General features: G+C 46.9%; 1 protein-coding gene, 3 non-coding genes and 1 pseudogene across 5 annotated transcripts; 3 read left to right on the top strand and 2 right to left on the bottom strand.

Annotated features, from left to right (window-relative positions):
• The first annotated feature begins 35,627 nt into the window (after window positions 1–35,627).
• Window positions 35,628–118,790, top strand: Rcsd1 (RCSD domain containing 1). Of its 2 annotated transcripts, XM_045142241.1 has the most exons (7): window positions 35,628–35,744; window positions 93,347–93,448; window positions 94,670–94,759; window positions 100,586–100,657; window positions 105,663–105,866; window positions 109,445–110,011; window positions 117,792–118,790. In XM_045142241.1, exons 1-7 carry the CDS (start codon window positions 35,739–35,741, stop codon window positions 117,810–117,812), a joined length of 1,062 nt encoding a protein of 353 aa, XP_044998176.1. In that variant the 5' UTR covers window positions 35,628–35,738; the 3' UTR covers window positions 117,813–118,790. The 2 variants fall into 2 exon arrangements, with proteins under 2 accessions (XP_044998176.1, XP_044998177.1); XM_045142242.1 differs by lacking the exon at window positions 94,670–94,759 and having other exon boundaries at window positions 35,683–35,744.
• A 14,997-nt stretch (window positions 118,791–133,787) lies between these two features.
• LOC101598976 lies at window positions 133,788–134,775 on the top strand (annotated as a pseudogene).
• Window positions 134,776–139,495: 4,720 nt separating this feature from the next.
• On the top strand, window positions 139,496–139,567 carry Trnap-cgg. Its single transcript has one exon. It is a non-coding gene; the product is annotated as a tRNA-Pro (tRNA).
• Window positions 139,568–139,927: 360 nt separating this feature from the next.
• Trnap-agg lies at window positions 139,928–139,999 on the bottom strand. Its single transcript has one exon. It is a non-coding gene; the product is annotated as a tRNA-Pro (tRNA).
• A 1,132-nt stretch (window positions 140,000–141,131) lies between these two features.
• Window positions 141,132–141,238, bottom strand: LOC123458143. Its single transcript, XR_006635441.1, has one exon. It is a non-coding gene; the product is annotated as a U6 spliceosomal RNA (small nuclear RNA).
• Between the last annotated feature and the right edge of the window lie 2,280 nt (window positions 141,239–143,518).

Below are 143,518 nucleotides of genomic sequence, written 5' to 3'. Positions count from 1 at the left end.
GCACAATGCCATCAATAAGCTATACATATGTGATATTCTGCCACACATCCAAAAAGTCCAAGTACCTCCATATTATATCATAACAGAAGAGCCAGACCCTAAGTGCCACTATTGATCATCCTGAGTGCATGAGAACTGTTTCAGATTTTCCTTGCCAAATGGCTAGAAAAGACTGCATACCACGAGTAAATAAAAGGCTGGGTTTTGTGTTTTGTTTGTGTGTTTGGTCTGTGTCCATTGGCATTTGAGTTGCCTGCCTCTTTAGTCTGGGATACAGAAGACAAAGGAAGACCTGGAAACTCATCACTACTGTTTTATGGGTTCTGAGGTTCCTAGCCAGTCACCCACCTTTTCTCCATTTTTTAAAGTTATATTCTTATTTATTTATTTGAGAGAGAGAGAGAAAAGAAGAAGAAGGAGGAGGAGGAGGAGAAGAAGAAGGAGAAAAAAAGAAAAAGCAGATAGACAGAGAGAGAATGAGAATGTCAGGGCCTCCAGCCACTGCAAACGAACTCCAGACGCATGTGCCACCTTGTGCATCTGGCTTACGTGGGTCCTGCAGAATTGAGCCTGTGTCCTTAGACTTCATAGGTACGTGCCTTATCCACTAAGCCATCTCTCTCGCCCCTTTTCTCCATTTTTGAGTATTTTACATTTGCTTTGTTTATTTATTTTTCTTTCTTTCTTTCTTTATTTTGGTTTTTCAAGGTAGGGTGTCTCTCTAGCTATGTAGTCTCAGGGTGGCCTCGAACTCACTGCAATCCTATCTCTGCTTCTGGAGTGCTGGAATTAGAGACATGTGTCACCACACCCAGCTGTGTTATTTCTAACATAACGAATGTGCAGGACAAGCACTGCATTGAAGGCACTCTTTGGTAGAACTTATTACGGCAGTCTGATATCCTCTGGGGTCGATCTACGTCCAGAATGACAACTTAAGTAGAGATGCGGTGGGGACTACCAAGCCTGCTTCATTTAAACCTTTAAGGATGGTCCACATCACTGCTGTGTTCCCTGGGATGTGGTTCTGGTTTTGATTTACTATCTGGGGTGGGCCGGGGACAGTTTCAGAGGTTTACTCTGGGCCTTCTCTGCTCTATTACTCTGCCCTCTGCCGGTCAGTGAACCAACATGGGGCTTCTGCCAACCTCCGAGAACCTCTATTTCAAACTCATTGTTTATAGACTGGGTCTACTGGGTGAGTCTACAGACCCAGAGGACCAAGTTTGAGCTGGTCTTAGGCCCGAACCATGTATTCGTGGTCTGAATTTAACCCTCTGTAAAAGACGCCCATAATTATGTTTTAGGTATCTGGGTACCAATGTCAGCTTGGACCCTGTGTCCTCAAATCATTGTCATTTATGCTTGCCATGAAATTCCAAAGCCTTTCTCCTAGTGATCAGCCACTCTTGATCAATTGGTTCTAGATCCAAAGACTGTCCCAGGGCTGGAAAAGACATGGTGACTGTTGAGGTGGCTGCTCTCAGAATTGCCATTCATTCTTGGTTCCTTCCAGTTGTTTATCCCGGGCAAGACCCCTGAAGACTGCCCATGTGCTCCTCCCCTTAGGAACAGCCCGTTCTAAGCCTGTCTTAGCAGCTCTCTAAGCTCAGCCCACCCCCCCTCCATAGCTGCCACTCTCATCTTGTTGTTCATTGAAGTTCTTGCACCCACTCTGCTTTTGACATTTAAGTGCAGCCGCCTGGCCTCTGCTATTTGGGGATCCAATCTCACCCCCCACCCCCGCATGCCCCAGCCATCCTATCAGAGAGCCTGGCTCTGGCACCATAAGTCCCGACTTGCAGCAGGGGCAGGGGTGAGCCATGTATCTGGGTGTATCTGTGCATCCAGCTGTACCATTGATTAACCTACCTCTCTCAGCATCAGTGGCCTGATAAAAGACACACAGAGAGAGAGAGAGTGGGGGTGGGGAGGAAGAATGGGCATACCAAGGCCTCTAGCCACTGCAAACGAACTCCAGATGCATGTGCCACCATGTGCATTGGGCTTATGTGGGTACTGGGGAATCAAACCTGAGTCCTTAGGCTTTGCAGACAAGCACCCTAACCACTAGGCAATTTCTCCAGCCCTGCTTCATTCTTTATACAGTTTCCTCTTCCTCATCTCAAACTCTGCAAAACCCATTTCCTTCTATTTATTCTTCCTATCCTGTGACCAAGTGCCTGACAGAAGCAATTTAAGGAGGATGGGTTTATTTTGGCTCACAGTATGAGGGAATACAGTCCATGATGGGGAAACATGGCGGCAGTGGTATGAGGCTGGTTCTCCTTGCCTCCTCCCATCTGCACATCTGCGGAACAGGAAGTAAATGGCAGATCAGAAGTGGAGTGGGCTACAAACCTAAAGCTATCCCCCAGTGACACTTCCTCTAGCTAGCCCCAGCCTCCCAAAGGTTCTACAATCTCCAAAACTAGTGCCACATTGGAAGAGTCTGGGGGACATTTTGCATCCAAACCACAATGTCTCCTTTCCCAAGGTATTTCTGGGAGCTTTCAGATACGGCTGTCAGATATAAGAGTTACAAATAAATTAACATAACATAATTATTTTTAAAGAATTTATCCCAGATTGTTAGGCAAGTACCTTAATTTCTGAGCCATCTCTCCAACCCCCAATAGCACATAATTTTAAGCATAAGTATGTCCCATTGCAATATTTGGACATATGGCTTTAAAACTGTTTATGTTTGCCTTTAATCCCAGCACTCCGGAGGCAGAGGTAGGAGGATTTCCATGAGTTTGAGACCAGCCTGAGACTATGTAGTGAATTCCAGGTCAGCTTGGGCTACAGGGAGAACATATCTTGAAAAACAAACAAACAAACAAAAAACTGTTAAGCCAGGCATGGTGGCACATGCCTTTAATCCCAGCACTGTTAATGTTTATCTGCATTCAAAATTAACTGAGCATCCTGCATTTTGGTTGACCAACCTGACAACTCTCCACGCTGGGTAGCAGCTCACATGTGCTCGTGAAAAACAGATTCAGTTGTTCCCTCAGCCCGTGTTCCCTACACAACACAGCAGAGTCAGACCTCCCCATGCCAACTTTGGAGTGGGAACAAAGCAATTGCAGGGTGACACATTTATGAGCTGCCCATAGTGTCATGAGAAAGGACAGCTGGGGGCTGGGTCATGAGGACACCACCTAGACAAGTCAATGTGGAAACCCTGTGCTTGATATGGGCACTTTTGCAGAAAAACCAAGAGGGGTGTGTCTTCCAGGTCCTTCATCTGCTTGTCACTGCTGAAGTCCACTGTATGGGGCAGTAACGGTCCTGCATTTCTGGGTTGAGTTACAGGCTATCCCAGTCAGCGGCTAGGAAGGCCAGATCCAAAGCCATGCAGTGTGGTTCCTCCCCTGAGCCCAGGCCTGTGGGGAAGCCAGTTTGGTACAGCTCCCATGGGTGTGACGGTAGATGTGCAGAGGCTGGGCTGTCTGTAGGGAAGGCGAAGCAGGTGGCATCATTAGGAGACCAAGAGAAGAAAGTGGTGTGTGGTGGTTTGATTCAGGTGTTTCCCATAAACTTCGGTGTAGTGAATGCTAGGTTCCCAGCTGAGGGAGATTTGGGAATTAACACCTCCTGGAGGCAGTGTATTGCTGGGGGCGGGCTTAGGGGTTTTATAGCCAGTTTCCCCATGCCAGTGTTTGGCACACCCTCCTGTTGTTATGGTTATGTTGGCCAGGGGGATGATGCCCACCCTCTGCTCATGCCATCATTTTCCCTGCCATCATGGAGCTTCCCCTCAAGCCTGTAAGCCTAAATAAACCTCTTTTTCCCACAAGCTGCTCTTGGCCGGGTGATTTCCGCCAGCAGCATGGTGGTTGTCGAACATGTGGGCTGTGGGCACCTGCTGGGTGGGTTTTGGCACCATTCCGTTAACCTCTCCAGATGCATCTGCAGGGTACCTCTGAGGCAGACCCCAAAATTGCTGTCTAGTAGCTTCTGTCACCATCTCTAGAGCCCCTAAATACAGTGGTAGAAAAGAAAAGTGTCCTCTCTCTCCATTTGTTTCATATTCTTTTAAATAGTTACCTTTGGGGACATTTTCCAGATGAAGTGTCATCAAAATCATACTCAAACTACCCCCAGGATGAATGCACTGTTTATGTTAGCCAAGCACTCCACCACTGAGGTACACCTCCAGCCCCCTGCAGAGTTTTAACAGTCCCTTCTCCATGGGGCCTAATCCTAAATTAACAAGACAACTTTTGTTTTTTTGAGGTAGGGTTTCATTCTAGCCCAGGCTGACCTAGAATTTACTATGTAATCTCAGGGTAGAATTAATTCCTGCCAATCCTCCTATCTCTGCCTCCCAAGTGCTGGATTAAAAGCGTATGGTGTACCACCATACCCAGCTAGAGAACATTCTTGGTTAAAATTATTCTTCCCTCCCAACAACCAAACCTCTCGTAATTCCATTAATTGAGCAACTAGACCCCTGTACAAGGACAAGCTCGATACCCTCACCACCAACCAAAGTGTCTGCCTAGACCCCTTTGAGTGAGCTGGCTCCCACGAGTGTTCTGGGCACCTCGTGTGGAAGGAGGGCCTGGCTTTGACATCCCGGGGAAGCAATCTGACCTCTGCTGGCCCCAGGCCCTCTTCGGGTACAAGAGGGAATTTTACTAGATACACTGTATTTTTTTTTTATGTGTGTGCAAATGTTTTTAAAGTATTTTATTTTATTTATTTGAGAGAAAATGAGACCAAAAACAAGAGAACAAGAATGGACATGCCAGGGCCCCTAGCCACTGCAAACGAATTCCAGATGTAGGCAACAACTAGTGTGTTGCAGTCAGGCTCGCGTTGCTGGTAGAAATCACCCAAGCAAGAGCAGCTTCTGGGAAAAAGAGGTTGATTTTGGCTTACAGGCTTGAGGGGAAGCTCCACGATGGCAGGGGAAAACGATGGCATGAGCAGAGGGTGGACATCACCCCCTGACCAACATAAGGTGGACTACAGCAACAGGAGGGTGTGCCAAACACTGGCAAGGGGAAACTGGCTATAAAGCCCATAAGCCCACCCCCAACAATACACTCCCTCCAGGAGGCATTAATTCCCAAATCTCCATCAGCTGGGAACCTAGCATTCAGAACACTTAAGTTTATGGGGGACAACTGTATCAAACCACCACATAGTGCATCTGGCTTTATGTAGGTACTAGGGAATCAAACCAAGGTCCTTTGGTTTTGCAGACAAGCACTTTAGCTGCTAAGCCATCTCTCCAGCCCTAGAGGCAAATGTGAGGCAGACCCAGTTAGGAGGACAACCCGATTCCTATAAGGGACGGATCTGTGTATGCAAAGTCCCTTGTAACTCCAAGTTGGTCTTCTTCAATCACAAGTCTAGCTTTCTCAGACCAATAGTCCTTAACAAAAGCATGTGGGTTTTGAATGTAATCAGAGTCCATGACTCATGTTTAACATCTTGTGAGCAAATCTTGTCAGGATCAGTATGAAGTTGTGTCCTTTAGGGGCTGGAGAGATGGCTTAGCAGTTAAGCGCTTGCCTGTGAAGCCTAAGAACCCTAGTTCATGGCTCAATTCCCCAGGACCCACATTAGCCAGATGCACAAGGGGGCACACGCCTCTGGAGTTCCCTCTAGTGGCTGGAGACCTGGGGTGCCCATTTTCTCTCTCTCTCTCTCTCTGCCTCTTTCTCTCTGTCACTCTCAAATAAATAAACAAAAAAATTTTTTTAAAAGATTGTGTCCTTTATTTAAATTTGTTTTTCTGCAGCCTTTGACCCTTTGGCTAGAACAGTTCACAGGTCAAAACCATCCCTATTGAATGTTGATCCTTGCTCACTGGACATGTCTGTATCACCTAAAAGTATGGGGTAAGGCTTCTGTGGAAAGATGCCAAGCCACACTGTGGATTATACAGAGACAAGGTTTCATGTCCAACAAAGAGGCAAAAATGACAGAGTTTGACAAACTGAATGTCAATGCTGTATTTTACATTGCTATGGGAATGTAAGTTGGTTTAGCATCTACCTGTGGGAAACAATTTGCTGTTCATCATTATCTCCTATAGTTAAATCTGGTTGTTTCATTATTGAGACAGTATTACATATGCCGGTAAAAATAATCAGCATGTCAATTTTCTTAGTAGAAAAAAAATAGAATAGAATCTGCTAAATTTCATTATCAAAATAAATACCATGTGAAATGGCCAGAGGAGTGCTATACAACAATAACAGTTATTTCCAGCTATTTCTATGAACATGGACACATCTTGGAAATAAAAGCTGAGTATAGCCGGGCGTGGTGGTGCACACCTTTAATCCCAGCACTCGGGAGGCAGAGGTAGGAGGATTGCTGTGAGTTCAAGGACAGCCTGAGACTACATAGTGAATTCCAGGTCAGCCTGGGCTATGGCAAAACCCTACCTCATAAAACCCCCCAAAAGAAAAACAACAACAATTTAAAAGAAAGCCCTACATGGAACTAAGGCTCTAGGACCCAGTTCTTTTCTTTGTGTCAGTGTACTTTAGTCCTCGAAGGTGTAGCTTGTGTCTGAATTCTTGAAGACCTGCCATCTTTCTCCTCTTTCCTCCAGCGGCAGGATTTCCAGTTTATGGGTCCTGTTGTCCTCTCTCTCTCTCTTCCTTGACTCCAATAAACTGTCCTTGAGTTCCCTTCTGAGTCCTTTTTTGTTGTTGTTTTTCAAAGTAGGGTCTCACTCTAGCCCAGGCTGACCTGGAATTCACTATGTAGTCTCAGAGTGATCTCGAACTCACGGCAATCCTCCTACCTTTGCCTCCCTGGGATTAAAGGCGTGCGCCACCATGCCCAGCATTTTATATTATTTTATTTTATTTATTTATTTATTGGTTTTTCAAGTTAGGTTCTCACTGTAGCTCAGGCTGACCTGCAATTCTTCAGGCTGGCTTGGAATTCACCGTGATGCTACCTCCTCTGCCTCCCTGTATTGAGAGTGTCAAGAAGTCAGGATCAGTTTCAGTCTGAGACAACTTAAACTGTGGACTTCCCAGGCCAGTTTCTGAGTCTTGGGTCATCTCAAAAGCAGGGAATTCCAATGAAAATGAAAATGTTCCGCAATTTAAGATTGTATGCAAACGTCCTTCTACTGAGCTCAGCTGTGTTTCATACTCTGGACACGGGAGGGCGCTCTTACTCTGCCTTATAACGGACATGGCCGAGAAATTCGAGGGAAACTAGGTCTGCGGAATTCTCAGATGCCAGCACGAAAAGAAACCGGGTTCGCGGTGTCCTGGGCACCACATCTGGGAGTGAGATATGTTTCGGTGCACCTGGCCGGAGTCCGCATCCCCAAGAGAAGGACATCTCTGCAAGAACAGAACTAGTCCATCAACATCAATTTTGGAGTCTGACCTGAAATCAAAGAAGGGCTGGAGACGTGGCTTAGAGGTTAAGGCGCTTGCCCGTGACGCCTAAGGACTCAGGTTTGACTCCCCAGTACCCACGTAAGCCAGCTGCACACGTGTCTAGAGTTCGTTTTCAGTGGCTAGAAGCCCCCTCTCCTATCTTCTATATCTGCCTTTGTCTCTCAAATAAATAAAATAAAATATTTAAAAATAATACAAATAAAATAAAAATGATGGATGACACAGAGCTAAAAATGGAAGTATTGCCTGAGTGCTGTGGGAAGAACTAAACATGGGTATGTACTACCTACAGCATCCAACACGAGACTTGCTGATGCACAGTGGAGCTCAATTACATTTGATTCAGAAAATGAATGATGCGTTTATGATTACACAGATCTTGATTAAAGAAAACAAATGTGCTGGGACTTTAAACAGAGTCACTAGCCAGTCTATAGTCAATGTACTTGGCCTTGTGTTCCCACTGGGATTCCTGACTGGGCTGCGAAGTGAGGAGCCCTTAGGGATTGACCCTAGAAAACGAATGGGCTTTTGGCTTGGTTGAGCTGTGCTTGTGAGGGTCACTGTTGCTCATCAGTGGCTCCAGCTTTCCTGTCACCACTGCCCAGGGAGGAGCCTCCCAACCTGAAGACATCTTCAGGGGAGCTCTCACTTCCTCAAGTGCAATTCTGAGTGTGTCGCAAGGGATCTTGGGTCACCTCTTCCCTTGTACACTGAGATCTAAGGAGCAGTTTCCGCCTGTGCTGTTTCTTTCCTGTCATCACTGTTTGGGGGTGGGGTGACCTTGAACTTCTGATCTTCCTGCCTCTACTGCTCAAGTTCTGGGTTTATAAACATGTGCCACCACGGCTAGTGTTATGTAGTGCTGGAGATCAGACCTCAGGGTTCATGCATGTTAAGCAAGCACTCTCTACAAACTGAGCTACCATCCCTAATTTCCCTAATTTATTTTACTTTTTTTTTTTTTTTTTAAACAGGATCTTGCAATGTAGGCAGACCTCCAATGCTGGGTGTGCACATTACCACACCCAGCAGGCTTTTTTTTTTTTTTTTTTTTTTTAACCAGACCGCTTCCCTTGGCCTCATGACCAGAGCAAAGCAGCAAAGCAAATCATCACCTCTCCCCTAGGTATGAGGCTGTTCAGAGGCAGGTCAGCCCCTCTGCCTTTGATCTACTGGCAGGAAGCAATAAAAGTCCTTTTCCACATGCCTGCTGTAACTGTATTTTCCAAATTCAAAAGTAGGACTTGTTATCCATTTAGTACATATGACTTTCTAAGACAAAAAGAAGTGAAATTGGGCTAAGAGAAAACGCGGGCTGTGTGTGCATGCCTCGCAGGACATTATTTCCTCCGGGGATGCCTCTCAGAGGAGCCATCTGCTCTGTACCACTGTCTCCTGGCTGTCTCCTGGACACCAGCAGCATTGCACCCTTATTTAACTCCTGCTCTCACTTTTCCAGGAACCCTGCTGGCATGAAAGGTTCTATCTAGGAAACTCTCCCCCGATTTCATTCACTTGTCTGACCTGCATCAGGAACTCTCTCCCACAAAGGCCCTGAAAGGCGCTTTCATCTTCAACTCTCACAATGTAGCCCCGATTCTTTTTGAAATATTGATCCAACAACTACACCCAATAAATCTGACAGTGACCTGATAGTCCATACACCGCCTGAGGGGGAAAAATGGTGAAAACCACCATCCTCTCTAACTCTTTTGAGTTCCTCCCACGGGAATGCAATTGTGACGGTACAACAGGGAGGCTACAATGGATGAACTCAAGGTTTCTCCCCTCTCACATCTGAGTGTGTGGTGCTTTGAATGCAGTTTCTCCTGGGCTCAAAGACTTAGGCCCCAGCTGGTGGCAATTTGGGAAAGTTGTGGGCTTTTGTGAGGCGGGTCCCTGCTGGAGGAAGTGTGCCACCGGGGGTGGGCTTGGGGCAAAATAGACCCGGTCCCGAGACTGCTGCTTTCCTGCTGCTGTGCAGATGTGACGCCCAGCTTAGCTTTCTTTCGTTCTCCCTCCTAGCTGCTGTGATGAGATGTGACGCCTTGACCGCTCCTGCCCTGCCATGCTTGTCCTGCCATAATGGAACGTTCCATTGAATCTATAAGCAAAAAAGTTAAAAACAAAACACTTTCTGCCCATAAGCTGCTTCTGCTCAGGTGTTTTGTCCCAGAAAATAGAAGGTAACTGCTACAGTGTACTTTTTAAAAAATTATCATTGAGTAGGGCATGGTGGTGCATGCCTTTAATCCCAGCACTTGGAAGGCAGAGGTAGGAGGATTGCCATAAATTCAAGGCCACCCTGAGACTACATAGTGAATTCCAGGTCTGCCTGGGGCTACAGCGACACCCTACCTCGAAAAACAAAACAAAACAAAAAATCACTGGCTCATAGAAGAGGAGATCAGACTTGGCATCAAAGGTCCTGGATTCCATTGATGCCTCCTCCCTCCAATGTCTGTATGATACTGAGCAAGGTACTCCTTCAAGCTCAACTCCTCATCTACAAGTATGGAAGCCCCCCTTCCTGCTGGCAGGGAGCTTAGGCAGGAGGTGAATGCTGGCACTCTGGCTATGTGTCTGTGAGTGATCTAATAGAATGGGTTTCTTCTTATGGAGCTTAGAAGCTAACAGATAAGAACTGGTTGGTGCTGTTTAAATGAACACACACTGTAGCTTGCCATGGAGGCTATACCAGGGGTTCAAGAATGCCACAAGGCTACCTTTGTGGCTTATGGCATAGAAGGAGGGAGAAACAGCTCTGACTGGCATCCCTGGGAGCTGTCTGCTGGTTTCTTTCCTGTCAGGAGGAAAGTGTCACTCCCCAACCCATTCGACATAGAATAAGTTTCAGGCCTTTATCAGCCACCTGTGATTACAGTTCAGGAGCCAACAGGCCGGCTGCCGATGGCATTCACCTGAAGGAAGGAGGGCAGCCCAGGAGCAGGTCCCAGGACAGGTGGAGCGGCAGAGTGGACAGGCTGCGGGGAGTGAGAAAACAAGAGCACCTGCACACTGAACTCCTCGGAGTCGGAATGAAATACAGAGGAATGTTAGATGTGCAGCTTTGACCTTGACTACACCGGGGCCCTGCACCAAGAGTTTACAGGTTTCAAAACAAAACAAGGGCTGGTGAGATGGGTCAGCAGTTAAGGCACTTGCCTGCAAAGCCTGACTACATGGGTTCGATTCCCCAGTACCCACATAAAGCCAGATGCACAAAGTGGAACATGCATCTGGAGTTCGGTTGCAGCAGCTAGAGGCCCTGTGCGCTCTCTCTCGCTCTCTCTCTCTCTCTTTCTCTCTCTCTCTCTCTCTCTCTCTCTCTCTCTCTGCTTGCAAAACCAAAATGAAGCTAGGAGTGGTGGCACATGCCTCTAATTCCAGTACTCAGGAGGCAGGGATAGGAGGATCGCTATGAGTTCCAGGTCACCCTGAGACTACATAGTGAATTCCAGATCAGCTTGGGCTAGAGCAAGATCCTACCTGGAAAAGCAAAGAGAAAGAAAGACCCTCTAGGAATCCTGACATAACAGCACTTCACTTTCTATCTGACCTGGCAACCCCCACCAGATACTCAGGTTCTTTCGTGTTATTGGGGCTTCCCAGCGTCCCTGGGAGTGTGTAAACTAGTAATTATCATAGCTTCACTGTGTGGACAAAAGGAAAAAGTTCAGTTTCAGAGAAGTTACACAACTTGCCAAATTAAACCTTCATAGCATAGCTGTGGATCTGAACCGGCGTGTAGACTTCTAAAAGACATAACTGGTCTATCAAAGCAGGCAAATGTTTCCCAAAATTATTACAGTAGTGACTCCTGTCTTTTCTCCGCAGTATCTTTTCTCTCCAGCAATAGAAGTTTTGCTGTATCTGTGGCAGTAGGCAGTAGAAACTAAAGCCAAAGACTACATTTCCCAACAGCCCTTGAAACTCCTGTTGTCTATGTAGTGATAGTCAAGTCAGAATTAGTTATAAGTTGAAGTGGTCCTAGTATGTGAAAACTTACAGGCTAGACTCTGAAAATGATATCATGTGCCTTTCTCCGTCCAGAATGGTAGAGATGCCCAATGTGATCGCTGGAGCTGAGAGAGGCTTTTTGGTTCACTCACCTGGAATTGTGTGAGAGAAACTAAGCTGAAGTTTAAGTCATTGTATCTTAGTTTACTTTGTTACAACAGAGTCTAACATTTACTGTAACTGATATGTTAGACAACAGTCATAGGGAAAGGAAATCGTAGAACAGTAAAGAACAGAATGACACATTACCAGTAGGTTGTGCCTGATGTAACCACATGAGTTATGGTTCCCATACTGGACCCCATCCTTAGACATACAGAAGGAGCTCCCCTACTTCCTTTTTTATTTTTTATTTTTTTGGTTTTTCGAGGTACGGTCTCATTCTAGCCCACACTGACCTGGGATTCACTATGGAGTCTCAGGGTGGCCTCGAACTCACAGCGACCCTCCTACCTTGGCCTCCCGAGTGCTGGGATTAAAGGCGTGTGCCACCGCGCCCGGCTTCCCCTACTTCCTATTGCATTCTCATGGAGCCAGAAGTCACTCTTCCCCTCAAAGTGATTTCAAATAATGTGATCAAAGAGCCCCAGACATAAGGTCAGAACACCTATGGTCTCATTCTAGCTCTGCCCTTTCTGCCTCATTCAAGTTGCTTAATCTTGGTTTAGATCTCTTCATCTGTAAAATGAAGATGATGGTATCTGCCTCTATGTGTATTGTGAGACCACGGAGTAGGCACATAGCACAGCCCCCGCCACTGCTCTGCCTTGCCCCACGCCCAACAGCCTTGTGACGCGTGAGCTCTGTGCAGAACTCCACTGCTTTTTGTCTCACCAACTCAGCGGGCAAAGAAGGATGGGAGGAGCTTGTGGGGAATCAGCCTGCACCAGTGGCCTTCAACTGATAGGCAGAGAGAGCTCACTGTCACACTGCCAGAAGCCAGGAGTCTTTTTACAAACAGAGTGGATCTGTGACGCCCGGAGAAAGGAGAGCCAGTGGCATTTGGGAAGCACCACAGTGGGGGCCCTTGTGTGGCAGAAGTGCTAAGATCAAGATCAGAGCCTGTGAGCTTTGGCATGACAGGAGTGCCTGAGCAAGAATGACTGATTGATTCAAGTCCTGCGTGTCACTGTTCTGGCGGCTCCAGCCCCCAGTGAGAAACCTGGGAACACATCTCGTTCTGGACAGCCAAGAACTGACACCCTCAGCCGGAACCCCTCCCAAGTGTCAGGAGAAGCTTTCTGAGCAAATCAGCAACAATTAGGCATTGTGCAAGGAGGCTGATCAACAGTTCATGTTCCAATGCCACAACCAGCTTTCTTGGATATCAGCTTACAGCCGCTCAGGAGACGTGGTGTCCACCAGAGGACTTGAGCTCCTCACACTGTCTCTGGCCACCTTCTTGGCTCCCACTAATCTCTATTGTGGCTCCTCTGATGTAGTGGAGCCCCACCCAGGTATGTGGCTCCATTCCTCTGGGTGCTTGGGACCTGAGCTTCAGTTTCCACGTGCCCACCCCCAACCGAAACCCACGTCTCCTCACCTAGTCTGGTCCAGGTCAGTTAATGAGAATCCTGGGACATTCTCCTTTCATTCAGATAGTGACTGAGGCTCCTCACCAGTGAGGCATGACTCTGCCCTGCAGGGAACAGTTCTCCCTTCTCTACTGGGAGCTCCCAATGTGTATTGATAAAATTTAGGTAGTGCAAAGATTTTTCTTTAAGTCATAAAAAATTTTAAGAAATCATATTATAGTCATGTGTTTACTTTTTTTTTTTAAATTATTTATTTATTTGAGAGCGACAGACACAGAGAGAAAGACAGATAGAGGAAGAGAGAGAGAATGGGCACGCCAGGGCTTCCAGCCTCCGCAAACGAACTCCAGACGCATGCGCCCCCTTGTGCATCTGGCTAACGTGGGACCTGGGGAACCGAGCCTCGAACCAGGGTCCGTAGGCTTCACAGGCAAGTGCTTAACCGCTAAGCCATCTCTCCAGCCCATGTGTTTACTTTTAAAGGTACATAAAAAAAGATAATCAGCCCAGTGAACTGGTGATTTCCTGGATATAGTTACTTAGGACAATGCTAAAATGTAAAAGTTTGACATAGATCTAAAAGCCATATGGGCTAAATGATGGTACAGGTAGCCTGTGACCCAGAGACAAAGATGATGCTGGAAAAATGCTCTTTTCTATGCTTTTGCTCCAGGTGAAAATGAGAAAGACGACTGCTCAATGGGCCCAAATACTTCCCCTGGCTCACAACTTCACAAGTACAATTCCTACCCAGCTGGATTACGTACCTGGAAATTCAACTGAAGATAGCACTTGTAGCCCAGCGTGGTGGTACACAGCTGTTTTCCCAGCTTTGCTGAGGCTGAAACAGAGGAAGGATCATGAGTTCAAGACCAGCCTGGGCCACATCATAAGACCCTCTATTGGAAGACTCAAAGAAATAAAAAACAACAACAACAAAATTATAGTAAATCAGATTTACAATTAAGAACTTGATTCAAGAAGAGTTATCTCAGTGGTTAAAGGCACTTGCTTGCAAAGCCTGATAACCTGGGTTCAATTCCCCAGTACCTACGTAAAGCCAGATGCACCAAGTGGTGCGTGCGTGCCTCGGGAGTTTGTTTGCGATTTCAAGGGGCTTTCGTGCACCCAAACACACACTCTCTCTTTGTCTCTCAAATAAACAAAAGTAGCTTTTTAGTTTGTTTGTTCAAGGTAGGGTCTCATTCTAGCCCAGGTATAAAAATATTTGTTTAAAAAGGAAGTTGATTCTGTGGTAGGAGAACGGCTCCGTACATAAGAGTGCTCGCTGCCCAAGCCCTCACGTAAATAACCGTGCATGGCCGAGCATGCCTGTAACTCCAGCTGAGGCGGGGAGAGACCGGAGCATCGGTCGGTCTCGTCCAGCCTCACTGAACAACGGTACCATCACCAGGGGCCGTGAAGGACTCGGTCTCTGAGAAGTGAAAAAGAAGGCAGCCCAATGTCATCCTCTGACCTCTGCGTGTATGTGCACAGGACACATGCATGTGCATACATACGTACATGCACCATACACATATATCTGCACACACCAACGAGTGATTGTGAAAAAGGATCAACAGAAAAAAAAACACAGAACATCCTGTTCATTATGAACTCAGAGATTAATTATTGTATGGGACATATTTATACTGAAAATTATTCATTCAGGACTTGATACTCCAAGATAACTGGGTGAGCTGTATTTTATTTGACAACTCTGGCGGTCCTACTCTGACAGTTTAATTTCTTCCAAATTCCTCCCGCTTGCTCCCACAGCCCAGACCTGGCAAACCAACCTGCGGGGTGGTGTCTCGATCCCTCCCTCCTCCTCAGCTTAGCCCTCTGGGTCTCAGCCCAAGGAGGAGGGGGGCATGCTTGCCTGACTGGTTTCCCTATCCACAAATATGTCACCTCTGACTCCTTCTGCTCACAGTTACCTCCTTAGAATGCAAACTCTTGTCCCTCCCCAAGGCCCTGCAGGTGGCCCTTCCCCTGCTGGAAGTGGCAGATTCCTTGGTGAGCCTGAGTCACCCCACTCCTCTGCCCCTCACTTCAGCGCTGATTAGCTTTCCCTTCCTTCCCTGGCCTCTGTTAGGAGCTTCTGCATTGTTCTAACAACCTGGGCCCTGGTCAAAGTCTGATTTGGGTCTTGCGTGCCTGGTCCAGAGACACGTGCTCAGGGACTCCTCTCAGCACCTCGGCTCTCCCAGCTGCTGGACATACCTGTGAGTACGGGAGGGAAAGAGCCTGGGGTGGGGGTCCCAAGCCCAGCAGTGGGACTTCAGGTCCCTTGAGGCACCAAAAGGTAAGAGGAGCAGAAAAGGGAAAAATAGAAGGATGAAAAGAAGCAGTCTGAGAATGGGGTTCTTCCTCTGCATCTATTTTAGTCTCCACTTAGGGGGAGACTATATGCCCTGAATTTACCCAATCCTTACAACCACTTACAGGGTCAACAACCGGGAAATGATGACAAGCGAAGTTGCATGATGAGTCCCCAACTGTGTCAAAGAAATGTCCAGTAAGAGGACTCGAGCCATATATGGAGCTCTGCCTCCCGGCCCGCAAGGCCCTCTCTCTCGACCCTGGCTGCCCCAGGAGCAGGGCAGGAACATAAACGATTTCTCTTCTTCAGGCCACCCATGGCAACTTCATTCGGCTTGGTGTGTTGACTGGGTGCTGATTGTGTGTGGATTGGTGTGGGATTGTACTGTGAATGTTTTTTAAAAAAATAAAAGTAAATTAAAAAAGAGAATGGATTCCTTCATGGCTTCTGGAGCAAACAGCTGGGTAAACAGGACTGATTAGTTTTTCAAAACAGTACATGCAGAATGGAATCTGGGAATGACTGGAACCCCCTCTCTGACAGCATTTTCATAGCTAGACACTTTAGTGTGCTGAGTCCACAACTCAGAGAGGTTAGCAGGTATCACAGTACAAAGCTGTCATCCCCGCACTTGGGAGGTGAGGGCAGGAGGATCAGGAGTTTGAGGCCAGCCTGGGCTGTGTGAGACCCCATTAAAAAAAGAGAAGAGAGGGGGGTGGAGGGAGGGAGGCAAACAAGAGAGGGAGGAGAGAGAGGGAAGGCTAAGAAAAGTTTTCTTAAATCCTAAAAGTACTATCATAAGGCTGGGCTGTATATGGTAAACTTGTTGCCAGCATACATGAGACCCAGGATCCAATCTCCAGCACCTCAAAATAAACACGTAAGGAGCTAGGAACATAGCTCAGTGGCTAAAGGCACTTTATTGCAAAGCCTCACAGCCCAGGGCTCAATTCCCCAACCACTCACATAAAATTGTACCCCAAAAGTGGCACAGGTGTCTGGCATTCCATTAGCAGTGGCAAGAGGCCCTGGCACGCCTTCATGTATGCATATGCATGTGCACGCGCACACACACACACACACACACATACTCACAAATAAATAAGTAATAAATTTCACTATATTTAGGCATCATTAGGTTTCTCTTTTTCTTTTCTTTTTTTTTTTCTTCTTACTTTTGCAACTATGACATCATGAACAGCACTCATATCAGGAAGTACATGACATTTTCTTTTCTTTTCTTTTTTCAGTTTTCCGAGGTATGGTCTCACAGTAGCGCAGGCTGACCTGGAATTCACTATGGAGTCTCAGGGTGGCCTCGAGCTCTCGGTGATCCTCCTACCTCTGCCTCCCAAGTGCTGGGATTAAAGGCATGCTCCACCACGCCCAGCTTACATGGCATTTTCTTATCTCACTCTGAAATACCCTGATTGGTCAGTACTGCCCTTCTCTCCCTCTCTGCCCTGTCACTTTACTTGCTTTCTGCTCCACCTCCCACAACTCACCAGGCCACACTGTGTGTGCCCTCCTACACGGTCCACTCGAATGTGGCCTCAGCAAGTCATCTTTCAGCCTGACCAAGAAGACAAGGGAGGCTGAGAGATGGTTTAGCGGTTAAGGCACTCACCTGCAAAGCCTAAGGACCCAGGTTTGATTCCCCAGGATCCACATAACCCAGATGTACAAGATGGTGCATGCGTCTGGGGCTGGAGGGCCTGGCGCTCCCATCTCTTCCCCTCCGCCCCACCTGCCTCTTTCTAGCTCTCAAATAAATAAATATTAAAAAGAAGAAGAAGACAAGGGTGGCCCCTCCTACAGCCACTGCTCAGCCCAGTTTTGTGGCTGGCTGGCTCCTTGCTCATAATCTCCATGTGGGAAATGACCTCAAACGTCAAGCAGTTACACTGGGTCAGAACATGGGTGCTTCTTTGAACCTCCTGAGTGATGGTCTGAGGTGGATCACAAGCCAGCACCCTCGAGTGCTGAAGGACACCCTCAATGAGGCAGACTGCAGCTAATGGCGTATTGTAAGGAAGGTGTTTTCTTTATCAATGCCAAATCTGCTTGCTTAGAAGTTTTTAACCCAGTGAATCATCTGCCTGGCCAGAGGACAGTGACAATATGTGGTTAAGCATATTTAGAAAATTATTTATCGTTTTTACTTTGAATTGTGGTTTTAAAAACCCATAATATAAAATTAATTTCTTTAACCAGCTATAAGTGTACAGGTCAGTAGCATCAACTATATTCACACTGCTATATGACACACCTTTAGCCAGGTACAGAGGAACATGCCTGAAGTCCAAACCACTCAAAAGACTGAAGCAGCCCATGAGTTTGAGGCGAACCTGGAAAACAGCAAGATCTTGTCTCAAAAACAAACAAAGCTGCCAATAACAAAACATATCTCTAGAAGTTTTGTGTTTTTTATTTTTGTTTTGTTTTTCAAGGTAGTATCTCTAGCCCAGGCTGACCTGAAATTCATTATGTAGTCTCAGGGTGGCCTCGAATTCACAATGATCCTTCCTTCTACTTCTGCCTCCCCAATGCTGGGATTCAAGGCATGCACCACCACACCCAGCTAGAAGTTTTTCATCTTGCAAAATGGAGCTGGGCATGCACAGTCCTTTAATCCCAGCACTCAGGAGGCAGAGGTAGGAGGATCACCGTGAGTTCAAGGCCAGACTGAGACTACATAGTGAATTCCAGGTCAGCCTGGGCTAGAGTGAGACCCTACCTCAACAAAACAAAACAAAAAAAAAAAAAAAAAAAAAAAGGAGGAAATGAAAGTTTAGCTAGTGTCACCCATGAAAAGCCACACACAGAGTCAGGATGCACAGCCAAAGCCCATCTGACTCCAAAAGATCTGCTGGGTTTTCTAGGTGAGGTTATGAGATGTAGAGGAGTCGCTTGTCTTTTGAGCTGTGTTCCTTCAGACTTAAATTTCAGGGGGAATGACTACTGATGCTTTACAGTAGAAGCATATCCAGTCTCATAAGCAATGCTAAACACTTTTTGGGGTCCCTTTAGAACCACGCAGGATGCTTACATGTGTGTGCTAATAGACTGGCTACTACAAAGAACAGGGCCATCCTTCTTGGGTCTGTTGAAAAACAACTTGGAAAGTCACTCATAATTTTCCTTTGTGGCGCTAGGTGGCTTCAGAGATCTCTACGTTTAGAGGCCTTTTCTCTGTAGACAAGGATGAGAGGCAGGCCTAGGAAAGGCAGTTGTGCTCTGACAAGAATCAGAGGCACCACACTCCATGAAGACAAAAATGTTGGGCTGGAGAGATGGCTTAGCGGTTAAGCACTTGCCTGTGAAGCCTAAGGACCCTGGTTCGAGGCTCGATTCCCCAGGACCCACGTTAGCCAGATGCACAAGGGGACACACGCGTCTGGAATTTGTCTGCAGTGGCTGGACGCCCATTCTCTCTATTTCTCTCTCTCTGCCTCTTTCTCTGTCTGTCACTCTCAAATAAGTAAATAAAAATAAACCAAAAAAATGTTCAAGAAAAATAAACCAAAAAAAAAGTTCAAGCAAAGAGACAAGCATGATTGCAGCTACAGGACATTAAGAAATGTCACCTTTAGGGCTGGAGGGATGGCTTAGTGGTTAAGGCGTTTGCCCGCAAAGCCAAAAGACTCAGGTTCAATTCCCCAGGACCCACATTAGCGAGATGCACAAGGTGGCACATGCATCTGGAGTTCGTTGGAAACAGCTGGAGGCCCTGGTGTGCCCATTCTCTCTCTCCCCCTCTTCCTCTCTTTCTCTCTGTCAAATAAATAAAAATAACATATTTCTTTTAAAAAAGAAATATCCCCTTTAAACTGAGTGTGGGAATAGACACCTTTAATCCCAGTGCTCTGGAAACTGAAGTGAATTCAAAGCCCGCCTGGGCTAGAATGAGAATCTACTTTGGAACAAAAGAAAGAAGTATCACCGTTAGCAGTCCAGGTTGCATGTGGTAACTGTGGCTTGTTTATTTTTGCTTTGTTTCCTTTTGTTTAGTAAGTAATAACTGAGTTGGGATTACAGGAGTGAAAGAGTTTATTCACTCATTCACCAACTGCTTCGCAAGTGTAAGAGAGAATAAGGCATAGGCTAAGTTGGCCCCGCAGGAGAGATGTTAAGGAGAGGAGCCGCCCAGTCGCTGCGGTAAGAGGCAAAGATGAGCAGGGCCAGGAAGCCAGGAGGACGGTGCAGGCAGCTCTCTCCAGCATGCTGGTCTCTCCCAGCGAGATCATCTTCTTTAGCTACCTGTGAGATATTCTTTCCCCAACATTCCACTTCCTTACAAAGCCTAGCCTCACAATTGTTGCCGCCCAGGTTTTCCTCCACGTCTGCCCTGTACTGTGTGTGGATGTGGGGGGGAAAGGCATGGCCCCAAGAAGCAGAGCCAGAGAGAGAACGCAGGCAGCCTTAACACAGCCGCAGAGCTACAACAAAAATATGTCAAGGGAACAGAGCGTTCCAGCTGACGTAGCTTCCTGTTGGTAGTCTCCGGGGAGGAGGGGTGAGGTCTGGAGTCCTGGAGTTGGGGTAGAAGGAGGCCAGGGGGTGCTGCTGGGATGGGATCTGCCTTTTCACGCTTGGTCACTCAGGAGTTGGGGGTCCAGTCTGCATTGCTGAGGCTGGCCATGGTCAGAGGAGGCTTTCGGTGACTGATGTGTCCAATCTACGAAAAACAGGATGTCAGCCTTCTGATGTGACTGAGCCCAGAGATGCAAATTCCTCCCTCTCCCCACCCCCACCCATCACCGCCACCCACACCGTGCCCTGTCTGCTGGGGAGACCATTTATCTCCCCGCGTGACTTCCGTCAGGGCCTGTCCACAGCCTCTGCATCCTTGCCAGCCCTCCTGTGTGGGGTGGGATTGGGTGTTTAACCTGTTTCATCAGCGTTCAGATTTATGGTCCTTTTGGTTTGAGTAGTTCCTTACACCTCCCTGACTGGGTGACGTATGAGAATCCTCAGCAAATAAGGAAATGAGAACAGATAAGCCATATTGTTCCCTCAGAGCACCTGTGTGGTAGGTAGTCTTTGAGTATCAGCTGGGCCCTTTGTTTGCAAAGCCTGTACAAGCAAGCAGGGGCTGTTTCCCTTTTCCCTTCCTTTTGCTCTCTCCCCCCTCCTACTCTTCATTGCTGCCTAAAAGCCCCTTCCTGTGCAATGAAGGAATCCGAGACAAAACAGAAGCCAGAAGCAATTTTACTCATGTTCAATTACCTTCAAAATATAAATATCACCTGCTCTCACAGGAGCAAACACCAAGAGTAAAACACTTCCAGAGCAACACTCTGGGTACAACTGACTTTCCACAGGAGGAAAGGTTGAATTCCAGACTCTCAAGGACTGCTGTACACCTTCTCGAAATACAGATGGCCACCCTGAGGAGGTCTGAGGCTCTGAAAAATCTCTCCACTCGCTCCTCAATCTCCAAGGGCCTTTGCTCATAAGAGTTTTTCACCCCAAACTCACTGTCCCCTCTCCACTAAGTATACCTTAGGTCCACTTCCTCTTCCTCGCCCTCTTCCTCTTGCCCCTGGGCTTTCCTGAACCAAGCCATCCTGGTCACTCTGGCCTTCCTCAGAAGCCAGCATCACCCAGTCGTCCACTACTCTGAACAACCTAGTACTGTACCCACTTGCATTCTGATGTTAACATTCAAAGATCTTTTGTTGCCATCTCAAATAAATGAGCCTTACAAGGTAGAGGCCTTTTGCTTGTCTTCTGGGGCCTGCAACAGTCTTGGATACACCGGGTAAGACAAATATTAATATTAATGTTGTCACCAGATCAGGAAGTGGGACAAGTAAATGGAGGCTTCTGAGTTTAGTTAATGTAATCATAACATACCCCAAAGGGTACACTCAGGGAAAAAATTGTCAGGTTATACAGTGGGATAAGAGAGTAAGTAGAGGAGCTGGTGTGTGGTGACATTTAAGAAAGATAGGGCTGGAGAGATGGCTTAGCGGTTAAGGCACTTGCCTGAAAAGCCTTAGGACCCAGGTTCGATTCCCCAGGGCCCACATAAGCCAGATGCACAAGGTGGCACATGCGTCTGGAGTTTGTTTGCAGTGGCTGGAGGCCCTGGTGCACCCATTCTCTCCCTCTCTCTCTCAAATAAATAATATACAACATATTTTTTAAAAAAGAAAAAAGAAGTTAAGTCCTTAATTATGATTTTTAAAAAGCCATTTAATGTACTGGATATCCATGACCTCACAGTGCCTGACACTACCTACATAAGACCATCATAATAGGAGGAAAAGATCATGACATCAAAATAAAAGAGAGACTGATTGAGATGGGGAGGGGATATGATGGAGAGTGGAGTTTCAAAGGGGAAAATGAGGGGAGGGAGGGAATTATCATGGGATTATTTTTTATAATCATGGAAGTTGTGAATTTTAAAAAATTGAAAAGAAAATTAAAAAGCCATTTAAGCCGGGCGTCGTGGCGCACACCTTCAATCCCAGCACTCGGGAGGCAGAGGTTCAAGGATTGCTGTGAGTTCGAGGCCACCCTGAGACTACACAGTGAATTCCAGGTTAGCCTGGGCCATAGTGAGACCTTACCTTGAGAAAAAAAAAAAAAAAAAGCCATTTATTTGGGTATTATTTAATGCAACCTAACAATTGTTTCCAAAATGAAGAGATACTATTCAAGATAGTGATATTTACTCAAAAGAACTAAAGTAGGAAAACTTCCTTCTTCCTCTTCTTCTCCTTTTCCACCTCCTCATCTCTTCCCTCCTTCTGGCCTGTGTAAGCATACAGCGCAGAACTGCATCTGAATTTAGGATAGTCAAGAAGTGTTGCCTCAAGTGCAGAGGAGAAGAAATGAGGCCGGATGAGTCTTCTTTTCAAAGTTAGGCTGGAGCCAAGCACAGGTGCTTGTAAGATGCAGTGAGAAATCACAAGGGAGGCCAACGTGGAATCATACTGTGAAGGATATTGCTGTGCGGCCTGGACCTGCCTATGGTTTTAGTATTCATTCATTCATTTCCTTTTGTTTTGTTTTGTTTTGTTTTGTTCCACTTAGGGTCTTACTCTAGCCTAGGCTGGCCTGGAACTCATTCTGTAAACCCAGGCTGGACTTGAACTCAATGTAATCATCCCACCTTAGCCTTCTGAGTACTGGAATTAAAGGTGTTCACCGATATGCCCAGCTTTTTTTTGAAGGGGTGGTAATTTAGAGGTAGGGTCTCACTATAGTCAAGGCTGACCTGGATCTTACTCTGTACTTTCAGGCTAGCCTTGAACTCAGAGCAATCCTCCCACCTCTGCCTCCTGAGGGCTGGGATTAAAAGTGTAGGCTAGCATGCCTGCTTTTTTTTTTTTTCAGGTAGGGTCTGACTCTAGCCCAGGCTTACCTGGAATTCACCATGTAGTCTCAGGCTGGCCTCAAACTCACAGCAATCCTCCTACTCTGCCTCCTGAGTGCTGGGATTAAAGGTGTGCGCCACCATACCCAGCCAGCTTATTTTTTTTTTAATGAGTGTAGTGTGTGATGTGTGTATGGTGTGTGTGTGTGTGTGTGTGTGTGTGTGTGTGTGTGTGCAGATGTCCATGTCCCGTGTGTACATGTGTGGAGGCCAGAGGAAGATACCAGGTTCCCTCTTCTATCACTCTTTTACTCTATTTCCCTAAAACAGAGCCTCTCACCAAATCTGGAAGTCCCTGTTTTGTATTTAGACTGGCTGATCCAGAAAGCCCAGTAATCCTCCTGTCTCTGCACCCAGCTCCCTCGGTACTGGGTCATAGACATATGCAGCCCTTTACAGAGGTGCTGGGGACTGAACTTGGGTCCTCATGCATGCACAGCGAGAGGCACTCATCCACAGAACCACCGCTCCAGATTTGGTCATCGTCGCTTCTTCATGAGAAACGATGATTGCTGTTCCTGTTGGTACCACGACAAGAAATATTTATCACACTTATGTGCTAGCACTTTCCTAAGCACTTTATGTGTATCAGCTCCTTTAATCCAAAACAATCCTATGCAGTGAGCTCTGCTGTTCTCATTTTACAGATGAAGAATCTGGGAAGCAAACAGGTTAGTCCTTTGATCAAGAGCACAGCTGGACTGAGGATGTCTGGGGTCTGAGGTAGCCACTAAACATCAATGTTATGCATGATGTTACAACACTGTTATTACCACCCCACTGGCTTATTTGTTTCTTTTTTTTTTTTTTTTTTGGCAAGTTCAACAGACTGGCCTTTTTTTTTTTTTTAATGAGAGAGCAAGAGAGGGAGAGAAAATTGGCTTGCCTAAACCTCCAGCTGCTGCAGTCAATCTCCAGACACATGCGTCACCTTGTGCATCTGGCTCATGTGGGACCTGGAGAGTCAAAACTGGGTCCTTAGGCTGTGCAGGCAAACGCCTTAACCGCTAAGCCATCTCTCCAGCTCACTGCTCCACTTTTTAGGAGGACGTGCGAGAGCTGGATTACACAATGAATAATCTACCTTTTGCATGGAGCAAGTGTGCCTACTCATTCATCCAACATGGATTTACATCAAGCACAGTCAACACTGATCATAAAACATGAGACAGACTGGAATATGCCATTACTAAGCTTTAATATTTAATGGGCATCAGGAAAGTAAGCAGGCAATCACAACGTCCTCACCCTGATAGGAATAACCATGCAGGAGATGGTGCATGCGATAGCGCCTCTCTCAGGGAGTGGAAGTGGAAGAGGGTTGGCACTGATCAAGACTGTCTTCCTAGAGGAACTGAAAGATGAGTATGAGTTGGCTTTCTGCAAAGCAGGAAATGTACTGCGGGTAGAAGAATAACCCTTTCAGAGACCCAAATCAGTTGAGTATGCTGGAATGAGGAATACAGGGAGTTCTTAGGGACTTTTTTTTGGTTTGTTTTGCTTTGTTTTTTATTTGCTTGTTTGAGGCATGGTCTCAATGTATATCCAAGACTGGCCTTGAACTCACAATCTTGCCTTCACCTCCCAAGGGCTGAAACTTGGGTGTCCTTGTGAGAGGAGGACTGAGCCATAAGCATGGTCATGTCAGGAAAGGGTATATAAGTCAGTCACATAGGAAGTCAGGCTTTATCTTGAGCATCCGCATGCGTCACAGTTACCTTCTCTTTGCTAGGACAAAGCACCCAACCAAAAGCAGCTAATGAGCAGAAAGTTTTTATTTTGGCTTCCAGCCTCTAAGGGAAAGTTCGTGATGGCAGGGGATAGCATGGCATGAGCAGAGGCTGGACGTCACCTCTGCCACAGCGGGTGGAAAACAGGAGCAGGAGAGTTAGCCACGCTCTGACAAGGGGGAGCTGGCTCTAACACCCCTAAGCCCACCCCCAACAACATGCCTCCTCCATCAAGACTCCACCGTCCAAATTGCCACCAGCTGGGGACCAAGCATTCAGAACACATGAATTTATGGGGGGACATCATGTTTTATGTTTTTTTTAAAGATTTATTTATTTATTTATTTATGAGAGAGAGTGAGAGAGAGAGAGAGAGAGAGAGAGAGAGGAGAACTGTGGGAAGTGTTGAAATTAACCAGGACACCGTGTGCTTCATCCAGAGGCAAGACGGTGATGAGCGTGATGGAGGAGAAAGTGGTCCCCTCAGAGCATCTTAGAACTAGAATTACAGCATGTAGGTAAAGATGGTGAAACCAAGGATAACACCCAGGCTCCTGAGAGCCAATAGAGAGTGGGATCATCACAGGACGGGGAAAAAAGGTCAGTCGGGCTGGAGAGATGGCTTAGCAGTTAAGGCGCTTGTCTGCAAAGCCAAAGGACCCAGGTTCGATTCTCCAGAACTCACGTAAGCCAGATGCACAAGATGACTCATGTCTGGAGTTCATTTGCAGTGGCTGGAGGCCCAGGCACGCCCATTCTTGCTCTTCCTCTCCCCCCCACCCCCATCTGCCTCTCTCTTTCTCTCTTTTTCAAATTAAAAAATTATATATTTTTAAAAAGTCAGTCAGGGCAGGCATGGTGGTGCACGCCTTTAATCCCAGCACTCAGGAGACTGAGGTAGGAGGATCACCGTGAGTTCGAGGCCACCCTGAGACTCCATAGTGAATTCCAGGTCAGCCTGGACAAGAGTGAGACCCTACTTTGAAAAACCAAAAAACAAAACAAAACAAAAAAAAGTCAGTCAGGTGAGGACTCTGGATTTTAGTAGACTTTCTGCAATTGAATACGTTAACACCAGGCCCTGTACCTATCAGTGTGAGGTAGCATGCAGGTACAGATAATGTTTTCCACATCTTCTTAGTCATAACTGTTAGCAACCAAGATTGAAGCAGGTGCCCAAGTGGTCTGCAGGGCATGCTGTTCAGGTTTCAGGGACTCTGAGTCAGGCTGACCAATGTACCTGACTCCACTCCTGAATCTCTCCTCGGAAGGCGAGGGAGCAGCTGCTGGGCCCTTTGCACCATCCTGCTGAGTTTTTGCCAGGCGGCAGCCCAGCACGCTAGGTGGGTGTCTCTGCCCCACCCCTGGTTCTGTGGAGGGCCCTGCCTTCAGCAGCTGCCTGTGCAGGCCTCTTTCTGAGCACCAGAGCTCTGTGCAGCATCCATGGGCATCCTTTCTTCTACTCAGTTAAATTTGTTCTCCAAAATCAGAAAAATGGGGGCTGGAGAGATGGCTTAGCGGTTAAGCGCTTACCTGTGAAGCCTAAGAACCTGGTTCCAGGACCTATATAAGGCAGGTGCACAAGGTAGCACATGCATCTGGAGTTCGTTTGCAGCAGCTGGAGGCCCTGGCATGTCCATTCTCTCTTTCTCTCTCTCTCTCTCTCTCTCTCTCTCTCTCTCTCTCTGTCTGTCAAATAAATAAAAATAAAAACGACAAAATCAGAAAAATGCACCTGTTAACTCCAAACACAGAAACTACACACAGAATTTCACAAACTCTCTTGTCTCTCCCATCTCATCCATCCTCTGTCATCCCAGAAGGCTGAATGCCCTCTGTGGCCACTGTCTGGGCACAGTGTCACTAGATCTTTGGAGGTGGGTGATAAAGGGACAGGAGTCAATCCAGAATCAATTTTAAACTTGGAGAAAATTTTGCAAGACTAGTTCAGAGAGCTCACAGATATCCTTTACCCTGGATTCCTTTCCGCTCTCCCAAGCGAGCTCCTCTCACGGCTCCTGTAACACGCCTTGCAGTCAAAGGAGCGGAGCGCGGCCAAGCCAGTTGACATGTGTCTCTAGCCTCCTTCACCCAGAGCCCCTCCTTGGCCTCTCCTTGACTTCGCTGACGTTGACTCTTCAGAAGATTACAGACTAGTCATTTGGAGGAATGCCTTCCTATTTGGTTTGTCCATTGTTTCCTCCTGATTAGACTCAGGTTATGCCCCTTTGACCAAACCATCGCCGAAGCGATGATGTGTTCACAGCGTGTCTCACCAGGGAGCACAGAGTGTCAATTTGTCTCCTCACTGGTCATGTTTACTTGGGTCACTTGATTCCTATGGCGCCTGTGAGCCTTCTTCTCTGGGAAACGACACTCCCTCAGGCCAGAATTCTACTCCACAGTCTGTTTTTACCTCACCAGATTTAACATTCAAAGTTATTTCTTTTGTGAAATTATTATAACTCAAATTACTGAGTTATAAATTATATCCTCAAATTATTATGTGATTGCCAGATGACCATTTCCTGTCAATTTATTTTTTAACATTTGCTACTTGGTACTGTATTATTAAAAGGGGGAGGCCTGGAGGCAGTTAAGACATTTGCCTGCAAAGCCAAAGGACCCTGGTTCAACTCCCCAGGACCCACATTAGCCAGCTGCACAAGGGGGCACAAGCGTCTGGAGTTCGTTTGCAGTGGCTAGAAGCCCTGGCAAGCGCATTCTCTCCCTCCCTCTCTTTCTTTCTCTGTCAAATAAATAAATAAATAATACAATATTTTTAAAAAGGTGGGGGGAGCTTTCCGAAAGCCAGAGAGATGGCTCAGCAGCTAAGTGCACTTCTTCTGCAAGCACAAGGGCCCGAGGGGACCTGAGATGGTCCAAGTTGGAGTCGTCAGAAGCCACAGCTGGGCATGTAACCCCAGTCCTGTGGGGAGCAGAGACCAGAGAATCGCTTGTTCTTGGGAACGGCAAGCTCTGGAATAAATGAGACCGTTGCAAGGAAAAGTTGGTGGGTGGGTTATGGAAAAGGACACCGGACCTTCCCCTCTAGCCACTGCAGGCGAGGATCACTGTGAGCACTGCGTCAGCACATCCAGTATACACACACCTCAGCACACATATGCGCACAGACAAGAGCGAAAGAGCTTTTCCTTCTCCCGTTTATTCACTTAGTTGTTTTCACCATCGTGGACTCATGAACTTCTATGTTCTTCAAAGAACTATCATGCATTGCTATAACTTGTTTGCTTATATTATTCCAATATTGTTAGCAGGAATTTGTGCAAATTCCCTGAGGCTGACCTGGAATTCACTATGGAGTCTCAGGGTGACCTCAAACTCACAGCAGTCCTCCTACCTCTGCCTCCTGAGTGCTGGGATTAAATGTGTGCACCACCATGCCTGGCTTCTTTTGGGTGTGTGTGTGGGTGCGCGTGCACATGTATTCATGTGTGTGAGTGCATATATGTTCCACAGCATGCATATCACGTCGGTCCTCACCTTCTACCTTGCTTGAGGCAGGGTCTCTAATTGTTCACAACTGCCTTGCCAGTCTAGCTGGCCCTATAGGTGATACGCTTATTCTGCCTTCCTTCTTACCATAGGTATGCTGGAGCTGCAGATGCTCATAGTACAGCCATTTTATGTGGGCTCTGAGGATCCAAACTCAGATACTTAGACTTGTGTAGCAAGAATTTTATCCAATGCACCATGTCCCTAGCCCCAAGGCTTTTCATATTTGTACTAACTCCAACCATTTTTTTTTCCCATTGAGTCCCTGTGCAGAACAGTGTTCAGAAGCCAAGATCTGGGTGCTACATGCTACCACTGTTACTGGGGTTTCATTGCTCCCAAGCCCTCTCAGTGCACGAAGGTAGGAAATAGACACGTACACACATACACACATTTGCCACCACATTTACTCCTCTATCTGTTTCTATCCACCAGTGCCCCTACAGCTCAGCACCACAAGGTTCATTCTAGACCTTCCTCTTTGCACTTTTGATCAACCTTTTCCCATCAGTAAGAAATCTGGTTCCCATCTTTCTCAACATATCAGCTTATTGTTCGTTTCCCTATAGGGTCGATCTCCTGTGCTGGTGACTGCTTCACAGGCCTGGTCAAAAGCTCTCCTTGGACTGGAGAGATGGCTTAGCAGTTCAGGCACTTATCTGCAAAACTTGAGGACCCAGGTTCCATTCCCCAGTATCCACATAAGCCAGATGCACAAGGTGTCATATGTGTCTGGAGTTCATTTGAAGTTGCTAGAGACCCTGGTGTGCCCGTTCTCTCTCTCTCTCCCTCTCTTTTTGCCCCCTCAAATAAATAAATAATTAATAAAATATATTTTTTTAATTCTCCCATGAAGTCCCAACCCTGGCAGCCTTCCTTCTCCACCACTCTAGACCCCTCTCTGCTGCTGCAGGGCCTTTCTCTCACAGTCTGCTTTGCATGTTGAAGGTACTTGCCTTCTTCCTTGGCAATCTTCCTGTTGCCATTGATAAAAACTTGTGTTTAGTCAGCTGTGGTGACACACACGTTTAATCCCAATGCTCAGAAGGCAGAGGTAGGAGGATCACTGTGAGCTTGAGACCATCTGAGACCTGAGACTACATAGTGAATTCCAAGTCAGCCTGGGCTAGAGTAAGACCTTATCTTTAAAAACCGGGTGGGGGGGGGGACTTCTCTCTCTCTCTCTCTCCCTCTTTCTATGTCAAATAAATAAATAAATAAATATAAAAATATTTTTTAAAAACTTGTGTTTGCAGTTCAGTTTACTCAGCTTCGTTCCTCAACGACAGTCACTGCAGCAGGCTTTCCAGTGTTTCATTGTATTTTGTCACATTCCAAGGAGCTAGGGCTGAAATATGTGTAGTCATTCCCCTCTGTATCTTCAATTCTGTACCCATGGGTTCAATCAATTGTGGATGGAAAATACTCAGGGAAAAAATGGATCTGGGCTGATGACGAGGCTCAACTGGTCAGGTATTTACCTAGTATGCATGAAGTCCTAGGCTCTCCCCATGCACTGAAGAAAATCAAGCATGATGGCACATACCTGTAATCTTGGAACAGGAGATATAAGCAGGAGGATCAGAAGTTCAAGGTCAGGCTCAGCCACATAGCATGTTCAAGAGCATGTGCTACATAAGACCTTGTCTTAATAAAAAATGCACCTGTTCTCATCCAGTAGCCATTTTTCCCTTGTCAATATTCCTTGGACAACTGTTTATACATCATTTACATTACATGAAAATATGCAGGAAGTGCCAGGCGTGATGGCGCACGCCTTTAATCCCAGCACTTGGGAGGCAGAGGTGGGAGGATCATCGAGAGTTCGAGGCCACCCTGAGACTACATAGTTAATTCCAGGTCAGCCTGGACCAGAGTGAGACCCTACCTCAAAAAACCAAAAAAAAAAAAAAAAAATGCAGGAAGGAGTCATAGCTTAAATTCAAGCATCACAAACATCTTATATGAAGGACTGGAGCATCTACAGATTTGGGTACCTGTGGGGGGCATATCCCCTGTGGATACAGAGGGATGACCACATATGCATTCTAGTATTTATAGTCATTAAAGAATATGTCTTCCTATTCTTATTTTTTAAAGTAGATGATCAGTCCAGGCATGGTGGCACACACTTATAATTGCAGCAGTAAGAAAGAGAACTGTAATTTCCAGGCAGGCACAGGACACATAGCAAGACCCTGTCTTAGAACTCTAAATCAATTAACGAAATAGATGATCATCAGCACAGTGAGGCCATTTATGAAGAACTGATCACCTGGAGCTCCTTGCAATTCTGCTTGAGATCAAGTTCAGCTGCTGCTTCACCATGTGGTCTTTTTTTTTTTTTTTTAAATTTTTATTTATTTATTTGAGAGCGACAGACACAGAGAGAAAGACAGATAGAGGGGGAGAGAGAGAATGGGCGCGCCAGGGCTTCCAGCCTCTGCAAACGAACTCCAGACGCGTGCACCCCCTTGTGCATCTGGCTAACGTGGGACCTGGGGAACCGAGCCTCGAACCGGGGTCCTTAGGCTTCACAGTCAAGCGCTTAACCGCTACGCCATCTCTCCAGCCCCACCATGTGGTCTTTGATGGCTTTTCTCCCATGGGTCTTTTTCTCCTTTGACCAGAATGTAATGTCCGAGAATTCCTGCCTTCAATCTCAACACACAGGACCTACCAATCTCCTCACTCTTCATCTGTTCATTCCTCCACATACTCACTGGCCAAATATTTATTGACCACCCACTGTGTACTGAGACTGCCTATGTAAATGGCTTCTTCTCACCTTTCCTTCCCTGTCCTGAGCTGTACCTCTAATGGTTTTTGTTTGAAGTTCTACATCGGCCCCTATTTATTACTTGGCTGGTTCAGATTTTCAGGATATGTGAAAGGCAAAGCCCAGGGTGTGTGTAAGAGAAGTGGGTCCTCCATGATAGAGGGAGGGAAACCCAGTCCTCAGCAGGCCACTTTCCCTTCCCCTTGGTTCTCAGTAAAGAAGGGTGTTTACTAGCTGGGCTGTACTGTTATGGTTTCTAGGGACCTTCTGCACAGATAGAAGTGAGCATAGAGGGATTGGAAGTCCCACATCTCCTCTTGGCTAGTGAATGCAGCCATTGGCTCCCTACCTCCACTTTTTCCTAAAGAGAAGGGATCTGCAATAGAAGAGGATAGAGGACCCATTGTAAACCCAGGCAGCTGAAGCCCTCTGATTCTTGATAAAAATATTCACTGGAGAAAAGACAGCCTGGATATCTATTTGTAGAAGGATGAAAACATATTCTTCTCTCTCTCTATGCATAAGAATCAAATCCAAATGGATCAAAGACCTTAATATCAGACCTGAAACTCTGAAACTACTAAAGGAAGAAGTAGGGGAAACACACCAACATATTGGTATAGGCAACAACTTTCTCAGTTGCTCAGGAAGCTAAACTACTAATCAACCATTGGGACCTCTTGAAATTAAAAAGCTGTACTGCAAAGGACACTGTAAATAGAGCAAAGAGGCAACCTACAGAATGGGAGAAAACCTTTGGAAGCTATACATCTGACAGAGGATCAATATCAAGGATATACAAAGAACTCAAAAAACTAAATAATAAGAAATCAAACAACTCAATCAAAAAAATGGGCTATGGCCGGGCATGATGGCACATGCCTTTAATCATAGCACCAGGAGGCTGAGGTAGAAGAATCATGTGAGTTTGAGGCCGCCCTAAGACTACATGGTGAATTCCAGGTCAGGCTGGGCTAGAGCGAGACCCTACCTGAACACCCCCCTCAAATAAATAAATTAAATTAAATTAGAAATTTTAAAAAGGCTATGGAACTGAATAGAGTGTTTTCAAAGGAAAAAATACAGATGGCCAATAGGCATCTAAAAACATGTTCTACATCCTTAGCCATCAGGGAAATGCAAATTAAAACTATTTTGAGATTCCATCTTACTCCTGTCAGAATGTGTTTCATCAAGAAAACAAATGAGAATAAATGCTGGCAACGGTGTGGGTACAGAGGAGTCTTTCTGCATTGCTGGTGGGAATGCAAGCTCTTACAACGGAAATCAGTATGGAGGTTCCTGAGACAGCTAAAAATAGATTTATAATACAACCCAGCTATACAGCTCTTTGGCACATACCATAAGGACTCTACTTGCTACTTTAGAGATGCTTGCTCATCCATGTTTATTGCTTCTCTACTCACAATAGCTAAGAAATGGAACCAGCCTAGATGCCCTTCAACTGATGAATGGGTAATGAAGATGTGCTACATTTATACAATGGAGTTCTATTCAGCTGTAAAGAAAATTGAAATTATGGAATTTGCAGGGAAATGGATGGATCTGGAAAGGATTATACTAAGTAACTTAGGCCCAGAAAGTCAAACGCCACATGCTCTTTCTCATAAGTGGATACTATCTACAAATGCTTAGATTTACATGTGAGTTAGAGTAAAAGTCAGTAGTAGAGGCCAGGAAGCTAGAAAGGGGCTACATGGGAGGGAGGAGAGGAAAGGGTTAAGGGAGGGTATTCTAGATATGTAAGGAGAATGTCAGATTACTGAGAATGGAATGGTGTAAGTAGGATCAGGGGAAGGAATAGAGCAAAGAAAGGGTAGAAGGAGGATTAATCAAAATTGAAGACATTATGAATAAACCATATGGAACTTATTTGCTTGACAATGACACTTTTTTAAAAAAGAGAAAATGTGAGTAGAAGTATCCAATGGACATGGATAATGGTACACCCAGAAGCCATAGATTGTTATTAGGAAATTTTCAGTGCCAGGGGTAGGATATCTTCTAGTGAATTGTTGGCCAGGGAGGTCCCTGATGGCCCCAAAACATTACAGGCCATTTCCAAGGTTTTTGGTTGCCCACCAGAACTAGAGGGTAAAACCCTATTGCTAAAGACTAGCTGTCAGAAAGCTGGAAAGAGCTATGCTGCATGCAGCCCTTTGGGAGGGAGAAGTCACCAATGGTGTACCTTAAGATTGGCCCACTCCACAGGAGGGAATACATGCCTGGTACTGAAAACCTAGCCCAAAGCCTATGCTGAGGAGGTGGTCATGAGCCCTGGGGGAGTAATACCTGCTGTAATCTGGCTACATGCATATATTATGCCCACCAATCTTCCCTTTAAGCACTTAAATTTTTTTTAATTTATTTGAGAGAGAGAATCGGTGCACCAGGACCTTCAGCTGCTGCAAACAAACTCCAGACATGTGTGCCCCCTTGGGCACATGCACAGCATATTGCACACAAGACCTGCACAATAGAGGAAAAGAAGATGGCATGAAAACAAAAGAGAGACTAGCTGGAAAGAAAAAGGGATTCAGTGGAGGGTGGATTTGAGAGGTGGAAAATGGGGGGGGGGGTATGGTTTATTGTGTTTACTTATGGAAACTGTCAATAAAAAAAAAAAGAGGGGCTGGAGAGACGGCTTAGCGGTTAAGTGCTTGCCTGTGAAGCCTAAGGATCCCGGTTCGAGGCTCGGTTCACCAGGACCCACGTTAACCAGATGCACAAGGGGGCGCACGAGTCTGAGTTCATTTGCAGTGGCTGGAGGCCCTGGTGTGCCCATTCTCTTTCTCTCTCTCTCTCTCTCTTTTTCTTTTTCTTTATTTATTTGAGAGTGACACAGACAGAGAAAGAGAGAGAGAGAGAGAGAGAGAGAGAGAGAGAGAGAGAGAGAGAGAGAGAGAAGGGATCTGCTGAGTCAAACAGCTCCGGAACTGCAGCCTTCTTTGCACTCAGACCCTGGAGCATGGGGGACCTTGTGGTGTTTGCTTCCGGAGGCACAGCTGCATGTCACCTTGGTGACTGTGATGTTATCTGGGCCTAACAGTTTCCTCTGAGCAGGTACTTCCTCCCTCCTGCCCTCCTGTCCAGAGCCAGAGACTTGAGCGGGGCAGTTCTAGTGCCAGCTCTGGAAAGAAGAGGAGAGTCAGCGTGGTGTGGAACCACACACCTGGTATCTCAGTGCTGGGAGGCTGAGGCAGGAGGCTCTGGAGTTTGAGACCAGCCTGGGGCTACAAAATATGCCCCACAGGTTGCCAGGAAGGTGTCCTTGCTGCCACCCCTGCTCGGGCATCCTGACTTCTTGCAGCCATGTGGACTGTAAGGGCTCTTGCTGGGTCCTAGAGAGCCTGACTCTCCATGAAAGGAATCTGGGCTCCTTATCTGAAATGTGTGCGTGAGACTGCACATTGTTAAAATAGCTTCTCTTGCCAGAGCGTCTACTACACCGCAAAGGTGAAGAAAGTGAAGATCGGAGGGAGTAGTGAGTTTTCTAAGGAAGCACAACTAGAAAGTTCTTTCCTGGTATTCAGCCCCTCCACCTGCCCGTAGGCGCTGCTGAGTTGCATGAACTAGAGACTATCCTAACTGTTTAAGAAAGTCAGACTTCAGAAGAGCTATGGCAGGAAGACAGCCATGTTCCTAAGACGGGCACCCATGGCAAGGGCGTCAGAGTCCACAGGCGAGCTGCTGCAACAGTGCCCACCAGCACTGGCCCGCTGCAGCTCCCTGTGTTGGTTCTCCCTGTCCCTGGCAGAACAGGGTGGAGCTGGGGACAAGACTGGAGTGGGTGAGACCGCTGCAGGAGAAAACACAGGCATTGCTGACAGCCAGTCCCCTGAAGACCTTTCCCTTGGTTTTCTCTCCCCCCACCCCCCCCGCCCCCCTAGAAGCATCCAGAAAGGGCACCTAGAGCCGTAAATTGGTAGCACATCATGGCCTTGGCACAGATTCTGGATCTCACATCTCTCCCACATCTTCTGCGCAGTCACAAGGGTCGCACCAACCGCCTTCCCTAGGGGAGCGTTACTAAACTGGGCCTTATGGGAATCGGAAGTTTAGGATCTTGCCCTTTTCTGCTTTTAATGGGAATGGGGAGAAGGCACTCCCATAATCCCTAGAGCGTGCACCATAGCAGAAGAGAGGAAAAGATTTAGTGGTATAGGAAGCTTGGGAAAACTTGCTTGGCATTTTTTTTTTTTCCTTCTCTGCCTCCTCTTGATACACAAATAGATGACAGATGGACAGATAGATAGTGTTTTCAGAAAATGGAATGCTGAGAGGTGGACAAGAAAAGAGATGTTAAGGGGGAGGTGATTCTCTAGGTCCACTGAGTGTCAGGAAACACACGTACAATGGTAAGCAACTAAGGGGAGGAGGGAGGGAGAAAAAAAGAGGAGGAGGAGACAGGAAAGGCAAGATGGGTATTTTAAAAAAAGAAATGGGAAAAGAGGGAAAAAAAAAATAATGAACGGAAAATTTGAATGGGGTGGGGCGGCAGAAAAAAAAAATGCGTGTTAAGGGAGAGAGAGGTTGAGAAGGACTGAAAAACGTGCGAAGCCCAGGGTCCTGAGAAACTTCGCGAGAAAGGGGGCGCGACTCTGCCCATCCCATGTTTGGGCAGATTAATGGAGTCCTCTCTCTCCCCCACCCCTCTCTCTCTCTCTCTCTCTCTCTCTCTCTCTCGTCCTGCCCTGGGAGGGACAGTATCTGTTTAGATTTGTGTCTAAATTTAAACCCCGATCCGGCCTCCCTCCCTGTTCCCCTCACTCCCCTCCTCCCTCCGGGCCTCGGTCCCTCCTCCTCCTCCTCCTCCTCCTTCCTCGTTCTCTGGCGCCGGGCCGGGCCGGGGCAGTCCCGCAGCCAGCGCAGCCAGGCGCGCGCGCCGCCGCCCACTCGCCCTGCGCCCTGCGCCCGCCGCAGCCGGAACGTGGCCCCGGCCGGGAGCGGAGGGGACCGCGGGAACCGCGAGCTCCGGCCCGAGCAAGCGGCAGTGTCCGCCGCTGGAGGACAACCTGGAGGACATGGAGGTACGGGACCCCGCCGGGGGCTCGGGGCTGGGCGGCGGGCGAGCGGGTCCCGGTGGGTGTCACCAAGGTCTCCGTCCCTGCTCGCGGCGGGGCGCACGCGGCTCTTCGACGCCGCCTGGGCCAACTTCGGAGTATGGTTCGGACCCCTACCTAGGAGACCCCTGTGGACCGGCGAGGGGGTGACCAGGAAAGACCTCCGAGGGAAGGAAGAGGCCTTTCTAGGGATTCAGGTATTTTGGCTTGTGCACACACGTTTTAAAACAATAAATAAATAAGTGATGTGCAGCTGATGTTCGTCTAAGGTGTGAGCAAAGAGCCCGAGGAACCGAAGCCCTGGGCCGAAGAGAGCCATTGAAAAGAACAGAACTGGCCATAAGTCTGTGACTGAGTGCCCGCCCGGCTGGCTTCCCCTTTCGCTTGCAGAGTGGCCTTTTAGACAGCCTGGCTGTCCTCTTGCTTCTGAAGTGCCTCATGTGCCTGTCACATCTTCTTTCATAACTTTCAGAAAAGCTCCCTTTCCGGCCCTTAGATGACCTCCAGTACACGGGAGGCTCCCCTGAACAGCCTTCTCTTCTGAGGCTGTATTGCCCTGGGGTGCCCTGGGGTGTGCTGGCCGGATCTGAGAAGGTGTGCAGGGGTGAGGCCCGGGTTTCCGCGTCTTCTGGCAGGAGGCCTGGGGACTTTTCCAATCTTAATGGGGTGCGCAGGCCATCACCTTCCATCTGGGGTGTGACTGTGTGCTCCACCCCACCTCCTTCCCTTCTCCACATCTGTAGATTTCCAAAGTCTCCCCCCTTGGAACTGAGACCTGCCATGGATGGAGCTCAGGGGTAGCGTGTTTGTTTGGCTAGCATGGGTGAGGCCCTAGGTTCAATTCCCAGTACTGGTGGGGTGGGGGCAGAGGAAAGACCTGCGACTTGATATTTCACCCTAAGCAACCTTAACACTGGGGCTTTTGCAAAGGAGAAGGCGCAATTGTCGTATTCAAAGGGAAACTGTGCCCCTCCCGAGGCTGTGGTCTGCAGCAATCTGCCATCTGCTTCTAGATACGGGTTCCACGCCCATGCCTCTTGTCCTTTCTAAGCCAGATTCGCCACTTGCCTTTTCCAGAGGAGCAGTGGTGTCCTGGACATTCCACTCAAGCAGCGGTCTTCAAGGAACAGGGATTCCCATTCCAGGAGAGCAGGGACAGGGGGGTTCTTGGGAATGCTGGGATCTGAAATAGTCCCTTTGTGGACACATTTGCAAGCAGGAGCCTGGGCAAATTAGGGCTGGGGGGAGGTCCACACAGCAGGCCCAGCAGGGGTTTCCCAGGTTGTGCCTATGCGTGGAGCTCACAGTAACAGCTGAAGGGCAAGGGAGAGAGATGGCTGTATATGCAGTTTCCGCCACTCCTGCAGGAGAATGCAAGGTGCCTTCGGCCTCAGGCTCCTAGAAATGCACATGAGGAAAGACCTTAGGCTTAAAGCAGGTTGTGGCTTGAGGGCCCCGTGTAAACTCTAACTGTTGTGGGGAGACACCGAGGGGGGCCTCCTTCCACAGGGACAGTTTCTCCTCCTTCAGTTGAGGAAGGAACAGTGGGTGGCTGAGGCCCAGACCCTGAAAGAATCAGCCCAGCCACTTCCTGTGTGGCTCGGGGCATGGGGGGAGGCATGAAAGGAGAAGACTGTCCTGTCTACAAGCTACATGTGCAGGAACCAAAGAGGGACTCAATGGAGATACCCAAACCTCTGCGTGCTGGGGGTTGTGACAACTTGAGGAAGGGTGGCTCAGCCAGCCTGGTTCCCCAGAAGATCTGCCTGCATCTATCCCAAGGCATGGCATGCATTTGCTGGTTGGGAGTGTCTGCTTTTTAAGTTGATCAAAACCATCTGAAAAAACAAACAAACAAACAACAACAACAAAAAAAAAACCTGCATCTTCTAGCACTGGTTAAGGAAGTGAGGGGACCTCAGAGGACTGGGGAAGTGAAGCTTCTCATCCAGGAAGTAAGCTTGTTATGATAGGACATGCTATGTAGGAGTGGACTTGACCGTTCCTGAAAATCTCAGTGTTTTGAGGCATTAAGAGTACAGTAGTAATTAAGAAGAAACTGAGTTATCTTACTTCCTGGAATTGGGAATTAAAACCAGACCAACAGGACTTACTACCAACATTCTGGCTCTAGAACCTACTTGCCTTTTGGAAATGATTGGGGGAAATCTTTTTTTTTTTTTCTTTTAAAGTCACTATTACCATTATCAGCCATATCAGTCATACGTCAGCCTGCCGGAAACCCTCTGGAATAAACAGAGCAAAGACACACCACTTGAGCCCATTTGAATGCTCACAGGCCAGTAGAGGAAATGAGACTTGCAGGTCCTGTCACATCGTTTTTGAGTGCTAAATGAATCCCGGCTGCAGCAGGATTCATACAGGGGTGGGAGCCTTGAGAGCGAGGTGGCCGTGAGGAGAAGCACAGGACACAAGGGCAGTGCATGGTGGTCACGTGAGCGAGCTGGAGCTGAAACCCACGGCACCCAAAGGAAGGAGGTACTTTTTCTTCACACAAAGTCTCCAGTGCACCTAGCTGCGCTTCCAGTGGGTGCCTTTTTGTAATTCATACAGAGACCATCTGCAGACCCTGAAAGCCAGCTTGGTTATGGCCTGGATTCTACTCCACAGAAAGTAGGTGCTGGGTCAAGTGTTGGCCCTGGTGTGGCAGGGTCACCCCTGCTGTATCTCTATGTCAGAGATGCAGTTTGTGGAGCGGGCAAGGCAACCAGGCCAGGGCGCTCCTTTGAGAACTGAGATGTAATCTGACTTTGAGAGTCAGTAAGAGAAGGGAAGAGGAAAGAGCATGCGCAGAGGGAAAAGCAGCAACCACTTCTGCATGTGAGTTCACCAGGGTACACAGAAGAGAGCAGAGAGGGTTTGCTGGCATATGTGAGGACCTAGATTTTATCCCAGCAAAGAGAGAGAGAAAGAGAAAGAGAGTGAGAATCCCAGGGTGCTGGGGTGTGGCAGTTCAAGCTTTCACCACCCTGTAAGCCTCAGTAGGAGAGGCTCTTATTGCTTTATAGGTCTCAAGAGAGCAACACTGTGTCAAGCACAGGATCCTAATTTCCCAGTACAATTAGCCTGGCAAATAAAATAAAAACGGGACTCCCCCTCAGTCTATAGCTCAGACGTCACCATCTCTGAAGTCTGCCCCCATCCCGTCAGCCTCCACTGAGCTCTCAGACCACTTGGTTCAAACTGTTGTCAGAGCATGAGCCAGAGCCTTGACTGTTCTCGCCGCCACTGGCTCTGAAGGCTTCTGTTGGGAGGGGAGGTTTCCTCATCTACAGTGTAAATGGACACCAACCAAGATGCACTGAGTGGGTGATTTGTTACTGGAGATGAATGATCAGAAGAAAATAAAAAAAACATGAGCTTTAGATACATTGGTTTTGATTATTCTAGGCCAAAATTTCTAGCACTCACTGAGAAATGCAGATCTTTTCTGATGCAAAAGCGAGCGATTGTTATATATAAGAAACTAAGGGCTGGAGAGATGGCTTAGCGGTTAAGCGCTTGCCTGTGAAGCCTAAGGACCCCGGTTCGAGGCTCGGTTCCCCAGGTCCCACGTTAGCCAGATGCACAAGGGGGCGCACGCGTCTGGAGTTCGTTTGCAGAGGCTGGAAGCCCTGGCGCGCCCATTCTCTCTCTCTCCCTCTATCTGTCTTTCTCTCTGTGTCTGTCGCTCTCAAATAAATAAATAAATAAAATTAAAAAAAAAAAGAAACTAAGACACAGAGCTGTATAGAAAAGAAAGAGTTGGACACGTGGGACATCAAATTTAAATTAATATTTTCACTTCCTTAAATAAAAATTGTAAGCATGACCAAAAAGTGCCTTTTTGAGAAAAGTTTAATTTTCACTAACTAAATCTTTCATTTGTTCAATTGGGAAGTAAATAACATGAGAACTAGACTTATCTTCCCACAACCATTTGCCCACTATTCAGTAAAAATCGAGTTACTGTTATCAAATAAGCCATGAATTTCTAGATAGAGACAATAAATGAGCCCTTTTCCCTGAGGCAATGCCACATCCTTCCCAGAGAGTATTTGCCATTCATCCACTTATTCAGTGTTTCTTAAACATTCATTATGTGCTGGATCTTGTATTTAAAATGTTGCTTTAAAATTGTGGAACTGGGGGCTGGAGAGATGGCTTAGCGGTTAAACGCTTGCCTGTGAAGCCTAAGGACCCCGGTTCGAGGCTCGGTTCCCCAGGTCCCACGTTAGCCAGATGCAAAAGGGGGCACACGCATCTGGAGTTCGTTTGCAGAGGCTGGAAGCCCTGGCGTGCCCATTCTCTCTCTCTCCCTCTATCTGTCCTTCTCTCTGTGTCTGTCACTCTCAAATAAATAAAAAAAAAAAAAATTAAAAAAAAAAAACTTGTGGAACTGGGCTGGAGGGATGGCTTAGTGGTTAAGGTGTTTGCCTGTAAAGCCAAAGGACCCAGGTTCAATTCCCCAGTAAGCCAGATGCACAAGGGGGCGCACATGTCTGGATTTTATTTGCAGTGTATGGAGGCCCTGGCATGCCCACTCTCTCACTCTCTGTCCCTCTTTCTCTGTCAAATAAATAAATAATATTAAAAAACCTAAAATGTGGAACTATAGTTAGTTGTGGTGACAGACCTCTGTAATCCCTATAGTTGGGAGGTCGAGGAACAAGGATCAGGAGTTCAGGGTCATTTTAGCTATATAACAAGTTTGAGGCCAGTCTGGGCTACACAAAACCCATCTTAGGAAACACACTGAGCCCATCATGGCTTTTCATTATCATAGTCAGTATCATGACGAGACTGAACGTGTATACATACTGATATATGTGTAATGTTCATTTTGTAACCTATGTTTTATTTATTTATTTGGAGAAGAAAGAGGCAGAGAAAGAGAGAGAGGGAAGGAGGGAGAGAATAGGTACACCAGGGCCTCTAGCCACTGCAAACTCCAGATGCACATGCCACCTTGTGCATCTGACTTACCTGAGTACGGTACTGGGGAATTGAACCTGTGTCCTTTGGCTTTGCAGGCAAGCGCCTTAACCACTGAACAATCTCTCTGGCCTATATCTTATGTTTTTATTCATATATATGTGCCTCATTAAACATTTTCTACCTTACTTTAATGAGTTTAGTTTATCAGAGAAGGAACTCTGAGTCTTAGTAAAAGGATCATTTGGGGATAACCCTTCTTGGTTCCCCCCACCCTCTCACTGGTGTGCTGATGGGTCATAATTAGGGACTATACAGCCACTGGAAGCTGGAGATTGGCTCAGTGAAAATACCCCACATTCCTCTCCCACTCCCACATGCTCTGTGGGACCCTCAGTTACCCTGGCTCCACTTAGCAGATATCTTCCATTTGTTGGGCTGTGAACACAGGGGAGTTTCGGGGAGTCTCGCACGCAGGGTTCTGGCCCGGTCCTGTCACAGGAGGGCTGAGTGCGCATTCCTGGAGCAGAGTCAGGTTTCGGAGCCTGGTTCTCAGCAGGCTCCTCACAGCTAGGGGAGCTGGCTTGGCTCTCTCCTTCGTGGGAAATCTGAACACTGGCGGCTCAGCAACGTGGTAATCTTATCAGGGCACAAGAGAAAGCATTTCGGTTCCAGAGAAATAATGTCTGAGCTTTGCAGAGCAAACCTGGCTACTCATACCCAACTCACTAGAATGAAAAGGTCCCCCAGCCCTGGGAGAAACAAGGCAACCCCTGACCACCTCTGCTGCATTGCGAAACCTGGACCCAAAGGTATGGCGAGAAGGTGGGTGCAGTTGGACCTTGGAAAAGCAACTTGTGATTTTCCTCTTATCTGGGGAGTAGTTCAGTCCATACCTTGAGAAGTCAAAGGAATGTTCTCCAGGTTTCACCACCGCAGCAGCATGCACCTCATGGTCATGTTCCACTTTCAGGGTGTCATGTGGACACCTACCTCTGTGTGCAAAGACAGGTCAATGACGCACAGTGCAAGTTGCCACCACCCTCAACACCATCCACGAGCTCCACTGCTAAACGGATCTACCTAAGTCAAAAGAGAGAACATTGCCCTTTTCCCTTGGTCTTTGGAGCAGCGAGCTTCCTATCTTTTTTCCTTTTCAGCTTTCAGAATACCTGTAGAGACTGCTGAGCCCTGAGGCTCACCTCCCCTCCTCCTCCAAAAAAAAAAGGAATGTTTGAAAGAATCAGATCCTATTCTAGGGAAAGGGCCTCCAAGACCTGACGGCTTCCAAGGAGATGAGGGGACACGCAGAGCCCTTAGCTCTGCAAGAGATCCCTTTGAGATGCCAATAAAGCTCATCTTTAATGGGCAGTATCAGGAGCCCCAAGCTGGAATCTCTCAGAAAGCCCGAGATCTGGACATTAGAACTGACATCCTTGCCAGCTGAGAAATGGGCATCTACATCACAGATGTCCCTGCCCTCTTCTCTGAATCTGTTGGCACCATACCAGGGCCATCCTCACATTCAGCCTGTGGGTAGCAATCGCAACTCTTCCTGGGCTTAATCTTCTATAATCTATTGGTGACAATTGGCAAGATGCCACATACTAGCTTTTAAATAGTTTTAACCAATACATACTGAGCCCTTATTGCTTTCCAGGCTCTAGATAACTCTTGCTTTGTAAGACCCGATGGTCCGAGGGGAAGCAAGCACTAAACAACTGATTGCAGAACAGGACGAGAGCTTGCCCCACTCAGGCGAAGCACCACACCCAGCCTGGGGCTCGGGAGGGCTTCCTGTGAGAGATGACTTGAATATTAACTAGAAGTGAACCCAGCTGCCGAAAATTAGCAAGAGCATATTCCAATCAGAGAGAACAATGAGAGTAAAGCTGCCTTTACAGGAAACAGCATGTTCTGCATGGGAACTACTAGCAATTGATTCCTGGAAGGTGGAGATGAAGAGATTGGATGGGGAGGACTAGGTTGGGAGAGGCAGAGAAATGTAAATTGAAATTCCTACCATAAAAGGAACTCTCTTCTATTTGGAGAAACAAGATCTACACACATTACATGACATGAAAAAAAAAAAAACAAGATGCCATCTTGATAAGCCCTGAGGTATGTGGAGTTCAAAGTCAGTTTCTTCTCTAGCAGGAGGTAGAGAAGACCTGCTTCCTCAGCTGGGGATCCCTCTGCAAGGGCTGCCCTTCCCCTCCCGGCAGCCTTGCAGGCCCCAGAGCCGGAGGCTTCAGTACAAGGGTCAGCTCACTCCTGTCTGTGTCTCCTGGAAGGACATTGATTGGAAACAGGTTCCTGGGTCCCAGTGGAGGCTTTTTTATATATATATATATGGAGGAGGCAAGAGGCAGAGAGAGAATAGGTGCGCCAGGGCCTCTAGCCACTGCAAACCAACTCCAGACGCATGTGCCACCCTGTGCATCTGGCTCATGTGGGTCCTGGGGAATCAGACCTGGGTCCTTACACTTCATAGGCAAGCTCCTTAACCACTAAGCAATCTCTCCAGCCCTGAAGGAGGCTTCTGATAGAGACCACCAAAGCCATGCTTGAGGGCCCCTCACCTTCTCTGACCAAAGGCCTCAGAGTAAAACACACAGACACACACACACACACACACACACACACACACACACACACACACACACGCATCCTCCCCCTCTCTCTCCCCCTGCCTCCCCTTTCACTCCACCTGTAGCTCTACTCACTAGCTTCTGCTGTTGCTGACATCCCACACTCTCGGAAAAGCCAGCATTTCTCTCCTTTGTCTCTAAGCAGCCCAGGGATGGGGCAGGTGGGCCAAGGGGCAATGGCAGACCACATGCTTGGGCCCCACCCTGCTAACCAGAGCAACGGAAAGCGAGAAGCTGAGCCTGTGCCTGCTGCTGTTACACCACTCAGACATCCACCCTAGAAGTCACAGAGAATTTCCACCACATATTATGCCACGGAAGGTTGTAGCCTTCTCTGGGCCCCCTGCTCAGCCCCCACACCCAATAGTTCATTCCAAACACATGAGCTACATGGACACTTATCCCTGCCTATTGCCCTGCCCCCACCCTCTCGGCCCTCTGAAATACATTCCCAGGCCTCAGGTCCCTGGCTTGTCATGCTTTTGTGATATGATTTGATGGATAGTGGGAAATTCTTTGCTGAGCAGACACACCGATGGCAGTGTGGGAGAGACCTAAAAAGCTTGTCATCATGGTAATTACTACAGCATTCAGATGTTTTACATACATGTATCTTTGTTAATCCTCATAAAATCCTATCACATCTGCTGTCTGGATAAGGTTACTGAGGGTTTGAGGTGTTTAAATAGTTTGCCCAGATCTGGAGGGCAAGATCAGGGTGAACCCACTATATTGAGTGGTATCCTGGTACCTCCCCTTCTTTCTTGATCTGCCTAGAAAGCCTTTCCCCAGACCCTACCAGGCCAGATGGATCAAGGTTTGGAGCTTTAACTGACCAGCTTGGATTGACAGAAGACTTCATGAAGGCTCCATTGTGTCTCTGGTACCAACAGGTACTGCCAAAACATAAGTGAGGTTTTAAAAGTTGAATTTTTAGGGCTAGAGAGATGGCTTAGCAGTTAAGGAGTTTGCCTGCGAAGTCTGAGGACCCAGGTTTGATTCCCCAGAACCCATGTAAGCCAGATGTACAAAGTGGTGCACGTGTCTGGAGTTTGCAGTGGCTAGAGGCCCTGGCATGCCCGTTCTCTCTCTCTCTATCAAATACATAATTGGTTTTTTTTTTTTAATTTGAGAGCGACAGACACAGAGAGAAAGACAAATAGAGGGAGAGAGAATGGGCGCGCCAGGGCTTCCAGCCTCTGCAAACGAACTCCAGACACATGCGCCCCCTTGTGCATCTGGCTAACGTGGGACCTGGGGAACCGAGCCTCGAACCAGGGTCCTTAGGCTTCACAGGCAAGCGTTTAACCGCTAAGCCATCTCTCCAGCCCCATAATTGTTTTTTAAAGTAGAGGGGTGTTGGGCTGGAAAAATGGCTTAGTGGTTACGTGCTTGCTTGTGAAGCCTAAGGACCCCGGTTCAAGGCTCAATTCCCCAGTACCCACATAAGCCAGATGCACAAGCTGGTGCATGCATCTGGAATTCATTTGCAGTGACTGGAAGCCCTGATATCCTCATTCTCTCTATCTATACCCCTCCCTCTCTCTCGTTCACTCTCTCTGTCACTATCAAATAAATAAATAAATAAACTATTTTTTAAAGGTGAAAAAAATAAAGTTGAGGGCTGGAGAGATGGCTTAGCAGTTAAGGTACTTGCCTGCAAAGCCTAAGGACCCACATTCAATTCCCCAATACCCACATAAGCCAGATGCACAAGATGACACATGCAATTGGAGTTTGCAGTGGCTAGAGGCCCTGGAATGCCAATTCTCTCCTCTCTCTCTCTCTCTCTCTCTATCTTTCTGCCTCTTTCTCTCTCTAACAAATAAATAAATACAACTTTTTTTAAAAGTTGAATTTTTAGAGTATAAGAATTTTTAAAAATATTTCTATTTATTTATTTGCAAGGAGATGGGGCAGGGGGGATGAGCATACCAGGGGCTCCAGATACTGCAAATGCACTCCAGATGTACGCACCACTTTGTGCATCTGCCTCCATTTGGGTACTGGGGAATGGAACCCAGGTTGTTAGGTTTTGCAGGCAAGTGCCTTAACCACTGAGCAATCTCTCCAGCCCAAGTATTAGAGTTCTGAGAGCAAAGAGGAACATTAGCAGTGACTCCCATCCCTCTTCACTTTAGAGGTGGGGATACTCAGTGTGCTGTACTGGCGGTCACACTTGAAGTCAGTCAGTGCCTCAAGCAGAGCCACAGGGAAGGTCTTCTGACCCCCAGCAGGCTACAGGACATATTCGAGTCCCGTGTTTAATCAACTCAAGCATACTTTATTCCTCCACAGCTCTGAATGGCTTCTCTGGCTCTCTGAAAACTTCCATAGTCCAGATGTTCAGTGTTCTAGATCCCCCTATCAAGCATCACGCCTGGTGGGATTGGGGGGGCAAGGAAGGAACAGTTTTCAATATTATTACTTCAACAAGGATCAGGAGACCAGGAGACATGGCAAAGGAGGTTTTTAGGGCTCCCTCATTGGTCCTGTTTTCCACAATGACCTGGTGGGGGCTCTTTCAGGTGATTTGTGTTCCTTGTTGACTGGTCATGTCTGAATCCCTTCAGGAAGGCCTGGATTCGAGGAGAAAAGCAAGAATGATTCTAAAGGCATTTCTAGTGGGAATGCATGGGAGGTCCAATGACATGCCTACTCCTCGGGTACCGGGTACCACAGTGCTACTCAGAAGAAGAACCCAAAGCCAGAGGAGTTGGCAAGTGTATGTATTTGGTAGGGCTAGCCACACGTCACAGATTGGGTTGGCTTAGAACAACAAACTTTTTCTCCTGTTCTGGTGGCCAGTGTCTGAAACCCAGGGATAGTAGGACCACACTCGCTGCAGAGGCTCCTTTCTGTGCTTCTCTTAGCTCCTGGAACCAGCTGGTTCTTTGGTTTGTGGTCACAGCCCTCTTCTGCCTTGTCTTCATAGGAGCATGTGTGTATCACTAGGTTTGAATCCTCACTGACTCTTCAGGATGATGATGCCATTTTAAAATCCTTAACTATGTCTGCAGTCTTTGACCAAATGAGGTCATATTCACAGGTTCCAGGGATTAGGCAGTGATCATACAGTTTGGAGGAGACACCAGTCACTTCTTCACAGCAGGAATCTTGCTAGAGGTATTGACCTTGGGGCTTGGTAAGGCACATCCTTGATTTTTATCAGGTCAAATTGTTAACCTGCTCAGGAGATGAATGTCTGTTGAATATTCATTGCTACCTGCTGTGTCTAATTTCTTATTTCTTAAGTGGCATATTTCCTATTGCTCTGTTTTCCATATCCAAGTAGGTGTGGGTCTCAGTTACGCCTATCTGGTGAGAGAACTGCAATTGGGAGAAGCAGCCCCCAAGGTATAATAGAGCACCTCTGTAGAGCTATTCTCATCTACTCCTGACCTGGTCCCTTCCTAGTGAAAGAACTGTGGAGTTAACCACTCAAGGCTAGGTTCACCGCCTTCTTCATCAAGGAAAGTGCCTGGCAAGATTGTAAAATAACATTTTACATGATCTCATTTCATATTCTTTTCTCACATATCTTATCCATTCGCTCATCTTTACAAAATTCTCTTATTTAAAAACAAGTGATGAGCAGGTACCCAATGAGGGTTAATAAGATCCAGTCTTTTATTTTTTTTCTCAAGATCCCTACAGTCTAGAGGTGGAGAAGTGAATAGAGATGAAAGAGATAGTTGCAGAACGGTCTGATTACTTCTGCAAAGAGAGAGAGAGTAAATAGTTCTAGTGCATAAATTCCAGGACAAGCTAGTATCGCTGTAACAAACAACACCACAACCTTAGCGGGTGAAAACAACAAAGGTTCATTTATTTCTAGCTCATACCATGTGACTGACTGCATGTAACCGTCTTCCATCTGAGACTCAAGCTCTTTGGAAGATTGCTGGGAGTGAGTCAAGGCAGAATACAGGAAGGAAAGTTCTGGAGGACTTGCAGTGGTCATTCAGTGCTTCCTCCTAGAAAGGTGAAAAGTCACTTCACAGCCCCACACAACCACAGAGGTCAGAAAGTACAATCTTCCTACGACCTTGCATGGCGAGAGTTAGAAATATTGCATGAATGGCTTTTGTGGCCGGCTGGAATCTTGAAGACCTCATAGCAGACAGTCTCTGAGCTAGTCTTGCAGGGAGACTGTGTCCTCCAGACTGGTGAAGGTGGGAAGGCCAAGGAGGGAAGCCGTTATCTGTGCCACTCAGTCCCGGGCCCTGAGGATTTGCACAGCTCCGTGGTCAGATAGGCTCTTCCTGACTGCCATGAGAACTACGCTGCAGGCACAAAGGATGCCTTCAGGGCTGCCCACTATGCTTTGTGCTTGAGAAGCAGGTAGGTTTGGAGGAGGAGGCAGGGTGCACATATGCCCCATTCCTCCAGGAAAGTGGATCAGGGAAATCTAAACCTAAGCCATTAGGTGCAGCTGTCTGGGAAGTTTCTTAAACACCTTGGTCAAGGACCAGCCAGTTTCAAAAAGCATACGTCAGGGGATTCTATCTGTGGCCCCAGTGGAACATGGAATCTATTGAAAGTCTTTTTGCCTGTTGCTACACCACAGTGCTGAATCAACCGGAAGACTTTCTGATTTGAAAGAATTCCCCCCCCCACCGATAGTGAACAGGGATCCTAAGTCTTTCTTACACATAGCTAAATGACACCAAAAATTGCTATTTGTGAGGGCTGGAGAGATGGCTTAACAGTTAAGCGCTTGCCTGTGAAGCTTAAGGACCCCCAATTTGAGGCTCGATTCCCCAGGACCCATGTAAGCCAGATGCACAAGGGGGCGCACGCATCTGGAGTTCCTTTGCAGTGGCTGAAGGCCCTGACAGGCCCATTCTCTCCCTTTCTCTCTCTCTTTCTCTTTCTGTTTGTCGCTCTCAAATAAATAAATAAAAATAAACAAGAAAAAAATTTTTAAAGAAGAATTGCTATTTGTGGGGCTGGGGTGATGGCTCAGCAGTTAAATAATTGTCATTCTAAAAAGGGAAGGTGTTGGGAGGAGATTATGATGATGGTATATTGTGTATATTTCTAGAAATTGTTAATAAAAGTTTTAAAAGAGAGAGAAAGAATTGCCAGTCTTTTCCATGAGCTTTTTTTTTCAAGGTAGGGTCTCGCTCTAGCCCAGGCTGATCTGGAATTCACTGTGTAGTCTCAGAGTGGCTTCAAACTCACAGAAATCCTCCTACCTCTGCCTTTTAAGTGCTGGGATTAAAGGTTTGTGCCACCACGCCGGGCTTTCCATGAGCTTTGTTCATAAGCCCTGCCCTTTGTGCCTGTGGAAGGGGTTAGTGAAGGCCATTGGAATTTGGCAGTGGAGTTCAAAGGACATGCGAGCAACACGCTGCCTGCTTCCCTTTGTCTAATTATCAGACTTGTGATCAGTCAGGAGAGAGGCTGTACATGAGGGAAACTGTGAAACCTGGCCAATCCTAGCTTCAGAGTCAGATCCTCTATCAGGAAGGCTGATGTCTGCTTTATTTACTAGATAAGCTTTTCCGAAGAGGACATATGATTGTGGAATTGATGGGTAATTGAAAAGTTAAATATCCCACAAATTCATGGTGGTGGTGTTATATGTATCAAGCTGATGTTGTCACAGTGCTGAAGGGGGCTTACAGCACAAGGTGGTCTCGCGGTAGAGGGTAGCCGACAGGAGAACAACGGGTGGCCCCGGTGAGTATGGCTAGAGCTTTGAGACAATACGGCTTCATCCAGTGTAGGCAAGGAAGTGTTTCTTTCCCTTCTTTCTTTTTAAGTATATTTTATTTAATTATTTATTTGAAAGTGAGAGAGGGAGAGAGGAAGGGGCAGATAGAGAGGATGGGTGTGCCGGGGCCTCCAGCCACTGCAAAGGAACTCCAGACGTATGCGTCACCATGCACATCTGGCTTACATGGGTCCTGAGGAATTGAACCTGGATCCTTAGGCTTCATAGGCAAATGCCTTAACCGCTAAGCCATCTCTCCAGCCCACCAGGGGACTTTTCATAGCAGAAAAGAGGCACTTGTAGGGGAAAACCGTTGACACTTACTTCTACTGCACTTTCCCCTGTTTCCAATAAGCCATGATCTCTGAACATCCCCATCGCAAAGGCCTTAGTAGCCAATGGTGAGAGTATGGACTCAACACACCTTTGTGCAGGAAGGAGGAGGGCAGGCCTCAGCGCCGCAAGCAGAGACAACCCACGCCCAGGAGCCTGATGGCTGGGTTTGAGTCTGACTTTTCCATTTACTAGATTGTAGCTTCACTGTGCTTTCTCCTCTATGAAATGGAAGTCCTGAGCCAGGCGTGGTGGCGCATGCCTTTAATCCCAGCACTCGGGAGGCAGAGGTAGGAGGATCGCCGTGAGTTCGAGGCCACCCTGAGACTACATAGGTAATTCCAGGTCAGCCTGGGCCAGAGTGAGAACCTACCAAAATAAAGCCAAAATAAAATAAAATGGAAGTCCTAATAGTACACCCTGAGAGGGCTGTTGTGAGGATTGAAAGAGTTAATGTTAGTGAAAAGTGCCTAGAATAGTGTCAGACACATAGTAGGTGTGACTAAGTGAGCCAGAATAGGAAGTGGTCGTGGCAATCTTTTGGAAGAGAAACAACCTGCCGTGCTGTGGTTGGTACAGCTCTGACCGGGTCGTGGGGAGACAAGAGGACATCTGCAGCAATCCTGCGCTCCAGGCCCATCCTCAAGACTTCTGTAGGAAGCTGGGCCCAGAGCAGCTGCTCCAGGAGCGTGTCCCATCCAAGTCTGGGCTGGAGCCTGGGAGCTGGGGAGCCGGGCATGGAAAAGCAGATCCGAGCTGCAGGCTCCCAGGGCGGCCGAGGCCCACCAGAAGAAGGGAGACTTCCTACTTCAATATGTTATTTCTGAAAAGCATTGTGGGAAAGGAGAGGAGACAGCAGGTCTGTTTTATTCATCCACCCTAGAATAGTTAAGTGAGGAGGCAGGAAATGAGAAGGAGGCAGCCCCCCTTATCAGAGGAGGAGAAGCATTCCTAGCTCCAGGGATTCCTAAACCTAAGAGAGTACCACACCTGACCACTTAACTCCTTTATCATCTTTTGATTTATTTTATTTTATTTTGAGAGAGAGAGAGCGTTTCACCCAGTAGCATAGGCTAGCCTGGAAATCACTATGCAGCTTAAGCTGGCTTCAAACTTTCAGCAGTCCTCCGACTTTGCCTCCCAAGTACAGGTGTGAGCTACCACGCTCGCTGACTTGCCTTTTCCATCATAATGAAACACCAGTGCTGCACCATAACTTGTATAGTTGAGACACAACTACAAAACTATGTATCTCTTTTGTTTGCTTCTTCACAATTTCATGGATAGAAGATTCATTCTTATGGTAGATCTTAGCAACTTCCAAACAGGATGTATTGGAGAACTTTACTTTTTTACTTGATGGAAATGACTTTCAGCTTCTTTCTGACATATCCCAAACACCAGTGTTGCTATTCCTGTGCTTTGAAGGGGTTAAGTACAGTAAGGACTACTTGAACATATGCAATTATATGTGAACAGTGGGTCTGCAGTGACTAGCAAGCAGGTAGCAAATACAACGTGAATACACTGGGCAAAGGGTGCACTCTCATGCTGGGCAGCAAGGAGTAAGAGATTTCACGGTGTTCCTTCCACAGAACACAAGCCAAAACTTAGAAGTTGTTGGGCTGGGAAGATGGTTCAGTGGGTGAAGTATGTAAGGACCTGAGTTCAGATCCCCACCACCCACGTAAAAGCAGGGTATGGTGGCACATGCCTATAATCCCAGACCTGGGGAGGTAGATACAGGAGGACCCTTTGGATCCACTGACTAGCTAGTCTAACAGAACTGCTATCTCAAAAAATAAAATGGGCCAGGCATGGTGGCACACACCTTTAATCCCAGCACTCAGGAGACAGAGGTAGGAGGATTTACTGTAAGTTCGAGGCCAGCCTGAGATCCCAGAGTGAATTCCAGGACAGCCTGGGCTAGAGCGAGACCCTACCTTGAAAAAACCAAAAATAAAATGAAATGGAAAGTGACTGGGGAGGACACACAATATTGACCTCTGGCCTCCACGTGTACATACCTGAGCCTACATGTGTACACACATACACCTATGTACACCCACACATATGAAACCCATATGTTGTTTATTTGTGGAATTTTCCAGTTAGTACTTTTGGACTGCAGTTGACCTTGGGTAATTGAAACAACAACAGCCAAAAAAAAACCCCACAAAACTAAAAACTAAAAACTGAAACCACGGATAAAATGGGGCCTACTGTGCAGTTTCCCTCCCCTTACCTACCTGGGCTTCCTCTGTGCTTTGCCATGTCCCCACCGTGCCAGCTTCCACAGGAGGCCTTGCTGCGGAGGTAAGCAGTGGGGATGCTGAGCCTTGGACAACTCAGCAGGGACTGGGGAATGTGAGATCAGGGGTTCAAACTGGACCCTGTCTCCCCATCTCTGCTGACAGCAAAATCAAGAGCTCTGGCTAGATTTCAGGAGTTGAGTGTTTTCATATATACCAACAAGGGTGTTCTGATTTCTCAAATAATCACATTACTTATAGTACAAAGGCATTTTTGGCAAGATGAATTCAGAGAAGGTTGAGCAATAAGGAGCACAGGTCTTTCCTGAGGAAGTCTCCAGTGGCAGGCCACAGGGCTCTATCCTTGGCCCTGACTAGTTAAATATTTTTGTTAACGACTTGAATGAAACGTAGAAAGAATCCAGATGACCCACAGCTGGGATAATTAATATGATACATGACATATTCAAGTTCAAAATGATTTATACAGAATGGGACACGAGGCCAAAGCCAACATAATGAAATTGAACAGAGATGAATGCATAGTTCTAAGCTTCACTTTAGTGGGGGAGGATCTGGCTGGGAAATACACATGTATTTGTTCAGCCTTCCTGCAAATAATGTGGGAGGTAGTTGCATGAAAAATGCTGTCTGGAGGCTGGAGAGATGATGGCTTAGCAGTTGAGATGCTTGCCTGGAAAGCCAAAGGACCCAGGTTCGATTCCCCAGGACCCACGTAAGCCAGATGCACAAGGTGGTGCATGTGTCTGGAGGTTTTTTTTTTTTTGCAGTATCTAGAAGCCCTGGTATGCCCGTTCTCTCTCTCTCTCTCTCTCTTTCTCCCTCTCTCTCTCTCTCTCTCTCTCTCTCCCTCTTCCTCTCACTTAAATAAATAAATAAAAATAAAAATTTTTTTTTCAAAAAAAGAAAAATGCTGTCTGGATTCCTGGAGCGAGTAAACTGTAAGGGTGACACGTCAGTAAGATGAGGTGTGGTGGTGGTGGAAAGTGACATGCCCCAGCAAAGCCTGTCACAGGTGTATTGAAGTTCCCCAGAGGCGTGACCATGGGATTGGGGGATTCTATGTTGAAAGAACATTCCCAGCTTGTGCAGCTGGTGAGGGCTTCGTGGGAGGGGTCATAAGAGTAGGCAGAGAAAACTAGGAGGATCCTGTTGGAGACGGGATGTGGTGAAGGGGACTAGCCTGCAGGATCTCTGCGTGCACATGGACGAGGGGAGAGGTCCAGCAGGATGGGGTAAGGCGAGACAACAGACTAGAAGGACATCACCAACAGTGTCCCTCGTTCAGGCATCAAAGCTGTGCTGGCAAGCCCTTGACCCCAGCCTGGTGCCAGGGGAGAGGAGAGACTGGCATCGCAGTGAGAGAAGCTGAAGTGACAGTAAGAAGTGATCAAGGGACTGAGAAGGAAAGGAGCTGCAAAGTAAACTAAGGGAAGACCCAAGCTATAACCCCAGCCTGACACTTTTCTTCCAAAAGGAAAAGAGGAGGGGCAGGGAAGGGAGGAAGAGAAGAGTGTAGAGAAAAGCCACTCTCACGCTTTATTTCGGCCTCACCAATGCAAGACTCCACTGGGATTTGCTGTCGTGCCTGGACAACCCCCAGGGCTCAGTGTGACCCCCGCCCCCTTCTTCCCCTCAAGCTCTGGGATGGAATGCTCAGAGGAAACAGGATCCCCAGGACCTCTGGACTATGACCCGGAAGCTGGAGAGTGGTAGCTATGATGGGGAATGGGGTAGGGAAAATGATTTGTCCATTAGGCAAATGTCTTCTAAGTGCTTTCGGTGGCACTTTAGGCTGGTAATCTATGAACCCACAGCCACGTAGTGGGAAGGTTGGAATGAGGCATGTTTGTGTGATTATTTTCTAAACGATGATAGAATTACTATTAAAAAATTCCTTTTAGAAAACCCTAAGACTTTATGTTCAAGGTATTTATTTATTACCTGTAGTTTTTAGTCACTTTTTTAAAAAAATACTTTTTTAAGTTTTTAATTTATTTGAGAGAGGAAGGGAGAGAGAAGGAGGGAGAGAAAGAGGGAGAATGGGCACGCCTGGATCTTTGGCTGCTGCAAATGAACTCCAGACACATGTGCCACCTTGTGCATCTGGCTCACGTGGGTCCTGGGGAATCCAACCTGGGTTCTTTGGCTTTGTAGGCAAGTGCCTTAACCATTAAGCCATCTCTCCAGCCCCCTCTTTTTGTTTGTTTGTTTGTTTGTTTTCAAGGTAGGGTCTCACTCCAGCACAGACTGACCTGGAATTTACTATGTAATCTCAGGGTGGCCTTGAACTCAAAGTGATCCTCCCTCCTACCTCTGCCTCCTGAGTGCTGGGATTAAAGGTGTGAGCCACCACACCAGGCCTTTAGTCATTTTTTTTCCAATAAACTAATTTACTATTAAGCTGATCTTAAACGTCTTAAGGTACAACTATTAAAAATCTATTATTCTGGAGGCTGGGAAATGGCTTAGTGGTAAAGTGCTTACTGTGAAAGTGTGAGGGTCTTGATTCGGATACCAGAGCTCGTGGGCACGTCAAATAGGGTGGAGCATGCTTATTATTCCAGAGTTTGGGAGGAGGAGACAGGGGTCTCCAGAGCAAGCTTGCTAACCAGCAGAGCGGAGTTGGTGAGCCCTGGGTTCAGTGAGAAACCCTGACTAAATGAGTAAGGTGGGGAGTGATAGAGGAAGACAGGAAATGTTGACCTCTGGCCCTCACCCCACACACACATGTGCAGGGCACAGCTGCACACATGACCCACATATATGTGAACACCATGCCACATGTACACAAACCTGCAACAAAATAAAATTTAAAATTGCCTGAATGCAACAACTACCAGTTGTTTCTTTAAAAAGAAAAAATAGTAGCAGAGTAGGGGCATGGCGGCCCGCGCCTATAATTCCAACACTTGAGCCGCTGAGGTGGGATGATCTCTGTGAGTTCTAGGCCAGCCTGAGATACAGAGGGAGTTTCATTCAGGTCAGCGTGGGGTGTCGTGAAACCCTGCCAAAGGAAGTAAAGAAGAGAGGGAGAGAAAGGAGAAGTAAAATAGGAAAAAGCTAGATATAGTAGTACAGTCCCGTAATCTTAGTATTCAGGAGGTTGGGGAGGAGGGTCTTTGCGTTCAAACCGGGCTGCATAACCCAGGGTGGTTCTCCCTCACCCCCTTGTTTTTTATTGTTTGTGTCTGGGAGGGGGGAAATTCTACTAAATATAGCAAGTTCTAACTCTGTCATTATTTTTAGGCACATGTATAATTGTGCCTACTACACACACACACACACACACACACACACACACACACACACAGCTCTGCACTATCTCTTCCTTAAATAGTATTTCCAAGACAATATCCTTTCTTATAGTCACATTTTCATTTTCAGTGTCTTCATAATATTCTATGATACATATACACTATGATTTATTGAATCATTTTTCTATTTTGGGTCATGGCATTTGCTTCTGCTTTCTCTGTATTATAAATAACATAGCTATAAACAGTCCATGGTTCCTTTTCTTGTCTTGAATTATTCCTTTGGATGCAATTCCCAGGAGTGGAATTATTAGGCCAAAGGATATGGATGTTTTTATGGCTCTTCCTGAAGCGTTGCTGCATTGGCCTGTCCCCCCCCCCCCACCCTTACTTCCTCCCGCGGAGACTTGCTGTACCTGGTATGCACAAATTGCAGACTCAGCGGGATGTACCGGGAAGGGAGTGTGAGGTGAGAGGGGCCCACATGCTTAGCAGGGTGGAGTCTCCCCCACCCAGCACCTTCTCTGTGAGTCCTGGGGTTCTGCTCCCCAGGAGGGAAGGAAGTAGGGCAGGGCTTGAAGGAAGTGTGGACACCCTGGAAAATGAAGCAACCATCTGGAACTTCCCAGTGGAGCATCTGCAGATAGGGGACATTACATAGCAGTGGTGGTGGTGGTGGTGGTGTGTGCATACGTGTGTGTAGTCATGTGAGCCCATGGACCGTGTGGTAGAAGCCAAGTATTGGTTCTGGCCTCTCAGGAGTGATGGACTTGCCCTCTAGGAAATCCTTCAGTGATAGTCTGGTATGGCCTAGGCCATGGAGGGAAAATAATTGATGACTCCCTTGCTTGCTTGATAAATCTTTAACAAGTGTTCACGAGGTCAGGCTCTTCACTGGGCATTCGGACAGTAGGAAATACAACTTGGCTCCTGTCCTCGAGGGGCTTGCCCTCTCTGAGGAAGATAACAGGTGATTGTTGGTGTTTGGTCAACTGTCCTATATATCTGACCTGAGTGTCGGCCCCGGCGTGAGGAGCAGCTGGGAGGTATCCTCAGAGGTGATGATTCCGAAGCTCAGAGGGACACTGGAGAGTCAGACTGCGGAAGGGCAGAGAGAAGGCCTTCTAGCAAGAGCATCATGCTAGTGAAATTCAGTTTTAGTGGGGAGCCATGCCCCACCAACCTCCAAAGCCTCTCCGGGAATCAGTCTGGAAGGATCCAGGATTTTGCACAGGAAACACCGTCTAGCAGGGGAGACAGCCTTAAAGACCTATAAGCCAGCACGCCATCCCACTTCACTCGAACGTTCGCTGTGCGTGGCTTACAGGGAGGAAGACTCTGAGCCATCTCCTGTTGTTACCACTCATTTCACCCTCGGAGCTGGGGAGCCAGGAGTTGTATAATCAGACTTAATATTAAAGGTCACTCTGGCTGTGGCTCACAGAATGGGTTGGAGACAACAGACTATGGGGACCTTTGGGTGGCTGTTCAGGCCCCCAAACTAAAGGTCAAAGAGAGCTTTGCCTCAGCGGGGACTTGGGAGATGGGTGGGGGAGAGTGGAATTTGAAAGGAGGACCTCTTTCTCTCTTTTTTTTTTTAAATTTTTATTTATTTGACAGAGAGAGAAAGACAGATAGAGGGAGAGAGAGAGAACGGGTGCGCCAGGGCTTCCAGCCTCTGCAAACGAACTCCAGACGCGTGCGCCCCCTTGTGCATCTGGCTAACATGGGACCTGGGGAACCGAGCCTCGAACCAGGGTCCTTAGGCTTCACAGGCAAGCACTTAACCGCTCAGCCATCTCTGCAGCCCTCTCTTTCTCTTCATAGGGATGAGAAGCTTCTGCTTCAAGCCTAGCTGAAGACTAAGGAACCTGTGCCTCAATGGGGATGCCTAGGTGCAGCCATCACTTGAAGGCAAACAAACAGAGGCTGGGTTTCCCTTCTTGTATCCATAGTCACAGTAGCTCACCTAAGCCTCTGGGCATGTAACAGAGAGAGAGAGAGAGAGAGAGAGTTGATGGGATGGATTGGAAAAGGACCCAGGAATCCTTGAAGTCTAGCTGGAGAAAGCTGGATGTGGTGTTGATCAGTTCAGGGTGCTAGATTGAATTCCATCACCAAATTACTGTAGAATCTTGAATCGGCAGCGCAAGATGGGGGGTGGCTCCCCAGTATGATCACTTCCCTTCACTTGGCCTGCTGGGAGGGTTGGATCAGGTAATGTATTCACAGTCAAGGACTTAGAAAAATTATAAAGGACTCCACAGATGCAAAGTGTTGTCACCACCGTGTTTTAGAAAACATGAGAGAAGATCTGGAAATAATTTGGTCCTTCAAAGAGAAGCAGGTGCTTTGGAGCTTGGAGGGGAGTTTGGGGGTTGGATGAAGCTATGAGACGTTCACCTCAGCCCAGGCCTCTGCTTCCTGCTCTTCTTGAGGCTTTCCTTTGATGTTCTAAGCAGCTGTTACAGATGAGAGGCTGGGTTGAGTGAGACCCAGACCATTCACTCAGAGGCAAAAGCTGTGTTCAGTACCTCCAGCAGGCGATGGACAGGACTCCCTGACTCCAGTGCTGAGGTTGGGCCGCAGTCTGAGACGTGAAGAGAGACTTGTCCACTCACAAGGACCGCTGCCCAGTCCCCTAGCTCTGTTCCAGCCACAGCCAAGACCAATGTTCAGAACTGTAGGAACTCCTCTCCAAGGAAGGAGTTTGAGTTTTAGAAACAAAAGCACCAGTTAAGGGCTGGAGATATGGCTCAGAGGTCAAAGGCCTGAATTCAATTCCCCAGTATCCACATGCCCTGATATGCCCATATTCAGTCAATCTCTCTCTCTCTCCTTGCAAATATTTTTTTTTAAAAAAAGGCGTGGTGTGGTGGCGCACACCTTTAATCCCAGCACTCGGGAGGCAGAGGTAGGAATATTGCTGTGAGTTTGAGGTCACTCTGAAACTACATAGTGAATTCCAGGTCAGCCTGGGCTAGAGTGAAACATCTACCTCAGCAGGCTGGGGGGAAGCTTCAGTTAAGTATAAAACAAGAGGACAAGGAGCCAGAATTGCAAGTTTGAGAAGGGGGAGGAAGAAGGATGCAGGAATTTTTACCCGATGCATGAGGTCAATAAGGGGGTACTTAGTGTATGGAGTAGGGGCAGCCCCAGAATTTTTGCAAGGCCAGGCTCAGCACCTTTTCCAGTTTGCTGGACTGCATGGACTAGATGGATCGAATAACAAAAGTTTATTTTCTCACTGTTCTGGAGGCTGGAAATCCAAGGCCAAGGTGTCTGAGGAGCTATTCCTTCTGAACTCCCACTTCTTGGCTTGTAGGTAGGCCCCCTCTCCCTGTCTCTCTACGCCGTCTCTAGGTTAATGTGGCAGTTTGGATGGGAAATGTTCCCCATCGCCTCAAGTGTCTGTGATTAAACCTCATACTTCCCAGCTGGTAGCAGCTGGATGGTGGAGCTGGATGGAGGAAGGAGGTGCGTCACTTAGGGGCAGGCCTTGGATTGCTCTATATACCCAAGCCCCGCTTACCAGAGCTAGCTCACTCTTACTGGTACCCTCAGCTGATATGGCAGGATGGCATGCCTAGCATCTGCTCTGCCATACTTTACCTCCACCTTAATGAAAGTCCCCCTCAAGACTGTAAGCCTAAATCAACCGTTTCTTCCCATTAGCTGCTTTTGGTCTGGTGTTTTGTCCCAGAAGTGAGGAGGTAACTGCTAGCGTTGTTTACCCTTTTTTGTTGCTATGACAACACACCTGACAGAAATAACTGAAAGGGAACAGCGTCGGTTGGGGCTCACCAGTGTAGAGGCGTCAGCCTGTCACGGCAGGAGGATGAGATAGAGCAGAGATGGTCATATCATGGCCCAGGTAGCAAGTCGAGAGAGGGACGTGAGGAGGGCCAGACACGAAATCTTTCAAGATTTCCCTCTGTGTTCTACTTCCTCCAGCCAGGTCTCACTTCCCAAGGTTTTCAGAACCTCCCAAAATGGCTTTCAACCAAGAATTCAACACCATGAGCCTTCTGGTGAACATTTTCTATTTGAACTAGAACACAGCCTGTGTCCTAATGTCTTCTAGTAAGGACAGCAGTCATATGGGACCCTAAAGGCTTCATTTTGAAGTGTGTTACCTCGGCAAAGGCCCCATATCTGAACACAGTCACATTCTTAAATAACTGAGGACCAAGGAAGGCTTCAACATCATGACCTTAGAAAACACAGTCAAGCACATGGCAATGCCCCCAGCCCTGAGCCTCACTTCTAGCTATGAATGAGAATGGAAAGGTCCCAGTGGAAGTCACCAAGCCCAGCCACCACTACCAGAGCAGAAACGGAATACCACGGGCTCTGAACACCACATCCAGTGGAGGACTTCTTTGACTCCAGTGGTCTGGAACCCACCTGTGACTCCACACCAAGCCCTTCCTGCTGTGCATGTCCTAGATCACATGCTAGGAAGAGATTGCGTGCTGGGCGCAATGTTGCTGCCCATCTCCCTCTTTGCCCTCCTCTGATGCCAGGTGACACCCCAGCCCCCTCATCCTCGGTACATAAACTGTGACATGCTGGATCACGTAGGGCAGGTGCCGTTCTACAGACTGTACCTACTTTCCTTTCTTCCTTCTTTCTTTCCTTCCTTTTTTCCTTTCTTCCTTCTTCCCAGTATCCCTCCTCCCTTTTCTCTCTTTCTTCGAAGGGTCTCTAACCCAGGCTGGCCTCAAACACCCTATGGATGACTTTGAACTTCTTTTTTTTAAGTTTTTATTTTTATTTACTTATTTATTTTTATTTAGTTGTTTATTAGAGAGAGAGAATGGGCACACCAGGGCTTCTAGTCACTGCAAACAAACTCCAGACGCATGCACCACCTTGTGCATCTGGCTTGTGTGGGACCGGGAGAATGGAACCTGGGTCCTTAGGCTTTGCAGGCAAGAGCCTTAACATCTCTGCAGCCCTGACCTTGAACTTCTAATGCTCCTACTGCTGCATTCCAAGTGCTGGGATCACAGGCATGTCCCACCACTCCTGGTTTATGTTATCCTGGACTGCATGCCCTTCCTCCCAACATCCCTTTCTTCTAAGGGCCTCCAACTCAAGCTGGCCTCAAACACCCTATGGATGACCTTAAGGGCCGCATGCATTTTAGGCAAGTACTCTAACAACTAAGCTAAGCCCCCCAGTTCTGGATTGCATCCTCCAACCACCATGAGCTGTTGTCAGTCCCTCTAGGCTGGCCCCTCTACCTGGATCACCTTCTGCCTCTGTCCCATGGCCCTGGGAAGCATTTTCTTCCTATTGAGATTTTATTTCCTGGTGGGAAGCCATATTTTTCCAGCAAAGACAGAGCAGCAGATAACACACATGTGGGGAAAACATGCGGGGAGCGTGTTAGCATGAGCGGACCCTTGTCCTGTGTGCCCTCTGTTGTCCCTGCCCGAGAGGCTCAGGCATCGGGAAGTTTCAGTCCGTTAGACTTTCTCCCAGTGGTTCTGGGTGTGGCCCAGATGTTTCCTGTCACCCAGCTATCCCCAGCCAGCGCCTTTTTCTACCAAGTCTCTAGCTCGGTTACCAGGCCTAGGTAGAGGGAACTTCTCCTACCCCAGGCTTCCCTCTCCTCACTCTTCATTGGCTTCGGAGCCACTGCCATTCCCCTATCATCTGGACTGGAGACAATTTAGGTTTAAAAGGAACTCGGCCCCTTTAGAGTCGAAACCTCACCATGGCCAGATATTTGAGGTATTTACAGCCCCCAAGCCTAGGTGAAAGACAAGCAGCTGTCAGCCTGGAACCGGGCCTTCTCCTTCTTAGGGACAGGCAACAGTTGCTGCCTCACAGATTTTCCAATGGCTATTTTCTAAGTATGAGAAGAGCGAATGACTTCAAAGCTGCCTTTTTGCCCATCCTTCCAAATTCATGTTCAGTCTTTGTGGACGCATACTTAGATGTTCCTGGTATTTCCATTACTCTACACAAAGCACTGTGGATTATCCAGCCATTTTTCTGTGTTTGTTCCATATGTGTCTCATAGGGTTGGAAATTTTACATATTTGTCAATTTAAATTATTTATTTATTAGAGAGAGAGAGAGAGAGAGAGAATGCATATTCCAGGGCCTCTAGCCACTGCAAACAAACTCCAGGCACATGCACCACCATGTACATCTGGTTTATGTAGGTACTGGGAAATCATACCCGGGTCCTTAAACTTTACAGGCAAGTGCCTTAATCACTAAGACATCTCTCTAGTCCATATTTGTCATTTTTTTCATATTTGTCATTTTTAAAATATTTTATTTATTTGAGATAAAGAGAGGAAGAGGCAAACAGAGAGAAGAGAGAATGGGCACACACACCAGAGCCTGTAGCCACTACAAATGAACTCCAGATGCATGGGCCCCCTTGGGCATCTGGCTTACATGGGAACTAGGGAATCAAAACGGGGTCCTTAGGCTTCGCAGGCAAATGCCTTAACCAACCCATTTCCTCAGCCACATGTTTGTCATTTTTAATGTGAGCAAAATGTTTTATTACCTTTGTGCCCTATGACTGACTTCAGCTCATCTCCAGAAGTTGATGTTAGATAGCACTGCTGAATACCATTTTGTATAAACTGCATTTTTCTTCTCTATTTCCTTAGTCTATATTCTAAAACTAGGGCAAAGCATTTCAGAGCTCTTGAAATAGTCTCTCAGATTATTGTCTCAAAATAGGGCAGAGTTTTCTGCCAGTCATGGTGGCACGTGCTTTTAAGCTTAGCTCTCAGGAGGCAGAGGTAGGAGGATCACCATGAGTTCAAGGCCATCCTGAGACTACATAGTGAATTCCAAGTCAGCCTGGATTCAAGCAAGACCCTACTTCAAAAAACAAAAAAGGGCAAGCTTGCAGTAGTCTCTCAGATTAATGTCTCAAAGAAGGACAGATTTTCCTGCCAGTCATAGTAGCGCCCACCTTTAATCCCAGCATTCAGAAGGCAGAGGTAGGATCACCGTGCATTCAAGGCCACCCTGAGACTAACTACATAGTGAACTCCAGGTTAGCCTAAACTAAATCAAGACCCTACTTTGTAAAGCCAAAAAAAAGAGCAGATTAACAGTAAATTTCAAGGAACCAATCTCCCCCATAATACTATCAGCCTTGGCTCCTTTACTGTGATGACATATTTTTGCCAGTCTTGTAGCTGAGTGACAATACCTCCAAGTTACTTTGAATTTTATTGGTGACTATTAGTGGCATTCATGTCTTTCTACATGATTGTTTTGAGATACTGTTTTCTCCCTTTGCTTGGGAAGTTTATCTTTTTTTAAACAAAATATTTATTTGCAGATATGTGCCTCTTATCACTTTAAACATCTTGTATTCAGCTTATGTGGGTAGCTTGGGAATTGAACCTGGGCCAGCAAGTTTTGCAAGCGAGTATCTTTAACCACTGAGATCTTTGATCTTTTCATTGCTTTCTGGCTGTACACAGATTTGCCCATATAGATGTGTGGGATTTCCCTCGGGAGCCTTTGCATCCTTTAAACCTACTTTAGACTAAAGCCATGGTGTGCAGCCCTGGATGGATGTTAGAATCCTGTGAGCCAAGTTTCTAAGACCTCTATATCAGGGTCCTGTTGGAAATGAAGGAGAGCTGAGAGATTGCTGTTCTCCATTCACACTTGGGGACCCAAGACACAGTGGCCAAGAGTCTGTACTCAAAACCAACAGATAAGTGCTACATTCTTGTTAGATGTCCATCTCTCTGCTAGGACTATGGGAAATCCAGGCAAAGTCAAGGTTTGGGGACTCGTCTTCCCAGAGAGGTCGCAGTCCAGGGAAAGGCACAGGTTCAGTATGGCAAAGCCAGTGCTAGTACAGAGGTCTGCGTCGGGTGTTGTGATGACACAACCCTCAGAGGAAATCCATGAAGGCTTCCCGAAGGAGGTGGCAAGGAGCTGTGTGTTGGAGCATGATGAGTTCTGTAGGTGGGCACAGTAGTTCCGAGGGCATGAGGTAGGGTGAGCAAATGCACACAAAGAAGCATGAAAACACACGGTAGGTTGGGGGGACTGTAAGAGGGCAGGGGTCTGCAAAGGGACTTCCCAGGTTGGAATGCCAGCTCCACCTCAGCTTTGGGATCTTGGGCAAGTCACGCAGCCTTCGTAAGTTCCAATCCCACCATCTGCATGACAATCAAAATACCTAGCTGGCTCAGAAGGTACCAGTGAGACCCTGTGAGTCACGAAGCACAGTGCTTGGCTCTTGGCAGATGTTCAGGAAATGTTGGCTTGTGTTGTTGAGAAGACGTAACCTTCTCTGGAGGAGAAATGGGCAAGTGGCCTTATTTACTACACAAATTGAGTCTCCCTTATCCATAGTGCTTGGGACCTGAAGTGTTTTTTAATCTTGAATTATTTTTAGATTTGGAATACTTCTACATCTTGAGATTATGGTGCATGAGGCTCAAGCATAAGCCATGAAATTCAAGTACATTTCACATGTGCCTTTCCTATATAGGCTGGAGATAATTTTTATGGAGAACTTCCATACATGTACATAATGTATTCTGATTATAATCCCCTTTCTTGACCTTCTTTTGTCCACCCTACCCTGTTCCCCTTCAACTGAATCCCTTTGAAGATAATTTTGTAACACAACATCATACAATATTTTTTAAATATTTTATTTATTTATTTATCTACACATACATACACAGAGAATGAGCACTCCAAGGCCTCCTGTTGCTGCAAACAATTCAATTTTTGTTTTGTTTTCTCAAGGTAGCGTCTCACTCTAACCCAGGCTGACTTGGAATTCGCTATGTAGTCTCATGGTGGCTTCAAACTCATCCACGTACCTCCGCCTCCCAAGTGCTGGGAATAAAAGCATACACCACCACACCTGACTTGCTGCTACAAACAAACTCCAGATATATACACCACTTTGTGCATCTGGCTTTACATGGGTACTAGGGAATTGAACCCAGGTCATTGAGCTTTGCAGGCAAGGGCCTTAACTGCTAAGCCATCTCTCCAGCTCTACAATGGGTTTTTAGTCTGCCTTCATTTTGACTGTGGCCAGTCATGTGTGGTCAGGTGTAAATTTTTCTACTATGGTGTCATGTTGGTGCTTGAAGAGTTTTGGATTATGGACCATTTCCAATTTGGGATTTTTAAAGTCGGGATGCTCAATCCATCCAAAGATGTTTTGATATACAATAGATATTATATCACAGGTAAGCCAAGTGGAGACATGTTCAGACATATAGTTTAAGAATAGTTACTTAGGTTGCAGAGGGGAGAACAAACAGAAAGAATAGAACACAAGAAAAACAGTTGGGCGACCCTGTCTACTGTCCTCACAGTAGAGGAGAGATGACAGCAGCCCATGGTTAGTAACCATGGTGATGAAAAGGCCAGGCCAGAAATGTATGTGACAGACAGGAGGACTCGACTGGGCCAGCTTATTACATGTGAGGTGTCAGGGAGCCACAGTGCTCTGAGATTTTCTGATTGTCACCCCTAAACCCACCCCTGAGCTCCGGCAGGTTCCACAGAGCCAGCACCATGTCCTCTCCAGATGGAGCTGTCATCACTGCCCTTCTTGACTCCTGGGACAGACTTCCTGGGATTGAGAAGACTGTGGAGGAGGAACACAAGGGCGCCTTGTTTCCAGAGTTGGCTGGAGGTTATACCTCTCCCCAAGGAAATGAGCTCAGCTTCCCCCAGTGCTCCCTCCTGCAGGAGAAACCCAGGTCTTGAAGTTCAGAACTTTCTCCAAGGCCCGGCCACCGTCAAGCATCTGGACATGCCACGGTCCAGGCCCTGTCTCAGCCTGGGGCGGGGCGGCCCCAGGACGGGTGTGCTTTGCGGAGAGGAACTGGCTCAAACCAGATATCATTTTGTTTGTTTTCCCTGTGAAGAAACGAGACCATTTTCCTCTCATCTTTTATTTATTTGTTAGGGATAAGGCAGATATTTTTAATTCCTCTAGTTTCCTGCTGTCTACAGGTGTTTCCTATGGCCTTGCTGTTGGAAAGGACAGAGCCCATGACATAATCTGCTTTGTTCCTGAGATTTCCGAAATTCCTGCTCAGGCCTGTGTATGCCATCTCTGATCCCCTCAGGACAAGGTGCAGTGGATACCCTATCCCACCACCCGCTTCCCCTCCCACTAGCCACTTTGTGGCTCAAGGCAGGGCTCTCTTAATACTAGCTGACAGGAGGGACAAAAGGGGAGATTAGCAGAGGAGGAAGTCTCTGGTCTCCAGCAATACTTTGTGGTTGTGGAGCCCTAGTGACGGTGGCAGGAGTGACCGAGCTGTCAGGCAACCCAGTAGAACAAGTCTTTGCTTCCCAAATAAAACAGTTCTCCTATCACCACACCAGAGCAGGCAAGAAACCTTTCAATTTGATATTGAGAAGACAAAATGCTTGTTCACTTTTACAAATAATATGGCATGGGCTGGAGAGACGGCTTGGCAGTTAAGGAGCTTGCCTGTGAAGCCTAAGGACTCACGGTCCACTCCCGAGGTCCCACATAAGCCAGGCACTCAAAGCGATGCAAGTGTGCAAGGCCACACATGAACACAAGTGTGCAAGGCCACACATGAACACAAGTGTGCAAGGCCACACATGAACACAAGGGAGCACAGGCGTCTGGAGCTAGATTGCAGTGTCTGGAGGCCCTGGTGCGCCAATTCTCTCTCGTTCTTGTTCTCACTCTCTCATATTAAAAAAATAAAATAAAATAAAAAGGCCAGTCTGTTGGGCTTGCCTTAAAAAAATAATGTCATGCATAACTTAAAACTTTGACTGAAGACATTACGTTCTTCACGCACCAGAGAAGCCATTATAGGAAACCCTTTTACAAAGCGAAAAACAAGGAGGGAAACAACCTAATCTCTGTCAACTTATTTGTTTACCTTTGCAGGGGTTTAGAGAGCCTCGCATCTGTCTTTTAGACTGAATGGAACAAATATTTATGGAATATTTTGATTACAGTTTATCTTTGAAGCACTCACAGACGTTCTGTGAGGCGGGTGACTCATCTTATGATTAGAAAACTAAGACTCGGGATTTTTTTAGTGTGTGTGAGAGAGAGAGATATGTATGTGGGGGAGAGTTTGGTGGTGTGCAAGCCATGGGGCATGTGCGGAGGTAAGAGGACAACGTGGCCGTGTTTCTCCTGTCCTACACCCCACTTGAGACAGGGCCCCGCTTGCTGTTTGTGCTGCAGCATGTGTCTACCCCAGCTGGCCTGTAAGCTTCCGGATTCTCTTAGGCCTACCTCCCATTGCCGTGGGCCTGTTACAGACCCACAGGCAGCTTTGCTTCCAGCTTCACGTGTGGGTGCTGTGGAAGTAAACTGCTCTCACAAGCAAGCACCTGCACTGCTAATCCATCTCCCAGGGCAGGCTCAGGATTTTAAGAGGTCTAGTAGGTACTGAGGGGCAGGAGGAAGATTTGAACCCAGGCCTTTTCATCCTGTCTGGAGTTCTGTATTATTGTTTTCCTTCAGATTCACTGAGGAACAAATGATACCTTTGATCTTATTTGATATGAACAGCAATGAGGCTAGGCATGGTGGCACACGTCTTTAATCCCAGCACTCAGGAGGCAGAGGTAAGAGGATCGCTGTGAGTTTGAGACCACACTGAGACTACATAGTGAATTCCAGGTCATCCTGGGCTAGAGTGAGACCCTACCTTGAAAAAAACTACACACACACACACACACACACACACACATGCACACACACACACATACAGCAATGATAAAATGGCATACCTGTAAAAAATTAAAAATAAATCACTGTATTAAGGCAAAAGATCCCACCTGGAATTGTCCAGGAAGATGGGTGGAATAGAATAAAAGTACTGCTCTCCTTAATCAGAAGTTGCAAACGAATGCCTGGCTTAGCCAAATGCATCAGGTAACATTTCCCACCCCCTCAGACATTCTTTTTTTATTTGAGCTGACTTTTTAAAAGCAAATCAATAGATTACATTTAAATTGAGTTTTGTAGTCTCTTGAAAAAGCAGATCATTTGATGATGCTGGGTCTTGAATTTTCTTCTGAAAAATGACCCAGCACTTACAGATGGTGGGCTGGCACTTAGTCATACCAGCCCCATCCATTTGTGTGGGCATGGATCACCTACCCGACCCTTCTTTTATGTCACCTGCCTGGCCTGTGATGATACTGGAGTTTACAGTGCCTGCACCCCAGAGATGGGAGAGAAGGGCGTGGCATGGAAGCAGACTCAACATTAGTGAGATCCAGTTTCCCATTTGCTGTGAAGGAAGTCATTGCTCTCAAGGAGGAGCAATAGTCCCACAGCAGCAGCTCCTGATCAGAACTTACATCAAGGACCTTTGGGATAAAAGTGGATCTCAAGGGGATGTTGTGGTCCCAGCACTTGGGAGGCTGAGGTAAAAGGACCACTGTGAGTTTGAGGCCAAGCCTGGAATTACAGAGTAAGTTCCAAACCAGCCCAGGTTACTGTGAGACCCTGCCTCAGAAACAAACTCTTTGAAATGGGAATGGTGAGGCATGTTGAGTCAGACGGGGCACATTTTGAACCCAGTGCTCCTAGACCAGCATATAACCATAGAAGATCCACTTCATCTCTGTACTTCCCATAAAGACCAGACTGATCCTATAATGCCATCTGTTTCCTAGGGATGCAGACAGAATGAGTGAGCTAATGTCTGTGATACATCTTACGCTCCATCTGTATTGGTTCCTGTCCTCTCTCTTCTTTCCCAAGCTGACAACGACCTGACTCTCCTTCCTGAGATGTTGTCTGCTTATTGCTGGGGATGTGAGTTTGTGCTGAGTTATTCAAGGCTCATAGAAAGTCAAGGGTGTGAGCACTGATGGATCACTATATGCCCATCTCTTCTCTCCTATAATTTGTTTTCTCTGAGTGTGTGGTAAGGGGAAGAAGCTGTTTTGGCTTCATATTGATTCTAGAGCCTCTGAGAACAGAAGGGACTGCATTTTAAAAATATGCTCTGGAAGGGCTGGGAGATGGCTTAGCAGTTAAGGCGCTTGCCTACAAAGCCAAAAGACCTTGGTTTGATTCCCCAGGACCCACGTAAGCCAGATACACAAGGTGGCGCATGTATCTGGCGTTCATTTGTAGAGGCTGGAGGCCCTGGTGTGCCCATTTTCTCTCTTTCTCTCTCTCTCTCTCTCTCTCTCTCAAGTAAATAAATAAAAATACAACATAATTTTTTTAAAAAATATGTTTTAGAGCCAGGCATGGTGGTGCATACCTTTAATCCCAGTACTTGGGAAGCAGAGGTAGGAGGATTACTGTGAGTTCAAGGCCACACTACATAGTGAATTCCAGATCAGCCTGGGCTAGAATGAGACCCTGACTCAGAAAAAACAACAACAACAAAAAGGGTTTAAGAGACTGGGAAGAGGGCTCAGCAGTTAAAGGTGCTTACTTGCAAAGCCTGCCTGCCTGCATTTGATTCCCCAGTACCCATGTAAAAGTCAGATGCACAAAGTGGCACATTTGTTTGCAATGGCAAGAAGCCCTGGCATGCTCATATGTTCTCTGTCTGTATGTCTCTATCTCTCTCTTTCACCACAAATAAATAAATAAAAATACATGTTTTGAGCTACTGCAGATTTACTTTAGTTACAATAAACCTCAGCCATCCTAAAAACAGCTTCAAGTAACAAAATGTCTTCATGGACCAATTAGTAACTTCACCTCCTCTCCTTCTGCCCTCTGGGCACACATGCCCTTTCCCCAGACACCTGGGACTTGGATTTGATATTTTGAGAAGCTGTCGACTCACGCACTCAGGTGTTTTCCAGGTTTTGTTCCCCTGCTCAAGCCAAACCTTCACCAAGGATTTGGAGAGCAGAGCTTGAAGCTTTCATTTCAGATATTAAAATTTCTTCTTTACTTGATATTGTTCATATTTTAATGGATCTTGGCAGCTAGTTTTCTTTCCCTTAAAAATATATGACGAGCAGACTCATAAGTCAGCTCTGCTTTGCTGATCTAATTAGTCATGCTAACGTGCACATGCGCGCTCCCACATCTTTTTACGGAACTGAAGTCCTACCCAGGACACTGGGCTTTTACAGTATTTTTCTTTCAGTTGCTACCCTCTTTGTAGCACCCTCACCCTCTAGAAACCTTTTACATTCCCTGCAGCAGAATACTTCATGCTCATATAACTATGTAAGTTGCATGTACATTGTACACACGTGTGTAGGCATACACATGAGGAGTAGACTTTTTTCAGTTGTTGCTTGATGTCATTGGGATCACATGTTTACTTCTCTGTACGTTATTATATTCACTTTACCGTTTTTTTGGTGGAAGTTTAGAACATTCTCTTTCATACTTTTTAATGGTTTCATAATAGCCTGCTATGTGGATAGACCATAAACCATTTCCCTTTTTATGGGTCTGCACTTTGTCGTCAGTACTTTGCTGCTATAAACAGTGCTGCGGGCAGCCTCCACGGCCTTATATATGGGCCTTTTATGTCGGAGGAGCAGACAGAGCGTGAGGCTGAGCTGAAGGATTTGTATAATCTACTTTAATAGATGCTGCCAGATCGCTTTTCCAAAACGCCACAACTCATATTTCCTCCAGCAATATATGAGGGTTCCTTTTCCTCAACTCCTCAGCAACGCCTCCCTCCTTGGCCTCCCTCCCCTTTCTTTCTCCCCCTTCTTTGAACTCTCTGCCTGTGTGAAAAGCATAAGGAGAAACCTCAATGTTTCTTGTTAAAAATGTTTTATTTTTATTTATTTATTTGAGAAGGGGAGAGAAAGAGGCTGTGGGGCAGGGGAGCAAGAAAGAGAGAATGGGTGCACCAGGGCTTCCAGCCACTGCAAATGAACTCCAGATGAGTGCACCACCTTGTGCATCTGGCTTATGTGGGTCCTGAGGAATCAAACCTGGGTTCTCTGGCTTTGTAGGCAAGCATCTTAACCGCTAAGCCATCTCTCCAGCCCTCTCAATGTTTCTTTAACTTTAATTTCCTTGGCAATAAGTTGGAGCATCTTTTCCTGTTATTGGGTCTTTTACATTTGCTTCTCTAAGAATGGCACATCTGCATTCTTATATGTTGTCTTTGTGTAAGAGTGCTTTACAGAACAGAAATTACCTTCTTCTCTTCATCTATGCTAGAAATACTTTTCCAGAACTACTGTTTTCTCTTTACTTCATTTATGTTTCTGCCATAAAAAGTTTGGTTTTATATGGGAATTTTGTTTGTTTGTTTCTCAGGGTAGGGTTTCAGTCTAGTCCAGGCTGACCTGGAATTCACTATGTATTCTCAGGGTGGCCTCAAACTCATGGCAATCCTCCTACCTCTGCCTCCCGAGTGCTGGGATTAAAGGTGTTTGCCACCATGCCTAGCTAATTTTTTAAAATAGTTTGAGAGGTATTTTTTTCTTGTTGTTTTGTTTGGGCTTTTTTTTTTTTTTTTTGAGATTTTTTAAAGTAGCTTCTGGGATTTCTGGCTCATTTAAAAAAAAATTAAAAGATGAGGGCTGGAGAGATGACTTAATGGTTAAGGCATTTGCCTGCAAAGACAAAGGACCTTGGTTCAATTCTCCAGGACCCACATAAGCTAGATGCACAAGGGGCACATGCGTTTGGAGCTCTTTCACAGTGGCTGGAGGCCCTGATGCGCCCATTCTCTCTCTCCCTCTCTCTGCCTCTTTCTCTCTCTCTCAAATAAATAAGTATAAATAAATAAATAATTCTTTAAAACTAAAAAGATGGAGGGGGCCAGTGTTTCATTTTAACTCTTTTACCCTGCTTTCAGCTGTTCCAGCCTATATTTCAGCTAATTAACCTCAATTTGCCTCAGATATGCTATGAGCCCCCAAGCCAGGCACAGAAATCCAGCAAAGCGTGCTGGGCCCTGTGACTGCAGCTTCCCTTGGGCCATATGCCCATTCTCTGGCTGGATCCTATTGCTGACACCAATCTGAAATGCTTCGATCTCCAGCTCTTAGCCGCTGTCTTCGCTTCCCTCCCCTGCTCCCCCTCACCCACGCGTTCCCTTAACTGGAGCTCGCCTTCCGGTTCCCAGCTCTTCTATGGCTGGTCCTTTGCTCTGATAGATGTGGGATGTCCCAGAGCTCTCCAGGACCCCGCTCCAGAACCGCCACGGGTCACAGGGTCCTTTCCTGCTGTCTCAGTGGGGTCACACACCCTTGCTGGACATGCGCCTCTCCCTCTCAAATGGTGGAGGTCTGCACCATTGTGGGGCCAGCACCACAGCCTGGTGCTTTGGCGTGGAACAGCCTTTTCCTCCCACGGGAGGTTCCAAACGCCTAGTCTGTATGTTTAGTGACTTACATGTATCGTCAAACACGTCCAGGAGTGTGCTCCTAATCATGTAAGAGAGACACAGCACGGGACCCTTTGTCTGCGGCATTGTCCCTAACCACTGCCAGGCCTGTCACACCTTCACCTCTCCTTCAGTCCTCCTTCCTGGGGTCTTATAGCTTGTGCTATTTGTTGTCCTTTTTGGAAACTTCTGTACCATTGTTGTTGTTGCTTTTTAAAACATTGGGGTGGGGGTGGCTGGAGAGGTGGCTTAGCGGTTAAGTGCTTGCCTGTGAAGCCTAAGGACCCCGATTCGAGGCTTGGTTCCCCAGGACCCACGTTAGCCAGATGCACAGGTCTGGAGTTCGTTTGCAGGGGCTGGAAGCCCTGGCGCGCCCATTCTCTCTCTCTCTCTCTCTCTCTCTATCTGTCTCTCTCAAATAAGTAAACAACAAAAAAATTTAACGTTTTTTTATTTGCAAGCAGAAAGATACAGAGAGAAAGAGTATGTGAACACCAGGGCCTCCAGCCACTGCAAATGAACTTCAGATGCATGCACCACTTTGTGCATCTGGCTTTACATGGGTACTGGGGAATTGAACCTGGGTTGTTAGGCTTTACAGGCCTTAACCACTCAGCCATTTCTCTAGCTCCTGTACCATTGTTTTCGTCATTGCTGCTTTGAGGTAGGATCTCATGAAATCTAAGATGCAACTGCTATGTAGCCAAGAATGACCTTGAACTTTTAATCCTCCAACCTCCTGCTCTATCTAGCATGCTGGGAGTGCACCACCATAGTTGGTCATTGAATACTGTGAGCTTGAGCCCCGGGGCTGTGTGATTGCTAGCCAAGTTCTCTACCAACTAAGCTACATCCGTAGGCCCACCATTGTCTTCTAAATGTACTTGTACTTAATCTAGCTTTGCTGCACATTTCCACAGCTGGACTATCAATTTCTTTTTTTTTTTTAAGTATGACATGTAGGCCTACTGAGTATTTTTAAAATATTTTTTAAATTTTTATTTATTTATTAGAAAGCAGGGGAGAGAATGGGCATGCCAGGGCCTCTAGCCACTGCAATCAAAATCCAGACACATGCACACCTTGTGCATGTGGCTTGCATGGGTACCGGGGAATTGAACCTGGGTCCCTAAGTTTCGCAGGCAAGCACCTTAAGCACTAAGCTATCTCTCCAGCCCTTGACTATGAATTTCAACAGCACAGGGACCATGACTTAATTCTCTGTAAACACTCCCCTTTTTATGTTGATTGACTGCTTGTTATATTTTAGGAACTTTCCCTGCAAGTGAGGCTTAGTCAGGACTTCTGCAGGAATACTGAGTGAAATTTCACTTACTTTAAAATATCTAAGATTAGAACCCAGCAGTCCCTGCTTAACTTACATTTTCCAGGCTCTCTTTGTTGTTGTTTGTCTTTTGTTTCTTGAGGTAGGGTTTCGCTCTAGCCCAGGCTGACCTGGAATTCACTATGTAGTCTCAGGCTGGCCTCCAACTCACAGCAATCCTCCTACCTCTGCCTTCCAAGTGGGACTAAAGGTGTGTGCAATCATGCCCAGCTCCAAGCTTTTTAATATTGGTTTTTAAAGCCCCTCCCATTCACATTATTTAATATTCAGAATGATTTTATACCATAGGCACATCCCCATTTTACAGAAGAGGAATGTGAGGTCCATAGGAAACAGGTAGCTTGTCCATTGTCCCTGCCCTTCCCACTGTACATTCTCCCAACTATATTGTGCCGCCAGGTGTCCAGTATCAGGCTGCCTACAGATGGGCCAGCATGAGGGAGTCTGACCTCACTGCCAGTACTTCGTGACATGGAGTGTAAATGAACATCATTTCTTTTCTCTGCCTTCTGGGAGGACCCAGAAGGTCCTTGTGTGAGGGTGTGCTAGGGTCGATGGGATACAGTACTACCTGGGCTGTCCATGGTTAATGAAAAAGGAGCAAAGGAGGGAAAGGAAGAGAGAAAGGTAGAAAGGAAAGGGAATGAGAGGAAAGAGAATAGAAGAAGAATGGAGAAGAGAGAAGAGAGGGGAGAGGGGAGGAGAGGGGAGGGGGGAGGGGAGGGGAGGGGAGGGGACTTCTCTGGTAAATGGAATAAAAAGTAGAGGCTGTTCTTTCCTGGTGGGGCAGCAATAAGGCAGGTGGGGAGGAAACTGGAGAGCCCCGGCTCCCCTTTGCTCCGGCTCTCTGGCCCTGTTGCCTTTCCTTCCCTTCCCCCTTTATAGTTATTCATCTGTTCTCTTGTTCTTCATTTTCAGCCACTTTCTGCTTGAATTGCTCACAGGATATTTGGGCCCCATACCACCCTGGTTTCCTGAAACTCCCATTCCAAAAAAGTGAGCCCAGCTGGCTAATGTGGAGTGAAAGTGTCACATGAAAATGTGCAAGTTCTGAGCTTGAGAACAAGAGGGCTTCTTTCCCAAGCTCTCCTTTTTTTTTTTTTTTTTTTTTTCATTCTCAGGATCTTTGGAAAGGGGAGGATTCTTCACGGTGAGGTCTGATATGGAACATCATATCTTCTTGGCCTCCCTGAGTTTTCTGACAGAGTTTGTTTCAATTCTGTCTGGCTTGGGTTCCCACCTCCATTTTGGCCACATAACAGTGATAACCTGTCTTCCCAGTTATCTTCACAGAGATGTGAAATTTTTTTTGATTTCTTTTTTATTAGGATGCATGAGCAGCAAGGCGTTAAGAAACATCCCTCATGGGTCCATTTTACAGATGAGGAAGCAAGGGGCTCCCTGCCACTTGTCCTCATGTGGGGGCAGTGACCTGCCCCACCTCTCAGCAGCTGAGCTCTAAGATAACTCCTCTAGATCTCCCCTCCTGACTGCAACACAGAGTTGCCTACCCAGACATTTAACCCCTGTGGAGTGAGAAATATTCCCCTGCAGAGCTAATGGGCTCAGGAATACCCTGCTCAGGCTTGGATCTACAGAGTCAGGCACCACCCTCAGACCCCGCCCCTTTCTGTGGCCCAGGGCTGGCTGAGGCAGGGGGCAGGGGGGAGACTTTCCTCCTCATATGGCTCTTTTGTAATACCAAACATGGGTAAGAGGCAAGACACACCCCAACATCCTGCCTCAGCCTCAAGATAGCAGAATGACTCCAGCCCATGACTGAACAGACTTACAGCTAAAGGCCAGAACCACAGTCCAGGCTGCTCTGCCCTGGAAGGCAGAGGCCTCCCATTGGTAAATTCCTCTGACACCAAGATGCAATACCAGCCTATCTGGTTCTACAAGATGGGAATGAAAATTGCTTGGCAGCAGCCAATCTTACCAATTCTTCAGGACAAAACTGGTTACAGCATGACATTCCTAACAAGGATTGTAAGGAAGCCCACATTCCAACTAATACCAACTATGTGGCAATCAGTATCTTTGGTGATAACAGCAATTGCTGAAATGGGGAGCGGTGGCTTGTTGTGTACTGGTGATATGTGAGGGCCTACGTGCTTTAGGACTTACTAGCATTCCTAGGAAACAAGTTTGTTCTGAACCTGATTTTGCAAGCTTGGAAACTGAGGCTTGATGAGGTCAAGTGAAAAAGCTCTTGCTGTTGGGCCCCAAAAGCTTCTCCAGGGACCCATGCTATTCTCGTAGTTACTGCTTCTTGCTTCAAGCTGGCAGAGGGCTGAAGTTCTGTGTCTAGGAAGGAGAGTGTGAATGTGGACTGAACTTCCCAACCAAACATAATCCTATGCCCCTGTGGAAGTTATTACCCATGCCTTGCAGATGGGACTCCAAGCAGTGAAGTCAATTGCCCAAGATTCCACAACCCATGAACGAAAGAGTGGGATTCACACCCAGGCTTGGCAAGCTCTACATTCTGTGCTCCCTACACCACCTTGCTGAAGAAACCCTGGTGGCAGCCCTGACTAGACAGCAGTGACTGCGTATGCTAGAGTATGCCCACTTCCTATAGCCACAGCATTTCCATACCAGGTGCTGGGCCCACCAGACTGGCATCCTGGGATGAAGTGGGTCCCCAGCTACAGGACAACTAAGAGGAGATGGAGTATACCTCAGTCTTTGTGGGGTTTTTTTTTTTTTGTTGTTGTTTTTTGAGGTAAGGTCTCACTCTAGCCCAGGCTGACCTGGAATTCACTATGGAGTCTCAGGGTGGCCTCGAACTCATGGCGATCCTCCTACCTCTGCCTTTGAGTGCTGGGATTAAAGGCGTGCGCCACCACACCCGGCAGTCTTTGTATTTTAACTGAGATCAGCACTGACAAAATATTTCATCACCTTAATAAAATCAAATTTATATACGCCAAAACTTATTCATGTTAGCATGTGAAATGGCAAGTTTTAACCCATGTACGACAGTCATGTAAGTGCCTCGAATCCAGCCACATAATCAAGACAAGACATTTCCATCATCGAAACATCCCTCCTGCCATTTGCAATCCGCCCCCATCCCCAGCCCTGTCTCAGGCAGTGATCTGCTTTTTGCTGTTTACAGTTCTGTCCCCCCCTCCACCTTTTGTTAAAGAAAGAGAGAGAAAAAGAATTGGCATGCCAGAGCCTCAGCCATTGCAATGGAACTACAGACACCTGTGCCAACTAGTGTGCATGTGCAACCTTATACTTGTATCACCTTTGTGCATCTGGCTTATGTGGGATCTGGAGAAAGATTGAACATGGGTCCTTAGACTTCACAGGCAAGCGCCTCAACTGCTAAGCCATCTCTCCAGCCTATAGCGCTGCCCTTTTAAGAATGTCTAAGCCTGCTTTGTAAAGCCAGGCCTCATGTGCAGCTGCTTGGGAAGGTGAGGCAGGAGGATCACAAGTTTAAGGCCTGCCGGGGCTATGGAGTGAGTTCACAGCCAGCCTAGGCAACATAGTGAGACCCTTATTCAAAATAAAAAGAGGGCTGGAGACATGGCTCCGTGGTAGAACAGTTGGCTTGAATATGGCTCCTGGTTCAATTCCCAGTGAGTTTTGAAAGCAGAATTATATTGATAGTCTTTTGTGTCTGACTTCTTTCATGTGGCATAATGCTTTTGAGATATTCACCCATGTTGCATTATTGTTTTTGTCAATAGTCCTTTTTTTTTTAAGGTACGGTCTCACTCTAGTCCAGGCTGATCTGTAATTCACTATGGAGTCTCAGGGTAGCCTCAAACTCACAGCGCTCCTCCTACCTCTGCCTCCTGAGTGCTGGGATTAAAGGCATGCGCCACCACACGTGGCCGTTTTATTCTTTTGAGGCAGATCCTCACTGAGTGACCCAGATCGGCCGTGAATCATGATCCCCTGCCTTAGCTTCGCAAGTGCCGGATGACAGGCCACTATGCCTGGTTTGTTTGTTTCTTTTTGTTGTTGAGTAGGGCTCTGGGATATGAATACAGTACAATTTGTTTATCACTTACCAGGTGATATACATTAGGGTTGTGTCTAGGTCTAAGTTTTTTGAATACTGATGTGTATGCTATTATGTGGACATACATTTTCTTTTGTAAACAACTACAAGTAAGATTGTTGGATTATTTGGTAAATGTATGTATATAAAGTGGTAATTACTAAATATATATATATGTTTGTTTATTTGTTTTTTGAGGTAGGGTTTTGTTCTAGCCCAGGCTTATCTGGAATTCACTGTGTAGTCTCAGGGTGGTCATGAATTCAGTGATCCTGCTACCTCTGCCTCCCAAGTGCTGGTATTAAAGACATGCACCACCACGCCTGGCTTATATATATAATTTGTATGTGGTGTGCATGCATGTGTGTAAGTATGTTTGTATTATGTGGGTGAACATGTGTGCATGCATGTGGACACCAGAGGACAACCTTAGGTGTTGTTCCTCAGGTAACATCGTCTACCCCATTACAGACAGGATCTCTCAGTGGCTTGGAGATCATCAGTTAAGCTAGACTAGAGGCTGGAGAGATGGTTTAGTGGTTAAGGCACTTGTCTATGAGGCCTAAGGACCCAGGTTCAACTCCCCAGTACCCATGTTAACCAGATGCACAAGGTGGTGCATGCATCTGGAGTTCATTTGCAGTGGCTAGAGGCCCTGGCACCACACCCATTCTCTTTCTCTCTCTCTCTCTCTCTCCAAATATAAATATATATATATATAATGATAATAAACTAAACTAGGTGTCCTATGAGTTCTGGGGATCCACTGTCTCCACCTCTCCAACATTTATTGTGAGTTTATTTTATTTTAGCTGTTCTTATAGGTATGTAGTAATTAGCTCTTGTAGTCTTAATTTGCATTTACCTAATGACTAATATGACCATTAGCCATTCTTATACTTCTTTGGTAAAGTGTTTGTTTAAACCCTTTGCCCCTTATTATTGGGATATTGGAAATTGGGTTGTTTGTCATAATACTGGATAACCTCAAAATGTAAGCTACCAAATGGTTGTACTGCTAGGTGTGGCAGAGTTTACAGATAGGAGCACAGACTTTTCTAGAACATCTGAGTGTGGATACCATATCCACCATTAGGCATTCTGCAACCCTGGACCAGTTACTTGAGCTTTCTGAGTCTCTTCCTAATCAGTGAAATAGAGGTGATTATGAGCCCATGTCACAAATACGTTGGGAGGATTAAATGAGATCAGCTTAATACAACATGTGGCAAAATGGACACTCAGTGAATGAGTCGTTGTATTGAACATGGCAAAAGACTATGACTAATAATTCAAATTCAGTCGCTTGTCTGCCTGCCTTTCTTCCTTCCTTTCCTTCCTCCCTTTCTTCTTTCCTTTTTCTTTCTTCCAAACTTGCTGTGTAGTCAAGGCTGGTGTTGAATTCCTGATCCTGCTACTTCCACCTCTCAAGTGCCAGCATTACAGTGTTCACCACCATTCTCGGCTCAAAGTCACTTTCTTTCTTTTTTAGATATATTTTATTTATTTGCTTTAAGAAACATCCTGCCAGGCATGGTGGCACATGCCTTTAATCCCAGCACTCGGGAGGCAGAAGTAGGAGGATCACCATGAGTTCAAGGCCACCCTGAGACTCCATAGTGAATTCCAGGTCAGCCTGGGCTAGAGTGAGACCCTACCTCGAAAAACCAAAAAAAAAAAAAAAGGAATTATTCTGTTCTAGGAGGGGTTGGTTATGAAGACCAGAGGAGAGCCATCCCTAGGGATGGGGATATAAAGTTATAATACATTTCTTAGCTCCAGGCTCCTGCTTGTTAGGTAATGGATGGGACAGGAGACATTTTCACTCTGCCCTCTAGTTATTATTCCAGTGACCTTGGATGAGTCAGGAACTTTAATAAAAACATGCAAACCCTACTTGCTCGGAACCATCCTGGCTGACACTTTGTTTCCATTTTCATCTCAAGGTCCTGATCTATATTTATCAGACCTTTCATAACATTGGTCCAGTGGTGTTGGTTTACTGAGACATAGTCCATTTCTTTATTCACTTACTCGTAGGCATTTATTGAGAACCTGCTGTGGGCCAAATAATGGGCTGCAGGGTGGGAAATGAATCACACAGCCTTTCTAGGTTCAGGGTTAAAAGCAGGAGAAAACCTCATAAAACTGTATTTTAAAAATTCTTTGAGCCAGGCGTGGTGGGGCACGCCTTTAATACCAGTACTTGGGAGGCAGAGGCAGGTGGATCGCCGTGAGTTCGAGGTCACCCTGAGACTACATAGTGAGTTCCAGGTCAGCCTGGACTAGAGTGAGACCTTACCACGAAAATAAAAAAAAAAAAAAAAAGTTCTTTGAGGGACTCAGGAGGCAGAAGGAGGAGGATCACCTGAGTTTGGGGTGACCCTGAGACTACATAGTGAATTTCAGGTCAGCCTGGGCTAGAGTAAGATCCTACCTCAAAAAAAAAAAAAAAAAAAAAAAAAAAAATCTCTGAATTGCAACCACACAACCCTCCTTCCAGTTTTTCAAACATCTCTTCTCAACAGGTTTTTATGTAATACCACTGGTCACTTCCATCTCCCTACACATACATGCACACATGTGTACTCTAACCTACATACTACATACAAACTCATATACACACATACACGCATGCATTAAAAAATAAAAAATACAGGCCAGGTGTGGTGGCACATGCCTTTAATCCCAGCATTCAGGAGGCAGAGGTAGGAGGATTGCCATGAGTTTGAGGGCACCCTGAGACTCCATAGCGAATTCCAGGTCAGCCTGGGCTAGAGCGAGACCTTACCTCGAAAAACAAAACAAAAAAATATAATAATAATAATAATAATAACAATAATAAATACAGGGCTGGAGAGATGGCTTAGTGGTTAAGCGCTTGCCTGTGGAGCCTAAGGACCTCAGTTCGAGCCTTGATTCCCCAGGACCCACGAACTCCAGATGACAAGGGAGCGCATGCATCTGGAGTTCATTTGCAGTGGCTGGAGGCCCTGGCGCACCCATTCTCTCTCTACCTCTCTCTATCTGCCTCTTTCTCTGTCTGTTGCTCTCAAATAAATAAATTTTAAAAAATAAACAACAACAACAAAAAACAAACCAGTAACTCTAAAAACAAAACAACTAAAAAATATATATAATAAATACAGCCAGGTGTGGTGGCACACGCCTTTAATCCCAGCACTTGGGAGGCAGAGGTAGGAGGATCACCATGAGCTCCAGGCCAACCTGAGACTACATAGCGAATTCCAGGTCAGCCTGAGCTAGAGTGAGACCCTACCTTGAAAAACCCAAATAAGGGCTGGAGAGATGGCTTAGCGGTTAAGCGCTTGCCTGTGAAGCCTAAGGACCCCGGTTCGAGGCTCGGTTCCCCAGGTCCCACGTTAGCCAGATGCACAAGGGGCCGCACGCGTCTGGAGTTCGTTTGCAGAGGCTGGAAGCCCTGGCGCGCCCATTCTCTCTCTCCCTCTATCTGTCTTTCTCTGTGTCTGTCGTTCTCAAATAAATAAATAATTAATTTAAAAAAAAAAGAAAAACCCAAATAATAATAATAATAATACAATCAAACTATGTTCACAGTTGGCCAGGCATGCAGAAGGTGTTCAGGGTATTGAAGCTCTTAGGATTATTGCCAGTGATTCCTTCTGCCTGACAACTCATTCCAGAAGTCAGAAGGAAGAACATGTTTTAGGTGATAAGTTCCCCCCTCTTTCCAGTATCCCAAAATGAGGTTCTTATGAGAAGGGACCTCAGGGGTAGGCACTGTACCCTACTCGGGACACCCTAGCCACAGAGGATCCTGAAAGCTGCCCACTTAGAAGAGTCTAGCTCCTTGGCCGTGCTGGCCCCAGCCTGCAGAGATTCAGGACAAGGACGGTGTAACAGGAGAGGCAGCAGCTGGCGGGGAGGCAGGCCCTGTCCTTGAGAAGTTTGTTCTAATCTTAGAAGGAAAACCTCCTCTTCTGCTACAGCCTGCAGGACAAATGTCACAGACCTCGGGACATGCACACATTGCCACCACTGTGACTCAATGGCCAAGGGTCTGTCAGAGTGGCTGCAGTGTATTCCAGGGCTCTGGGAGGTGCTGATGAGGTAGCTCACACAGAGGGGGCTCTCTGGAAAATCGGGTTTATTAGTGGGCTGACCAGGGGGAGAGCAACACAGGACAGGGAGGTTCTGAATGGACGTGGGATAGAGTCAAATGGTACGTTTTCTTGTTGATGGGCATGAGTGAATCATCTGCCCGTACTTCCCACTGAGGAAGAGCCTATCCCGCTCCTCCCCTTCGCCCTGAGAACAGCAGCAGCAAAGCCCCTTTCGCAGCCTGCCGGACCCACGGGCTTGAGGAGGATCAACCTTTTCTAATGACAGGAGGAAGGAGAAGAGAAACATGGCTGCGTGCAACCCCTTTGTGCCTGCTGGCCTCCTTTGGGGTCTCGGCCCTGTCACCTTGTGTTGGCCTTCTCATCGCTGGGATAAAGCACTTGACCAGAGCCAGCTGATGGGAGGGAAGTGTTTAATCTTACAGTCTCGAGGGGAGACACCATGATGGCAGGGGAAAGCATGGCATGAGCAGAGGCTGAACGTCACCTCTGCCACAGCAGGTGGGGAAGAGCAGCAGGAGAGCGAGCCGCACTGGCTGGGGGAGCTGATTACAACACTCCTAAGCCTGGCCCCACAGTACACCTCCTCCAGCAAGGTTCTACCTCCCAAACTGCCACCAACCAGGGACCAAGCATTCAGAACACATACGTTTATGGGGTACACCTGATTCAAACCACTCCTTGTAATACAAGCCCAAATTCAACCCCAGGTGTCTGACACGGCAAATCCCAGCCAGGTGCTGCGGGGTTTGTCTGGGCCTCTACTCCACCCGCTTGGTACCAAGACAATGAACTTATGAAGAGGGTTTATTTTGACTGAAAGCTTGGGGGATGGGGTTGTTTTGGCGCCTGTGGTGGAAGTTGTGGAAAGATCATCTGTGGCCAGGAGAAAAAGAGAAGGAGGAAGACATTAGGGTTCCACAGTTCCCTTCAAAGATACACCCCCACTGACCTAAGAACCTAACACAAGCCACACCTCTCAACATTTCCACCACCTCTCAGCAACGCCACTCTGGTGACCAAGACTTCGACAAATAGGCATTTGAGGGACAGTCCAGATAGAAACTGACGGGTCCTGTTAATGGTCTTGATCTCCAGTGACCCCATCCCAGACCAGGCCACCCTCTCTAGTTTTGCAGAGTCTTGAAGTTAACAAAATACTGACTCCAGCCCCTGGTCTTAAGCCACCTGCGATGTATCTACTCGTGCCTGGATGGATATATAGGCTCACTAATTTCGTGGCTTATGCAATTACAAACTTATGATCCGATTGGTCAGGAACCAAAAGTGCAAAATGGACCCAGCTGTTTTTCTATCGGGGCTTTAGGAGAGAGGTCGTTTTCCTGTCTCTTCCAGGGCCCAAAGCAAATACTTTACTCGCTGAGCCATCTCCCCAGACTTCCTTCACTGGTTCTGTCCTCACAGACCCAGATTTCAAAGTCAGTATCTTCCCTCCAGCGACTGACTAGATGTGTTTGTGGCTGCAAAGCATGCTGGGAGCAGGCAAGAGGATGAGGAAAGGAATCTTCAACATAGAAACAAAGCTAGTTTTCTCTCCATTGGTCCCTTCTGCCTCAAGCCATTGGCCCCTTCCGACTAGATATCAAGACTTGCCACTTTTTAAAATAACAATTTGACTGAGATATAATTGACATACTATATTATTCACCTATTTAATCTTTAAAGTCAATTTAAGAGGATTTTTATCACCTCAAAAAGAAGAAGCCCCATGTTTTAGCTATCACTCCATCTCCTGTCTCCCCATCCCTTCCAGGCAACCATTAATTTACTTTTGGTGTTTATAGATTTGCCTGTCTGGAAATTTCATATAAATTAAATCAAATGATAGATGATCTATTGGAACTGGCTGCTCCGGCTTAGCGTAATAGTTTCAAGATCTGTCCACGTTTAATGTGCATCACAGTTTCATTCCTTTTTGTTTGTTTGTTTGTTTGTTTGTTTGTTTGTTTGTTTTTTCAAGGTAAGGTCTCACTCTAGCCCAGGCTGACCTGGAATGCACTATGTAGTCTCAGGCTGGCCTTGAACTCATGGCGATCCTCCTACCTTGGCTCCTAAAGTGCTGGGATTAAAGGCGCACACCACCACGCCAATTTCATTTTTTTTACAGCTGAATATTATCCCATTGTGTGACTAGGTTACATTTTGCTTCTCTATTCATTAGTAAGTATGAAAGGACTTGATATCTTTTAAAAATATTTTTGTTTATTTATTTATTTGCAAGGAGAGAGACCGAGAGAGAGATAGAAAATATGGGTGTGCCAGGGCCTCTCGCAGCTGCAAATGAACTCCAAACATACATGCCACTTTGTGAAGCTGCCTTTACAAAGGAACTGGGGGGTCAAATCTGGGCCTGCAGGCTTTGCAAACAAGGGTTACTTTAACTGCTGAACCATCTTCCCAGACCAAGACTTGATATCTTGATGCAGGTGTTTTGATTTAATGAAGCGTTGGACAAATATGTGGGTATCTGTGACCCTTATGAAACTTAACCTAGCCTTAGCTGTTTTTTAGTTAGTAGATACCATGCATGTCAGTCTCCAGGAGATGGCAAGTGAGCTCAAGGATGGGGCACGAGTGTCTGTGCGCATCTGTTTGGATATACTAGCCCATCTAAAGAGAGGCAACAGCTGGGAGTGGTGACGCATACACACCTTTAATTCCAGCACTCAGGAGGCAGAGGTAGGAGGGTCACTGTGAGTTCAAGGCCAGCCTGGAACTACAGAGTGAGTTCCAGTTCAGCCTGGGCTAGAGTGAGATCCTGTCTGGAAAATACAAAAAAGTAAAACAAGAAGGAAGGAAGGGAGGAAGAAAAGAAAGAAGGAAGGAAGGAAAAGGAAAAATAAGAAAAGATTAGGGGTAACTCTGGGCATCCTCAGTGTGTTCAGGGAAGCTACTAACATTCAGCAATAGCAAACAATTATTGACCACTTCCTTCGTTCCAGTTTCTATTCTAAGTATTTTCCATGCATAAATCATTAAATCCTTCCAATGACCCTGTAACATAGTTATTGTCATAATTATTCCCATTTTACAGATTGTGACCCTGAGATGCAAAAATGTTTCGTATCTTGTCTGAGACCTAGAATGAGTAAATACAGAGCCAGTGCTTAGACTCATAAAGGCTGAGTTAGGCGTGGTAAATCTGTCAGTGAACCCTGCCCGAGACAAGGAGCACTCATTCTGAATCTGATTGGGACTCTAGGGGTGTTGGTTTACTTCCTGCTGTCCATTGGAGAAGGGTGGTGCAGCCTCCGTAAATCAGGAAACATGTCACATATTGTATTGAAGAAAGGCTGATAAATATTAATAAATATTTTTGCAGGTGTGGTGGTGCACCCCTTTAATCCCAGCTCAGAAGGCAGAGGTAGGAGGATTGCTGTGAGTTCAAGGCCACCCTGAGACTACATAGTGACTTCCAGGTCAGCCTGGGCTAGAAAGTGAGAACTTACCTTGAAAAAAAAAGAATTAAGGTGGGCTGGAGAGATGGCTTAGCGGTTAAGCACTTGCCTGTGAAGCCTAAGGACCCCGGTTCGAGGCTCGGTTCCCCAGGTCCCATGTTAGCCAGATGCACAAGGGGGCGCACGCGTCTGGAGTTCGTTTGCAGAGGCTGGAAGCCCTGGTGCACCCATTCTCTCTCTCTCCCTCTACCTGTCTTTCTCTCTGTGTCTGTCACTCTCAAATAAATAAATAAATAAAAATTAAAAAAAAAAAAAGAATTAAGGGTTAGTCAGCTTTCCATCACTGTCACAGATATATGAGCTAAAACAACTTTTAAAAAAAAAGGAAAAGGGGCTAGAGAGATGGCTTAGCAGTTAAGGTGCTTGCTTGAAAAGCCAAAGGACCCAGGTTCAATTCCCCAGGACCTATGTAAGCCAGATGCACAAGGTGGTGCATGCGTCTGGAGTTCATTTGCAGTGGCTGGAGGCCCTGCCATGCCTGTTCTCTCCCTTTCTTTCTGTCTCTTTCTCTCTGTCAAATAAATAAATTTAAATTTAATATATTAATTTAAAAAAAGAAGAAGAAGAAGAAGAAGGAATGGGAGCTGGAGAGATGGCTCAGAAGTTAAAGTTCTTGCCTGGGTTCAGTTCCCAAGTACCCACATAAGCCAGATGCACAAAGTGGCCCATGCATCTGGAGTTTGTTTACAGTGGCTAGAGGCCCTGGCATGCCCATTCTCCCCCAACCCTCTCTCTCCCTCTCTCTCTCTCTCTCTCTCTCTCTCTCTCTCTCTCTCTCTCCTTCTTTCTCTCTTTCTCTCTGTTTGCAAGTAAATAAAATATTTTTTTTAAAAAAAAGAAGGAAAGGTTAGGGTTGAGAGATGGCTCAGTGATAAAAGGTGCTTGCTTACAAAGCCTTCCTGCCCATGTTCAATTCCTTAACCACCCACATTGGCATGCTTCAAGCATCTGGGATTCATTTGCAGCAGCAAGAGACCCTGGTCCTCCCCTGTCCCATGCACAAATGAAAATAGATAAATGGATAAATAAAAGAAGGAAAGACTTGCTTGGGTTCATAGTTTCCAGATTTTCTACCTGTGATCAACTGGCCTTGCTGACTTGGGCCTCTTGTAGCACACAGGAGCATATCATGGAGACAGTGCATGGAACAGGTCTGCTTACTTCATGACAGCTAAGATACAGAGAGGGGTAGTCAAGGTCCCAGCCTCCCCTTGAAGAGCATGCCCTTCAGTGACCCTAATGTCCTTGGGCTAGAGTCCAACTCCTAAATGTTTTACCACCTCACAGCAGCACCACAAACTGGAAGCCATGCCTTCAAGACGTGGGACTTACAGGTTCCAAATCCTAGCAGAGGTCCCTGCCCAGCATACATCAGAGACAAGACTAAAACTGACATCTGACTCTGAATTTTTCTTTTTTTATATTGTCTCTGTGCCTCTCTAACCCTAAGTAAATTCGTTCCTTGTTCTTATATAACATTTCCCAGGTTTTACAGAGAAATTTCATGCACATTATCTCCAAGATCACATAGACAAGCTCCTATCTCTGTAAAAGCACCCACAGTGAGCATCTCCCCTTCCTCTGCTATCCCCCACTGTTACTTGGGAGTTCATCTGGACACAAGCCCTGCCTGGCTCCCACTACCACAGCTGCTGACCACCTCCTGAGAGCCGCCCAGACCCCTGAGGAAGCTCCTAGAACTGTGCTCTTGCACTGTTGGAGGATTGCTAATCCCCCACACTGCAACGCCAAGTCCCGGGGGAAATGGAAAGTCCAGAGAATCCCTAAGAGGAACCAGCCCCTAATTCGTGGCTATAGGTCCTTTGGTGGATAGAGCCCTAGGTATGGGTTTTCCCTAAGAGGCAGTGGTAGAGGCCAAGAATCCTCCATTTTCACATCCTCAAATCCTACAAGTGGGTAGGTAGGAGAGATATTTGAAGCTTTTTTTTCTTAATTGGTTTTTCAAGGTAGGGTCTTACTCTAACTCAGGCTGACCTGGAATTCACTATGTAGTCTCAGGGTGGCCTCAAACTCACAGCGATCCTACTACCTCTGCTTCCCAAGTGCTGGAATTAAAGGCGTGTGCCACCATGCCCAGCTATTTGGGGCTTTTAAAAAAATTTTTTTTGTTTATTTTTATTTATTTATTTGAGAGCAACAGAGAGAGAGAGAAAGAGGCAGATAGAGAGAGAGAGAGAACGGGCACGCCAGGGTCTCCAGCCACTGCAAACGAACTCCAGATGCATGCGCCCTCTTGTGCATCTGGCTAATGTGGGTCTTGGGGAACTGAGCCTCGAACAGGGGTTCTTAGGCTTTACAGGCAAGCGCTTAACCGCTAAGCCATCTCTCCAGCCCCTATTTGGGGCTTTTTTGACCTTGTATGAAATATTTGTTTCCATGTCCTCATTTCTGTTCCTCTGCTTCAACTGTTTCTGTTGTTCACTCCACATACTGTATTCCCCCAGGACAGGCTATTCACCATTTGAGGCCATCACTGTTACCACAATGCATGACAGTGTCTAGAGATGCTCAGGAGAGGATGAATGAATGAGTCACCAGCAGAGATACGAACCCAACATTTATGTGGAACATTCTGGTTTTTTTTATGTTATTTATTTGCAAGCAGAGAGTTGCGGGGGGGGCAGAGAAGAGAGAATAGGTGTGCCAGGGTGCCTAGCCACTGCAAATAAACTCCAGATGCATGCACCACTTTGTGCATCTGGCTTTACTGGGTACTAGGGAATCAAACTTCAGTAGTTAGGCTTTGCAGGCAAGCACCTTAACCACTGAGCCAACTCTCCAGCCCTGCTTTGTTTTGTTTTTTAACTTTCATCACTTAGACCAGAGAACCTTCTGGCCCAGAAACATTTCTGTCTTCTCTGTCCATCTGCAGTCCACACCTAATCAATGGCCCCATAGATTAGCAGCAGTAGTCCCTTGTTGGAGAAAGGCCAGTTCAGTGCAGAGAAGGCAGTGCAGGGTTAAGCCTTTGAGCTCTTCTCCTCCCTGCTCTGCATTTTCCCTGATTTGATTCTGTCAACTGCCATCTCCACCTGGGGACTCTCAGCTTTCTTCCAGCCTGAACCTTCTTTCCGTTGATATCCAGCCTTGGGTGGTTTTTTTTTTTTAACTCCCTCTACTTTATCTCCACTCTGTGGTCTAATTGATATTTCCTACTTTCACAACAAAGAAAAGTCTATTCCTTCCCTGTCTATCCTCAGCTACATTTTCCTCCCCTGAAAGCTTTCCCCAGCCTAAGAGAAAACCACACCAGGTGTTCTGTTGTCTGGGGCAAACCCTTGATTGTGGCATCCCCTGCCCTGCACACATGTTTCATCGTAAATCCCAACAATTTGATCGCCGAACTCATCAGCCCCAAGCAACAAGCCTGCTCCACACACTGTCGCCTTCCAGCCGGACCTCTGCCAGCGCCTGCCTTTGGTCTCCCGCACCCACTCCCATCCACTCTCCACACATGGCCTCTTGATGGGTAACTCAGGTCACACCTCTCCTGTCACCCTCCAAATAGCATCCTATTCACTAGAAGGAAACACAAACTGCTCCTCTTGAACCTGCCCCGTGGGGCTGGCCCCAGGCTACTTCTCATCTGTTATCTCCCCACTCCCTTCTGGTACCACAACGGCCCTGCCACAGTCTTATCTCCTCTGTCCCTCAGCCCTTGCTCCTGTCTGTCTGGGCTTCTTCTCCTGCTATCTTTCCCTGGCTGGGGTTCAACTCAACACATACTCCTCAGAGATGTCTTCCCACACCTCCATAGAAAAAGTGACCTACTTTATCTTTTTTTTTCCTCTCTCTCTCTCTTTCCAAGGTAGGGTCTCACTCTAGCTCAGGCTGACTTGGAATTCACTATGTAGTCTCTCTCAGGGTAGCCTCGAACTCTCAGCGATCCTCCTACCCCTGCCTCCCGAGTGCTGAGATTAAAGGTGTGAACCACCACACCCAGCCTATTTTATCTTTTTACGGCACTTAAATGATCTTGATCTGTGTGTGCATTTATTGGTGACTCCTCGCAGTTATGGAAGGGTGAGAACTCTGTCTTGTCCTCTGTTACACCCAGAAGCGTCCATTGATGACAGGTGGATGAGATGTGTCCTCCAGTGAAGGAGTAGGGTCAGTGTAGTCTGCAGAGGGGGAGGAAACAGCACTTCAGAGCTCGGGTGGTTCTCATGTCGACAATGACTGACTTGAACAGCAAGTTACTCGGCAGCTCTGCCCCATTTTCCACTTCTAGAAGAAGTAAGAATTAGAGACGAGGCCACAAACCTGAGGACAAATGGACCCACCTGGTCTAGTCCATCAGCCTAGGGTGGCTGTGGGCAAACATTGGGGTGAATCAAATAACTGGGAACAAGGGGACCATATAGGGGATATTGCAGCACCCCAATAAGATTCTACATTGATCTTTCTCAAATGACAGAGAAGTGGTTGGTAAGAGATGGTTACTCATCTGAGGAGATGGTGAGCACCCTGCATGAATGTCCTGGGGTCCTTTTCAGTCTGGAAGATCAAAGAAGCAAGTGTTCCATGTGCCCCTGGGGCTCTCTGCTCTCTGTCTTGTTTCTGGGGAGCAAGGGAGCCTTCCTATTGGCTAAGATGGTTCCATTGCTGTGAACAATGAGGCCTCTTACGGCAGCTGATTTTCCTAACCTGTGGCCCAGAGACGGTTAGAGGTTTACACCTTGGACCAAGGAGGAGGATGGAGAACAGGAAAGAGCCAGGGAGGTGGAAGGGCCTTCCTCTGGCCCGCACACAAAGGTTCCACTATGCAGATGGTCAGCAGTCTCCAGATTATATTTACTTAGCATGGAAATGGCGCAGAGGAAGTTCCATGTCGTCTAGACACAGGCATCTCAGTTCTCACAAGAAAGTCCCACAGATATGGAAAGAAAACACCACCGGTGATTTTCTCCTGGCCTCGGCAAAGTCAGACATACCCACAGGCATGGTCTTCAAGCTAGCTGGCACAGCCAGATTGGCATGGTGGCAGGGAAGGTGTGGTTAGCAAAACTTGGGCCCAGGAGGATGGAGTGGAAACAGACAGCCTGTGAAGTCAAGTGTGGACTTGAGCAGGACAGAGGAAAGAGATCAGAGGCAGATTGAAGATGCGGGAGCCTGGGCCAGGAGGAAAGGGCAAGCTGAGGTCAGGCCAGTGGCCAAGTTCCGGAGGTGTCAATGTCAGTGTTGGAGACTGGGGCAGCAACTGGGCGTGGTCCAAAGGGGGAGTCGAGGGTGTCAGTGACGGTAGGAGCAGGTGTGTAAGTCCTGACGCTGGCTGGGTAGCCTGGATGGGAGGAGGGGGAAGGAACCAGCCTTTGATGAGCATAGTCTACATTTCTGCTCCTGTGCTAAGTGCTTCATGGAAAAAAAAAAATATATATTTAATGCTGGGGAAGCTGAGGGTCTCAGGAAAGCCTGGGAGGAGGTAGAAGACAAAGAACACAGTCCAGGGCTGGAGAGATGGCTTAGTGGTTAAGGCACTTGCCTGCAAAGCCAAAGAGCCCAGGTTCGATTCCCCAGGACCCACCTAAGCCAGATTCACAAGGTGGCACAAGTGTCTGGAGTTCATTTGCAGTGGCTGTATGCCCTGGCGTGCCCATTCTCTCTCCAACCCCCTCAAATAAATAAATAAGCACACAGTCCAGGTGAGAGTGGCCTTACCAAAATGGTCTCAGGGCCCAGTGAGAACCATTGCACCCACTGAGGGGCTCTGTAGCTAGAATAGCAAGGTTCAAATCCAGGCAAAGCCTCTCATGAGCTGAGCCGCCAGCCCCAAGACCTTGCTGCTACCATGGCACCTGGGTGACCCAATGGCTAATAATAATAATAATAATAATTTTGAGACTTACATAACCCTTTGTACAGGTTATACTACTTAACTCCTGCCCATTGCTGGGTGATCTGATTTGTCATGAAATATTCCACAGTTTATTCCACTTGATTTCTCCTGTGTGACTCTGGCTAGGTTGCATGGTCTCTTGGGGCTTCAGCATGCCCAGCAGGCAGTCAGCAGTCATCTGTCAGGAAAGCAAACTCAGATGTCGTACCATCTTTCCTTCAACCCAGTTTGTAAACCCTAAATGCTTCCAGAAGCCTGATCGCTTCCCCTCCCACTGAGCCTCTTGCCGAGCCCACTTTTGAGACAGGGAAGTTCAGGCCTTTCTGATCCCTGTGTGGCTCTATTTTTAACCGGAGTGTCTCTCGCTACACCACCAGCCATTGGCGCCAGGGAAGCTGAGGTAGAGTGCGCCGTCAGCAGGGCTTGGGCAATAAATAGCAGTGGACAGAGGCCGAGCTGTTGTGAGTCAGGAAGCTAGGTAAAGAGACAACCCGCTTACTGCCCCGCACCTCTGCTCAGCAAGCCATGTACTGTCCGTAAAGCCTTTCTGAAGATGTTTCAGGGGGGCGAGATGTTGGCCGCTGACCACTGCTAATGTGGCCAGTGGAAGGGCCAGGAAGGCTAGTCTTGTGGACCCTGACTGACTGGCCCTCATGGGATGGGGCTTCTGGCTTCCTGGCCTTGCTCAGCATCATGGCAAACACCTGGCACCTTGACTAGAGGCGAATCATACCACTCAACCTCGGTGTGTAGGCTAGGATGGGGATGAACTTGACAGTGAGCAGGTCACAGGGACAAAGTGCCCGTCTTTCCCCAGAACATCGAGTCACATCAGCAGGTGCGAGGCCTCAGCCACAGTGTCCCTCCTTTATGTAAATCTTCTTTTCCAAGCCAGCCCTGTTTGCCTCACTTCATTACCAGGATGGGGCATCACCCAAATAAAATAAAATAAAATAACCTGAAGATAATTTTAGCACAAAAAGGAGAGCTGTGAAAGTGTCAGGGTGTGCAAGGGTGTGGTGGAACAGAGGTGCACACTTTATGCTAGAATGGGGGGCACACCCTCTTGTATGGGTTCTGAGACTCCTGGAGAGGCAGACAGGGACTTTCTCAAACTGTTGCCCAAGGCCCCCAAGACCAGAGGAGGGAAGTAGTAGAGACAGTGCTCAGTGTGTGTTAAGAAATGCCACTGTATGGCCTCAGCAGCTAAGGAGCTTGCCCATAAAGCCTAACAACCTGAGTTCGATTGCCCAGTGCCCACATAAAGCCAGATGCATAAAGTGGCACATGCATCTGGTGTTTGTTTGAGTAGCTAGAGGCCCTTGTGCACCCATTCTCTCTCCCTCTCCTCTCTCTCTCTCGCTCACTTGCTCGCTCGCTCCTGGGATTGGTGGCACATGCCTTTAATCCCAGCACTTGAGAGGCTGAGGTAGGAGAAACACTGAGAGTTGGAGGCCAGTCTGAGACTATATAGTGAATTCCAGGTCAAGCCTGGACTAGAGCAAGACCCCTCGAAACACAAAAGAAAAGAAAAGAGTCACTATCATGGTGACAAAAAAAAAAAAAGCCTAATGCTTCTGGGACTGGACATGTAAAACCACTATAAAACCAGAAATAGCTGGGCATGGTGGCTCCTGCCTGTAAACCCAGCACTCAGGAGGCAGAGGTAAAAAGATCACCATGAGTTTGAGGCCACCCTAAGACTACATAATGAATTCCAGGTCAGCCTGGACTAGAGCGAGACCCTACCTAATAAATAAATTAATTAATTAATTAATTAATTAATTTAAAAACAGATGGTTATGTGATTATGTGGGCCATGTGTGGCAAGGCAGAGGTAAGGTACCACTTCCCGCGTCACTGATTTCCTTTTGTGACGTGGTGACAGTGGCATGTGTGAGTGAACATGTCTTTGAGTCCCTCTTAGCCAGAGGCATCAGTAAACTGATGAGCCAAACTGGAGGCTCAGCCCATAAGCAGTCCTAGCAGCAATCTTTCCAAATCCCTATCCCAACCCAGTGTGGTGGGGCATAGAGATAGAGGTAGGGGAATCACCGAGAGTTCAAGTCCACCCTGAGAATAGAGTGAATTCCAGGTTAGCCTGGGCTAGAGTGAGAACCTACCTCAAGAAACAAAACAGCCGGGCATGGTGGTGCATGCCTTTAATCCCAGTACTGGGGAGGCAGAGATAGGAGGATCACTGTAAGTTCGAGGCCACCCTGAGACACCATAGTGAATTCCAGGTCAGCCGGGGCTAGAGTGAGACCCTACCTCGAAAAACAAACAAACAAACAAAAAAGCCAAAAAAAAAGGACCAGCCGGGCGTGGTGGCACATGTCTAATCCCAGCACTCGGGAGGCAGAGGTTGGAAGATTGCTGTGAGTTTGAGGCCACCCTGAGACCAAATCCTTGTCCCAGCCCTGCAGGCACCAAACTCACTGAGCAATCTTATGAGAGCTAGATGAGATACTATTATCCTCACTAAGGCCAGAACCGCTTTATGTGGGAGGAGAAGCAGGCTGGGGTTGAGTTCCCAAAGCCCTGTTCTCTGCCTGTCTGCTGTGTGCCTCTCTTGTCAAGAAATGTTTACTGAATACTGTGTAGCCCAGGCTATTCAATGAAGTAGAAAAGACAAGAGTAAGAGAGAGAGAGGGAATGTAAATTCAGGAAAGGGTGTGTGCTCACCCCATTTCCTATAAAGACCGTGTCTCCAAATGCTTTCGTTTAACATCCGTTTTCCAAAGTCATTGAACAGTAGGAGGAGACTCCCAGACTGTTTATGAGGCAAACCCTTTTTGGTGGAGTCTCTACCAAATGAGAGACACTGCTCTGTACTGCTTCTAAGATCTTGGACTACCCTCTAGAACAGCACCCAGTTTTCTTTGTCACCAGAGGCACATCCAGGGCCCCAGTACATTGCAGATATTCACCAAATGTAGTTGACTGAATGGCTTATAAAAAAAAAAAATTCTAAGCCGGGTGTGGTGGCACATACCTTTAATCCCAGCATTTGGGAGGCAGAGGTAGGAGGATGGCCATGAGTTTGAAACCACCCTGAGACTACATAGTGAATTCCAAGTCACTATATAGTGAATTTCTGAATATTTGAGCCAGTTGCAAAACACTGTTAAACTACCTCATTGCCACAGAATTCATACTGTGGCCACAAAACAGGTGCCTTTCACGGCACCCTGAACTGATCCTTGGAAGAGTCAGTGCACACTTGTTGATTAATGTTAGCCTCTCCTTGGTTTGCCAGGAAAGACCAGCAGAAACCAACTCTAACGTGGACAGCTCTGCGCCCCCATCAGTGGCCCAGCTGGCTGGGAGGTTTCGGGAGCAGGCAGCTGCCACCAAAGAGGTGAGTCAGGAGGCTTGAAGCATCCTCTACTGGGAGGGGGCTGGAGGAAGGGGAAATATCTCAGGCCCCGAGGAGAAAGGAGGAGCAGAGAGACCTTGGCAATTACCAAATTAGGAAAAGAAGCCAGAGAGGGTCCTGTGAACGTGAGGAATGTGCCACCACTGCCTAGAGCCATGCAGAGTCCTTCCTCACTGCAGAGGCTCCTCTGTGGCCAGCGAGGCTAAGAGGTAAGGCAGAGAGCTGTAAGACTGCGGACACCAGGGAGTGTGGACTCCTTCCTTTCATCTTGATCTTCCACTGACGATGGCTTGCATGATGCACGGCTGTGCTGGGTCTGGACCGGTTCAGAGTGAGGAAGCCCCCACACATAGGGCTCCCGCACCCAGCCTAGGGGCCAAGAGCCAGGCAAGGCTGGGCAGGTCCTGAATTGACAGTGGAGAAGAAAACACGTTCTCACAGATGATCAGGAATCAGGGAATTCCAGAATCCTGCTGAGAGCGGGAGAAGAGGCATCATGACTGGAGATTTGGTTGTCTCGGCCATGTGGTATGGGAGTGAGAGGAAGGTGCTGAGCCTGGGGGCGCATGCTTGTAATCTTAGCACGTGGAGATGGGGTCTGGCGGATCCGAAAGTTCAAGGTCATCCCAGGGTACACTAGGAATGTGAGGCCATCCAGTGCCACGTGAGACCCGCTCTCGTCTCCAAAACAAGAAGTGAGATGAGGGAAGAGCTCGCAAGGTGGGAGGGGCCTACCGTCCCCCATGGGGTAGTGACACCTCAGTTATATTGCTTTTTCGTGTACATTATTTTGTGCTTCTGTTTTCTCATTTGAAGACAATAATTTCTAGACATAGGAATGTCCTATAGGACAAAGGAGATGGCATTGATCGAAGGCACTGGCACTGGCTGACAGCTGAAAAGGCTGGATGGGAATGTCATCTTGAGAGGCTGACTCCAGTCACAGGATCTTAACTGAGAAGCAGCTATTCAGGAAAGGAACAGGACAGGAGAGGCCGAGAGTGAACTGGATCAGCAGTGTAAAGCATCAGTCCATATAGGTGGGCGGTCTGATAGACAGCCAACCCTCTCATCATCATCCTTTCCTCCTCCAGACATCCCTAACCATGCCTCACACCGGTTTCCACTTCTTCCTCTCCCTCCCTGTGGCCTGACTTGCTGTCTCTCTTTTTCTCTCTGTGTTGTCTGTCACATTCCCTCTAGACACCATCCAGTAAACCAACAAGAAGGAAACCGCCCTGCTCCCTCCCTCTGTTCCCCCCCAGGGTAGAGCTGGGCCAAAATGGTGAGGAGGTAAGTGCTGTTGGGGCACAGTGTGGGTTTTCTTCCTCCTTCCTGCAGGAAGAGGTGCGGACCTTGAACTTTGTCCAGGAGAACTCTCCATCTCAGACGCAAAGGTGGTAGATGCCTCTTCTTAACGCTTCCCAGATCCTGTACTTTAGAACCTAGCTCCACTCCGCCAGTCTCTCTTAATAATCCTCCTTGATATTCCTCCTTGATAATCATAATTCCTCCTTGATAATCAGTTAGGATGGGAGAACCATTTTTCAAACCCGAGGAAGGCTGCAAAAGAGGGTGGTCTTGTATCGTAACCCTACAAGTTTTTGATGTCAGGAAAGTTGCATTTGATTTCCAGGTCTAAGGGCGATGGTTGCGGCATAAATAAGGTGTGGAGAAAGTACTAGAAAGAGAGGCTGTGCTGTCCTAAGGCAGAACTGTCATTCAAGAGAAGCTCCTGGCTCCTCCACATCCTGGCAAAGGCTCACCATTGTTCGGGGCTGCTGTAAGAAAACCAGAGCACACAGGAGCCTCCTTGCCCTCAGATATAAATAGCCAGTGTTGCCAACATAATGAGAGCTCTGCGTCGTAGATCATAGCCAGTAACAGAGTCGCAGCCTGCATGCCCGTCCAGCCTTATTTATGTAATTGTAGCTGTTCGAGCGGCCGCTGCCGCCTGGACTCAGCAGACCGCGAACCTTCACTGGTCACGGTCATGGTCATGCCAGAAACTAACTTGCAAGTTGTCTCCTAGCCTGGGAAGCCAAGCCCAAAATAGAGTGAGTAAGCCACACAGTTTACTCCCCAATTCCCACTTCAGCTCCCTCTTTCTTCCTCAGACCCTTTGTTGCAGTCAGGCTCACATTGCTGGTAGAAATCACCCAACCAAGAGCAGCTTGTGGGAAAAAAAAAAAAAAAGAGGTTTATTTTGGCTTACAGGCTTGAGCGGGAAGCTCCATGATGGCAGGGGAAAATGACATCATGAGCAGAGGGTGGACATCGTCCCCTGGCCCACATAAGGTGGACAATAGGAACAGGAGAGTGTGCCAAACACTGGCTTGGGGAAACTGGCTATAACACCCATAAGCCCACCCCCCCGCCCCCCCCCCCCCCGCCAACATTACACTGCCTCCAGGAGGCGTTAATTCCCAAATCTCCATCAGCTGGGAACCTAGCATTCTAAGCATCTACGTTTATGGGGGACACCTGGATCAAACCACCATATTCCACCCCTGGCCCCCATAAACTAATAACCATACATGATATAAAATGCAGTGTATTCATCCAACTTTAAAAGTCCCCATACTTTTTATCAATTCCAATGATGTTCATACATCCCCATAGTCCAAGATCTTTTAACTGAGCCATAATACCAAAAAATAACCTCAAAAAACCCATAATGGCACAGAATAAACATTCACACTGCAAAAGATGGCATTGTGCAATGTAAATATTCGAGCAATACAAGATTTAAAACAACCCGGGCAAACATCAAGCTCTGTAGCTCCAGGTCCAACAACTCTAGCCAGTGATAGGTTTCCAAGTCCAATAATTCTAACCAGCAACAAGTCTCTGGAGTTCCAATTCCACCCCTCCAGCTAGGCTACTCACAGTCCTGGAAAACTTCACCAGGGGCTGGCAGCTCCCCTCAGCAGCCATCGTGTGGTCCCAGTATCTCCACTGGGTCTCCACTGAAATCCACAGTTCATCCTCATGGCCCCATGAGATCTCCATGCAGACATCCAGCAAAGCTGCTTCACCCTGCCCACAGCCGTTTCCAAAACACGAGACTGTGTTGCAAACTCAATGACGCTCTCTTTCTGGCATTTTTTAATACTCCACAATACCAGGTAGGGTGCCAATGTGCTAATCCAAAGGGGAATAAAACAGACTTTGAAGAACAGGACACTCTTTGAGCACTCAGGCCCCTTCAAAAGAATCTACATTCTTCCTATTGCCCCAGTGCAGGTCAGCTGGCCCCATCTCAAAGGGTGTAATCTCTCGATTGAAGCTGAACAAGCAGTAGTTCACCCCCCAAATTTTTTTCTATGCCATATCCCTCTGCTCACACCAGTCCATTTCTACACAATGCAACCCTGCACAACTTGTCAGGACACAAGCATAACAGCAAGCTTCCCACACAAACTGCTAGCCCAGTCCAGGCACAGCTCTTTCTCACCCTCATAAGCCAAACCTCACAGTCCATAGTTCTTACTGCATTCAGATCTTTCAACTCTGACCAGAATAGTCCATCAAGCTGTACTTACAGCACTGCAAGGCATCTTTCAGGCCAAGGTTTCAACTCCTTTCACATTCCTCTTGAAAATCAGCTCCAAAAGGCCAAAGCCACACAGTCAGGGGTCCAGCAGCAAATGACCCCCCTCTCAGTACCACCTCACTGTTGCAGTCAGGTTCACATCATTGGTAGAAATCACCCAACCAAAAGCAGCTTGTGGGGGAAAAAAGAGGTTTATTTTGGCTTATAGGCTCAAGCTTCATGTTGGCAGGGAAAACTATGACATGAGCAGAGGGTGGACATCATCCCCTGGCCCACATAAGGTGGACCATAGCAACAGGAGAGTGTGCCAAACACTGGCATGGGGAAACTGACTGTAACACCAGTAAGCCCACCCCCAACAATACACTTCCTCCTAGGGGTGTTAATTCCCAAATCTCCACCAGCTAGTAACCTAGCATTTAGACCACCTAAGTGAAAGTGGGGACTGGAGAACCCTGTTCTGAAAATACCTTCCTTCCCTCTACTAAACAAGGTCTCCAGGGGTAAAAAGTCCAAGAAGTTCAGCTTAAGAAACACTGCACTTTGGAGATAGAGAGATGGCTTCGTGGTTAAGGCACTTGCCTGCAAAGCCAAAGGACCCAGGTTCAATTCCCCAGAACCCACATAAGCCACATGCACAAAAGGACACATGTGTCTGGAGTTCATTTGCAGCAGCTGAAGGCCCTGGTGTGCTCATTCAACATCCTCTCTCCCTCCTCCCCCCCCCCTCTCGGTTTTTCTCTCTCTCTCCTCCCTCTCCCTCACTCTCAAATAAATAAATTAAATTAAAAGAAACACTGAACTTTGGTTGGGTCACTTTGAATGCAAGTGTCATGAATCCGTGGTTTCAGTCTGTGGTTTCACGGGGTTACCAACCAATGTATGACCAACAGCTTCTGTTTATAAAGGGTCAACTTCTCCTTATAATCTTTCCCCTCTGAACTTGGTGCCTCTTCTTCTTTGCCATTGGCTGAGGCTATGGTCATCCAAGGCTGCCCCTGATAACCCACAATGGCCTGAGAAAGCTCACTGCCCCTTACCTTTATCTCATGGATAAAATGAGAACAAGAATGATGCCAGATAGAGACATCATGGAGGCTGGGTAGGGGAGCTTTGCTCACTGGAATAACAGCAGGTGAAGTGGTCAGGTTCATAATGCTTGATTAAATGGTTTTACTTTAGGGCTTCTATAGAAATAAAGTCATAGATTTCATCCATGGGACATGCCGCTCCAACATTAAAAGCTTGTAATGGCCAAGGTCTGGGTGTAGAGGAGGTGGATTTTAGATTGAAATCCCTGGGGGGACAGGCTGCTTGCACATATAAGGAAAACTACTTCCAGAGAATCAGTGACATTTTTTTTCTTTTTTGCCTTGAAGTACACATACAGCTGAGTGTCATAGTTCATGTCTGTAATCCTAGCGCTTAGAGGCTGAGGCAGGGAAATCAAGAGTTCAAAGCTAGCTTGATCTATAGAGCAAGGCCCTGTCTTTAAAAACAGAAATAAAAAGAGGAAGAAAGGGAGGGAAACAGGAGGGAGGGAAGGAAGAAAGGAAGGAGAGGAAGAAAGGAGATATCCACATGAAAATGAAATGAGAGGCTAGCTGTGTCACTGAGCTAGATCGAGGCTGCAGTTCTCCTCCTGTGCTGCAGGGGGCCCTGTAGGAACCCTGCTGCCAGTGCTTGGAAGGGTCATTTCTTCAGCCCTCTACATGGCACCTGCTGACTGCAGGACCCCTGTGGCCTGCAAGGTGACCGTGTGAGTTATCCATTTCTGGGGGGGCCACCTGAAAGGGTGTTGAAAAACCCTACACACCACTCCCATCAGAAATAATCAGTTCCACAACTTCTAGACATTATGGGACATTGATGTAATGTCACATAAGTACAAATGTCTGAGGGTCAGGTTGGTTTTCTCTACTGATTAGTTTGGGCTTCAGACATTGGCCGTGAGACCCTTGGGAAATTGTAAGCCAAATGCTGCCATCTGCTGACAGTCTCAGGAACTGAACCAGCGGTTATGTAGGATTCTTTCTGCTTGGCATTTGAAATCAAGGACCACAGTGCATTTGCGGGGCTCCAGCCCTGTCCTGTAGTTAACAGCCAGTGTTTGTTAAATTGTCACTTTCTGAAAAAGACAGTAGTCAATTGGAGATGGTTTATAGTATTACTTGACGTTATCTTTGTTAGCAAAACTGTTGCTGTAGCTTCTGAAACGTACCTTCCAAAACACATAAAATTTCACTGTAAAGCGCAGGAACACTGGAGGCAAAAGGCTCTGAGCCCGGGGTGGTGGCGCACGCCTTTAATCCCAGCACTTGGGAGTCAGAGGTAGGAGGATCATGTGAGTTCGAAGCCACCAGCAGGAACTTGTCTGGCAGTGGGGACTGTAGGAGCCAGAGGCACCCGGAAGTGGAGACCAGGGACATCCATCTGGCTATCAAAGCTTGAATCAGAAGGAGATGGGCCTCCCGGGCCCCAGTGACTGTCCCACTGCAGCACGCTCTCTTGCCACTGGGCTCTAAAAGGCTCGCAAGACATCAGTTTGAGTCAGTCTCCCTCTTTCTACCACTAAAATATAATCATCTTGCTCAACAAATAACTTGGGATGCTGCTAAGAAATCAGCAATGTGGTTTTTTTCCCCTTATGGTACGTAGAGTAAGGCAGGTATTTATGTGTTTGTTCCAAACCATAGGAAAAATCCCATCCTGTGCTTTGGTCCCTGTCAACATGAAAGTCATCTTCTTCTGTTCATTGTCATTAAAGCATCGCGTCACTGTCCTCATGCTCACACAGTTGTGAGGCTCTTGCACAAAACGAAAAGTCGGTCTTTCAGAAATATAGAACCCAAGGACAGACAAATAACTACAACGACCAGAACATTCGTGTGGCTGGATGGCACATATATTAGCCATTGACCGCTACTAGATCACATTCATCTTTATGTAGCCAACCCAATGCTTACAACTGGTAAATGTTTACTTCGTATGCCTTCTGAATTAAAATGCACATTCAGTGTTTTGGAAAATGATATATGAATAATGCCCTTGGTGGAATTTTCCAAAATATCATGTTTAGTGGAGGAATTTTAGCAAACCTCTGCCAGATTTCACTCCTGGTCCTTGATTTATTGTTTTGTTTGTGACAAAGTAGACGACACATTTGCCTTTTGTCTGCGAAATCTCTTCCCTTTAATTGTTGACTCACCTAGTTTAAGGTCATGAGGTGGAGATTTTGCTCCCCACAGAGAGTTTTCATCCTAATGACGATGAAGTCACTCTTCCCCAGTTAGGAGGTTTCCTGTGTTATGGGTGTCTGTCCAGACTTCTCCACTCAGACTCAAGTGGTCTTGCTAAGTTAGATGAGGGAGGGAGGGGAAAGGGAGGGAGGAGGGGAGCCCCCTCGCTCAGCCAGCCTGATGAGGTACATGAGCTGTGGAAGCCAAGCAGTGACATGTGAAGCCAACCTCTCCTCTTTTTTCCACCTGTGGCTTTTGGGCCCCAGCCAGACCTGTCTCCCACTACCTCTCTCACTGAATTGTTTTGGTCCATTTGCTCTATAGAAATCACCGTCCAATGCCAGCCACCTTCCTAAAATCAAGGTGAAGAGCTCACCTCTGATTGAGAAGCTTCAGGTAGGTGCAAAAAATGCGTTCCGCCCTGTGTCCACCTCTCACTCTGTGTCCGAACCCTGTGAACTGTGTCCACGGCCGGCTGACTCCCTGGGAATATCCATGAAGCAGAAAACTGCCCCTAAGTGATCAGTCTTGTTGGGGAGATTAGATTCTCATACTTTGTACAATGAAGATGTATATGAGAGTATACAATTATAACAATCGAGGGTGTGTTTATGTGAGATTAACTCTGTTGATCTATCCCAGGGCTTCTCAACCTTGGCATTATTGGGGCTGGATAATTTTGGAGCAGGGAGGCTGTCTTATGCATTGCATGATTGGTGGCACCCTTGCTTGCACTCATTAGATGCCGGGACCATTCTTGGACAATGAGAAATATCTCCAGGTATTGTTAATTGTCCCTCTAAGACCAAAATCACCCCTACTCCTGCGTCTGGTGGGAGCCTCTACTAGAGAGAGTTAGGGCAAGAAGAGAAGGGCGTGGACAAGAGGAACTGGGGAGCACTGTCCCAGGCACTTCTGTCCTGACTCGGCCCTTAAGGAAAGGGTTGGAAATGAGTGAGGAGGGTGGTCCTGGGGTGGGGCCAGTATGATTTAAGGCACGAAGGAGAGGTGGCCATAGGGCATCTGGTGGGTAGGTGTTGGGAGAGGCAAGCTCCACCTTTATCTAGCTACCCAAGGAAAAGAACAAGGCTCAGGCACTGTGGCACTGTGCGCCCCCCTCCCCCCGGGTGTCACGACACCTCTGCAGTCATCACAGCCTCTGCAGTTCACAGCAGTCGAAGAGCCCAGGGATTCAGTTCCCAGACGGGTCTGGGGTCAAGGAAAGCATCTCTGGTACAGGCTGGGAAGGGCTCTCCACTGTGTTGCCTGAAATTAATTCATACTGAGGATCTCTGAAACCCCCCGCGGCGTGTGGGGTGCTGCGGCCACTCAGGAGGCTCCGAGTTCCCCCGTGCACACCGCAGTTCTCTCAGGAGTCCTGGAACTCCAGAATCCCTCCTGTTGCCAGCTGAGGAGGCAGCACAGGCCTCCTGCCTCGGCCTCCCTGCGCCCACCACAGCACAGCCCCCTGCCAGGCGCCACAGCTGAGTTCCCAGGTGCCCAAGACCCTGCAGCCCCGGGCTCCCTTTCCCTTGGCCAGTCATTTGAAGAAGTCTTTTGGAGAAGCACAGCGAGTTGAGAATGAGGTTTGGATGTCTAATTGGAGGGCCTGGAGAGATGGCTCCATATGTAAAGCGCTTGCCACACAAGCATGAGGACCTGAGTTCAGAGGCCCAGCACCCATGTTAAAGCTGAGTGTGACGGTGTGTGCCCGCAATCCCAGTGCTAGGGAAGTGGAGGCAGGAGGATCCCTGACACTCACCGGCTAGCCAGTCCAGCTGAATCAGGGAGTCCTGAGGAGTTCATCTCAGAAAATAAGGAAAGGGGCTGGGAAAATGGCTTAGCAGTTAAGGCATTTGTCTGCAAAGCCTAAGGACCCTGGTTCGATTCCCCAGGGACCACGTAAGCCAGATATACAAGGAGACACATGCATCTGGAGTTGGTTTGCAGTGGCTGGAGGCCCTGGCATGCCTATTCTCCTCTCTATCTACCTCTTCCCCCCCCCCTCTCTCATAAATAAACAAAAATATTTAAAGAAAAAAGAGAAGAAAAGAAGGAGAGATGGCTGAGCAGTTAAGGCACTTGCTGGCAATACCTGACTAGCTGGGTTCAGCTCCCCGGTATCCACATAAAGCCAGATGCACAGAGAGGTACAGGCGTCTGGAGTTCATTTGCAGTGGCTGGAGGCCCTGGCATATATCCATTCTCATCCTCTCTCTCTCTCCTTGCAAATAAATAGATAAATTTTTAAGAAAACCAGGAGGAAGAACAATTGAGGAAGACACCTGATGTCCACTTTGGATCTCCTTGTGGATGTGCACATACATACTTGGCAATGCACAGGTGCATATGAAGGGGGCAGAGTTAGGGTGACTGGACTCCCAAAAGTGTAAAAAGGACAGGAAAGTTTTTATCTCTTGTCTGGTTCCGAAGACCTGTTTTTCCACAAACACAATCAGGACCCCTCCCAGGAGGGAGGTCTTTCATAGGATTTAAAAATTGTGGTTGGTCAAGTTCAGCCCCTGGGACTCTGCCAGAGCTAATCACTTCTGAGACAGCCCCTAGTCCTAACCCACCAGCTCGCCCTCTGGCTCACCTGGGCCAAATGACAGCCCACCATCCTAGGGTTATAGATACCTTTGCAAGGGGAGGGCAGGCTCTCTGGCTCTCTCTGATCACTTGAGAACTTCCAGCTGTGGGTGAATTTTTCCCTTGGCTGGTGCTGGGCTGGCTCAGCCGAGGCCCAGCCAGGAGCACCCCCCCCCCCCACAGCCCTTACTCTCCTCATGGGTTCTTTATCCCCTCCACCTCCCCACATGGCAGGAGCTCCTTGAACTTTCTTTTCTTTCCACGCTTTTTTCCCCAGATCCCTATCTGGTCACATGGACCCCTGAGCTCTGCGTGGCCCACGTGGGCTTTTGGGTTCCATTGTGTGCTTCTCTTCTCCCCACTTTGTTTCCCTAACCTCTCAGCCTTCCCCTTCCTGCACTCCTTTGTACAATCTAAATAAAATGTGGCATTTAAAAATCATTTTCTTAAATCTGGAATTGCCAATTCTTTGGTTAGTTTATAGATATGAACTCAGGTTTGAGGTTCCAGGAAGCACCCCACAACCCTAAACTCCCCGTCACATAGACATCCCTGCACACAGCACACCCACACCCGTACACCTGTGAACACACACAGCGTCAGCAATAGGATGACAGCTTCGCCAAACCTCCGCGGAGCCTTGCTTTGCTGGGAATGTATGGAGGACGCACCATCAGCCAAGATTTGATGCTGACCGCTGTGGTGGGGAGTTAGGAATTATGACTCTTCTTCCCCGATTCAAGGTTCCGTTTTGTCTACTGGCTAGAAGATCTATTTGGTTTATGGGCTGTCATACAGAGGGAATTTCCCTGTTTGAAGTTTAGAGGGGAGGAACCCTCCTTTCATGCCCTCCCTTCTGCCCGGAAGCCCTCTGCACGTCCCCAGCGCACACTCCACCAGCATCTGGGTGCAAACCGCTTCCCTGGTCCTCATCATATGCTGCCTTTTAACATAACCTGGGCTCTCAGTGTTGCTTCTTAACTTCTGCTTTTATATATTTCCTTCTGTCCATGACTCAGACTTGTCTGTTAGACATTTATTCTTAAGATCAGAATAAAAAATGAATGCCTTAGCCAGGTATGGTGGCACACGCCTTTAATCCCAGCACTTCAGAGGCTGAGGTAGGAGGATCACCGTGAGTTCAAGGCCACCCTGCGACTACATACTGTATTCCAGGTTAGCCTGGTCTGGAGTGAGACCCTAGTTCGAGAAACCACATAAAACAAAATGTTTAAATTTTGAGATATGGTACACTTGCCGGGCTTGCCCTGACCTTATTCTGTAGCCCAGGCCTTAACATTGTGCTTCAGATTGTCAAATTTCTGGGATTACAGGCCTACACCACCATGGGGCCCCATTTGTTATTATTTTTTTTAATGACAGAAAGAGGGAATGGGCACATCAGTGCCTTCAGCTGCTGCAAACAAACTCTGGATGCATAAGCCACCTTTTATCTGGCTTGCATGGATCCTGGGGAATTGAACCTGGGTCTTTTGGCTTTGCAAGCAAACACCTTAACCACTAAGCCATCTCTCCAGCCCATAAACATAATTTAAAAAAAAATAAAAAGATCCAGAATACTCACATGTCATTCCTTCCTAGCCACCTTCCTGCTCTACCAAGTTCTCCATGCCCATCGAATGGATTTAGAACCTCTTCTTCCACCAATCCCAAGACTCACTTAGCCTTTAGTTACCTTTGGGTCACTCCCCTCTGTTAGCCTTCTGGGTTTGTTTTGATTTGGTCTTACCTGTGCCGTGATGTTCCAAGAGGCAGACGTACTGAAGAGCATGGTGGCCAGCCCTATGCTGTCTCCCTAGACAGAATGCTACCTGAAGACTTGAGCAATAAGTAGGCCTGGCAGGAATCTAGAAGATTCTAAGCCACATTCTTTTTATTATTATTATTATTATTTGAGAGAGGGAGGGGGAAGGGAGAAAGAGGCAGATAGAGAGAAAATGGACATGCCAGAGCCTCTAGCCACTGCAAATGAACTCCGGATGCACGTGCCACCTTATGCATCTGGTTTATGTGGGTATTGGGGAGTCAAGCCTGGGTCCTTAGGCTTCACAGGCAAGCATCTTCACCGCTAAGCCATCTCTCCAGCCCCTAAGCACAGTCTGTGCCAGGAGTCCAACAGTGTGCATGCAGAGTGGTCACAGAGGAGACCGCTGCACGTGCCTGGTGCAGGCATCCACTGATCAGCAACTGCTATTGGTTAGTGAGACGAAGACATGGGTGCCAACTTACTGTGAGAGCCTGGGGTGATCGGTGCTGCTGGCAGCTCCTGTTTTGGCTACTTTGAGTACCTGCTGGGGCAGTTCCAGGATGTCTTTGTTGACTCTGTCTCAACACTCTCTGAGCACCCTGGAAGGCAGCCTGTGGCAAGCTGGGTTAGCAGGAGATGGGAGGGGTAGGTCATGCCTGTAAAAGCAGGCTGTATGTGGCAATGGATGACTGGTTGGGAAGTAAAGCAAAAAAGTCTGCGAGTAACTAGTCTCAATAGCCCTGAGGCCAGGGAAACAGCCAGGCAAAGGAGATGCTCCTGTCTTCTTCCTCATCCCTTTCAACCTCCTATTTTTTTTAATTTTTTCCTTTTTTAAATTTTTATTTGGGGGGGGGCAGATATATAAAGAGAATGGACACACCAGGGCAAGCCACTGCAAGCTAACTCCAGATGCACGTGCCACCTTGTACATCTGGCTTACGTGGGTATTGGTGAATTGAGCCTCGAACCGGAATCCTTAGGCTTTACAGGCAAGCACTCAACCACTAAGCCATCTCTCCAGACCTTCTCTCCTTTCCTTAACAGGCCAGTTTAACCTTTGATCCAGCAGCCCTGCTACCTGGGGCTTCACCTAAGAGTCCAGGACTCAAAGCCATGGTGTCACCATTTCACAGTCCCCCTTCCACACCCAGTAGCCCTGGAGTGCGCTCTCAGCCCAGCGAGGCAGAAGCAGTGCCCGTCAGCTTCGACCAGCCTCCTGAAGGCACTCACCTTCCCTGTTACAATAAGGTAAGCGCCGGCCTCTCTTACCTCCTTGCCCTGTAGTTATGCCAGATGCCCAATAGGCAGGCTGGGGTGTAGAGTGCTCCCCCCTTTGTAGAGAGGGGTGAGGAAGGGTCTAGAACTGATTCTACCTGCCACAAATGTAACCTTGGAAGCCGAAAACAGACACTAATGGCTTGACCTGTGATTCCCATAGAAGGGTCGCTAGATTCCAAAGCACTGAGTTCAGGCCTAATGGGAACAGTCCAGTGTCCCATTGTGGGGTCAACCCTTTCTCTTGCAGCTTGCCCCACTTAAACAATATACAAACTGGCCCCCTTGCAAAACACACCTGGCGGGGCTTAATTCCCTCCATGCTAACTTGGCCCTTTGTGTAATGTGCTCTCTCATCAAACTCCTGCCCCCACCCGGAGGAGGGAGGAATCAGAGAGACAGTGCAGTCCTCACTAGCAACTATCCGGCAAATGTGGGTCAGAACCAAGCAGGGGCCATGGTTTAAAGGAATCTGCTGCAGGGAATGTTAAACGGGTGTGACTTTAGAATTAAGGATGGACCGATGAGATATTCTAAGCTATTTTAGGCAAGTCATCTGGCAAAAGGAGTCCAATGTGTAGGACCAGACTGGGCTCAAGGAAGCCAGCTGGTGGTAAGGAAGTGATGCGGTGGGCTGGCGCCGAAGTAGGGGTCCTCTTGCACAAGTTGATGGGTCCCCTTGAAGGCCCAGGAGCCAAGCAGAGAGGCTCCTTTTCTGTCAGGTCCTTGGTAGGGACTAGGGACAGGGAGGGGCCTTGCTGCTTGGTCACTACAGGAGCTTCTGACTTCTAACAGCAGCATGGGAGTGCCAAAATGGCCTCGGAACTCACTGACCATGACACTGCAAAACTGGCCTCATGGTGGTCGCAGGAAGGCACCCAAGGAAGTTTAAAAGCTAGGCACTGTTCCAAAGCTCTGAGAAGGATCTAGAATTGACCAGTAAAGTTTTCAAACATTCCTTACTTGAGTGAATTGGGAAATCTTATGCAGTTTTTTTTTTGGGGGGGGGGGTGCTTTTTTGTTTGGTTCGTTGGGTTTGTTTTGTTTTGTTTTCGAGGCAGGGTCTTACTCTAGCCCAGGCTGACCTGGAATTCGCTATGTAGTCTCAGGGTGGCCTCGAACTCATGGTGATCCTCCTACTTCTGCCTCCCGAGTACTGGGATTAAAGGCGTGCACCACCATGCCTGGTTCTTACGGAGTTTTGACATGGTGTGCTGGGCTAAGGCAACTGAGAGTTTCCTGCTTCTCAGACAGGTATCATTTCCAGGCCTCGTGGCTGGGAGCCCCGAGAGCGCTGCTTCTGACAACAGCGCCCCTGCCTTCTAAGAGCCAAGGCCTGGCTACAGCCATGTCCCAAGGTCAGCCAGCATTGTCAGGTCCAGGGCAGGCCCCACTGCAGCAAGAGGGGAAGCTGGACATCAGCTGTCCAGTTCAGCATCCGTGAGGGTCTGCTCCATGGCCAGTCCACCTCTAGGCAGCTAACTCTCTTCTCTGGTGGGCTTGCCTTTGTCTCAGGATCATTTTCAGAATGTTGAAATATGACTCTTGGGCTGGAGGGATGGCTTAGCGGCTAAGGCGCTTACCTGCAAAGCCAAAGGACCTTGGTTTGATTCCCCAGGACCCACGTAAGCCAGATGTACAAGGTGGAAGAAAGTCCTAGTGTGCCCATTCCCTCTCTCTCTCAAGCTTTCTCTCTCTCTCTCCCTCTTTCCCTCTCTCAAATAAATAAAAGTAAAATATTTTTTAAAATAAAAATAATACAGGGCAGGCATGGTGGCACACGCCTTTAATCCCAGCACTCAAGAGGCAGAGGTAGAAGGATTGCCGTGAGTTTGAGGCCACCCTGAGACTACATAGTGAATTCCAGGTCAGCCTGAGCTAGAGTGAGACCCTACCTCGAAAAAGAAAAAGAAAAAGAAATATGACTCTTGTGCCAAATAGCCATAGATTTCTATTCAACTTGTTCATCCAAGAAGGAAACTCACTCAAGGAATAGTCAAAGTACTTACAGGCAGTATGTTTGTAAAGCAAACAAACAACAAAAAAGGCAATGTTTTAAAAATATTTCAGCTGGGGCTGGAGAGATGGCTTAGCTGTTAAACGCTTGCCTATGAAGCCTAAGGACCCCAGTTCGAGGCTCCATTCCCCAGGACCCACGTTAGCCAGATGCACAGGGGGGCTCATGCATCTGGAGTTCGTTTGCAGTGGCTGGAGGCCCTGGCACGCCCTTTCTCTCCCTCTCTCTCTCCCTCTTTCTCTCTCTCTCTCTGTCACTCTCAAATAAATTAAAATAAACAAAACAAAAAAAAATATTTCAGCTGGGCATGGTGGTACATGCCTATAATTCCAGCTCTCAGGAGCGGAGACAGAAGGATCAAGAGTCAAGAACATCCTCAACAGTGTAGAGAGTTCAAGGCGAGCCTTGGCTATATTAGACCCTAGCTAAAAAAAAAAAAGCCAAGTGTGGCCGGGCGTGGTGGTGCACGCCTTTAATCCCAGCACTCGGGAGGCAGAGGTAGGAGGATCGCCATGAGTTCGAGGCCACCCTGAGACTCCATAGTGAATTCCAGGTCAGCCTGGGCTACAGTGAGACCCTACCTCGAAAAATCAAAAAAAAAAAAAAAAAAAAAGCCAAGTGTGAAGGAGGCTAGGGATGCAACTCAACCCGTACAGTACCTGCCTGCCATGGCCAGCTTCTGTTTGAGTCCCATAACCACCAAAATTAAAATTAATTATAATTTGAGGTCTGGGGAGATGGCTCAGCAGTTAAGGGCACTTGCTAGGTTTCAATTCCCTAGCACTACGTAAGATAGACACATACTGGTTCATGTGTCTGGAGTTCATTTGCAGTGGCAAGAGATCCTGGCATGCACACACACATGTACACACAAGTGCAAATAAATTAATTAATTTTAAAAATAAAAATTGTACTGGGTGTGGTGGCACACGCCTTTAATCCAAGCACTTGGGAGACAGAGGTAGGAGGATCATCATGAGTTCGAGGCCACCTTGAGACTATGTAGTGAATTCCAGGTCAGCCTGGGCTAGAGTGAGACCCTACCTCAAAAAAACAAAAAACAAAAAAATAAAAATTGTTAAATTAAGCTGGTGTGATGGTGCATGCCTTTAATCCCAGCACTTGGGAAGCAGAAGTAGGAGGATTGCCATGATTTCGAGGCCACCCTGAGACTACATAGTGAATTCCAGGTCACCCTGGGCTAGAGTTAGATCCTACTTCAAAAAACCAGAAGAAAAAAGAAATTCCCAAGTTTAGATACCAGTCTCATTACTGTTTTACAGGTCAGTAAACCTGTATGTTATTTATTTTTCCTGGAATACATTTGCATCTCCCTGAGACAAAAGTGTGCAGGGCCACCACATAATGTTACAGTCTTCCATATTCTAAGCCACAAATAACAGTGCATGCATGCTTGTAGAAAATTCAAAGGTCTGGGAATGGGCTTGTTTAGGGAAGCCTGAAACAGATATTGGTCGGTCGGTTGGTCAGTCGGTCGGTGACATTGGATAATTGTCGTGCTTGCCTTCTCCAGGTGCGGACCAGGGGCTCAATAAAGAGGCGCCCCCCCTCGCGGCGATTCCGACGCTCTCAGTCCGACTGCGGGGACCTTGGAGATTTCAGGGCTGGGGAGCCCTCTCAGGAGAACGGTGCCAGGGAAGAAAATGGGGACGACGTGTTCCCCGCCAAGAGCCAGGCCCCCGGGCCCCCCTCGCCCGGCGAGGGGACCTTGGGAGAGGGGTCTGGGGGGAAGCTGGAGCCTGCGGAAGGTCGCCCGGGGAGCAGGCCGGCCAGCAGCGCGGGGCAGCCCCCGACCCCCGAGCCGCCCCCCACCTCCAGCCCGGGGGCGCAGAACGGGCGCCGGAGCCCGGCAGAGGAGACAGAGACTGGGCAGGAAGCCCCGGCAGCTGAAGAGGACGGGCCCGGGCAGGAGAGCCGAGACCCAGAGACTCCCGAGGAGGGAGCTTCAGGGGCGCGGGCCCCCCAGAGTCCCCGCGGAGGAGCGGATGTCCCCGAGAAAGGCGAGGAGATGCCAGAGGACGGGGACACCGTGGAGCCAGACACCGGCAGGGAGAGCCAGACGGGTGGCAACGTCCTCGCGGTAGGCAGCCGGGCTGGCTCGCACGGGGTGGGTTGTGCCAGGGCCAGAGCTGTCACGTGTCCCGTTCCTTTCTGTCCCATGGGGGGAAAACTCAGCTCCGCGTGCAGAAGCTGCCCTCGCCTAGCTGACTCCACTGAGACACGCAGACGGCCAGGGGGCAAAGGGACAAGACGGGGAAGTGTGCCTCGGGCTCTGTGCTCTTTTTCGCCCACTTGGAGTTTCTGGCACGCTTCTGGGTGTGCATGGAGTGAGCGAGCCTTGGCAGCTCAGTAACAGGTCTGCCAGCGCGTGCAGCGAGGGACCCACTGGGTGGAGGGCCCAGGGTTTGCTGTGGTCTGGGGTCCAGAGACGTGTGGAAAGCTGGAGGGCTGGGAGTCAAGGTTGCTTCCAGGCAAACAGAGCCCTAGAGGTGGACCTTGAGAGGAGTAGATCTTAGCTGCCATCCACTCTCAGGCAAGGGGGTCCCTGGTGCATGTGAGGAGGAAAGCAGTGTGGACGCTGGCCTCTCCCGGGACACACTGGACTGGCCCCGCCACCTGTCTGCTTCCACCACCTTGAAGCAAGTCACCCCTGCTCGCCTGTCTATGCTTTAGGAGCAGAAGTGGCTCTGTGGGGACTGGGGTATTCCCCAAGTAAAATCTGGTACCCCACGACCAACCTTTCCCACCCAGTCTTATCAGTCTTTCACTTCCCTTTGTGTCAGTCAGTCATTCACTCAACCCCCATGCAGTCTGCTCCAGTAGCCCCTTATCTGGCTTCTTTGCCACCCCACACTTTTTTCCTTTGCACATGTAGTTCATTCTGTATACAGTAACCAAAGAGTGAGTGGTAGTTGGGCTATAGTTGGTTGGTTTAGATCATCGATTCCTTGCTAAAATTACTCATCTCTTTTAGTAGGGTTTCTCCAAAAGTTTCTACAGTAGGGCGAAGCCATCCTGAGACTACATAATGAATTCCAGGTCAGCCTGGGCTAGAGTGAGACCCTACCTTGAAAAACAAAACAAACAACAACAAAACAAAAAATCTGAGTGTGGTGGCTCACACCTGTAATGTCATCATTCAGGAGGCTGCTGGAAGTATTGCCCCAGGTTGCAGGCCAGCTTGGGCTACATTAGCTGTAGCTCAGCCTAAGCAACAGAGTGAGGCCCTGTTTTCAATGAACAAGCAAACAGAAATATTCTTTCTTTCTTTCTTTCTTTCTTTCTTTCTTTCTTTCTTTCTTTCTTTTGAAATATACTTTCTTATGGTTCTGAAGGCCCGGACTCCCAAAATTAAGATATTGATATGGTGGTTCCCTTTAAAGTGGCAAGGGAGAGTCTGACCCTCTTCCCGGGGTTGCTGTCCGCACCCCTTACAATCCTTCCTTACCTCTTCTAGAGTCTGGTTATCTATTGTTGGCATTGTGTGACTTGAGGATGCCTCACTCCAATCTCATCACATCTCCACATGGCCTTTGGCTGTATCTATGAGTCTCAACTTTCCCTCGTTTCTATATAAGACCCACCCTAAAGCCACAATGATCTGTATTAAGATCCTTAATTATATCTGCAAAGATCTCATTTCCAAAGAAGCTACATTCACAGGTCCCAGGTGTGGTTCTGGACATAGCATCTGTCTTTGACTGCCCCCCCCCCCCAGGCTGTGCTCCAGGCTTGTCTTCCATTTTGCAGCACACCCGGGGTCATTCCCCACTCAGAGCTCTACCCTTGCTGGCCCCTCCACTTGGGACACTCTTCTTGCTGATCCTCACATGGCACAAGGCAGTGCCAGTCCATTATTCAGCCCTCAGCTCATTTAAGCCACACTTGACCACTCAGCCAAAGAAATCTGCTCCCATCACCTGCCACAAGGTAGTGGTCACAACTTGCCATTCTGTTTATTTTTATTATCTCTTCTCCTTTCTCTCTGCATATCCCCAGTACTTACTATGGAGACCGGAAACTAATGGGTTCTTTTAAAAACTATTTGTTGACAGAATGAATAAACTTTATTGTATTTAGTTATTTCTGTGTGTGTGTGTGTGTGTGTGTGTGTGTGTGTGTTTTGTTTTGAGACAGGATTTTACTGTGTATCTATCCCTGGCTAGCCTAGAACTTGCTGTGCAATTCAGGCTGGCCTCAAACTTAAGGAGATCCTGACATCAGCCTCCCACATGCTGGGATTACAAGCATGTGCCAACATCCCTGGCTGAATGAATGTGGAAAAGAGGGGAGAAAGTTGCTTGACTCAAATGAAATAACCCCAGTGATAAAAGTGCAGTTATAAGAGGGGTTGATTTGCCCCAGGGACCCTCAATCATGCAAACTAGGTTAGGGAGAAGAAAGTGTGGGTCCCACAGAATCATGAGGTATGACAGACCCTTCTGGTTAGCAGTTAGACTAAGATATTTTTGTTTTGTTTTGTGTTGTGTTGTATTGTGTTTTGTTTAGTTTTCTTCTGTTTTTGGAAGTAGGGTTTCACCCTAGCCCAGGCTGCCCTGGAATTCACTATGGAGTCTCAGGGTGGCCTTGAACTCATGGACATTCTCCTACCACTGCCTCCCGAGTACTAGGATTAAAGGTGTGTGCCCCCCTGCAGGGCACTAAAGATGCTTTTTTTTTTTTTTTTTAATAAGAGAGAGAATTGGTGCACCAGGGCTTTCAGTCACTGCAATTAAACTCCAGATGCTGTTCCACTGCAATTAAACTCCAGATGCTGTTCCACCTTGTACACATGTGCAACCTTGTGCATCTGGCTTATGTGGGATCTAAGGAGTAGAATATGGGTCCTTAGGCTTGACAAGCAAGCCCCTTAACCGCTAAGTCATCACTCTAACCTCAAAGATGCTTTTAGTTTCTTTAACACTTTCCATATCTCAATCTAGAATACACAGTCTTAGATTTAGAATCTTCTGAAACCCAGGGATTCCACCAAACCTCCAGAAGACAAACACATGCTAAATCTTTAGCTCTTTCTAAGCCCAAGTCATCCCCATACCTGTGTTTCCAGGCTGGAAAGTATCAGCCTTGGCAGGAGACCTTTATCTCCTGACAGTCTCTTCCAGTCCCCAAAGGGGGGAAAAATTTACCCAGGTTGCAAGTTTGATAGAGCAACAGCCTGCTTCAGACAAGTCTCGGTGGCAGGTGGTTTCCTACAGACACTCCAGGAGGAGCTGTGGGGCATGGTTTCCTGGTCATGTCTCCAGCCCTGTCACTCCATATTTCTAACCCAGAGAGCCTTGGACAAGGGATCAAAATGCCTCCCCGCCCCCAGTCCCCACACACAGTTGGGAAAGAGAAAAAGGACTACCATCCTCACCCGCTGCTTTTCCTTTCCGTACCCCTCACCAACAGACAAAAACCTTGACCCAATCAGTGTTGACCTATTGGGCACCTACTCAAGTCATCGGACTAAACTGCTTGCTTAACAAGTACCTCTGCCCATGTACATAATCTACTCTAGACTTTTGGTCCTGGGGGAATCAAGTGCAGGAGAGATGGCTCAGTGGACAAGGTGTTTGCCCTATGAATTTAGATCTCCAGACCCCATATTAAAAAAAAAAAAAAAAAAAAGTAGGGGCTGGGAAGATGGCTCAGCAGTTAAAGGCACTTGTCTGCAAATCCTAAAATCTCCAGTTCAATTCCCCAGTACCCAGGTAAAGCTGGACGCACAAAAAATGGTGTGTGCATCTGGAGTTTGTTTGCAGAGGCTGGTACCTTGGCGTGCCCATTCCTCCCTCCGTCCTTCTCCGTCCCTCCCTCCCTCCCTCCCTCCCTCCCTCCCTCTCTCTCTCTCTCTCTCTCTCTCTCTCTCTCTCTCTCTTTCTCTGTCTGCTTGAAAATGCACAAAAATGTTTTTTAAAAAGTTAGAATCAGGGCTTGTTGCAGTAAGATTCACATTGCTGGCAGAAACCACCTGACCAACAGCTTGTGGGAGAAAAGATTTATTTTGGCTTACAGATTCAAACGGAAGCTCCATAATGGCCGGGGAAGACGATGGCATGAGCAGAGAGCATACATAACCACCTGGACAACACGAGGTGGTCAACAGGATCATGAGAGTGTGCCAAACACTAGCAAAAGGACACTGGCTATAACACCCATAAGCCCACGCCCAACAACACACTGCCTCCAGGAGGCTTTAATTTCCGAATTGCCATCAGATGGGGACCTAGTACTCAGAACACCTAAGTTTATGGGGAACACCTGAATCAAACCACCACAGACGTGGAGAGATGGCTTAGCAGTTAAGGCACTCCAGTTCAATTCCCAGGTGCCTATGTAAGCCAGATGCATGTGATGGTGCATACATCTAGAGTTTGATTGTAGTGGCTAAAGGCCCTGGCACACCCATTCTCTCCTTTCTCTCTCTCTCTCTCTCTCTCTCTCTCTCTCTCTCTTGCTTTAAAATAAAGAAAGAAAGAAATTAGAATCTGGCTGGAGAGATGGCTTCATAGTTAAGGTGCTTGCCTGCAACGCCAATGGAACTGGGTTTGATTTCCCAGGACCCATGTAAGCCAGATGCAAAAGGTGGCACACACATTTGGAGTTTGTTTGCAGTGGCTGAAGGCCCTGGCATACCATTCTCTCTCTACATATCTGCCTCTTCCTCACTCTCTCAAATAAATAAAAATAAAATATTAAATGTATCCTTTAAACAGATTATGACTTTAAAAAATTTAGAGTCAAAATGCCTCAAGTACTAGGGCAAAAGGATTCCTTAGTGTTGCAGTCAGGTTCACACTGCTGGCAGAAATCACCTGACCAAGAACAGCTTTTAGGAAAAAAGTGTTTATTTTAGCTGACAGACTCTAGGGGAAGCTCCAAGATGGCAGGGGAAAACGATGGTATGAGTAAAGGGTAGACATCACCTCCTGGCCAACATAAGGTGGACAATAGCAACAGGAAAGTGTGCCAAACACTGACAAAAGGAGACACTGTCTATAACACCCATAAACCTGCCCCCAACAATACACTGCCTCCAGGAGGCATTAATTCCCAAATCTCCATCTGCTGGGAACCTAGAATTCAGAACCCCTAAGTTTATGGGGGACACCTCAATCAAACCACCATACTCCGCCCCTGGCCCCCATAAACTGATCCATGATGTAAGATGCAATGCATTCAGTCCCTTTAAAAGTCCCCATAGTTTTTATCAATCCTAGTGATGTTCAAACATTTCCATAGTCCAAGGTGTTTTAACTGAACCATAATACCAAAAACAAAACAAAAAAACTGTAATGGCATAGAATAAACACTCACACTGCAAAAGATGGCATTGGGCATAGCAAAGAAATATTCAGCCAATACAAGATTTAAACAGTGCAAACATCAAACTCTGTAGCTCCAAGGCCAAAAATTCTAGTCAGTGTCAAATCTCCAAGTCCAATTATTCTAACCAACAACAAATATCTGAAGTTTCAATTCCACCCCTCCAACTAAACTATTCACAGTCCTGGAAAGCTTCATCTGAGCCTGACAGCCCTCCTGGGCAGTCTTCGTGGTCCCAGCATCTCCACTGGGTCTCCACTGCAACCCACAGTCCATCCTTAAGGCTCCATTGGGTCTCCATGCAGGTATCCAGCAAACCTGCTTCACATTGCCCATGACTGTTTCCAAAACACAAGACTGTGTTGTAAATTCAATTACCCTCTCCTGTATTTCTTATGCTTCACAATACCAGGTAGGGTGCCAATTTGTTAATCCAGAGGGAATAAAGCAGACTTTGAAGAACAGGATACTCCTTGAGCACTCAGGCCCTTCAAGAGTTTACATTCTTCCTGTTGCCCCAGTGCAGATCATATGACCCAATCTCAAATGTTATAATCTCTCAGTTGCAGCTGAATGGACAACAGTTTTGTCCCAATGATTTCATTTCTGTGCAACCCTGCACAACCTCTCAGGACACAGGTATAACAGCAAGCCTCTCACACAAACTTCTTCTAGCCCAGTCCAGGCAAAGGTCTTTCTCACCCACACAAGCCAAACCTCATAGTCCATAGTTCTTACTGCATTCGGGTCTTTCAACTCTGACCAGAATAGTCCATCAAGCTGTACTTACAGCACTGCAAGGCGTCTCTTAGGCCAAGGTTTCAAATCCTTCCACATTCCTCTTGAAAATCAGCTCCAAAAGGCCAAAGCCATATAGTCAGGTGTCTAGCAGCAACCCCACTCTCGGTACCAACTTTACTATTGCAGTCAGGTTCACACTACTGGAAGAAATCACCCAACCAAGAGCAGCTTGTGGGAGGAAAGGGGTTTATTTTAGTTTACAGCCTCAAGGGGAAGCTGCAAGATGGCAGGGGAAAATGATGGCATGGACATCACCCCCTGGCCCACATAAAGTGAACAACAGGAACAGGAGAATGTGCCAAACATTAGCAAGGGGAAACTGGCTATAAAACCCATAAGCCCAGCCCCAACAATTCACTGCCTCCGGGAGGCGTTAATTCCCACATCTCCATCAACTGGTAATTTAGCATTTAGAACACCTAAGTTTATAGGGGACACCTGAATCAAACCGCCACATTTATTGACAGCAATTATGAGGGAGGCCCCTCAGAACTTCTCTGGGCACCCCTGCCTGTCCTAGGTTCCCTGGTTATTGCAGAGACAGGTAGCACACAACACTGAGCAGCTTCCCAGCCAGCCATTCCCCCTGCCCCCCCCCCCCGTCTAATTCCCCTCTGGTGCCTCAACTGGTAGAAATAGGTTGATCAAACAAATTAATTATGATTGCATTCTTGCATTCAGTATTCCCAACCAGTATGGGAAGGACTGAGGGTTCAAAGAAAAAAAAGATAGAGTATACTGAGTAAGACCCGACAGACAAGAGAGTAAATGGGACTCTGCCTGCAAGCGGTGCTGTGTGGAGAACAAAGAATGGAGCAAAGCACTCTTCTACAGGAAGCAGGTGGAAGCTACACAGGCATCACAAGGGCGTGGGAGAGTGCAACTCTAAGGCTAGCTTCCCTTTGTCACCCACCTCACATTGTGTGTGTGTGTGTGTGTGTGTGTGGTGTGTGTTGGTTTTTCGAGGTAGGGTCTCACTCTAGCCCAGGCTAACCTTGAATTCACTATGTAGTCTCAGGATGGCCTCAGACTCACAGCAACCCCTCCCACCTCTTTCTATTATTTTTCATGTTTATGTTGTCAAAAATTGGTGAGCAGAAGGGCTGGAGAGATGACTCAGTGGTTAAGGTGCCTGCCTGCAAAGTCTAACATCCTGGGTTCAATTCTTCAGTACTCAAGTAAAGCCAGACGCACAGAATGCCACAGCATCTGCAGTTCATCTGCAGTGACTGGAGGCCCTGGCATACCCATTCTCTCTCTGTCTCTGTCTCTCCATTTGCAAACACATAAATAATTTTTTTTTTTTAAGTTGAGCAGAAACCAGACGTGGTGGCGCATCTTTAATCACAGCACTTGGAAGAGGATAGCCTTGAGTTTGAGGCCACCCTGAGACTATATAGTGAATTCCAGGTCAGCCTGGGCTAGAGTGAGACTTTACCTCAAAAATAAAAAATAAATAAACAGTTGAACACAACCAGCCATGGTGGTGCACATCTTCAATTCCAGCACTTGGGAGGGAGGATCGCCACGAGTTTGAGGCCAGCCTGAAATTACATAGTGAATTTCAGGTCAGTCTGGGCTAGAGCAAGACACTACCTCAAAAAAAAAAAAAAAAGGAAAGGTCTAGAAATATGGCTTAGTGATCAAGGCACTTGCTTGTAAAGCCTAATGACCGAGACTCAGTTTCCCAGGACCATGCTCTGTGTCATTCTTCCCCTCCCTGTTCACAGGACGATGAAACTAGAATGTGAAGAAAGGCTCATGGTGCCTGGCTGACAAGCTGCCGGACACATCTCCCGGGAAGTGTGGTTACAGCAGCAGCAGCCGAGGAAGCCACTGCAAAGGCAGATTGCACGGGGAGTCAGCCTGGGACCGGCAGGTTATTTCCCAGATCCACACGGAGTGCTCCCCAAGAGAGAGGATGGAGCTGAGCGCAGGAGACTTTCATCAACTTGAGTTTGTATCATTTGATGGATTTGGCTAAAAACAAAAGCATATTTAAAGCAATTCACTGAGGTGACAACTCTCCAGGAATACTGGTCAGCCTGGAGGGCCCCTGCTACTCCCCAGCCCCACTTCTCCCTGCAGCCAGCCTCCTAACTAGGCTCTCATTGAGCTTGTCAGATGTTACAGCCTTTTTACTGTCCTAAAAATTCTTATGGTATTCAAATGTAAGTAAAAGCTAATATTAGGTGGATAAGAACAAAAGGAAATAGTCCTGTGGGAAACAAACTTCTAAGTTATAGAAGACCTTAAATCATATCAAGACCTCAAAGACAATCTTTCAGCTTACTCCAAATGGGAAATGGCCAGCCAAATTTGAAAACAATGGACTCTAAGAGATATTTATTAAAATCTTAAAATGAATGTATCTGTCTGCTCCAGCAATAGGAACTTTGTGCATTCTGTAGTTTTGGACTTGACTTCCAGGGACAGGGCCGGCCTAAGCTGTCCCCTCCCACCACTCCTGAGGAGGCTGGAAGGCCCGTGGAGAAGCCCGATATTCAAATGCTGTGCTTCCTCATCCTGAAGGCACAGCAGTGACACCTCAACAATGCCGGGGTTCAGAGTCACCCTGGAGGAATGGATTTCACCCTCCCACAAGGTTACACTTGAACATGGATTATAGATGCTCTCTGGGAGGTGCCTTGAATGCCCAGAGTGTAATTTTGCTATGAGCATGTCCTTCCTAACTTCTCCAGGAAGCTTTGATTTGTTTGTTTTGATGTTTTGGGTTTTGTTTTTTTTTTTTTTTCCTTTTCCAGACAGGATCTCATCCCGTAGCCTTGAATTCACTATGTAGCCCAGGCTGGCCTTGAACTTATGATCTTCCTGTCTCTGCCTCTGGATTATAGATGTGCACAAACTTGCCTGGCTTTCAGGAAGTATTTCTTGAATTTAAGCACAACCTCTTGTGATCTCAGGAAGAGTGGGTTCAGTCTGTTCTCACTAGGTAGCTTTGCTTTAATATTTTGTTTGGAGCGTGTAGGAGGGTTTGTAAAAGAGGGTTGGGCCTGACTACTCACTCATTCTTCCACTTATCCCCAATCTCCTTTCCATGCAATCCTGCTGAAGAATGCTAATCCAAATAAATGTTTAACCTTTAGGGCGGGTCCTGATTCTGATTTAATTTCTTCAATGTCATGTTCATATATGGCTGTTGGAGCAATTGTTTTTCCAGAGGTCTGTTAGGACACACTCTGGCTTCAGAAAATAATTTCCCAGATAAAAAGGCCTTATGTAACTGGTGATACCTCAACTTTCTTGTCCAATTCATAATAGTTTTTCTAATTCCAGGATAGTATTCATATTTGGGATATATTATTTTTCAAAACTATTTTTAAAAAATTTGTGGGTTGTGACAAACTTGTAACCTGGCCTGAGACTGATACTGTCATATTGATTATAAAGTTTGGATTTTTAACAGAATATGGAAAAATATGTGTCTGTTTTTTTGATATCTATATGCCATCTGTCTACCTATACATCTATCAACAGGGACATCTATCCCTTAACAATGCATGATCATGTATGCCTATGGGTTATCTATACTTACACAAGCTGTTTGTGAATATGTACGTGATAGTGAGTATAAGGTGAAAAAGGCCCGGAACAGAAAGTGTGGAATATAAAGGTGAAAATAAAGCTCTCTGTTCTCCTGAAGGTGTTAAACATTATGGTAGCAGATGAGAAAAGTACAATTTAAATAATAGTAAGACAAAGTTGGGCATGGTGGCACACACCTTTAATCCCAGCACTCGAGAGGCAGAGGTAAGAGGACTGCCATGAGTTCGAGGCCACCCTGAGACTACATAGTGAATTCCAGGCCAGCCTGAGCCAGAGTGAGACCCTAACTTGAAAAACAAAAAATAAAAAATAAATGGTAAGGGGCTGGAGAAATGGCTTAGCAGTTAAGGCATTTGCCTGTGAAGCCAAAGGACCCAGGTTCAATTCCCCAAGACCCATGTAAGCCAGATGTACAAGAATACATGCATCTAGAGTTCATTTGCAGTGGCTAGAGTCCCTGGTGTGCCCATTCTCTCTCTCTCTCTCTCTCTCTCTGTCTCTCCTCTCCTCTCCTCTCCCTTCCGCTTCCCTCCCCTTCTCTCTCTCTCTCTCTCTCTCTCTCTTTCTCTCTCTGCTTACAATAAAATAAAATGAATAAATAAATGGTAAGACTCTGATACCACAGGACCAGGCTTAATGGTGTCAGGTTGCCTTTCTTGTTTTTTTTGTTTTTTTTTTTTTTTTTGTTTGGTTTTTCAAGGTAGGGTTTCACTCTAGCTCAGGCTGACCTGGAATTCACTGTGTAGGCTAAGGGTGGCCTCGAACTCATGGCAGTCCTCCTACCTCTGCTTCCCGAGTGATAGGATTAAAGGCATGCACCACCACACCTGGCCTAGATTACTTTTCTCCCCAATTCCTTTACTTTCATTATTTAGTCTATTTTGTGGGGGGAAAAAATCAGCAGCCCTATTCCCAAGGGTTGTTCACTTCTCAGAGTCCTCTTGGGAGGGAATTCTTAAAGGGCAGGGGTTCTCCTGTTGGTCCCAGCCAATGATTTATACCCCTCTTTCTGAAGCACCCATGACAGGGGCATTGTATTTGCACGGGTGATAGGATTCCACATTTAGGTTTTATATTTTATTTATTTGCAAGCAGAGAAAGACAGAGACAGAAGGGGTGCCTCCTGCCCCTGCAAAGGAGCTCCAGATATATATGCCATTTGGAACATCTGGGTTTACGTGGGTACTAGGGAATTGCACCCTGACTGTCAGACTTTACAAGCAAGTACCTAAACCGCCGAGCCACCTCTCCAGGCCCACATTTGAGTTTAAAGGTGCCCATCTAATATGGTCACACCTGTAAGCCGAGCCCTCAGGAAGGGAAGGCAGGATTGTTGAGCGTTTCAAGGCAGCCTGTGCTACATAGTTTCAAGCTATCCTGGGTTACACTTTGAGATTCTGTCTCAAAAAATAAAATAAAATGGAAGAAGCCTATCTCTGTCATAAGCAATGAGAGTCACAACCTGGTCAAGGAAGACATTGTTTCTTAAAAAGCTTAAAAGCTTGAACAAAAACACTGATTCTTTATACCCCAGTTGTTCAGGAAGTAAAACCACTAATCAACCACTGTGATCTCATGAAATTACAAAGCTCTTGTACAGCAAAAGACACTGAATAGGACAAAGAAACAACCTACAGAATGGGAAAACATCTTTGCCAGCTCTACATCTATCAGAGAATTAATATCCAGAATATACAAAGAACTCAAAAACCAAAATAAGAAGAAATGAAACAACCCAATTTAAAAATGGGCTATAGAGCTGGGCATGTTGGTGCACACCTTTAATCCCAGCATTTGGGAGGCAGAGGTAGGAGAATTACCATGAGTTCAAGGCCACCCTGAGACTCCATAGTGAGTTCCAGGTCAGCCTGAGCTAGAGTGAGACCCTACCTTGAAAAACCAAAAAAAAAAAAAAAAAAAGAGGGGTGCCTATGGAACTAAATAGAGAGTTCTCATCAGAAGAAATACAGATGGCATATAAACATCTAAAAAAGTATTCTACATCATTAACCATCAGGAAAATGCAAATTAAGTACTTTGAGATGGAATCTCACTCCTGTCAGATTGGCCACCATCATGAAAACAAATGATCATAAATGGTGGCGGGGATGTGGAAAAAGAGGAACCCTTCTACACTGTTGGTGAGGAAATCAGTGTGGAAGTTCCTGAGAGCTAAAAATAAATCTACCATATGACCCTGCTGTAGCACTCCTAGGCAAGTATCCTAATGACTCTTCTCACTACCTTAGAGATACTTGCACAACCATGTTTATTGATGCACTGTTCACAATAGCTAGGAAATGGAACCAGCCTAGATGACCCTCAACAGATGAATGGATAATAAAGATGTGGTACATTTACACAATGGAGTTCTATTCAATGGTAAAGAAAAATGAAATTATGCTGGGTGTGGTGTCACACACCTTTAATCCCAGCATTTGGGAGGCAGAGGTAGGAGGATTGTCGTAAGTTCAAGGCCACCCTGAGACTACATAGTGAACTCCAGGTCAATCTGGGCTAGAGTGAGATCCTACCTTGAAAAAAAAAGAAAAGAAAGAAAGAAAAATGAAATTTGCTGGGAAATGGATGGGTCTGAAAAGGATTATACTAAGTGAGGTAACCCAGGCCCAGAAAGCCAAATGTCGCATGTTCTCTCTTATATGTGGGTCCTAGCTACAACCATTTAGACTTGTGTGTATAACAGAGGCCAGTAAGCTGGAGAAAAGGCTATAAGGGAGGGAGGAGAAGGAAGGACTTTAGGGGATGGTATTGTATATATGTAAGTAGAAGAACAGATTCTAGGGAGTGGAATGGCCTAAGTGAGGCCAGGGAAAGAGATTGAGTAAGAGAAGGGTGGGGGAGGGTCAATCAAAATTCAAGGTATTCTGAATAAGACGTATGAAAGCCTACTTGTTTGGATAATGGCACATCCAGAAGCAATAGATTTGCTACTAGAAAAATTTCAGTCCCAGGGATGGCATACCTACCAGTGAGTTTTTGGCCAGGGAGGTCCTTGCTGCCTCTAAAACACTACAGGCTTTTGCCAAGGTCCTCGGTTTCCCAAGAGTAACAGATGGTAAGACCCTGTTGCTGAAAACTTCTCATGCATGGGCAGCAAGATCATTGAAAAAATCAAGCTGGGGATGATCTGAAAACCTTCTCCCTGTAGCCCAGCCAACTGAAAGCTGGAAAAAGCTGCACTGTATGCAGCCCTATGGGAGACAGAAGTCATCAGCCGTGAAAACAGTGGACACTGGAAGCCTCAAGTTTGGCCACACCGAACAAGTGCAATAGTGACATTCTGCTCTGGGGGAAACCAACTGCTCTCTAATTGGACTGGAAGCCCACACTAAGGGAGGGAATACATGCCTGGTACTGAAAACCTAATCAAAATCCTATGGCGGGGGAGGTCATGTGCCTTAGGGGTATAAAGCCCACTCTTGTCTGGCTAAGTACATATATTATTCTCACCAAACTGCTCTGAAAGCACTACATTTAATGTTCATATTCATATGTTAATGCTACTTTCACTTTTGGTTAGAGAAGCTTCTCTTTTCAGATGGCGATGACCACTGGGATGACCCAGAAGGCAACACACTGCTGAGAAGAAGTGACGTAGGAGTGCTCAACACTGAAACATCTCTATCACACCTTCCAACGCTCAGGGTCCATTGCAGAAGAGGTGGCAGAAAGAATGTAAGAGCCAAAGGAAGGGTACCACTCCCTACAATGCAACTGCCCAGACAAATTGGCCTCGATATCCATGATCTCAAAGTGCCTAGCAGTACCTTTACAAGACCCTCATAATAGGAGAAAAAGATGATGACGTCAAAATAAAAGAGATAAACAGAGAGAAAGAGAGGGGATAAGATGGAAGCAGAGTTATAAAGGGAGAAATGGGGGAAGGAAGGGAAATATCTTGATTAATTGTCTATAAGTATAGAAGTTGTCAATTAAAAAGAAAAAAAAAAACACTGATTCTTCCACAGATAGAGGCTGAAGTATCAGAAGTCAATCTTCCACTCTCTTTGTGGTGCAACTTGAATTTCAGACTTTGTCCTTCCAGACACAGCCCCAGAAGGTTTTGAAATTTAAAAGGGTTGTGGGACTGGGCACATGGCTCAGTGGTTAAAAGCACTTGCTTACAAAGCTGGGTGGCCTGGGTTTGATAATTCAGGATACATAAAGCCAGATGCATCACCCATTATCTCTGCCTGTCTCTCTTTTATCTTCCTTTGCTTACAAATAAATAGCATAATAAAAAAAAAAAGAACAAATGAGCCAGGTGTGGTGGCGCACACCTTTAATCCTAGCACATGGGAGGCAGAGGTAAGAGAATCACTGTGAGTTTGAAGCCAGCCTGAATGAGTTCCAGGTCAGCCTGAGCTAGAACAAGACCTTACCTCAAAAAACAAACAAAATGGGCTGGAGAGATGGCCTAGCGGTTAAGACACTTGCCTGCGGAGCCTAAGGACTCATGTTTGATTTTGCAGGTCCCATGTAAGCCAAATGCACAAGGTGGCGCAGGTGCAGTCACACATGCACACTAGGTGGCACATGCATCTGAAGCTTGATTGTAGTGGCTGGAGGTCCTGGCCCACCAATTCTCTCTCTCTCCCTGTCTCTTGCTCTCTCATTAAAACAAAACAAAACAAAAAAGAATGAATATATAAATATATGAAAAAGAAAAGAATAAATGAGTGGTGGTGCACACCTTTAATCCCAGCACTCAGGAGGCAGAGGTGGGAGAATCACCATGAGTTTGAGGCCAGCCTGAGACTACATGGTGAATTCCAGGTCAGCCAAGGGGGGGAAGGGGTAGGAATAAATGGGCCAGGTGTGGTGGCACACACCTTTAATCCCAACCCTCAGATGGCAGAGGTAAGAGGACTGCTGTGAATTCAAGACCACACTGAGACTATACAGTGAATTCCAGGTCAACCCAGGCTAGAATGAGGCCTTACCTTGAAAAACCAAAACTAAATAAATAAATAAATGATTGGAAAGACAGCCAGTCAATCATTTTCTAATTAGATTATTTTTGTCTTGCTTTATTGTTGTTGTTGTTGCTGTTTTTCAAGTTAAGAGTTTTACTCTGGCCTAGGCTGAGCTGGAATTCACTATGTAGTCTCAGGGTGGCCTTAATCTCATGACAATCCTCCTACCTCTGCCTCCCAAGTGCTGTGTTTAAAGATGTGTGTCACCATGCCTGGCTAGGCTTTTTTTTCTTTTTCTTTTTTTTTAATAGGCATGTGCCACCATGCCTGGCTTTCTTTCTTTTTATTTATTTTTATTTGAGAGAGACAGAGAAGGAGGGGGAGAGAGAGAGGGTATGGGCGGTGGGGGGGGGGGTCGTGGAAAGAATAGGTGTGCCAGGGCCTTTAGCCACTGCAAACAAACTCCAGATACATGCACCATCTTGTGCATGTGGTTTATGTGGGTCCTGGGGATTCGAACCTGAGTTCTTCACCTTTGCAGGCAAGCATCTTAACCACTAAGCCATCTCTCCAACCCCTGACTAAGCTTTTTTTTTTTTTTAGAGTATCAGTTACTTTCTCACTGCTAGGACAAAATTCCCAACTAGAAATGGCTTAAGGAAAGAGTTATTTTTGGCTTACTCGTTTGAAGGGAAGTGTCTGTTTTGGCAGGGAAAACATGGCAGATCTAAGCAGGAAGCCTGTATCACATTTTGACATCAGCAGTAAAAGAAGTAGCAAACAGATCTGGGATCTAACACAACAAGGCCTGCCCCCCAGTGACAGAGCTCTCCCTCAAGGCTCCACTTCCTAGTCAAACCTTCCTTCACAAACAGTGCTACCAAATGGGGATTAACTATTTAAAGACACAAGCCTATGTGGGACATTTGACAATTAAAAGGGGGGGGGGGCAGCTGGAGAGATGGCTTAGTGGTTAAGCACTTGTCTGTGAAGCCTAAGGACTCCGGTTTGAGGCTCAATCCATGTTAGCCAGATGCACAAGTGGGGGCACGCTTCTGGAGTTCGTTTGCAGAGGCTGGAAGCCCTGGCGCGCCCATTCTCTCTCTCCCCCTCTATCTGTCTTTCTCTCTGTGTTTGTCGCTCTCAAATAAATAAATTAAAAAATTAAAAAAAAAAAAAGGTGTGAGCCACCGCACCGGATTTAAAAAAAAAAAAAAAATTGTGAATGGGCATTGGACAGATGGCCTAATGATTAAGGCGCTCACCTGGCAAAGCCAAAGGACCCAGTTGCTATTCTCCAGGACCTACATAAGCCAGATGCACAAGATGGTGCATGCATCTGGAATTCGTTTGCAGTGGCTGTGAGGCCCTGGCTCACCCATTCTCTATCTGTCTCTTTCTCTCTCTCTCAAATAAATAAATAAAAATTAAAACTATATTTAAAAAAAAAAGATTATGAATGGGAATAAGGTGACTCCTCAAAGTAAAATCTGAGCTGTTGCCAAAAGAAGTAATGTTAGATGGGTCAAAAACAGTAACTGTTCCCAACAGGGAAATCCCTGGGCCACTAAGTACTCTTTCATTGTTTGCTTTAAAGTGACATTTAGTGGCCTGGAGAGATGCCTCTGCAGTTACATGTGCACTGCACAAACATGGTGATGGCCTGAGGGAGCCTGAGACCACCAGAGTTTGACTCTAGAAACCACATAAACTGCTGGATGTGGCCCCAAGCTCCTGTAACCCACTGCCTCAGGGAAGCCGAGACCCGAGAGTCACAGCAGCCCGTGGGAGGTGGGGGAGCGGCAAGCTCCAGAATTGGTAAGAGATTCTTCTGGTTTAGAACAAGACCAGGTGAAAGAGCAATGGAGCTGGACAACCATCGTGAAGGCACCCTGCCACAGGGGGACAGAGGGACACCACATAGGCATGTGCACACCTCACCTCTCTCTCTCTTATACACACACACACACACACACACAATCAAAATGACACGTTGCTTAGTTCTGGCTGACTTTGTACTCTAAGGTATGAGAAGGTGGCTCATGACATAGCAAGAGCACCAAGCAAAATCAAATAAAATGAGAGCAGGGGACTGAAGAGATGGCTCGGTGGTTAAGGCACTTGCCCACAAAGCATAAAGACCAGTTCAACTCTCTAGTACACACATAAGCCAAATGCATAAGGTAGTGCATGCACCTGGAGTTCATTTGCAGTGGCTCTGGTACACCCATTCTCTCTCCAGCCACTGCAAGTGAACCCCAGACACACATATCACATTACACATCTAGATGATGTGGGTACTGGGGAATCGAACCTGAGACCTTAGGGTTGGCAGGCAAGTGCCTTAACCACTAAGCCATCTCCCCAGCCCCAAACAGAGGTTCTTTGAGACTCCCCAGAAAAAGAGGTAAGAAATGTATTCTATGCTTCACAGAGAAAACTAGAAAAATAAGATTACCTGCCTCTGAGAGCAAAAGGAAGCAAGGTGTGGTGGCCTGTGCTCCCCCTTCAGTCCTCAGGAGCCTAGGAGGCTGAGACAGGAGGAATTTAAGGCCAGCTTTGATTACATACTGAGTTCCAGGGCAGAGTTAGAGAAAGACTTCTCTGGGGACCATCTGCTCAGGAACTAGGAAACTCCTGTGAGATGTAGGGAAGTAGAGATAGCCTCGGACTCCAATCTGGGCATTCAGGTGAGTAACAATTCTGGCTCTTCACGACATTGTTTTACAAATAAATGTGTAAGAATTACTGGAAATTAGGTAATCTATAAAACCAGTTACCATGCGGCTGGGCACAGTGGTACATGCATTTAGCCCTAGCACTCAGGAGCCTGGAGCGGGAGGATTACTGTGAGTTCAAGGCCAACGTGGGGCAACAGAGTGAGTTCTAGGTTAGCCTGGGCTAGAGTGAGACCCTACCTCAAAAAAAAAAAAAAAGATAATACTAAGCAAAATTTTTAAAAATGAGTTACCTGCCAAGTACAGTGGCGCACACCTATAATCTCAGCACTAGGGAGGCAGAGGTAGGAGGATCGCCTTGAGTTCTAGGCCACCCTGAGACTACCTAGTGAATCCCAGGTCAGCCTAGGCTAGAATGAAAAAACAAAACAAAACAAAAATCAGATACCATTCTTACCAATTGTTTTAAAAAAGGGGTGGGATGCTGACAGAAAGCTGGAAGAAGCCATTCTACATGCAGTTCAATGGGAGAAATACCACCAGTGAAGATACTCAACAGTGGACACTGCAAGCCTTATAATTGGCCATCCAGGCCAAATGAGCCAATGGGTACAATAGTGGCACATCTGTCATGGTGGAAACCAACTTCCCTCCAATTGGACTGGAGGCCCACTCCATGGGAGGAAATACATCCCTGATACTAAAAACTTAAAACAGGGGTAGTCATGAGCCCTAGGGGTGTAACATCTGCTGATGTCTGGAAAAAATGTATATAGTATGCTTATCAAACTGCCCAGTAAGCACTTCTCTTATATTAATGCTACTCTCACTTTGGGTAGAGAATCTTCTCTTTTCAGATGGCAGTGACTTTGGGATGACTCAAAAGGTATCATAGTGCTGGAAAGAAATGCCTGGAGTACTGAGTAACATCTCGATCACACCTCCAACGCTCAGGGTTTAATGCGGAAGAGGTGGCAGAAAGAAAGTAATAGCCAAAGAAAGGGTAGGACTCCTTACAATGTGCTCCCTCCAGACATAAAATGGCCTGGATATCCATGACCTCACAGTGCCTGACACTACCTACACAAGACCATTGTAGGAGGAGGAAAAGATCATGACATCAAAATAAAAGACAAACTGATTGAGATGGGGAGGGGATATGATGGAGAATGGAATTTCAAAGGGGAAAGGGGGAGAGGGAGGGTATTACCATGGGATACTTTTTATAATCACGGAAAATGTTAATAAAAATTGAGAGAAAAAAAAAGGGGTTGGCTGAATTACACTGTAACCAAAGTTTAGAAACAAGATTCCAGAAAGATTACATTGTTGGTACTAAAAGTGGGTGTTATCAGCAGACTTGCTTTCTTCCAAAAAACAATGACTCCTTCAGATAACCAGATCTCCAGCACTGGCCTCCACTGTGTGAGTCTCTAAGAAGCCAGGGTACTAGATGGTGTCAGGCTCCTCCACATCAAGGCTGGCCCTGGCCTCTTAAGAGTGGCAAACAATCAAAAGTGGCCTGATTGATGACCTCTGGAAGATGGGATTCTTTACAACGCTTCTAATTCTTGACCCTATTCCTTCTAATAGACACATGGAAATATATAGGTGTTTTGTTGTTTTTGTTGCTGTTGTCTTGTTTTTCAACGTAGGGTCTCATTCTATCCCAGGTTGACCTGGAATTCACTCTGTAGTCTCAAGGTGACCTCAAATTCACAGCAATCCTCCTGCCACTGCCTCCCAAATGCTAGGATTAAAGGCATGTACCACCATGCCTGGCTGGAAATATATAGTTTTAAGAGTCCAGTTTTCTTTGCATTTTAAAAATATTATCTTAGAGCCAGGCCTGGGCTACAGTGAGACCCTACCTCAAAAAACCAAAATAAATAAATAAATAAATATATATATATATATTTTTTTTTCTCTCTCTCTCTCTGCCTCTTTCTGTCTCTCTCAAATAAACAAAAATTTGAAAATATTATCTTAATTTTCTTATTATCAAATCAATATTTATTTATTTATCTATTTGGTTTTTCAAGGTAGGGTCTCACTCTAGCTGAGGCTGACTTGGAATTCACTATGTAGTCTCAGGGTGGCCTCGAACTCACAGCAATCCTCCTACCTCTGCCTCCCAAGTGCTAGGATTAAAGGCGTGCGCCACCACGCCCCACTCTCTATTTACATATAAGGAGACTTAGAGCACACATGGCATGTGTCACGTGATTTCCTGTGGCGGGAAGTTAATAGGGCAAACAGTGAGTCTCAAGCAAGAGGGAAAATATCACAGTAGAGACCATGAAATTCAGGGGAGGAGGCCAAGCGTGGTGGCGCATGCCTTTAATACCAGAAGTCTGGAGGCAGAAGTAGGAGAATCACCATGAGTTCGAGGTCAGCCTGAGACTACAAAGTGAATTCCAGGTTTGCCTGGGCTAATATGAGACTCTACCTTGAAAAAAAAAAAAAAAACTCGAAGGAGAAATGAGTAATGAAGAGAGTAATACTCATGGCTACCCCTAGTTTCAAGAAATTACAGTTTGTGTAACGAGGTGCTAGGGGTCCAGGAATGTCCTTGAATCCCAAACTCTAGATTTGTTCCTAATTTTAGTCAAAGAACTGAATTTTAAAAACCTCAGAAGGATAATTATTAAATTATTATGTTTATCGAGGGAAGTAGAGCCAAGGAAAGGCACCCATATGGCTAGAGATCCCGTGTGGAGTGCCTGGGGAAAAAAGCATGGCCATTACAAAGAAAGTTCAAGGAGCTCCTGTCATGTGGGGAGCTGGAGGGGATAAAGAAGCCATGAGGAGTAAGGGCTGGGGGCCCTCCCCACTGTGCCTGGGCTGAGCCAGCCCAGCACCAGAGGAGAAAAAAACTCATTCACAGCTGCCAAGTTCCCAAGTGATCAGAGAGAGCCAGAGAGCCTGCCCTGCCCTGGCAATGGTATTTATAACCTTAGAGTTGTGGGCTGTCATTTGCTCCAAGGTTAACAAGAGGGCCAGCTGGTTGGTTAGGGCCAGAGGCTGTTTCAGGAAGAGATTAGCTCTGACACCAAGTTCCTGGGGCTGAATTTGACCAACCACAATGTTTAAATCCTATGAAAGACCTTCCTCCTAGGAGGGGTCCTGACTGTTTGTGGAACTAGGCAAAAGATGAGTCAGATGAGCTGGGCATGCCTTTAATCCCAGCATTAGGGAGGCTGAGGTAGGAGGATCTCTGAGTTTGAGGCCACCCTGAGACTACATAGTGAATTCCAGGTCAGCCTGAGCTAGAGTGAGACTGTATCTTGAAAAACAAAAAACAACAACAAAAGGGAAGTCAGTTTTGGATTTCTGGCAAGTGCAAACTTTCCTGCCCTTTTTACCTGCAGGGGTCCAATTACCCTAACTCCACCCATCCCCTCAGTAGCCTGCCTGGAGTTCATGAGAGCACCCACGTGGTACATCTAGAGTGTAAGGGAAATACACATGTGGTAGATTCAGAGACCAGAGGAAAATCACGCATGCTATCAAAGTGAGAAGTTACCCCCCAACAATAAAGCAGAGGCAAACAGAAAAGTTCTCCTAGATCAAGAAACTACTGTGCTCTCCTATCCACCACCAAGCCAGCGTGGGTGAGGGGGAAGCCAGATTCAAGTGTGCCCGTGGGGCCCAAGCCAAAAGAGGCAGAGCCTAGTGGAGCTGAGCAAAGCTAGGTGGAGCTAGCAACATGAAGACAGCAGCCTTCACAGGCAAAAGGAAGACTGGTTTATAGCTTTGTTTTGTAGATTTGGAGGATGGACCCCAGAGCCAGCCCACCTGGGTCAGCCCATCCAGGTAGCGGACTAGGCTGTGGAGGACAGGGGGTGTTGTAGATCAGTTTTTTTTTTAATTTTTTTCTTGTTAATTTGTATTTATTTATTTGAGAGTGAGAGAGAGAGAGAGAAAGAGGCAGATAGACAGAGAATGGGTGCGCCAGGGCTTCGAGCCACTGCAAACGAACTCCAGACGCATGCGCCCCATTGTGCATCTGGCTAACGTGGGTCCTGGGGAATTGAGCCTCAAACCGGGGTCCTTAGGCTTCACAGGCAAGTGCTTAACCGGTAAACCATCTCTCCAGCCCTGTAGATCAGTTTTGATCAGACACAAGCTCCATCTCTGCCAAGAGTTCCTTTTTTTGTGACCTGGGATTCACTATGTACTCTCAGGGTGGCCTCAAACTCACGGCGATCCTTCTACCTCTGTCTCTCGAGTGCTGGGATTAAAGGCGTGTACCAGGGTGAGGTGACATTGGAGTGGCATCTCCTGGTTCTCTCTGGGCCTCAACTTCTTTCCTTCTTTCTCTTTCTCTCTTTCTTTCTTTTTTTCTCTCTTTCTTTTTCTCAAGATAGGGTCCCATTCTAGCTCAGGCTGACCTGGAATTCACTATGTAGTCTCAGGGCGGCTTCAAACTCACGGTGATCCTCCTACCTCTGCCTCCCAAGTGCTGGGATTAAAGGTGTGTGACACCACGCCCATCTCTGGGCCTCAATTTCTAACTGAAACTGCCTAAAAGAAACTAGCTTTCACCTCTTCTTCACTAGTGCACTATGTATATTTTGTTTCAATTTTTGGTTGTTATAAAACATGATTTTTTTTTTTCTGGCTGGGGAGATGGCTCAGTGGTTAAAGATGCTTTCTTGAAAAGCCTACTTACCAACCCTGGTTCAATTCCCCAGTACTCCCATAAAACCAGATACACAAAAGTGGACCATGGGTCTGGAGTTCATTTGCAGAGGCCCTGGTGCATTCTCTTGTTTCTCTCTGTCTTTGTCTCTTTATCTCTCTCTCTCTCTCTCTCTCTCTCTCTCTCTCTCTCTGCCCCACTCTTGCTCTCTCTCCTTGAAAATAAATAAATAATACATATTTTAAAATATGGATTTTTACTTTGTCCATTTTTGTATCCTCCTTTTTAGTAGTATACTCTCATGAGCATGTCTTCATAAATGATCATGAATTTGATCGTGAAAACTATACATATTTGTCCTATTTATCCAATCATGTATGGAGCAGAACCAGATCTATAGAAAATGGGAGTGGCAAGATTCCCCGAGGAGGTAAGGATGCTTTCCTGTCACCTCCACGGCCTCATGACTACCAAACCATATCAAACAAGAACTTCTGAGTGACAAATGGAGGGGTAAGGTGGTTTCAAAACTCCATTAGTGGTGTGACTGATGGAAGGAAACTGGAAAAGAGCACAAATTTTCAATCAGATTTAAATAAATTCAGTTTAGCCTGGAGCAAGATTTGTAGTGGGTGTGGCAACCATACCAGTACAGTGGTCGCGACCTTGAATCATTACTGCGTGACCCACAGGCAGCCCTGCGGGCTCAGCGCAGTCCTGAAGCCAGTGCCATGCGCAAGAAGATTCCTTTGAAGGATGAATCCTGGTAACTAAGTACATTCTCACTTCTAAGCATTGACCATTCCTAGTCATGAAAAAGCTAAGTTGGGTCAGAATTAAGTGGTGGGCAAACATGATTAAGGTTATAAAAATGGTCACCAATTGACTTCTACAAATGATGATTTAAAAGCCTAGCCACAGATTCAGTGATTCAGTTACATCATCCCGGAGTTATTCTTATCTCCTAATGGGCCCATTACTTTCCTAATTTCAGCTGCTTCCATTTATTTATTTATTTGAGGTAGGGTTTCACTCTAGCTCAGGCTGACCTAGAATTCACTATGTAGTCTCAGGGTGGCCTTGAACTCAAGGCAATCCTCCTACCTCAGCCTCCCAAGTGTTGGGAATAAAGGTGTGCACCACCAAGCCTGGCTCATCTGTTTCCTTTCGTGCCTCAGGAGACTGAGGTAGGAGGATAGGGCTGCAGAGTGCTCAGGTCAGCCTGGGTCTTGCTTTAGCGCAAGTTAACCTGGAACTCACTATGGAGTCTCAGGCTGGCCTCGACTCACAGCGATCCACCTACGTCTGCCTCCCAAGTGCTCGGATTAAAGCTTGTGCCACCACACCGGGTTAAATTTTTTTTGGAGGGGGTTCAATGTAGGGTCTCACTCTAGCCCAGGCTGACCTGGAATGCACTCTGTAGTCCTAGGCTGGTCTTGAATTCACAGAGCTCCTCCTACCTTAGCCTTCTGAGTGCTGGGATTAAAGGAATGTGCCACCATGTCCGGCTTTAAATTTTTTTTTTTTTTTGAAGTAGCGTCTCACTCTGATGTAGTCTCAGGGTGGTCTCCAACTAACAGCAATTCTCCTACCTCTGTCTCCTGAGTGCTGGGGTTAAAGGCATGTGCCAACATGACCAGCTCTAAACTTTTTCTTTAAGATCACAGTATAAAAGTGCTCATCCAGGATTCGAGAGATTGCTCAATGGATAAGGTGCTTTTTGCTTGCAAAGTCTGATGACCTAAGTTTGATTCCCCAGCACCTTCATAAATCCAGATGCAAAAAAGTGGCTCATGTGTCTTTAGTTTGTTTATAGGGACTAGAGGCCCTGGCAAACCTCTCTCTCTCTCTTCTCTGCTTGCAAACAAATAAATATCATTTGCTTGGTTTTTTCTTTTAAAAAAGGAGGAGAGTGGTGGCGGTTCTGCGGAGAACAGGGTGCAGGACCCCGCGCCTGGCCCCAAGCAAGGCCCCAGGCAGTGCGGGTCACTACGAGCTACCGTGGATTGAAAAATACAGGCCTATGAAGCTAAATGAAATAGTTGGAAATGAAGACACCATGAGCAGGCTGGAGGTCTTTGCAAGAGAAGGGAACGTACCAAATGTCATCATCACTGCGCCTCCTGGAACAGGCAAGACAGAGAGCATCTTGTGTCTGGCCCGAGCCCTGCTGGGCCCAGCCTTGAAGGACGCTGTCCTGGAACTCAATGCTTCAAATGCCAGAGGCATTGATGTCGTGAGGAAAAAAATCAAAATGTTTGCCCAACAGAAAGTGACCCTTCCCAAAGGCCGGCACAAGATCATCATCCTGGATGAGGCAGACAGCATGACGGATGGAGCCCAGCAAGCCTTGAGGAGAACCATGGAAATCTACTCCCAAACCACCCACTTTGCCCTGGCTTGTAACGCCTCGGACAAAATCATCGAACCCATTCAGTCGCTCTGCGCGGTGCTCCGTTACACCAAGCTCACAGACGCCCAGGTCCTCGCAAGGCTCATGAATGTCATCGAGAGAGGAAAAGTACCATACACGGATGATGGCCTGGAAGCCATCATCTTCACAGCCCAGGGAGACATGTGCCAGATCCTTGCCCACCTGTGGCACCTGGGCTACTCTTCGGAGGATGTCATCGGCAACATCTTCCGAGTGTGCAAAACCTTCCCCATGGCTGAGTACTTGAAACTGGAATTTGTCAAGGAAATTGGATACACGCACATGAAAGTGGCGGAAGGCGTGAGCTCCCTGCTGCAGCTGGCTGGGCTTCTGGCCAGGCTGTGTCAGAAGACAGTGCCCCAGTGGCCAGTTGAGCGCCGATGCCATTCGTGGATGAAGTCAGAGCAGTCCTTGGGCCTGAACTTGGAGACAGTGTTGTCACTGGGGCAATGATGCCCGAGATAGGTGCTAGAATGTTCCTGGCTTTTTTAATGTTTTTGTTTTTGAGACAAGGTCTCAGTGTAGCCCAGGCTGGCTTTGAACTTACAGTGTAACTGAAGATGACCTTGAATTTCTGGTCCCCGGCTCCACCTCCCAAGTGCTAGGATTAGAGGCTTACATCACCACGCCCAGTTTACACAGCGCTGGCGATGGAACCCAAGGCTTCGTTCATGTGTGTTAGACAAGCACTCTGTCATCCCCCCCCCCCCAAGTCCCTTCAAGGTCTTTACTCAAGCCAGATGCTGTGACCCCACCACTCAAGGCTGAAGCAGGAGTATTGCCACAAGTTCAGGGCCATCCTCAGTAAGACCCTTTCTCAAAAAAGTATAAAGTGCCAGGCGTGGTGGCGCACACCTTTAATCCCAGCACTCAGGTCGCAGAGGTAGGAGGATCGCTGTGAGTTCAAGGCCACCCTGAGACTACATAGTGAATTCCAGGTCAGCCTGGGCCAGAGCAAGACCCTACCTTGAAAAACAAAAGGGATAAAGTGACACATGCTTTTAATCTCAGCACTTGAGAGGCAGAGGTAGGATTACTGTGAGTTCCAGGCCAGCCTTGGATAACAGAGTTGAGTTTCAGGTCAGCCTGGGCTAAAGTGAGACCCTGCCTCACGAAAAAAAAAAAAAAAAAGAGATTTCTTTGGCTTTTCAGGGTCTTGCTCTATCTAACCCAGGCTGACCTGGAATAATTCACTGTGTAGTCTAAGGGTGGCCTCAAACTCACGTGATCCTCCTACTTCTGCCTCCTGGGTAATGGCATTAAAGGCATGCGCAACTATACCCAGTTTAAAAAAAAAAAAAAAAGAGTCTTTTTAAACTGAGGAAGACACGAGAAGAATCTTAAGCTCAGATATTTACGTTTCTGTGACCTGGGCATTTTGTTTCCCTGATGGCATTTCTGATCCACACAGTCCCTGCCAGCTGTGGCCACCCCACCACACTGTCATGATTCAAACCTCCAGCTCAGCTGAAGCCAGCCCTGGGACAGAGGGGCCAAGGGCAGCCTAGGTCCTTTGACCTGGAGCCTCTGGTCCTTAGCAGGTGACATTCCTACTGAAGGGACATCAACGTAGCCAGGTCTGACTTCTTCCTGAGTGAATGAAGTCCAGGACAAGCAGAAGCTCTCACTGAAGGGCCAAGACCTCGGGCTCCCGCGTTCCCAGGCTCATCTGTTGAAGTTAGTAATGCTTCTGGAGGAAAGACAGAATCTGGGAGACTCCCCTGAAATGGAGAATATTAAAAAGGGCTCTACCTATATAAATTAACTGTACAAACAGTGGTCATTTGAAGTTCTCAGAAAGCAAGATTAATAAGAAATTTGAGATCCAAGGGAGGAGAAAAAAAAAAAAAAAGGTCAGGTGCGGTGGCGTACCCTTCATCCCAGAACTCGGGAGGCTGAGGGTGGAAGATCGTAAGTTCAAGGCCAGCCTAGGAAACAGTAAGACCTTGTCTCAAAATTTAAAACATAAAAATAAAAACCACTAATAAAAAAAAATTTTCTCTAAACCGACGTAGTCACACACACCTTTAATCCCAGCAGTCAGGAGGCAGAAGTAGAAAGATCACCATGAGTTTGAGGTCTCCCTGAGACTACACTGTGAATTCCAGGTCAGCCTGGGCTAGAGCAAGACTCTACTCAAAAAACCAAAACAACAACAACAACAACAACAACAACAAAAAGTTCTCCAAAGAAAAAAAAAAAAGAAGTGGGGCATGGTGGCACATGCCTTTAATCCTAGCACTTGGAAGGCAGAGGTAGGAGGATTGTTGTGAGTTCAAGGCCACCCTGAGACTACATAGTAAATTCCAGGTCAGCCTGGGCTAGAGAGACCCTGCCTTGAAAACCAAAAGCAAAACAAAAAGTTCTCATACCCTTTAACCATGTCAATTCTGGGTGTATGTACTAAGAAAATAATCCTGCTGACAAAAAGCTAGAAGAAGCCATTCTATATGCAGTTCAATGGGAGAAAGAGAAACTACCAGTGAAGATACTCAACAGTGGACACTGCAAGCCTTATAATTGGCCAGCCAGGCCAAATGAGCCAATGGGTGCAATAGTGGCATGTTTGTCATGGTGGAAACCAACTGCCCTCCAATTGGACTGGAGGTCTGATCCATGGGAGGGAATACATCCCTGATACTGAAAACTTAAAACAGGGGTAGTCATGAGCCCTAGGGGTGTAACATCTGCTGATGTCTGGATAAATGTATATACTATACTTATCAAACTACCCAGTAAGCACTTCTCTTAATATTCATACCCTTATATTAATGCTACTATCACTTTGGGTTGAGAATCTTCTCTTTTCAGATGGCAGTGACCTTGGGACGACTCAGAAGTTATCATGGTGATGGAAAGAAATGATTGCAGTGCTCAATACTGCAATCTCTATCACACCTTCCAAGGCTCAGGGTCTAATGCGGAAGAGGTGGTGGACAGAATGTAAGAGCCAAAGGAAGGGTAGGACTCCTTACAACGTGCTCCCTCCAGACACAAAATGGCCTGGATATCCATGACCTCATAGTGCCTGACATTACCTACACAAAACCATCATAAGAGGAGGAAAAGACCATGACATCAAAATAAAAGAGAGACTGATTGAGATGGGGAGGGGATATGATGGAGAATGGAATTTCAAAAGGGAAAGTGGGGGGAGGGAGGGTATTACCATGGGATTTTTTTTTATAATCATGGAAAATGTTAATAAAAATTGAGAGAAAAAAATAAAGATCCTACAGCGAAAAAAGAAAAGATTCCCAAACATGAAAAAAGCGCATGCAAATGAGTTAATCACAGTGTTTATCTCAATGGAATGTCTCATTGTCTTGCTGGACTAGCTAGAAAGCCATTGCTGACAAGTTAAGGCATAGGAAAACAGTCTCGGAACATTAAAACAATAAACCACCAACGTCTTGAGAGTATATGCTCTGCACAGGTAGGCGTCTCTTATGGCTCCATGCTCAGCAGAGCAGAAGGCTCCCAGCAGAGGTAGCCTCAATGGGGGGAAGGCCAAAGATACAGTCTCAATGGCGGGGGGAGGGGATTCTTCCCTACCCTCATCTCCAAATTACCAACCAGAAAGTTAAAAGCACCATCCAGAAACCAGCCGTACAAATCCAGCACTGAGGAGAGTGGAAGGATTTTTGTGAGTGAGCTCCAGATCAACAGACCCACTTGGCCACAATGAGACCCTGTTGTTTTTTCGAGATGAGGTCTCACTCTAGCTCAGGCTGACCTGTTGACCTGGATTTCACTGTGTAGTCTCAGGGTGGCTTCGAACTGCAACAGACAGAAAAGAGACAAGAGAGGAAAAAGGGAACTCCAGCCACTGCAAACGAACTCCAGACGCACGAGCCTCGAACCGGGGTCCTTAGGTTTCACAGGCAGACGCTTAACCGCTAAGCCATCTCTCCAGCGCCCGAGTAGCTCCTCAAAAAGCAAACTCTCAATCCTCAGCTCAAGAAGAGGACAAGCAGAAGATGATCCAGTCATTCTTAGCCTCAAAGCAATAGAGAGAGATTAGTCAGAGCTGCCCACCTTAGCTACAGCCCCTGCAGCTCGAAGCATAGGGCTCTCTACACCATCACTTACAGGGTCTCCCGTTTTGTTTTGTCAGTTGTTAAAGTAGGGGTTCGCTGTATTATAGTCTCAGGGTGACATCAAACTCACAGCGATCATCCTACCTGTGCCTCCCGAGCACAGGGATTAAAGGTGTGCGCCACCACGCCAGGCTTTTCCCGTTTGGGGGCTTTTTTCCGTGCGTGTGCGTGTGTCTTCCCTTCACCCATTTTGCAAAGGGGGAACTTGAGGTCCGGGGCCGTTTAGTAGTTCCTAGGTGGCTAGGAAGTGGGGATGCTAATTTTCACATATTTGCCCTTTCTTATTGCTCAAGGGCACGAAACTCCAGTTTTGACTTCATCGTTAAGTGATACTCCAAGCGTCCGCTGGCATTAAGAGGAAGCGGGGGTGGTGGAGGTAGGGAAAAGCTGAGAAGCTGGTGCACGCCAGAAGCCTTCGGTTAAAAGATGAGAGGGCAAACACACCAGCGGACCCTCGGGGAAGTCTCACCAGGCTGCCAAGGCAATGAATTCCACATGCACTGAGTTCACGGCGGCCTAAGGATGGAGGGGGGATTAGAAAGGAATGGGGCGCCTCCACCACCCAGCTGCACAGGGGAGAAGATCCGGCCCACCGCAGCGGCCTCCCCTCCTTCAAGCGACCACACGATCCTCCCCGAGGCCCTGTCCCCCGCCCCTCCCCGCTGCGCCAGCTTCCAGGGTCGCGAGAGCGCCCACGCGCATCGCCGCTGGCCCGCTGACCTCTCTGGACCACTGTCCTCTCCCCTGCAACGTTACAGAAGGACCCAAGGGGCCGGGCCAGCAGTGGCTTCAGTACGAGGTGCTCGGGGACAGCCGATGGCTCCCTTCTCCCCGGGATGCGGGCTCGGGATCGCGGTTCTCAGCCGGGAACGGAGCGGATGTCACCATTCAGCGGGTCCGCGTGCCGGGGCCCCGGGTCGTGCCTGCAGCGCGGGGCGCGGATGGACCCCAGGGCCCGGACCTGAACTGAGAAAACAGCGCGGAAGAAGGTCGCCGGCCGGTTGAGCTCCCGAGTGCGGCGGGAGGCGGGGCAGAGCTTGAAGGGAGGCACCGGGAGCGCTGCTGCAGAGAGCGGCTCGTTGGTCTAGGGGTATGATTCTCGCTTCGGGTGCGAGAGGTCCCGGGTTCAAATCCCGGACGAGCCCAGGCTTTTTCAATCAGAGATTACTGTTTTGCTTTTCAACACACATGAAATAAACTCCCGGAGCTGGATCGTAACATCTGTTTCTTTTTCCCAAGGCCTACGTTAAGCTGATGACGTGATGGATGAGCCGGGCGCGGTCCTGCGGCGATGTCCGCGGCCCACTCTGCCGAGGACCGGCGGCCGTCCCTGCGAACTCTGTCCACCCGGCCAGTCCCAGAGACAGCCAAACCTGACGGTAGAAAGCCTTCACGTTTCCGGGTGGTTCCTTTTAGCGTGACCTTAATGAAAATGCTCGCACTTTAAAAAGCATCAGTGTTCAGTCTATTTACCTATTAACAATGAAATCTCATTGTGCAAAAGAGGGCTCGTCCGGGATTTGAACCCGGGACCTCTCGCACCCTAAGCGAGAATCATACCCCTAGACCAACGAGCCACGTTGCTTGCGATCCTCCCGCCTTTCTAAAGGTAGGTTCACGTTCTTAGTCCCACGCCCCCAAGTGGTCATTTGTGTTTTGTCTATGTTCTTCAAATGTATTTACAGATTTTTGACGATTTTGTGTGTGAGATATTTTGTTTGATTGCTTGTTTTCAAAATCTTTTGAGACAGGAGCTTGTGTAGTCTAGGTTGGCCTTAAATTTACTAGGAAGCCAAGACTGGTATTGAACTCCTGACCCTTCTTATGTCCACCTTTAAAGTGCAGGCATTACAGCAATGTGTAACCAGAAAAAACCCTTTAACATATTAAAACTAATTGTATATAAAATTGGGTTGCAATCTTGTCTCCTCTTAGAGGACAAGATACTCAATATCGACATTATTCTACTGTATATTTGGCAACTAATTGTTTAGATGTGACCTGATTGTCCCATAACTTTTATTTAATTTTTATTTAATTATTTTATTTATTATCAAGAGAGAATGGGCCCGCCAGGGGCTTCAACCTCTGCAAATAAGCTCCAGACACATGTGCCACCTTGAGCATTTGGCTTATGTGAGTCCTGGGGAATCAAACCTAGATACTTTGTCTTTGCAGGCCTTAACCACTAAGACATCTCTCCAGCCCTGTCCCATATCACTTCCCCTTCCCCTTGGGTCCATATTGTGTTTTTTGTTTTTATTTAAGCAACACTTTTTATTAGATATGGACATATTTTGTATGTAAACAACACATGTTGGTACCATCCTTTTCCTCCTCCCTGCTCCTTTTTCTGAAGAGGCCTTTCTCACTGGGGATGCAGTCAACCCCATGGGGATTGTGGTTCGTAAAAAATATGGACCCCTCCGAAAGAATGTAAGAGCCAAAGGAAGGGTAGGACTCCTTACAAAGTGCTGCATCCAGACATAAAATGGCCTGGATATCCATGACCTCATAGTGCCTGACACTACCTACACAAGACCATCATAAGAGGAGGAAAAGATCCTGACATCAAAATAAAAGAGAGACTGATTGAGATGGGAAGGAGATATGATGGAGAATGGAATTTCAAAGGGGAAAGTGGGGGGGGAGGGTATTACCATGGGATATTTTTTGTAATTATGGAAAATGTTAATAAAAATTGAGAAAAAAAACATGGACCGCTTCACGAATTTGCGTGTCATCCTTGCACAGGGGCCATGCTAATCTTCTCTGTATGGTTCCAATTTTAGTATATGTGCTGCTGAAGCAAACACCTGTCCCATAGCTTTAATAAGACTTTTCAGCCATATTTTAAATCCTTCAAATGGGGGTGTCATGAGCCCTAGAGGTGTAGCGCCTGCTGTTGTATGGCTAAATGTATATATTATGCTCACCAAACAGCCCAATAAGCACTTCTCTTAATGTCCATGCCCATATATTAATGCTACTCCCAATTTTGATTAGAGAAGCTTCTCTTTTCAGATGGCAGTGACCTTAAGATGACTCAGAAGGTATCATAGTGGTGAGAAGAAATGACAGAAGAGTGCTCAGCACTGAAACATCTCTATCACAACCTTCCAAGGCTCAGGGTCCATTGCGGAAGAGGTGGCAGAAAGAATGTAAGAGCCAAAGGAAGGGTAGGACTCATTACAATGTACTCTTCCAGCTCCCAGACAAAAATGCCCTGGATATCCATGACCTCGCAGTGCCTGACACTACCTACACAAGACCATCACACTAGGAGGAAAAGATGATGACATCAAAATAAGAGACTATCGAGATGTGGAGGGGATATGATGGAGAGTGGAGCTGCAAAGGGGAAAGTGGGGTTGGTTACCATGGTTTATTGTCTGTAATGATGGAAGTTGTCAAGAAAAAATTTTTAAAAATATATTTTTCAAGGTAGGGTTTCACTCTAGCTCCGGCTGACTTAACTCATGGCAATCCTCCTACCTCTGTCTCCCCAGTGCCGGGATTAAAGACGTGCACTACCACGCCCAGCAAGAAAAAATAAAAATATTTTTTAAATCCTTCAACACTTCTCATTGAGGCTTATGTTAGATAGCAAGATTGGCATTCTGTCATTCTGAATGACCATAGTTTTCCCCAAATTCCTTATCAATACAAATTTTGGCACTTTGACCAACAGTAATTGTGAATTGTTACCCTAGCACATAACCAAATGCAATGGAAACAACAGACAGTGTGTTTATCCTAAATAGACTCCTTCACTTATTTTGTGCCATTCATCAGTGTATTCATTTGTTGCTCCTTTGAGTAACAAACGTTTGGCATACACTGTGCTGAACCCTGAATTCTCAACTTTATTCCCAGGGTTTGACACCAGCAAATTATAGCTTTGGATTTGTAATATTTAGTGTCTGTCGTTCTTTGTTTTATTTGAAACTGTTCTAACTTGAGTTGTAATTCTTAAGGCTCAAGGCAAGAAGGGTAAGAATACCTTTGAAAATGTTAACGAGTTCTAGATGCCAGGATAGCTTATTCACTCATAACCTAACTGGGAAAAAATGTGCCCTGGACACCTAGGAAGTCTTTACTTTTCCCTATACAGAGAAGTTACAAAATATGCTAGGTGAAACAATGTAACCACTTCAGATTAGTGAAGGCCTCATCCCTACAAGCTACACTTGCCTTTCTCTAGTTTTCACTCAATTGTTTTCCTAAGAATCTTTTTATTATTTATTTATTTATTTTTGCTATAATATTATCAGATTCCCTCCCTGCACCTCCCCTTCTGCCATGGTCTCACTGTAGCCCAGTGTGGCCTCAAACTCATAGCAAGCCTCCTGCATCAATCCCCTCAATGTGAGCCACCAAACCCAGGAGTTTGTTTTTATCTCTGCACACCAGAATACTAGAGTATCTCTTGTCTCTCATGATAGTGTTGTGCAAAGCTGACATAATAAGACACAGCCTATGAGTTGTTTAACAGTGGGAAATGTCCCTATCTTGGTGACAGGAATACAAAGCCCAACCCTTGGTCCAGCACACATCCTTCCCTGGAATTAGGCCTCTGAAAAGCAGAACATGAAAAAAAGAAATTAATGAATTTATTTTTTAAAAAGCAGAACATGGATATTAGCAGGACACGAGGAAGCCCAACTTTGACGCACATTTTATCCCGGCTACAGGGAACGAAGAATCCTGGTGACATATCCTCCTATAATAATTAACAGCTCCCTAGGAGAATTGCAATGAGTTGGAGGCCAGTCTGGGTTACAAATTCCAGGTCAGCCTGGGCTAGAGTAATAATATGCCTCAAAAAACAAACAAGCTGGGCGTGGTGGTGCACACCTTTAATCCCAGCGCTCAGGAGGCAGAGGTAGGAGGATTGCCTTGAGTTTAAGGCCACCCTGAGACTACTTAGTGAATTGCAGGTCAGCCTGGGCAAGACCCTACCTAGAAAAAAAAAAAGGAAAAACTAATCCCTCCCTCAGGGTTTCCTTACTTTTTATTCTCCTAATCTAGTGGTGTCAGGGCTCAGAAGAAATGAAAAGCTTAATTTTCTGGTTTCCACGTGTTTCTAGCAAACA

This window comes from Jaculus jaculus, chromosome 1 (genome assembly GCF_020740685.1).
Source record: "Jaculus jaculus isolate mJacJac1 chromosome 1, mJacJac1.mat.Y.cur, whole genome shotgun sequence".
Taxonomy (NCBI): domain Eukaryota; kingdom Metazoa; phylum Chordata; class Mammalia; order Rodentia; family Dipodidae; genus Jaculus; species Jaculus jaculus.
This window is presented reverse-complemented; position numbering and strand designations above follow the sequence as displayed.

Bases quoted from the DNA above. Each gene is read 5' to 3' on its own strand.
- Rcsd1 (XM_045142241.1), top strand. The intron at 93,449-94,669 runs GTGAGTCAGGAG...CATTCCCTCTAG, and splicing joins AGGCAGCTGCCACCAAAGAG to ACACCATCCAGTAAACCAAC. The intron at 94,760-100,585 runs GTAAGTGCTGTT...TTTGCTCTATAG, and splicing joins TGGGCCAAAATGGTGAGGAG to AAATCACCGTCCAATGCCAG.